This window comes from Mastacembelus armatus, chromosome 23 (assembly GCF_900324485.2).
Source record: "Mastacembelus armatus chromosome 23, fMasArm1.2, whole genome shotgun sequence".
Lineage (NCBI taxonomy): Eukaryota > Metazoa > Chordata > Actinopteri > Synbranchiformes > Mastacembelidae > Mastacembelus > Mastacembelus armatus.
The window spans coordinates 7,747,571-7,873,239 of NC_046655.1; the positions used below are offsets into that span (position 1 = coordinate 7,747,571).

General features: G+C 40.5%; 10 protein-coding genes across 20 annotated transcripts in view; 5 read left to right on the top strand and 5 right to left on the bottom strand.

Annotated features, from left to right (window-relative positions):
* tfec (transcription factor EC) overlaps positions 1 to 10,686 on the bottom strand; it is a 29,835-nt gene extending 19,149 nt beyond the window's left edge. For 3 of the 4 annotated variants that reach the window (XM_026326518.1, XM_026326515.1, XM_026326513.1), the window contains exons 1-2: positions 10,426 to 10,686; positions 5,261 to 5,506 (exon numbers count right to left, since the gene is read on the bottom strand). In XM_026326518.1, coding sequence (XP_026182303.1) covers positions 5,261 to 5,482 — 222 coding nt within the window. In that variant the 5' untranslated portion in view covers positions 5,483 to 5,506; positions 10,426 to 10,686. The remainder of the gene's footprint in view (positions 1 to 5,260; positions 5,507 to 10,425) is intronic. The other variant, XM_026326514.1, reaches the window with a different exon arrangement.
* Positions 10,687 to 16,866: 6,180 nt separating this feature from the next.
* On the top strand, positions 16,867 to 21,820 carry LOC113142298 (aldo-keto reductase family 1 member B10-like). Its single transcript, XM_026327267.2, has 10 exons — positions 16,867 to 17,049; positions 18,338 to 18,505; positions 18,660 to 18,776; positions 18,903 to 18,980; positions 19,143 to 19,265; positions 20,352 to 20,458; positions 20,875 to 20,956; positions 21,151 to 21,234; positions 21,334 to 21,416; positions 21,531 to 21,820. The coding sequence occupies exons 1-10, from the start codon at positions 16,984 to 16,986 to the stop codon at positions 21,571 to 21,573; spliced, it is 951 nt and encodes a 316-aa protein (XP_026183052.1). The 5' UTR covers positions 16,867 to 16,983; the 3' UTR covers positions 21,574 to 21,820.
* A 621-nt stretch (positions 21,821 to 22,441) lies between these two features.
* Positions 22,442 to 25,990, bottom strand: LOC113142019 (aldo-keto reductase family 1 member B1-like). The gene is made up of 10 exons (XM_026326745.1): positions 25,837 to 25,990; positions 25,329 to 25,496; positions 24,885 to 25,001; positions 24,663 to 24,740; positions 24,461 to 24,583; positions 24,261 to 24,367; positions 24,097 to 24,178; positions 23,733 to 23,816; positions 23,436 to 23,518; positions 22,442 to 23,323 (listed from the first exon to the last, which is right to left on the bottom strand). Exons 1-10 carry the CDS (start codon positions 25,900 to 25,902, stop codon positions 23,281 to 23,283), a joined length of 951 nt encoding a protein of 316 aa, XP_026182530.1. The 5' UTR covers positions 25,903 to 25,990; the 3' UTR covers positions 22,442 to 23,280.
* A 2,870-nt stretch (positions 25,991 to 28,860) lies between these two features.
* Positions 28,861 to 31,395, bottom strand: LOC113142417 (dnaJ homolog subfamily B member 9-like). Its single transcript, XM_026327433.1, has 3 exons — positions 31,272 to 31,395; positions 30,782 to 31,023; positions 28,861 to 30,377 (listed from the first exon to the last, which is right to left on the bottom strand). The coding sequence occupies exons 2-3, from the start codon at positions 30,996 to 30,998 to the stop codon at positions 29,902 to 29,904; spliced, it is 693 nt and encodes a 230-aa protein (XP_026183218.1). The 5' UTR covers positions 30,999 to 31,023; positions 31,272 to 31,395; the 3' UTR covers positions 28,861 to 29,901.
* Positions 31,396 to 31,505: 110 nt separating this feature from the next.
* On the top strand, positions 31,506 to 34,510 carry LOC113142445 (THAP domain-containing protein 5). Of its 4 annotated transcripts, none has more exons than XM_026327487.1 (3): positions 31,506 to 31,591; positions 32,198 to 32,384; positions 32,524 to 34,510. In XM_026327487.1, exons 2-3 carry the CDS (start codon positions 32,235 to 32,237, stop codon positions 33,265 to 33,267), a joined length of 894 nt encoding a protein of 297 aa, XP_026183272.1. In that variant the 5' UTR covers positions 31,506 to 31,591; positions 32,198 to 32,234; the 3' UTR covers positions 33,268 to 34,510. The 4 variants fall into 4 exon arrangements, with proteins under 4 accessions (XP_026183272.1, XP_026183273.1, XP_026183271.1 ...); XM_026327488.1 differs by having other exon boundaries at positions 31,511 to 31,558; XM_026327486.1 differs by having other exon boundaries at positions 31,517 to 31,584.
* Positions 34,511 to 35,481: 971 nt separating this feature from the next.
* Positions 35,482 to 36,526, bottom strand: avpr2l (arginine vasopressin receptor 2, like). The gene is made up of 2 exons (XM_026327378.1): positions 35,704 to 36,526; positions 35,482 to 35,561 (listed from the first exon to the last, which is right to left on the bottom strand). Exons 1-2 carry the CDS (start codon positions 36,524 to 36,526, stop codon positions 35,482 to 35,484), a joined length of 903 nt encoding a protein of 300 aa, XP_026183163.1.
* A 1,164-nt stretch (positions 36,527 to 37,690) lies between these two features.
* pnpla8 (patatin-like phospholipase domain containing 8) lies at positions 37,691 to 45,113 on the top strand. 2 transcript variants are annotated; one of them, XM_026326808.2, is made up of 11 exons: positions 37,691 to 37,794; positions 38,818 to 38,885; positions 38,974 to 39,939; positions 40,077 to 40,226; positions 40,310 to 40,461; positions 40,632 to 40,726; positions 40,844 to 41,015; positions 41,102 to 41,159; positions 41,341 to 41,535; positions 43,792 to 43,987; positions 44,076 to 45,113. In XM_026326808.2, the coding sequence occupies exons 3-11, from the start codon at positions 38,989 to 38,991 to the stop codon at positions 44,348 to 44,350; spliced, it is 2,244 nt and encodes a 747-aa protein (XP_026182593.1). In that variant the 5' UTR covers positions 37,691 to 37,794; positions 38,818 to 38,885; positions 38,974 to 38,988; the 3' UTR covers positions 44,351 to 45,113. The 2 variants fall into 2 exon arrangements, with proteins under 2 accessions (XP_026182593.1, XP_033180940.1); XM_033325049.1 differs by having other exon boundaries at positions 37,692 to 37,794; positions 38,818 to 39,939.
* Positions 37,819 to 38,695, bottom strand: akap14 (A-kinase anchoring protein 14). The gene has a single exon (XM_026327379.2). The coding sequence runs from the start codon at positions 38,586 to 38,588 to the stop codon at positions 38,064 to 38,066; it is 525 nt and encodes a 174-aa protein (XP_026183164.1). The 5' UTR covers positions 38,589 to 38,695; the 3' UTR covers positions 37,819 to 38,063.
* A 3,541-nt stretch (positions 45,114 to 48,654) lies between the features above and the next one.
* Positions 48,655 to 85,872, top strand: nrcama (neuronal cell adhesion molecule a). 4 transcript variants are annotated; one of them, XM_026326761.1, is made up of 34 exons: positions 48,655 to 48,775; positions 63,500 to 63,549; positions 71,409 to 71,590; positions 71,987 to 72,004; positions 72,405 to 72,510; positions 72,897 to 73,090; positions 73,245 to 73,367; positions 73,572 to 73,742; positions 74,035 to 74,095; positions 74,719 to 74,826; positions 75,001 to 75,185; positions 75,439 to 75,570; positions 75,723 to 75,866; positions 75,999 to 76,110; positions 76,294 to 76,460; positions 76,568 to 76,715; positions 76,802 to 76,926; positions 77,262 to 77,291; positions 78,187 to 78,288; positions 78,498 to 78,695; positions 78,776 to 78,846; positions 78,970 to 79,195; positions 79,672 to 79,787; positions 79,895 to 80,102; positions 80,446 to 80,568; positions 80,704 to 80,880; positions 81,082 to 81,114; positions 81,728 to 81,793; positions 82,261 to 82,383; positions 82,532 to 82,687; positions 83,248 to 83,379; positions 83,466 to 83,544; positions 84,231 to 84,242; positions 85,162 to 85,872. In XM_026326761.1, the coding sequence occupies exons 3-34, from the start codon at positions 71,497 to 71,499 to the stop codon at positions 85,394 to 85,396; spliced, it is 3,975 nt and encodes a 1,324-aa protein (XP_026182546.1). In that variant the 5' UTR covers positions 48,655 to 48,775; positions 63,500 to 63,549; positions 71,409 to 71,496; the 3' UTR covers positions 85,397 to 85,872. The 4 variants fall into 4 exon arrangements, with proteins under 4 accessions (XP_026182546.1, XP_033180933.1, XP_033180935.1 ...); XM_033325044.1 differs by lacking the exons at positions 48,655 to 48,775; positions 63,500 to 63,549; positions 74,035 to 74,095; ... (2 more) ...; positions 82,532 to 82,687; positions 84,231 to 84,242 and having other exon boundaries at positions 71,545 to 71,590; positions 73,572 to 73,751; positions 74,724 to 74,826; positions 81,103 to 81,114; XM_033325042.1 differs by lacking the exons at positions 48,655 to 48,775; positions 63,500 to 63,549; positions 74,035 to 74,095; ... (3 more) ...; positions 82,532 to 82,687; positions 84,231 to 84,242 and having other exon boundaries at positions 71,539 to 71,590; positions 73,572 to 73,751; positions 74,724 to 74,826.
* A 5,972-nt stretch (positions 85,873 to 91,844) lies between these two features.
* Positions 91,845 to 98,477, top strand: cntn1b (contactin 1b). Its single transcript, XM_026326947.1, has 23 exons — positions 91,845 to 91,899; positions 92,021 to 92,056; positions 92,154 to 92,280; positions 92,429 to 92,607; positions 93,427 to 93,522; positions 93,667 to 93,879; positions 93,968 to 94,067; positions 94,238 to 94,422; positions 94,645 to 94,769; positions 94,867 to 94,984; positions 95,122 to 95,272; positions 95,369 to 95,496; positions 95,631 to 95,803; positions 95,972 to 96,095; positions 96,221 to 96,388; positions 96,538 to 96,687; positions 96,776 to 96,846; positions 96,986 to 97,238; positions 97,331 to 97,452; positions 97,549 to 97,738; positions 97,894 to 98,015; positions 98,155 to 98,311; positions 98,395 to 98,477. Exons 1-23 carry the CDS (start codon positions 91,845 to 91,847, stop codon positions 98,475 to 98,477), a joined length of 3,126 nt encoding a protein of 1,041 aa, XP_026182732.1.
* The last annotated feature ends 27,192 nt before the right edge of the window (positions 98,478 to 125,669 follow it).

A 125,669-nucleotide genomic window follows, 5' to 3' on the forward strand; every position in this document is an offset into this window, starting at 1 on the left:
GTGAAGCTTTGCCTATCACAACTGCTCATCTTGTCTTTCAGCAGGGAACAAAAGGAGAGAGATGTTAAAAAGGGGGGGCCTTGATAAGATCATGTTGTAGCCACAAGCCAAAAACAAGAAGGATTCAATGAAGTGACGAGCTTTTTGATTCTTTAAGGCCTAACCTGCATTTCCTACTGTCTTTTGGCTTAAGGACATTTGTAGATCATATCTTAAGGTTGCTTTCTTTTCTTCCCAAGTTTTTGATGGAAGTCTGTATCCTGGAATAAACAGTAGGAAAGTGATCAGGCCAGAAATTGCTGGTTTAACATCTTTCCTAAAATATATTTTTAGTTCAAACTGTTTTATGTTCTCTATTTATCTCCAAGCTAATAAGAGATTGCAACTGGTTGCAAAAACAGTTTAAGCATGTTTCAAGACTGCACTCATTGTTTTACAATGATTTCAGTAAAAAAAAATCACATGAACTGAGTTGTGCGTTTAATAAGTTGTGATATATGTCCTTCTATTTTGAGTTTTCAAAAACATCATGTGCTGTCATTGAGATGAATGTTTTCCAGATTAATATCAATTTCATTAATACTTTTTAAACCATGTCATCTTTTTTCCCGTGTACTACAACGTTGTTGTTGTAGTACTGCGATGTGACGGTATAGTTACACTCCTGCACTCAGCACTTGCCCTCTCAAACTCTCACACACATACAGAAAAATGAGGCTTTGCACTTTCCTCTAAAGTCATTCTTTCAAATCAAATATCCAAGGACAAAGACTCTATTGATTCATACATCACACAGCTTATTATGCATGGATCATAAACACACACACACATACAGACACACACAAACACAAAAGGGGTGACCAAATGCCAATTATGATGTTCTTCTCTCTCCCTCACCCCCCAAAGCTTATCTAGCCTCCGGGGAGACCTCCAGCCTATTCCCTCCCTCTTCCTTAAATACAGATCCTAAAGCCAGCATGAAGCCTCTGTTAGTCCCAGCACACTGTCCCTGTTTACCCACTCCCTGATGCACACTGTCCACTTCCCCAGCCACACACTAACACTACTACTGTCTACACATTGTACCTTTTCTTTTGCCCCCTTTTGAATCCTATTAGTGCGTGAACTTAGTTTAACTGAAAAAAGACTGTCGACTTCACTCAATTAGGCCTAATAGGATTAGGTTGCTGGTATGGGCCTGAAGGTTTAAATAGGACTGGAATTTTGGCAGACACCTGCTCCATCCATTGCGTTAATCTTTTAAAGGCTATGGAGTATGCAAGGGCCCCGGTGTTGCCCAGGATTGAATGGTTGGATGAGTGACTGTATTAGGTACATGGGTTTCAGCCCTGATGGCATCAGTACCATAGGAATTGTGGACCAGTGATGAAAGAGGGCACTGGTGAATCAAATGGTTGGAGGAACAGTAGCCGGCCTTGCTGTTGTTCAAACCGGCACCTAATCAACTTAAGTACAAGCAGTGGTGATGTTCTTTAAAAGTAGTGATGCATGTAATTAACAGCAGAAAAGTCATTTTTCAAGTTTTAGGTTTATGTATGTGAAGTTTTATCTTTTATGTGTGACGGTAAACATCAATTTTGGTCATTTTATATATGATTTTGCAAGCATTTGGTGAATTGCTATGTAAATAGATATCAGATATCAGCAATAAATATATCTTTATATAGCCTAAAGCAGGTTTGTAACTTAATCTGACCGTGCATTCTAATTGACGCAGAAATTAAGAATTTAGTTGTCAAGCACATTACAAATTGTTTGTTAACCTGAATCATGTTATTGCAAGTTGACATCAAATTTGAAAAACAGACAATAAAACAACATTCAGTAGCTTAGGCAAAGCAGACATCTGTATCTGTAGTCAAAAAGGAAAAGATACACATAAAAAAATCAGAAGTTTCAGAGCTCTGCAAAAAAGATGAACTTGGCCCTCGTCTGCCAGAGCAGTGCTTCTGCCAATCAAGTATCATTGCGACTACTAAAGATAAAAATGATTGCAGCCAGAGTTGTACAACCCTGTCTCTTGAAATTATTAACATACAGTCTCTTGGAGACTTAAATGTAGATTGTCATTGTGCCGCTAAGGACAAACTGGTCTACTAAGGAAAGTCTTATTACTTTGTATGAAGAAGGTCCTAAATAGTCCCATTCATAAGCATAGAACAAAGAGGAGAGCAGTCATAATCAGATTTCAAGCATAGCTATGACTGAGTAGATGATGGGTTAATAACTGATGGGTTATATGTCACTCTAAACAGAACAAATCATAGTCTATGAAACACTTCCTTTCTTCACAACATATCTATACACGCAATGTTTGAATATTACAGACAAGACACAAGTTTTATTTACACAGGCTTTGTCATAGACTAGACCTCTGGCTGAAGAAGCTTCTTCTTAAAATGCAGTATTTTTACCTGCTTGCTAGTTAAATGCATCCAACGCCATGTATGTTGTTGTACCAGATGGTAACAAACACCCCACAGGGAAGTTAGTCCTCTTCGATACTAATCATCATTCTTCCCAGGGGTGTCACACCCAGTCTCATACCAACACCTCACAATGTCTTTCCCGGAGGTCTCTCCATATCCTTGGGTGATGTGAATAGCGAGCTTGGTGGCCTTGAAACCCCCCACCACCACCCCGCTTGAGGGATTATGATATGTTGTATCTAGACGTGCCCTGTGTTTCTGTTGTGTGTGTCAATTATCGGGACAGTCTAACAGAATAACCAGCGTAGGAAGAGATCAGGGGGTGAGCTGTGAGGTGGGGTGTGTGCGCTGTTAGGATGGAGTCCTGTCCAGTCTGACACACTAAAGAACTTTAGAGGGCTACTCTGCCTAATCCTATTAGTGTCCTAGAAAACTCTTTCATATCAGAAGGGGTCAGATGAGACACCTCTGTGAAAAGGTCTGTCTGAAATTCCATCACCAAATAATGAAAAAACGTTTATTTTACAGGCAACATCACTAAGGAGTTGCAGTTGTGTTTATACTAACACCATTCATGTTAATCTAGCCCTTAGAATAGTGACAGCATCACTTCCTTTTATGGAGATGGTTCATGGCTCATCCTGTTTTTGTCTAAACGCTGAGTTTTCACAGATTTTTTTAATTGACTTCCAGCTATCTAGTTCATGCTCACTAAAATACTGGATATTGACATGCCTACAGATTTTTGAGTTGGAGAATGTGAACAATACCCAAAGCTTCAGCTAAACTTTGCAGAACTGGCACAGCATATAGGGAATGAACTTTTATTCCATGCAGTGTGTTTTCCATTGGCATATTTAAATGTTTCCAGCACATTGTTCCATCTATCTGAATTATTACGCAGGAGTTCTTGCCGTCTATTTTCCTTCATTCACCCAGTCCAGTGGGCAAACAGCCGCCCAGACAGCCCAGGCACTCGGCCAGTCCAGATGGGTGGTCCACACAAATCACCGCAGCTCTCCTGAGCTTTGGCCTGCTAGTGTCCCTCTTGCCCTGACACTCTCCCCTTTTCCTGTGCTCTCTCCCTCTCACACATTCTTGTTTCTTCTCTCTTCCAACAGTCTTGGCTAAGTCATGGCTCTTTCCCTTCTCCTTTGGCTGTTTCCCCTTACAATGTTTGTAGTTTTTCTATCCTGCATTCATCTTAGCAGCTTAGATTCTCTCTGCACGTTTCCATCTTTGCATTAGCTACATTAGTTTGTCGTCTCTTCCTCTGCTCTTTCTCACTGGTTTTTGGTCTGTCTCTCCCTATCACAGCAGTGTAGGATAATCCACGACCTGAGCATTGGAGCCTGCATGTTGTACTGTACATGCTGGATCTGTTTTCTCCAGAGCAGAGTCAAAAGAGCAAGTTTTTTTTGGTTTTTTTTTTTTTCCCTTCTTCACACTAACACTTCCACTTGCACCCAGCATCCAACTGCTCTTCCTCTTCTATCGCATAAGGCAGGCAAATATAAATTCACACACACATGCATCATGCATTTGCACATGTACAGAACACACACCAGAGCAACTTTAGCACATGAAAGGCTGACAGTCTATCAGTCATTTATCTAATGCGCGGATGTTTTCTGTTCCTCCTCCTCTAAAAGTCTGATTTATATCTCCATTCCTGAAATCACCCCCACAAACCCTAAGAGACAGCTGATCTGGGAGTCTTTTTACACAATAGACCCAACCTACCCCAAATATTCAGAATTCACTTTTGCATCAAAGCAAAGCAGAAAAAAAATTTTTTTTTCCAAATTCCAGACAAGGCCTGCAATCATTGTGCAATCCAAAAAAAGAATGCCTGCATATGCAAGAGCATGTGAATGCACACAGTATGCATACGTTGAATGGCGTACCGTAATTGCAGTAGCCAGTTATGGCTCAGTGATCTGTCAGCACATAGGATGTGGGGTTTTTAGTTGTCTGGACAATGGTGCTACAATCCCCAGAGAGAGAGAGAGAGAGAGAGAGAGAGAATTCCAAAGAAATGACCCCTAACACAGAATTTATTCTAATGGGTCTGACGTGTGTGAACAGTAGCAATATAGTCACAATCAGATTACTATGTATCATTGGCAGATGGTTACACACATACTGCAGGAGGACAAATGTGTTACCCCCATTTACAGCTTTTAAAAAGACAAATATAAATAGAATATGTAGTTTGTAAAACCGTGATCTCCACTGTAACAGCCCTGTTTTCATTAACCTGTTTTTTCAATGGTGTCTAATCAGCAGTGATGAATAGACTACAATGTGTCATTGATGTTGTTTACATGCAGCAGGCAGGAGGAGGTTCACCAGAGGAGGCCCACTGTGTTTACGACGTGCTTGGGTTTCATATTTATGATAGGTGATGCATTTGATAGAGCTCTGTAATTATACATGTGACAACATTGTTTTTAACCTAACAGCTGAGCAATATATTCCTGTGGTGACATAGGGGCTATTAGTAGAAGTGTGAGGGCAAGAAAAACCCGCATTGACAGCGGGTCGTTTATACTGGAGGTGTCAGTTGTTTATGTTTTAATCACAGTTCTTTGTCTGGTCACCATATAAATGTAATGCAAAGAGACTGAGAGGAACAATAGGATAATAATGGTATATGGCGGTAGAAATTTTCTGTTTTTTAAGTGTGCCATTTCAAATATTGGGTGGGTTGCTGTGAAATGTAGGGGGCACACAGCATGAATTCTAACACTTTGTTGATTCTTCATTTAGCTCATTTGTTACCATGATTTTCCGTTCTGGCTACCTACCTTCCATGTGTGTTGAGAATGGCACCAAAGAGGGGGTTGCACTCGGGCATATGCTCCACTTTTGGGACACTGAGAGTGAGAATGATGAATGGTAGCACTGGGGCGAGGGGGACAGAACTGAAGCCAGCTATGTGGATGTGGTCCAGACTCATTTAAACTCTGTCTGTCATCTTTTGGGCTAATCCCCCATTGGTTGTCTGGTCCGGAGTACGACTGGAACATTTCTGGAACAAACTGTAACTGGATCTAAGCAAAAAAAGAAAAACAAAGGAAACAACAGTCAGTCGGCAGATTAACCAATTATGTAATTAAATTGTTAGATTACTTTTATTAAATCACGATTTATTCTGGAACCTCTCAGTGAATATCTTGTTAGGCAGAGGGAAAACAGAGGGCAGCAGGCACATGTGTGGATGTGACTGTGTGTATGTTTTTAGAGCTGATTACAGCTGTTACTGTAGTTTGACTGGTTACTGGTTTGCCTTAGCTTCTTTTTTGTAATCTTCAACTGGGAGCCTCGCTGTCTATCAGATTTGAGAACTTTGAAACGTATCTTCTCTCAAATCTATTCTGTCTAGTGACTGTAGTATCTCGAATGGGTTTATTTGTGAAATTAATAAATGGTTCCTGATTTGATTTATATAAAGTTTAATTCTGTGACATTTTAGTATCTTCATTATGGACTGAATGGGCAGATAAACATAATTAATGCTGTGACCGAAGTAACAACAAGCGGCAAACTCCGAATCAAAGCACCTCACAGTCTGTGGCTTTGCCGGAATCAGTTGATACACAATTTAAGTTTGATTGGAAAAACATCGCTGCCCACAATTCTTTTATATGAATTGTTAATAATGTCACCTAGTCCATGAATAATGTTGCAAAACAGAAAATCTAAATCATATTATTTCTTCTTGTGTCATGAATGTTCTTTATTCTTTGTTTTCCTCATTGAGCATATCATTCAGGGTTAAATAAGGATCAAGTGGAACATTTTTATTGCATACCTCACTTTACTGGGTGCTTTAATTGGCCAGAGACATTCAGTCCATGGAAAGGAAAGGTCTAGCATTGAAAATCACTGGTGGCATGACTCCGATTAAAATATACCACTAAATAATAAACAAATAAATAAATACAATTATTTTGAAGGCTGGAATAAAGATGATGGGCCAGAGCTGGGGAAACCTGCCCAGAAGTGGGTTAGAGGTGGGGAGAGGTGGGCAATAACTGTTGGTCCCATGGGGAGCCAAGTATAAAAGTACGAAACCTCTTCATGTCTAAATTACAATATTTGAGTGCAAATTAGCTGTCAATGCTAGTTGAGTACTAGTGGAGACAATATGCAAAATAGGAGACTCCTATATTTGCAGGACTGATTGAACACAAAGTGAATGTAGGTGAGAAAGTAGAAGATGGTGTGCGATTCTTTCTACCTCTCTCTCCACATGTGGGGGTTAATTGGCATGGCATATGGCCGCCTGCCTGTCCAAGCATGGTACAAACACTGTTTAATTGCCTTTATTCCATTGCCAACATTGCAGAATACCTCCGCTGCAGACTATGCCAGGCAGTTCTAGGCACTGTGTAAAAATGTGTCGATGACGTTGACAGGGCATGAGAAAACAGGTTCTTGTAGACGTAGAGAAAGGGTTTTGTCCACCTCGCTGAATTCCGACAGGAATGGTCATCGGGAACAACGAGTTTGTTTGTGAGGGTTTAGCCTGAGTCTTTGTCTGTGGTTTGTGAGCTTCTCTGTTAGCCCATGAGCAAGGCATCTTACTTAAATAACAATTGACTGTCTTAACACATGAAGAGTGTTTTATGAGTATGGGAATGCCACTCAGTTAGGCTTTTGTCATTCAGTTACTCTTCCACTATACTAACCCACATTGTGTGTGCTTAGGTCTAATGGCTCAGGTTCAGAAATTAAACAGCTACAGGGCTTACAACTGAATTTCATAGCTACATTTGAATATGGCCAAATTAAACCATTTAATCTAAAACAATTTTGTTAAAGGCATCCATCAGAAATGGTGAACATTCTGGCATGAACAGTTAAATGAACATCAGAAATTGAACCTGTGAGTATCTCACATCTCAAGTGTTGTGAGTGATGAATGCCAATCTATTAGTGGCAACACAGTTATTCAGACAGAATTTGAAATTTACAGGCTTAACTTTGCATTTTAAATCATTTTATTGTATGTATCGTCTGAGAAGTCAGAACTATTGTAGACCAAGGCCTGGTCCTGAGAGTCTCAGGTGTTCTCCCCTCCTCCGTAATTAGCTTACATTAGCTAAAATGCCTCATTATTGATTGTCTGCTGAATGGCCATGTAATGCTATAACCCGTGTGACTGTGATGTGCTGAACTCATGAGACCAACACCTTATGATCTCACACTTGTTCAACAAGCGTTACCCCCTATTTAAGTCTGTTTGTCTTTGTTTTTTTTCCTACTAAGAACAGTTAACTAAAGGCCTCCTGCTGCTGTGTAGGTAGTCTTTACAGAACGCCTTGGGGTCACTGCAAGACAACAAGCAACAGTGCTCATTATTCTCTACGTCAGTGAGAAAACTGTATCCAGATGAGTAATAAATCAGATAAAACAACAACGCAAATTCTATTAGTTTGCTCAATCTCTCTGTTTGTTGTTGTATCAGTTGGGTAGTCTACAGTGTGTATTAAATATTATATATATATATAATATGTATTTTAAAAACATTGTTATAGAAAAACTTGCATAATTGTAGTTGCATAATTGTTAAACAATATTTGCATCCCTTCTGTCTGTCCAGGTTACACAATCCTCACCCACCTGTGTAGAGACAGGAAGTTTGGAGTATCGTTGCTGAGTATTTTTTGAGTGCCTGTGTTACACATGAGAAAACACACACACACACACTGACATCTGCCTCATTAAAACTTTTCCCGTTGATGTGCCACTTTGTACAGCTCTCCACTCATCATCACCTCCAATCCGCCCAACCCTGCCTTCCTTTGAGCTCCACTATTTATTTTCATCAAGGCCTCAGCCTCTCTCTCTCTTTCTTCTTCTCTGTCTCACCCACTCTCCCTCTCATCCACAGTGGGCTTTGTCGCTGGCCTGTCATGTACCGAAGCACCTATTTATTTGCTTTTTCTCACCACTAATTATTTCGTATTGTCCCCTCCCGGCGTCCCATGGTGTCGGGAACAAGACCGCCGAGATCGTTTTTGTTCCCTGTGCTCAAGACATGAGTCATTGAACCGAGATAATGATGAGGAGCTCAGACATGCAGGGAGATCCAGCTTCTATCGGTGCTCACACCAGTGAAGTCTTCACACCCCTCACACAGAGTCATTATTACAGAGACTATTCAGTTTGGGTTAAGAGCCGAGATCACCGTTCTAAATGTGTCTACTACACATGTCAATAAGATCCACTTTGTGACGTCAAAGAGTGGTTTCAGGAAGAGCCTGTAGACTAGGAGAACATTCATCGATCAACGGTGTGTGCTGCTGCTGAGAGGAGGTCACCACTGTCTCACATTGAACTCAGTCCTCAGAGCAGACAGTGTTTACATTCTTACAGTACATTACTCCCACCTGCTCACCACTTGTCAAACACATCTCTCTATAAAAAAAACTCTGCAAATGTTAAATAATTGTTGACATTATTATTAATCTCAGCAGCCAAGATCATTAATTGCAAGGGGAACCTAAAACAATTATGGACAGGGCATATGTAAACACGTTGGATGCATTTCTGGGAAATGTCAAATCCAAGTTGTCATTTCCAGAGTAGCCACATGATGGTGCTGTATGCACCCATTCAACATCGTAAACAAGACACTGCTCATACTTTTATTTCCTTCTTGAAACTGTAAGTTAGGCCCACACAAACTATGATTAGGGATGGGGGGAAATCCATGTGTGTCATTAACTATATGACATGCCTGACGAGCCATGACTCAGAGAAGAGTGATGTCTCGGAATTGCAAAACTCCTGGAGGACCCCTTGCACAAGATTTAATGTCAAAAAAACACTGCCGTTTATGCTGCACACTACACCAACTCTCCACTCCATCCTCTGAAAATACACTAGCTCTCCACACATCTCTACTGTTGACTCCTACACCTGAGCTCTTCTTTGATAAAGACATAAAAAGACCTGAAAATCTTATTGATCATGTAAAGTCCTTTATCCCAAAATTAATAAGATGTAGTACTTGTGTGTTTGTACTTTTGTTTTCTAGGATGTTTTTTTTTTTTTAACAGATTTTGCTCAAAATGCTAGTCATCTTGGTTGTGACTCATCGTCCCATGAGGCCTTTGCACACACCACCCTCTTTGCATAGAGCTCAGTCTGACCACATGGTCCCCCCCCCCCCCCTGCCCGAGCCCCCAACCTACACACGAACAACTCGGAAACCAACATTCCCGTGATGCAAGATTAGAGAAGTTCACAGGGTATTTTCCTTGATATATTGTAAATAATATCAGGTGACTAAAAAAAAAAAAAAAAAAAAAAAATGAGGAAGTGCCGCATGAGGAACTGTAAAGATTTTTCCTGCTGTGTCATTCTGATATATCAAAGCTCAGCCTTTTAAAAAAAATGCTAAGAAAGAAACAAATGATGCTACAAGTCTAAATGCAGCAAGGCAATTGTTTACAACAGTTTTACAACAGTTTTATGAATTAGTATGAATACATACAGGCACAAATGTCTGACTGTTCTTTTTTTAATGATTTAATGAAAATATATATATAAATGAACTGAATAACTCCAAATAATGCAGTTACAATAATGAAAAAAACATGGATTTCATTGGTATGAGGCATTGTACAATAATTAAATAAAAAATTTCCTTATCTACACAACTTATATACATTCTTACATTTTGTATTATATTTACATGTTTCTGATGATAAAATGTATTTAAGACTCAAAAAGAAGCTGTTCTTCATATCAAAACAGTCCAGCATGGCACTGAGCATCTTCCCTTTAAACAGGATGCTGTTTGTGGAGAAGTGAGGTGATGGGTTTCTGTACCCCTCATTCTAAAGATCCACAAGAGCAGCTTTTATAAACCACAATTTATAGCATAGCATACCTAAAATTGCCAAACAATAACATTTCAGTGTGCATGTGAAAAAAAAGATCATAAATTCTCAGTTACCTGTGGTTGCGTGTCTCTGGAGGACAGGTGCTCTGTAGCTTTGTCTGCTTCTTCAAAATACCCCTGTAAACTCGCTTGTTGATCAGCCTCTTATTGATGTTTAAACATTCCTGGAAGAAGGGAATAGTGAAAGGATCCCAAATTTAAACCAAAGTGTATTTCCTCTTTTCACTGAAGAGCAGGGTGCAAAGGGAAGCTTTTACGTCGACTGCCCCTATATCTGAGACAGAAATATACACACATTCTAGCAAGTCATCATCTTACATAATCATGGTTGCACATAAAGAAATCAAATAAGGTTAAAATCTCTAACTAAGGCTTACTAAGAAGTATTACTCTTACAATATTGAATGGTGTATGTAGCTTTGCTTAGCTTTGAGTTTTTTTTTCTGGAAATTCTCAACAAAGCCACGGTACTTGCCTGGTAAACTACAACAGATACTTCTGTTGATAATGCAGCATTTACACTTCAGTATTGTTGTCAAGGTCATTACTAAAAAATAAAAGTGTGGTTTTCAAGTGTAGACTGAATGCTGTTGATTTCGTATTCTTGAGACAGTTTGTCTATACCTGATCAACGCGTCTTGACTTGTAAGAACAAAACACACAAGTGTTTTTGGTCAGTTTTTATGGAACATTGACATTTCATACTAGAGGAAAGGGCTCAGATATTGCATTCACGATCACTCTAATCTGCATAATGACAGTGATGAACAACCCATCGGGGACGATTAGAGAGAAAAAGCCTCCAAATTCTCCTTCAGATGCATGTTGATTGTGTTTATTCACGGCAGTTAGGTTGATGAGGGAGCAATATGGAGGAGGTTGGATGGACACTTGTTACATGTTACTGTTAAAATAGCAGACATCTCTTGACGGAGAACAAACAGCAGAGGCAGACTGAAATCAAGGCGTCTGCAAAAGCTCTCAGGAATGCAAATTCAAAAGCACTTCATTACTTGCTTTTTCCCTGCAATCTTGTGTCTGAGAGACTGAACTAAGTGGTTAATCAAGCCAAAAACCAAACCACGTCTGAGGGGCCAGAGAGGAGACACCTCTGCTCACAGACAGGCCAAACCTCTGTATGTGTTTCTGTGTTCGCTGTATATTTGTAAGTGCATATATATGCAATAGTGTGTGTGTGTGTCCAGTATGTGTTTTGGACCCATACTGGACCAGGAAGATCTAGATAGAAATACAGATACTAGATAATGTATTACCTTGTATCGAAAATATTCTTTGTAGTTAAAAGATTAACAGTATGTATCAAATAAATGTCTTTATTGAAACTCTGATGTTGTAATTTATGTTGTATATGTTTTATGTGATATTTTTAGCTACAAATACAATCACTTAAGGTGTGCAACTGCATCCATCCATTATCTATACCCATTTATTCCTATTTAGGGTCACAGGGATCTGCTGGACCCTATCCCAGCTCTCTTTGGGTGAAAGGCAGGGGTACACCCTGGACAGGTCACCAGTCCATCACAGGGCCACATAGAGACACACAAAGACAAACAACCTCAAACACTCACACTCACTGCTATGGACAATTTAGAGTCACCAATCAACCTGACATACATGTTTTTGGACTGTGGGAGGAAACTGGAGTACCTGGAGAAAACCCACACGAGCACAGGGAGAACATGCAAACTCCACACAGAAAGGCCCCTGATGGGTTTCAAACCACAAATACTTCTTGCTGTGATGCAACTCAGCTAACCATCCATCCACCATGCTGCCCTGTGCAACTGCAACTAACCATAATTTGAATATTATAAAGTAGTGAAAAATGTGCAGCACATCTTATCAGAAATCTAAATGACATCTTCAAATTGACTGATTTGCAAAAACACAACACCTCAAACAAGCTGAGTAAAAAAAAAAAAAAGAGTATTTACAGTTGTCAGTTTTCTTTAAAAAAAATTATGTAAATGATTAATCACTTACCAAACTTGCCTATAGACTGACTAATAGTTTTAGCTTTAGATCTATGTAGACTATCTACTTATTCTAGATAGTAGTGGGACTATTTTCAGTTTTTAAGTATTCCAGGGTGTCTTCAGGGATCAACTTCTTCTTTTCCTTTCAGCTGCTCCCTTCAGGGGTCGCCACAGTGAATCATCTGCCTCCATTTAACCCTATCCTCTGTATCCTCCTCACCCACACCAACTATCCTCATGTCCTCCTTCACTACATCCAAGAACCTCCTCTTTGGTCTTCCTCTAGGCCTCCTTCCTAGCAGGTCTAACCTCAGCATCCTTTTACCAATGTATTCACTGTCCCTCCTCTGAACATGTCCAAACCATCTCAATCTGGCTTCCCTGGCTTTTTCTCCAAAACATCTAACATGAGCTGTCCCTCTGATGTCCTCATTCCTGATCCTATCCATCCTCATCACTCCCAGAGAGAACCTCAACATCTTCAGCTCTGCTACCTCCAGCTCTGCCTCCTGTCTTTTTCTCAGTGCCACTGTCTCTAAACCAGACAACATTGCTGGTCTCACCACTGTCTTGTCCACCTTTCCTTTCATTCTTGCTGACACTCTTTTGTCCCACATCACACCTGACACTTTCCTCCACCCGTTCCAACCTGCTTACACACTTTTCCACACTCTCCGTTGCTCGGGACTGTTGACCCTAGGTACTTAAAATTTTCCACCTTCTTCACCTCTACTCCCTGTAACCTCACCGTTCTATTTGAGTCCCTCTCATTTACACACATGTACTCTGTTTTACTGCGGCTCAGCTTCATTCCTCTCCTTTCCAGAGCAAAACTCCACCTCTCTAGATTTTCCACCACCTGCTCCCTGCTCTTACTACAGATGACAATATCATCTACAAACATCATGGTCCACAGAGATTCCTGTCTAACCTCATCTCTCAGCCTGTCCATCACTACAGCAAACAAGAAGGGGCTCAAAGCCGATCCTTGGTGCAGTCCCACCTCCACCTTGAACTCTTCTGTCACCCCTACAGCACACCTCACCACTGTCATACAGCTCTCATACATGTCCTGCACCACTCGAACATACTTCTCTGCCACTCCAGACTTCCTCATACAAAACCGCAGCTCCTCTCTTGGCACCCTGTCATACGCTTTTTCCAAAGACACAATGCAGCTCCTTCTGGCCTTCTCTGTACTTCTCCAACAGCATTCTCAAAGCAAATATTGCAACCCTGATTCTCTTTCGTGGCATGAAACCATACTGCTGCTCACAAATGCTCACTTCCGACCTCAGCCTAGCCTCCACTACTCTTTCCCATAACTTCATTGTGTGACTCATCAACTTTATTCCTCTGTAGTTTCCACAACTCTGCACGTCTCCCTTGTTCTTAAAGATGGACACCAGTACACTTCTCCTCCATTCCTCAGGCATCCTCTCACTCTCCAAGATCTTGTTAAGTAGCCCAGTCAAAAACTCTACTGCCACCTCTCCTAAACACTTCCATACCTCCACAGATATGTCGTCAGGACCAACTGCCTTTCCACTCTTCATCCTCTTCAATGCCTTCCTCACTTCATCCTTACTGATCTTTGATACTTCCTGCTCCACAACAGTCACCTCTTCTACTCTGTTCTCTCTGAATCGCCAACCTGTACAAATCCACCTCTCCCTCCTTAGAGTCCAACCTATTATATAAATCCTCATACACCCTTTTTTTGGCCATTGCCACCTCTACCTTCACTTTACGCTGCATCTCCCTGTACTCCTGTCTGTTCTCTTCTGTCCTATCAGTGTCCCACTTCTTCTTAGCTAACCGTTTCCTCTTAACACACTCCTAAACTTCCTCATTCCACCACCAAGGCTCCTGATCTGCTTTCCTCTTTCCAGATGACACACCAAGTTCCCTCCTACCTGTCTCCCTGATCACTTTAGCTGTAGCTGTCCAGTCATCTGGAAGAACCTCCTGAATTCCCAGAGCCTGTTTCAGCTCCTCCCTGAAAGCCACACAACACTCTTCCTTCCCTCTTCCCTCACCAACATGTCCATTAAAGTCTGCCCCAGTCACCAGTCTCTCACCACTAGGGATACCCTGAATCCCCTCATCCATCTCCCTCCAGAATTTCTCCTTCTCTTCTAACTCACATCCTATCTGTGGGGCATAACCACTGGCAACATTCAACATCACACCTTCAACTTCCAGCTTCAGGCTCATCACTCTATCTGACACTCTCTTCACCTCCAGAACATTCCTAGCAAAATCCTCCTTCAGGATAACTCCTACTCCATTCCTCTTTCCATCCACACCATGATAAAACAGCTTGAACCCTGCTCCTAATCTATAGGCCTTGCTACCTTTCCACCTGGTCTCCTGAACACACAAGATATCCACCTTTCTTCTCTCCATCATATCAGCCAAGTCTCTAGTTTTCCCTGACAAAGTCCCTACATTCAAAGTCCCTACTCTAAGTCCTACACTCCTGCCCTTCCTCTCCTCTCTTTGCCTATGAAAACGCCTTCCTCCTCTCTTTCTTCGACCAACAATTTCCAATTTCCACTGCCACCCTGTAAGTCAACAGCACCAGTGCCAGTCGTTGTTAACCCAGGCTACAACTGATCCAGTACGGAAGTCATATTTGTGATTCACATTTTTGATTTGGCTTAAGTCAGATGCCCTTCCTGACACAACCCTCTGGGGGACCAGCACATGAAGACACTGGATTGTGCCCCCCTGTGGTTCCATTGTCTTCATGGATCAATTCAACCTCAATAATCTCATATCCAAAAACAAGCAATGTACTTTAGAAATGACAGCGATTTACTCATGACATAGGGATTTCTCTCCCTGAGCTTATTGTTCGACAGACAGAACGTGTGGAATGAGAGTTGTGAGTGAACTCAGCAGGAGCTGACACTCTACATTAGATTTATGGGTGGAGATTATGACCCAGGGCACTCTGGCAGAAACAAAAGAAGACAGCAAAGCCAAGGCCAATGGGTGAGACATGAGGTGGAGAAAAAGAAAGAGGCAGGGAGAAGGGAGCAGAGGCCATGAAATGAAATGAGCTGTTAGAGCTCCCCAGGACAGGTCACGTCTTACTGGTGGAGTATCTGATCTGATGTAGAGCCTGTGAAAGACTGGACACCATGAGCTGCACTGAGAATTCATTATGGCCACATATACTAGAAAGTAATTTATTGGGATCTATATGAATTATATAAATATTATTTGTCAAATCACCATCCTCTCTCTGACCATAGCCTGTGAATATTTCCCCCTTTTTTCTTTAATTGCTTTAAGAAACACACTGAAACCTCACCCAAGTCTACACTCTTTGTCCAAAAGTTTCCTTGAGAGCCACTTGGTTTTGTTCGTGGTCTCTGTTGTATCTTCAAATACCTTGTCGTTTCCCTTTTCCTAAATCCTAATCGATGCACTCGGAAAAGCGAAACGGTATCCGCCTGCAGACGCAAAATAAGAGCCTCTGAAATGAAAACTTTCCCCCCTTCTTTTAGATGGCAATTGTATGTGGCTGTGTCTTCGTCTGGTTTACCTGTGGGTCTTTGATCATGACAGCATGCGACTGTGTTTGATTCCTGGGGTACTTTGACAGTTTGCAGGCTGGCAAAAGACCCTCTGCTGTCTGAAGTCAGATCAGACAAGACAGGGCCTAAAAAGCGTGCGTCCAGCTGGGAGAAGATCAGAAGAGACGCAAACTTTTAGCGAGAGCCATTGTGAGGTACACAGTGTCTGCCGGCTCCCATAACTTTTCCCTTTGTATGTTTTTTTTTTTTTTTTTTTTTTTTAATATTGCTCTCTTCTCCCACTCTTATCTTCTGCTCAGAGTGTTGAATGGCTCAGTTAAAGGTCTGTGAGGTTTTATCTGATTCTGACGAAAGAAAAAAAGAAGACACCTTGTATTTGTTCCCTCTTTCAGCTGTCTCTTGGGGTTTTAAGGCTGGTCTGTGTGTGCACACTGGCATTGGTGCACATCTCCTCTGCAGCATAAGAATCATTCTACAAGGAATATGTAAGTCAAAACAGTAAAGACTAATTATAATTTATGTGTTGGATGATGAATACACCCTCTGCTAATTTTCCTATGGATAAAGTTAAACCCAGTATTAGGTTTGTGCATGTAAGTGAAATAAACAGTATTACATTACAGTGTAATGTATTGGCTAATTCAGTTAATGTATGTGATGATATGGTTATGTTACTCTGGAGCCTCAAACACTGTCATGTGTAGTTATGTGTGGTAATGGTGCCCTCTAGTGGCTGAATAGGAGAAACGACCAAACGATCCAGAAAGCAGGAGGAATTGTGATCTTTTTAAAAACCTGGCCCCGATGTGCGTCCATGGGAAGTATATGAAAAGCCTAAAAACCCAGATTTATAAACTTTGATAGACAGCCTCCTCCTGAATAAGGAGAAAAGCCCGTAAAGTGCGGTTGTGGGGTACTTTAATGGAAGATTTCCAGTTTATTTTTAGGCTCTGGGATGGACCAATATAAAAGGCATTGTTAATTGAGCCACGGCGCCTGCGCTCTCGTTCCGCTGCATTTCTCCCGTCAAATGCGCTCAGCCTCGGCTCAGCCTCGGGAGAAAAATGGCAACTGCGGTGACGCTGAACACCGGGGCACAAATGCCCATAGTTGGACTGGGGACGTGGAAAGTGAGTTTTATTTTTACTCCGCTGTCTCACCGAGCACCGTGTGCTAGTTAGCGTTAGCTGGAAAGGGCTAACAGAAAACATGGCTGTGGGCTGTAACAGCGTTGTGACTCGTTAGTGCGAAGTTTTCCTCGAAAAATATCACTTTCTTTGCGGAAACGCTTGTATATTGTGTTGGCAGACATTTTTTATACGAGGCCTTTCTACAGGTTTGCAGAGCCGATTTTGTAGAAGTTGCCTAAGAAAAGCTGCACAGACAGGGACCCACAGACATGTGATCTGATCCCTTTGTTTCTATCATCAGCCTCTACAGCCCCTTGCACTTAGTTTGTAGGCTCATATTAGTAACATTTCACGTATTGTATATATTGTAGTACTGTTTAGACAATAGCCTCCTTCATTGCACTCTCCATAACAATCTATGCTCATAACTATGTGAACAGTAGTTGTCATTCTCAAAGTAATCACAGCCACCGGCAAGTATGGTGTATATAACGTGTATTTCTCATATATATCTCTTGCATTGTTATTCATAAGTGATCATGTTTGTCACTGTTACAAATGCACTTCTGGTGCTGACTGTGTTACTGTAACATGTGCAGTGGCAATAAAGTTTAATCTAAACTAATTTAGTTATCATCTGTTCAAGGAACTAAACAGAAAATCAGGAACTTATGCTCGTTGTTAGACAAAGGCCATTGTCTTCCAGCCACACCCAGAGTGGCACCTTTGGGCGTCCACCTCTGGTTGGGTTGTATGTGCTGTGGCATTTTTGCTGACAGCCTGATGTAGGGCCCCGTGTTATAGAAGCCGTTACAGCTTTACTGAGGGTCCTCATTGCCAAACCACCAGGAGACGTAAATGTTGTGACTGTTAACATCAAATAGATTTCACTTGAATATCCGTAATTACATTTCAGATATTTAAAATGACATTTTGACTAATTAAAAGTAGTCACAATCCCAAATATATCTAAGACATCTCCTAAATGTGACAAATTACAAATATCTTTAATCGGAACTATGACTAGTCAAAAGTCCAATAAAACATCTGTAATTCGACTTTTGACTAGTCAAAATGTAACTGCAGATATCTTAACTTACAGTTTTGACTAGCACCTCTGGGTGCCGGTGCTACAAATTGAGCCCAGCCCTGTTGCATAATCTGTACAGTAACATAAGTATGCATATAAATATTTACCAAGGTGTGTTTATGGTGCACGGAGGTGCTGGGTACATCTGTACCCAGTGCTGGTCAACACTAGTTGTAACTAGCCAACCCTGCGTATTAGTCTCCCACAGGTAAAGTCACAGAAGCTGTGAAAGCAGCTATCTTGGCTGGCTACAGGCACATCGATGGAGCGTATGTCTACAAGAACGAGGCAGAAGTGGGAGAAGGTGTCAGGGCCATGATCAAGGATGGCGTGGTCAAGAGAGAGGATCTTTTCATAGTTAGCAAGGTGAGCTGCGATCCGAATCCAAGCTGTGCTTGTAGTACACACACACACACACACACACACACACACACCCACCCACACACCACATATGTCCACATTTCTCCCCCAAGAAGCATGTAGGATTGCTCACTGACTACCCAGTCCTTATGTTTCACAGCTGTGGTCCACTTTTCATGAGAAGGCCCTGGTGAGGAAAAACATTGAGAAGACTCTCAGTGATCTTAAACTGGACTACCTGGACCTCTATCTAGTGCACTGGCCCATGGGTTTCAAGGTATATTCTCCCAGAAATATGTAAATCTTTGTATGCTAATTGTTTTGAGTCCGTGGAATCTGCGGTCATAGTTTTGAAGTTATTAATTCATAGTTACATAAGAGTAAACCATTGTTTGTGTTGCAGCCTGGCAGTGAGCTCTTTCCAACAGACAGCTCAGGAGATACTATCAGTGATAATACTCACTTCCTGGAGACCTGGGAGGTGAGATCATCACACAACACCTCACTTATATCAGGCATAAGCATGCAAACAGGAAAAAACATGTTGGGAATCGTCAAGATCAAGTTTTTTTTTTTTTTTAAAAAAGGAGTTCAGGTTTAGTAGCCACACTCTGTAAACACAAGTTCTGGTCACATTTCTCAGGGGATGGAAGAGCTGGTGGATGCTGGTTTGGTGAAAGCTATTGGTGTCTCCAACTTCAACAAGGGGCAGATTGAAGCCATTCTCAACAAGCCAGGCCTCAAGTACAAGCCTGTCAACAACCAGGTACACTAAAGGATTTGCTTATTTAAGTGAAGGCACCTTGCTGTGACATTTCTGTCTGATACACATTTGCAGAACCAGCATTTCACTTGGCAACTGTAGAGACCAGCTGCTGTTTAAACTGACATATTCAGCCTTTCAAGATCTAGCATGTTTGATTCAAGAGCAGCAAGAAAAAAAGAAACATTTCATGATTGCTGCTGCTTTAAAGGCAAAAGGCCATAATGACATTATCTGTCTGCTCTTATAAGGCCTAAGAAATAAATGGCTGCTTAATTTGTAAAAGGGCACAGCAGTTTCCCCTCAGGCTGGACCAATTAGCTGAAGTGACCTTGTTTTTTTGCTGTTTTCCAGAGGCATCATTCACCATTAATGTCTTGGTTTATCTGGTTATTTTGTGTGTCTGATTACAGCATCATTACACTCCAAACACAGAACAAAATTATATATAAAGAGAGAGAGGAAGAGTGAATATATCCATAAAATGAGGCCAAGTACTGAAATCACATAAATGTTCTGTGGTGTATCATTTATGAACTTTTGTAGAATATTTTAAACCACATGATCAATGACAGTGTAGATTTTTTTTTTTTTTTTTTTTTTTGCTTTGGAGTCCAAGTTGATTTGGTTAGATGTTTGCAGATATGCCATTCATTCATTTACACCTTGTCCTTACCCTGCATACATGATTCTCACTTATTTCTGTCACTTTAGCAAAGTAGAAATTTTCTTAGGAACCCAAATATCACAAATTGTGACATTATATTATAAGTATTAAATCATGTTACTATGACTAAAAGTTGCTGAGTATTTTACTGGTCAGTGATTGGACTCCAGAGCTGTGTCATTGATAACAGATTAAACACTGCACTGAAGCTACTGTCAAATGTGTGTAGAAAATATTTCAAAACTAGGACAGTTTGCATTTACATATACAAATACATCTGTACATTGTATTGTTTATAGCAAAGCCCACGTTTTAAATGTCATGAAAAATGTGTAGCCATCTTAGTATTTATTCTGTGGTTTGCAGAAACTATGGCGTGATACCCAGTGTTTCCCACTGTGCTTGTGTATTTGTTCCACCAGGTGGAGTGCCACCCGTACCTGACCCAGGAGAAGCTGATCGACTACTGCCACTCTCAGGGCATCACAGTGACTGCTTACAGTCCTCTGGGCTCCCCTGACAGACCCTGGTCAGTAAACCTAGACAGTCACAGCTGTGACATTAACACAATGCATGCGAAAGTGTAAAATGTTGTATTTTTTTAAATATCTATCTCCAGACTACTACAAAATGGCACATTTTTGTTTGGTTGCCATGTCAGTATTGGTAAAACTCCACTGGGTGTGTCATGTCGCTTTGGTTAGTTTCAAGTTGTGACTGTAGTTCCTCTTTCTGTACAGCTTGGCTCTGTTTATTATTAGTTATAGTCCTTTTTGGTGTCATGTTGCTTTGTAAAAAGGCGTGTACAGGTAATGAATGTTTTTCATAGATGCCCAACTTAAGTGTCTCTGGTAAAGCTGTTTGCTGAAGCATTTCTATTATCTTGTGTACTGTCAATTGTCAGCAACATGATAGTTTGTACTGGATGATGTATTTAAACTGCAGGGCTAAACCAGAGGACCCCTCACTTCTGGAGGACCCAAACATCAAGGCCATTGCTGAGAAGCACAAGAAGACACCTGCTCAGGTGCAGCACGAACTAAGAAAAAATTAAATTAAACACTTTTGAAAAAGAATTCCTGTTCATGTCTTAAAGAACATCTCTTGAGTTTATTCTTGATCAAGAGCGAAATAAGTGGTTGATCTAAATACCCTTCACATCACCCTTACTGTTATTCAACCACTAATCGTCTCTGTGTTAATACACTTTCTCTTTGCCAGGTCCTGATCCGCTTCCACATCCAGAGGAACATGGTTGTGATCCCTAAATCAGTCACACCTCAGCGCATTCAGGAGAATTTCCAGGTAATTAGCTGCAAACTGTTGAGATGATTTCTAAGATTAGACCTCAATCTGCTTCGCTCACTTCATTTTTTGGCTCATGCATGAGCCAAATCTTTGCAGGTGTTTGACTTTGAACTAACTGAGGAGGAAATGAAGACCATATTAGGATTCAACAGGAATTGGAGAGTCTGTCCAATGCAATGGTAAAAACAATTATCAGTGTCTATTTCTTGAACTATTTTTTTTTTTGGTTTGTTTATATGCACCAGGCAGCCTTGACTTGAATTTCCCCTTCCTGTTTTTTTTCCCCTCTGTAGGAGCACAAAGCACAAGGACTATCCTTTCAATGCTGAATACTGAGAGGATCAGTGCTGATCTTAGTGGGTGCAGCAGTTTGCTTCTTTACCCTTTTAAAATCCTGGGTTCCCTGTCCTTAAGAGCTGTGCTAATGTGGCCTCATGTCAGATTGATATTTTCATGTTAGAGTTCTCAGGACAAGAAAAAGCCGAATTTTGTTACTGATCATGTCTCCATACAGTTTACACACTCCAGATGTACAGTATTTACACTCAAGGTCAAGTAATGACAATAAAATTCATTACAGGTATGAGCTCTTACAATGGTCGAATCAAGTATTGACATTTTCCTTATGGAGTCAGTTTCCATCCTGTCTGTCTCTTAGCTGGTAGTAACATGAAGCAAATAACTTTTTTATTTTAGTGCTACCTGTTTTTACACCTAATTTCTGTCACAGAAGTTTGACTACTTTATCACTGTGGGGCAGAAGTATTGGTCCCTTAGGGCATAACTTTGACTGCAGCATTATCTGAAATACTGAACTTCTTGAGATTTAAGTGCTTTCTGCTTTGAGTCATATTTGGCAATTGCTATGCTCACTTTCACATCTCAGCTGTTTTTTTTTAAGCATTACAGTAAAGACCTGTCGGAGAAAATAAAAAGTTGGTGAAAGTTAAAAATAACTCGAACGTGTGTATGTTTGCTGTTTGTCTAAAATGCCACAAGGGGTCAGACGACCTCACTTTCAAAAGCTGCTGTTAAATGTAAGTATGAAACAACATTATGAGCTTTTATTAATATTCTGTTTGACAGGAAATTAAGGCTGATAAAGACTAAACAGACTCCAGACTGTAAGTAAGTTAATTCCATGAAGTCTGAGGAGCCAGGAGGACTGATGTCAAGTTCAACCAGTATGAACAGTGAATCATGATCAGGTCAAATTTTTAATTGGATTTTACTTGTATTGCCAAAAACAAAGTTTTTACAGCAAGATAGAGAGGAAATTCAAAGTGCTTCACATATATTAAATGCATCAGATACATTAAGAAATGAAGCATCAGCACAGGAGTTAAATATATCCTGAAAAGGTCGAGCCAGTAAATTAACAGTATGAGCACTAAATAAATGTTGCATTAAATAAGGGTTAATATTAGCAGTTTTAAACCCTAATTATTGTAACATAGTTTTTAGTGGGCCAGACTGACTGCTGGGCAGGCATTAAGATGACAGAGCCTGCCTTTGTCCTTCTGGAAGAAGATGTCCTTCAGCTATTCTGACTGGTTTGGTTTTGTTTAATTTTATTATCTAACACAACAGGATTGTCCCATTTCCTATAGGAGCATCTAGTATCTTCTGAACAGCCCTGACCTAGATCCCCTTTTCTGGATTTTTCTCTGTTTATAAAAAAAAAAAAAATTCATGCAATTTTTTTTTTTTTTTTTCCTGGATAAAAAACTTGTATTAGGTCCGAAATGAGCCCATGCTTCAGTGTCAACATAATGAGACAATTGTTTCAGTGTTTTCAGGTGGTTTAAAATGCTGCAGATCTGTCCGTCTCTCCAGTTGAAGAATAGCATTTATAATGCTTATTTTCAATTACGTTCATCCTATGTAATGAAATTATACAGTCACTACATTTTAACAAAACAAGTGGTGTAATAGCTGCACAACATATTGTGTTTGACATTCTAAACAGCAGTTCACAAGCACAACTGGTAGAGAATGTTAATCAGGCTGTGATGCAAAGGATGAATCATAATGTCTGATGAGTTAGTAGTCTGTGTTCAGGGGGAAGTCTTTGTGTTTCGAAGCCCTGTAGAGAAAAGACAGGCAACACGCATGACTTGAGTTTAAGATAGTTCACCCCAAACGATAAGGTAATAGTCCCATATTTAGTCCCCTATGATTTTCCTGCCCTTACTCACCATGTTATTGGGAATGCTCTCCAATTCATGTTCAAGCTCAACAACGTCTTCATGTCGTCTTTGCTCAGCTCAAAGTCAAACAGCTGAAAGGGGAAAAAAAACAAAACCGATAAGCAATACACACAGCCTGAAACAGACCATAGACCTGAACTATGCAATCAACATGCACACCCAAAAATAACTAGTTTATATCTGTTTTTACTCATTTAACTTCTTTTTACTTAACTAAGCATAGATCTGACAAACTGTTTGAATGTGCAGACCGGATAAATAATTAGCTTCTGAAGTTTGCTATACCTGTAAATTATCCCTAATTCGATGGGGTGTTACTGACTTGAAAACAACAATCACGTTCCTCTGGATGTGGAACCTGATGAGAACCTGGAGTTAAAAAAAACAAAAACAAAGCATTGTTAATGCATATTCAGGCATCTTTGCATAAATACATTTTTGGTGGCTCACCACACAAGGCCTTGCCTTGCATGGTTAGCGTTTCATAACAAACCTTTTCATCCATCATGTGAGTGCACTGACTTCATCCTCACTAACTCACTAGTGATGTATATTAAAGCAGTACAAAGCAGTTCTGTCCTTTTTTATGATTTTTAATTGGATTTTTAATGCTTATATACATTATACAGTATATAAGATTCTTTCTCACCTGTGCTGGAGTCTTGTTGTACTTGCTAGCAATGGCCTTGATCTTGGGATCCTCGAGCAGACAGGCTTTATCAGATGAAGCCCTTTTGGATATAAGAACAGAACAAATGATAGCTACTATTCTTGACGTGTAAATGTAACATTGCTGCTGTAGGTGGCTCTCACCAGGGTCTGTCTGGAGAACCCAGGGCGCTGTAGGCAGTCACTGAGATGCCCTTTGAGTGGCAGTAGTTGATCAGCTTCTCCTGGGTCAGGTATGGATGGCACTCAATCTGGAGAAACACCCAAGCACTTTAGCTTTTCATTTTCTTCTTGTGCTACCTTTGCAATGTGTTATCTTGCACAGTGGAAATTGTGTCATGCACCTGGTTGTTGGCAGGCTTGTACTTCAGGCCTGGCTTGTTGAGTAGGGCTTCAATCTGGTCTTTGTTGAAATTGGAGATGCCAATAGCTTTAACCAGTCCATCATCTACCAGCTTCTCCATAGCCTTTTAGACACATGACACACTGGTATTAGTGATGTATCACAGGGGTTGATAATTACACATTCATCTGCACTTAAATTACCTCCCAGGTGTCCAGGAAGTTGCTACCATCAGAAATGAGCTGTTGATTCTCATCTGATGGAAAAAGCTCGTCACCTGGCTGTAGTGGCAAAAAGAAAGCAAATAGAAAATTCAGAAAGTCCACGACATGTAAATGTTACATAAATGTCACCTGTTTGATTAGACAGATAACAGAGGCCAGTCAGGCCGCACTGGTTTATGGCAAGGACAATGACATGTGAACCTTAGCTCCCATGGGGAAGTGCATCAGATAGAGATCCAGGTAATCCAGTTTCAGATCACTGAGGGTTTTCTCACAGGCTCCCCTCACCAGAGATGGAAGGTGGAAGGTGCACCATAACTGAAAGGCAGAGATTTTAATAGGGATTGTGTGCAGCATAGAGAGGGGCATGCTGCCAGGCCTGCTGAGAACACTATAGTGAGGTATTACAGGAGAGAGTCTTGACTTCCATGTCTGTTCTCTAGGTCTGTGCACAGATTATACATTACATGTGTTTCTCTATAATCGTATCACTCACTCTACTTTCCTGGGTCTAAGGGTCAAATGAGAAACCAATGATATATATATATATATATATATATATATATATATATATATATACTGTAGTTTGTCATTATCTTTAATGATTAGCATATCTATAGTGTGGGTTTACTGTTTGAACCATACCTTACTGACAATGAACAGATCTTTCCTTTTGACCACTCCTTTGTCAATCATACTCTTCAGTCCAGCCCCAACTTCTTCTTCATTTTCATACACATAAGCACCATCGAAATGTCTGCAACCAGCACTTATAGCCAGCTTCACAGCCTTGGTCACCTTTCCTGGGGCTGACTACAAGGATGAGATAATACATAGATACACATTAGTAAAGATATATTTACATTGTGTAACTTCTGCTACACTGATCTCATGAAGCAGAGGTTGCTGTGCAGTGAAGTGTTGGGAGAGTCAGAAACCTCTTTAAACCTATAGTTTGCAGGTACAGTAATTAAGACACATTAGCACAGTTAATACATATCAGTGAACCACTGAATGTTAGGTAGAGAGGCCAAATATCAAATTCATTCAACTGTCTATTTTCTGTGAACATTTGGTGAGAGGCATGGTCAGCATGGACAGGGCACCAGTCTGCCACAGAGCTGCTAAAAGTACATAAATCAGTGGCTCTTACCTTCCATGTTCCAAGACCCACAATAGGCATCTTTGCTCCAGTGTTGAGTGTAACTGCAGGTATCATGTTGGTGATCTTCTGTCGCAGTTCTCAGTTGAGCAGCTATTTTTACAAGTGGGCTCTTTGCTTTGCTGCACTCAGAAAAAAGGCAGGCGTAAGAATCAGAGAGGAGGGGTTCGTGGAAACAAAGTGTGTGTGGCTTTCCTACTCTTCTATACACGCCCTTCATCCAGGCCACAGAAACATTAAAGTCCAGATAGAGGCACAACAGGCATGAATCAGCACTAAATGTGACCATATTAGATTTGTAACTGCAGAGTGTGAAATATGTGCCAGACTTCTGACCAGTCAGGCGCAAGTTGTTTGTGTCTTCTCTGACTGCTCAAGGAAATTTCTTTTTGTAAAAGTTAATTTAAGCCTATCATAAGACTGCATGAAGCTCACACCTATTTATGGTTAATAATCAGTGAAAGTGCAGCATTGTAGCTTCATCTTTGAGTAAGTGTAAAATGTCACCGCTTTGAGGGATACTGCATCATGAAATCAGTTATCATGTAGTTTCCATTTAGCCTCCAGCCAACAGCAACTGATAATATAACACGATCATTTACAGCTACAGATTTTTAGTGTTTGAGATCAGATCATGTTAAATGCATTCTTCCATTAGACATTAACTCTTCCTCACTGTAGGTTTAATGCAGCCTGTTACATAACAACATGGCTTAGATGCAGAAACTGAATAGATCATTTAATTTCATCTCTTAACATGTAAAGTGAAGAATGAGTTTATTCAGTTACATGATTTGCTAAAGGTTCTAGTTAATAAACACACCTGCTTGTTTTCACATCACACATCTGTTCATCTCTTATAATCTGAGGACATCGAGTATGAATTGCCTGATTAAACATTTATCTGACTCCATTGGTTCATGAGGTTTAAACAGTTAAAGTAGCTCCACCCAGATTCAACCTGAGCACAAGTCTAAATATAACAGCAAGCGGCGATGAACGGCCCTCGACTCGAGCGAACCGCCTCCCTCAGCGGACCGCCTCCAAGAGCGATCCGCCGCGGGCCCCAACTTCGAACAGACGCACATTTCCAGATGTACTGAGACACAAAAACACACCGACACACATATTAAGACATTAACAAACATATTCAGCCACACACACCATTGCACACACCCGTGGACACATGCAGAGCAAGAATCCTACACATTTATTGTCCTACATTTTCATTTGACAGGACTACCAAAGCTGAGGTGGGGGATTTTGGTCCAATTGGCTTTTTTGATCGGGATGCCCTAATGGATTTTTAAGCCAAGTTTGGTGCAGTTCTGACAAACTAAATTTTGGATATTTATTCAACTATTGCACCTTTAAGTTTAAAACTCCCATTGGAAAGCAATGGTGACTCTCGGTCATCGTCACAGCAACAGCGTGGAAAATAGAGCATGGGTCTGATTGGCTTTTTTGATCATCACACCCTAATGGATTTTAGGACAAGTTTGTGCATTTTGGACAAACTAAATTTTGGCTGTCCATGTGATTTCATCTCTCAGTACAGCTTTCCCATAGGAAAACAATGGAACAATGGAAGGCACTTCAGGTCACCGGCAAGGCAACAGCGTTGAAAATAGAGCATGGGTCCAATTGGATTTTTGTACCAAATTTGGTAAAGTTCTGACAAACTAAAATTTGGCTCTCCATTCAAATTTTCAAAACATTGTACAGGGGGCGCTATAGCACCTACTGTGATTTTGTTCAATCACCTTGATTCAGCCCCCCGGGGTCTAAAATTCATCAATTGGTCAGATTCAAATCCGACAATGCGTGTGCGATCTATCACAGCTTGAAGGTGCCAAAAACGTACGTCAACTTTCCGCGTCCCTCAAAGGAAAACCGTAAATATTAATTTCGAAATTTGGATAAGTTTGGCTGCCCAGGAATGGGCTCTTTCGATCAAAAGGCCCAAGGAGGAATTCGTTCAAGTTCGAGGTGAGCAAAAACAGCGAACCCAATGATCTCAAGTTAAACTCCCAACTGGTGGACTTCCTGTTGGTCATGTGACGTCGACATAAGTGTTTTTGCTTGGCCCGACATGAAGAATAAACATGTGTCGCGCATTGCTACGTCATGGTGGGGTGTGGGTCAACACTTAGACGCTGCCTGAAGTGGCCCCCCGTTCGCTTAGTCGTCCCTTGCACGTTGAGTAATAACAATAATCCCTGCGCCTTGACCTTCGGTCGGTGCTCGGGCCTAATTACAGGTAAGGTGCAAACACCTGGGCATATGCCTTTTTTTTTTTTTTCCAGAGCAGCCTTTAAGAACTTTGGTAGCAACTTTCACCCATGTTGTTTTGGTGAGTTGGCATTTTATAAAATGTTTAGGTAATCTTCTGTAATTATCACTTCTATAAATGACCTCATCAGGTTTAGGTTTGAAGCAAAAAAGAAGAAATGCTAATTTCTTACCATGCTCCCTATAAGTAGATCATAATGTGTGCTTTGCCAAGCTTTGATTAATCTAGTTTCTTTCTAAAATATTTTCTAACTCACATTGACTTTTTTTTTGACAATTTATAATACCGTTTATCCAGTATCTACATTTTGCTTTCACAGGCTGTTGCAATCGGTGTCTTAAACACCTCCCTCCTACAGTACATTGTGAAATTACGCTCTCTACTGGATGCTGATCTGAACAGCAACTTTGTAGAAAATCACTTGGGTAGATTATGAAACACTGCTGTCTCTCTTGATGTAGAGCTAAGTACGTAAGAGGAGCTTCTTATAATGTACAGCAGACTAAAACAAAAAAAAATCATATTTTTATTTTTAGCTCCTAGTCCTACTTTAATGAATTAGAACTATCTACTACCCATCAGATTCTAAATTTGTATTAGTAACCTGGATTTCATTATTCATGCTGCAAACAATAGGTTTTTTTTCCCAAAACATATTTCTTTTTATGATGAATAGATGCTTTTCTCCTACTTCTCCATTACAAAACACATTGTTCAACAAGTTGTTCTTGCAATTCTTTATTCTTCACACATTATCCTACCAATCAACATTCAAAGCACTCACACATACACACACTCACGCTTTCACACAAAGTGCAGACATTAGACAATGACATTACCATAGCACTGTCTATGAAGGATAGGCAACATGAAGAGCAAAGGTGCTAAATATTGCACATTACAATCAGTTCAGGAAACTTTTCAGGCCATTCAGCTTCACTGGCAAATAACCCCAGGGCTCATAACCATTAACAACAACTGGTTACAAATGTGGTGAAGTGTACACAAACTTTGCCTGTGGCTACATTAACCAGTATTTGTCATGGGACTGATGTGATTTTCCTCGCTGACTAAGTGAAGGTAGATTGCGTGTCTGGAAAGAAAATAAAACGAGGTAACATTTGATGATGACCCACTTGGACACGTCAGGATGTGAAGCTCCATTTTATCAGCAAAAACTGATGCTAGTGCTTTAAATCCAAATGTTTCAGATTTACTTATGTAATCATGTAATCTTTAAACTGATAAAAACCAACAAACAAAATGCACAAATCTAGAGTACATAATGCTAAGTTCAACACAGCCTGGTTTTATATTAGCTAAATGTTCATGTTGAGAACAAAATAATGGTTTGGCCTCAGTAGCTGCAGAATGTGAACAATTGTGATGTTTATATATTGCCACACCATTCTCAACCTTAGGCCTTACCTAAGTTAAGTAGATTGTACCATCATAAAAATTTAACACAGGTAAACTTGTTTAAATTGAAAAGCTCAATAAGGTGGAGGTATTTGAATGAACCTAGGGCTTACTATCATGCTATGAGCAATCATATGAGTATGTTATTGCTTGGAAGCAGCCATTTATCAGGCTATCTTGGATATTTGTTCCTAGAGGAAATTACATACAGAAAATTACAAAAGCCACACAAAATCATTCTCGATTACATCTTTAGTGATAAATTAGCATTAAATTCCAAAACCACAAATCCCTGACAGTGTCCCAAGTGGCGGCTGTCTGTAAAGCCATGTTTTCTGTTTGTCTCAGGAGCAGTCAGTGAAGGTGGTCACCATGTTTCCCCGACGCTGGGTCACTGTCCTGCAGTGCTGTTTGCTTGAGCCCTGGAATCTGCTTTCAGTCCTGGTACTGTGTGTGTTAAAGGAGAACATCTTCTCTAAGTCCTCAAACATATCATCAAAGAGTCCTCCACCAAAGGCCCCCTGCTGGAACTGCCTCCTTTGCCTGTTCATAGCCTCACGGTGGGCCTGGAAGTGGCTGTCAAAGTGTCTCTTTTGGTGGGGGTGGGGATGGGAATGGGAGTGAGAGTGAGAGTGAAAATGGTGGTGTTGCTGAGCAAAAGGATCATGGTCTCTGAAAATGTCATCAAAGTTGAAGTGGTGGTTGTGGTTGAAGTTATAGTTGCCACCTCCTCCTCTTCTGTAACCATCGCCCAGTGATGGGCCATGGCCAGACTGGTCATACACTCTCCTCCTCTTATCATCTGATAACGTCTCATATGCTGGAAAAGAAAGATAGGCATTACATCACTGACGCTATGATACAGTAGATTAAAGGCTTCTAAACGGTTTCACCATTTTAAGCCACATTATGCCACCTTCATTACTCATTTCTTATAAAACAAAAGAGAAATGTCCTGTAGGAGGTCAACTACATCTATTCCAGTTAGGCACCTGTAGTATACAACATATGCTTAAAGTCATGAGTGTTTCTATTTCACATACATAGGCTTAAATTGTTCACCTTTCCACTAGAGTTTATTCTAAAAAAGGACCACTGGGAAGGAAAAACGTGCCAACAGGTATTGTTCTCTTTCAGAGAAAAACTACCAGACGCCTTTCAAACTAATACAGGTAAGATTTAAGCATGTACGCACTGCAAAGTATTACGGAATGACTCACTCACCCTCTGCTATTTCTCTAAATTTGGCCTCAGCGTCTGGGTCCTTGTTTCGGTCAGGATGGTACTTCAGGGCCAGTTTATGGAAGGCCTTCTTGATTTGGCGCTCAGTCGCATCTCTGGGGACCCCCAATATCTCGTAGTAGTCTCTTTTGGCCAGGATGAACTCCGATATCAGCAGGATATTTACTGCTAGCAGCAGCACCGACTGCGCTGTGGCCATACCGCTGGTTTTGGCACCTTTGGGGCTGTGAAAACAGCAGTTAATGCTGTAACGTCAACTATTCAAGTAACAAACAGGGCAAAGCTTAGCTTACATGGCGTTATTAACAAATGTTAGCTGGTAGACGTTAACGTTACACGCAAGAAAATGACAAGTCACAGTTTTAGTGGAACAAGGGAAAACCCCAGTTAAATCCGCTTATCAACCAAACTCTGTAGTTTGTGCCCAGGTGCAGACAAAAAAAACAAATGCGTAGTGAAATAGAGGAATTACCTGGGGACAGGGTGTGAAACAGGCTAAGGAGAGTGTACTTCTATCAGCCGCCGACAGCTCCAGCTGACGTGAAACGAAAGCTAACCGTTGTTGACGAGCTGCATTCCTGAGCTGTAACACCACGACTCGCAACGCTATTGGCTGATTTCTGCACACAATGACTCAGACCTCTGCGATTGGTCGAAACAGCGAGCGCGTGGAGAAAGGGGGTAGCCAGTCATAAAAAAAAATACAAGCAAAGCGAGCTGGTGACCTGCTTGTACTTCCGTCTTCTCCTGTCAATTGAAGTATGACACCTAAACATGCTTCGCAAGTAAATGGTAGTATTTAGGAGATATATATACGGTGTGCTTGTTTGTTGGGCATTTAAAATCCGAAAACGCGTTATCGTTTGTAATTATAATGTATTTAATTACGTAGTCGTACAACGTCTTTGTAGTCATAGAAGGTACTTGAACTATCTTGATAAATAAAAGAGATAACACGTCATTTCCGCTATGGTAGCGACAACTCGGAAGTGACAGTTCACAAGCTACTTTATGTTTTCTAAAATATTTTTAGCAACAATCGTGTTTTTGTAAAGGGTTTTCATGTCGTTTCACTGCAGCTATGCCACGGTACTGCGCTGTGAAAGCTTGCAGAAACCGCGGGAGGACGGCATTTAAAAAAGCCAACAAGAGAATTAGCTTCTACCCGTATGTTTTGTTTGCTCTCTGCTGTGTCTATGATTTTGTTTGTTTAGTTTAGCTGCAGGTGCTTCTTGTGTACTAACCTTATCTGTTGAATGAAAGATTACCTACTCTGATGATACAAGAAGAGTCTGTGATATTGTTGGAGTAAATTTGCATTAATCACAGCGTTTGACAGTTTCAGTTTCAAGTCATTTATGTTTCTGACTCTTTTCTCTGTGTCCCCCCCACCCATAGGTTTCCCCTGCACGATGAGCCCAGGCTTCAGAAATGGATGGGCAATATTAAACAGGGGGAGTGGACCCCAAGTCGACATCAGTATGTGTGCAGCGAGCACTTTACAGAGGACTGTTTCGATATTCGATGGGGCATCCGCTACCTCAAGAACACAGCCATCCCAACCCTGTTTCTTTCAACTGAACATGTAGTTGTCTTACAACACAAGCTCTGAACAAATCTTTTCTAGATGTTTCTTTTTCTGCAGTGACTTTTTTTGCTATCACTTTCTTAATAGGCGTGCAGCTTTGTGATAATCTCTAATGAAAATCCTTCTTTTATTTCAGGATGGTGGGAAAAAAGTGTCCGTCATTAAAAGGAACCCCAAGGCCAAACCCAGGACTGCAGACGAGGACGCTGAGCCCACGGTATCTGACTCTACTCTCAGTAAGAGGCCACTCATTCTGAGCAGAGCGTGCAAACAGCCCCAGTCAAGTACAACAAACACTGCTGCCGAGCACACACAGATCATTTTTGAATCGCCTGTGGTGTCCAGTGCTGGCATCTCAGCGATAAAGACTGTTGCCTGTGAGGTACCAGGTGATAGTGGCATGACAGCAGCATCCTGCCTCACACCGTCCGCATACATCAAGTCCCACAGTGTAGATGAGATTGGCTCGACTGTGACCGCGTTGTGCTGTGAGTCAGGACTACCGTCCCCCGATGCTGAAGGAAGTGGGATCGGAGTTGGCCTCCAAGCAGCACTAGACCAGACTTTCGGCTTTGTCCCTGTAGAAATGATCAAAGACAAATCGTTGGACTGCTTTTCAGAGGAGAAGGAACCCAGTGAGGGTGAGCACATTTTTGCTTACGAGCACTCATACTGCAGACCAGACACGGACAAAGATCAGCTTTGGAGCAAGATCTTGAGTTTGCACGCAAAGATCATGGAATTGGATCGCAGAGAGGCAAGCACTGTGGCTAAAATCCATGCTCTGGAGGCAGAGATCGCTCTCCTGAAGAGAGATGGGGCTGCTTTTAAAGAGAAACAGAAGGCTTTAGAAAATTATATTTCATCCATGTTCGTCTGATTTTAAACACTGCAGTCAGACTGTGGTTGTGCATGTGTTTTAAATTGTTACCACAGAGTCATTTCTAGAGATATGTGGCACACGCTCCTACACGAACAATATATAAGACAGAGGCATTCATTTTACACAACTTGATTGGTAGTGTTCTGCAACACCATATTTTCTTTTACAGTTGTAGATCTGATTATCTTATTTCCCCCTGGTGGTGCTGTACGACCACCTGAATTTGCAGCACCTGAAAGCTTTAATGGAGCAATGATTTTCAGTGGCTATACTATTCATTACTGGCATATACCCAAGATTTTGAGTGAGACAGTCGCTCACCCAACATTAGAATTTTTTATGATTTGTGGTGACTTACTTGGGTTCAGAAAAGGACAGCGTCTTTATTTTATTTTTTTTTATTACCACATGCTGCCTGTTCAAATACATAGCTGCACTTTTAAGTTTCCCATTAGGAGTCAAGCACTTTTCCCACCAGATCACCCTCCTGAAGAGCTGTATGTTTCTTTAACTTAGTCTTAGCAGTGACTTTTTTTTCACTACTTCCATGGATGACGTTTTTTTACTACCTTGTTACACAACAACAAAATTATTTCCTCTTTAAGTCTGATGTCTGTTTGACCTGAACTACTGCTTGCATTTGCGAAAACAACCTAATTGTAAACATCAGTTATGACTTGACAGAGTTCACATCCTAAAATAACTAGAATCCATGTTTACAAGTGAGAACTTTAATTTGAAATGGAAATGTACAGTAAATGTGTGTCTTAAACCTTGTGTATCTCAGGGGACGTGGTTGTGTCTGTTCCTCCACTATGATCCTGCTTGTTTTAAAGTCCACAATGACATGACCATGAAACAGCAGTAGGATTTATCTCCCACTCCCAACCCTAGGGGCCCTGAATTAGTCATCATAGTATTTCGAGATATCTAATCCTATTTGAAGCAGACTTTCAGAGTAAAATGCACCATAGGCTGTTTCTGCACTGTACCAGACCAGGTCACTGAACCAAATGAACCGTATAAAATGGACTGCAATCATGTTACAGCATTGTATTTTTGAACCATATGTGTAATGGAAATGGGAATGAAATGTCTGTCAGCAACATGATATGTTAAAAAAACAGTATATCAGTGGTTGAGGCAAGGAGAGAAAAAACACCTGTTCTGCTGTTTAAACTGAACATAGCATATACATGTATTACATGAGATTTTTAATTAAAGGCGTTGTACATATTCATGAATTTGTAATGATGGAGTTTCTGCTTGTGAGAGCAAGGACACTAGTCTTTAATTTTATATACATCAATTTACGACACTGGCTAAATTGGTTTTTGAATTAAGTACAAAGTGATTGAGTTCACATTTGAATGGATTTGCAAAGTGCAATTTTTACATGACTCCAGGGTATTAACTAACTTCATATGAAAAGGTTGGAAGATGTCATATTTCTGTAGCAAAGAATGACCTGGGGCTCTGCTGCATCAGTAAAGATAAAGAGAATGTATTCTCCAAATTACTAATTAAAAGTAATGTTATATTTCTGTTCTGTGTTTTAAACGGGAATATCATAACACAGAAATAAGTGCAGTTCTTGATGGCAAAGTATAGTGGAGCATATTTTAATATACATTATATCTATATGTTACACGCTCTAATAAGGTTAGACTAAAACATTCATTTGTCCATCAGTCAATCCTAAAACTAAATAAGGAGTTTAATCTATAACGTGGGCGTCATAACAGCGAGTAAGTGGTATTGAATGTCTATGTCTTATGTTAATGTATTTTGTGTTATAATGGAGCTCCTGTTCTTTTTATGCAAGACAAATTTCAGATTGAGAATCTGACAAAGAATTTATCTATGTATCTCTGTCGTTTATAAGTGATGGATGCTTGATTTGTTAGAACGTGGAACAAGCCACATTCAACTGCCAAGTTTTCTATATAATGATATATGGTAATGGTGGCACTAAACCAGTTTTTGTCTTAGAATAGATGATGCATGGAAGTTTAGTTCTCTTTAGTAATGTTTTTCTACAAATCATACACCACAAATAAATAGATTCAAACACAGCACCCATGATGGATTTTTTTCCGGGTGTCAGATCCATCCAGTCCACATGAGCCATCTGGAGTTCACTGAGTTCTTCCTTGTATATCAAGTAGCCTGTGGTTGTAACATATTTGGTTCATGCATCTCTACCATTTTTTAGCTATAGTACAGATATATCCAAGGGTTTGTGCAGCTGTTGAGACTGGCCAGCAACATGATGATGGCAAACACTGGACCTGGCAGAAAATAAGAAATGTAAACAAACTGATAGACGCAATGATGACTTGACACAAACACTTTAATATGTGATTTATTATTGATATGTGACACATGACATGGACCTGCCGCGCAGTGACATAGGGAATCAAACAGACCAACCTTTAGTAGGCGCGCTGCTTGGGCTCCACGCAGACCATAACTGCACAACAAAGAAGGGGCTCCAACACACCGTGTATGCCATTACAATAACAAATGTCATTTCTACAGTCTTGAACACGGCGTTGGACACCCCCTTCGTGCCTGTGCGCCCTTCCTGCAGTGCCTTTCTCTTCATGTTGAAGTAGATTGTAGTGCATATTCTTATTTGGCAGTAAAGTAAAATGACGGCGGGCAGGACAAACACTGCTAAAGTGATCCAGCTGATGTAGATCCGACTCCCCCACGGTTCAATAAATGTTGCCCAGCAATCATACTGGTTCTCACCCACCTCCTGGAGAGAGAAGATGAAGAGCTGAGGAGAGCTGAAAGCAAGAGAGATCAGCCACGCTGCGCCTATGGATATATACCTCCTACATGAGCCCTCCAGGAAGGAAACCATTGGCTTACAAACCGCATGGTACCGGTCTAGGGTCATAGCCACAATCATGTAAGCGGAGGCAAACATTCCAACCACCTGCAAGTATTTTACGGACCGGCACAGGAAGTCTGTGCCTCGGAACCTGTGCGTAATTTCAATGGAAAACTGCGGTACGACTTGGAAAAAAGCCACCACCAAATCTGCTAGGCACAGGTGCAAGAGGAATATCTGTGTCCTTATGTTTCTTTTTCGCTTCTTCCAAAGTGTGCAAAGGAAGAAAACATTACTACAAGTTGCAAGCACAAAAACCAAGCCCAAAATTCCTGCTCGGATGAGCGCAAAACCTTCGTACACATCTCCGTCCACATCTGTTTCTTTTTCAGTGCTGTTGCTGCTGGTATCCATTTAAGCGCGAATTCTTGCTGTTTTCTTTATGTCCAGTTATTTAGGACTTTCATTAACATTTTCGTACATTATTTATGTGTTGGAATATTGCACCATTGGCACCGAGACGGCTTTATATTCACCTCCTTTGGCGCACCACAAAGTCTTGCAAGTGACTGCGGTGCCTGTGAGGAGGGGTCACATTACTCAGTGACGACTGAATGGCACTGATACCTTTATGAGATCCACATGCATACACTTAAAAATATAGAAAAGACTAGAAATTACCCAAATGAATAAATACTTATCAAGCCCGTGTCGTTTGTAATCCTCAAACGCATAAATTCAAAATTAACACTGCAAAGCTAATATATGTTCCCATCTGACCTTTACAGTATTAAATCATATTAGTTTTAACTAATTTGTAGGCCTCTTAGACCACATTAAGGTCTATATATTTAAATGTAGTAGTTTGTTAGAATGCTCAAATATCAGTGTTAATTGCATTTACATTGTCCTGCATTGAGTCCACTGAATAGATGTCACGCGTCATTAAATAGCATAATAATTGTAGCACCGCTGCATGGACCATACACAAGCTCACTCACTGTTTAAGCACAAGCCTTTGTCTTTATACTTTTTTGAATTGTGCAGAACAGTGTGTCTTAATGTAAAGACCTGTTACAAAATGTAAGGACACATGCTGTACAGTCATCATGTTGGAGCAGTACCAAAAAAGGATAAACTAGAATGTCAACAATGACTAATGACAGGCAATACACAGGTTATACTGTATGATACCTGTTCATTTAAAGAGCTGGCTTTAATGACATTTTATCAGTATTTACAGAAGACTGCAAATCTTGAGAGTGGTCCAAATCTCCGACTGTTCTCCTCAAAAATAAGTGATTTTCCAAGCAAATTGCTCCACATGGGGAGGTGTTTCATTTTCTCCCCCTGTATTAGCCATGTGCCTGGATCTGGCTGACTCTCTTACAGAGAAATCTTTTTCACATTTAAAGGTTTCTAAGTCATTACACTGCACGTAACGTGTAGTGGTTACTTCATAGCTGCTTTTAAAATCTAATTTTCTCAGTTCGGTTTGTGCAATGACATCATTTTATTCTGTCGACATCTAGTGGCAGAAATAAAGCATTGCACAGAAAGACACACGTCACTTCCTCTACTCTTCCTGTTTACTTTATTTCCAACCGGAATCCATACCCGTAACGTTGTTGTACCCTGAACCAACACTGAATGAAATATTTGGCATTTTTGTGTTACGCCGGGTAAGAAGATGATATATATAAATATAAAGATACTTTTTTATTATGTAGCTAACGTTTAAGGTTCAGTAAAGTAGAAATACCCCATGCATTCATCAGCAGCGGCTAACGGGGTGCTAATTGGTCAGCTAGTCATAACCTATTATCAAACACGTCAAGTCACGTTATCGAAGGATTTGTTTTCATTTTACAGTCGTGACAGAGCATGCTAACACTTAGCCAGCATTAGTTAGTTTAATTAGCAGGTGACGTTGTTTCTCTTTCTGGATGGTTCAAAGGTCCACGGCTCTTCCGAGCAAAGTCTTGCTCTCAATAATGTCCACCAGCCAGCTCTCTCTAAACCGGGTCCTCCCCGGGGTGTGCACCAGCCTGCTGGCCTCCAGCACGAAGCGCACCTCCACCGGGGCAGCTTGGGGTTTGACTTTTGAGACGTCCACCACGAAGTAGACGCTAGCTGTGCCCTGAATCGGCTTTTGTGGACTCGGGGTGCTAAAGCGGGCCCGATAGAGGTAGAAAGTATGACAGTCTTCCTCGGTGGTGTAGAGGAAGTCCAGACTGTAAATCCAACAGGGCTGCACCTCCCAGGTTTTAATGTACTGCCCGATCTGATGTTTGCCCACGTCGACGGTGAAATCTTTGCAAGCAGCCCAGCTGATGTTAACGCTAGTCCCCTCAGTGTGAGCAGAGGTGTCCCGCTCCTGTTGGAGGGCCAGGCGCCGTCTGTCCAGCAGGGTTTTCGCAAGATGAGCGGTTTCTGTTGTGTAATTCAAAACAGATAAAGGCCTATTTTCCTCCATCTTGTCCCTTGTTTGTATTTCGTGAATGAAGAAACTGGCGGCGTCTGTTTTGTTGTTTGAGTAGTTTCTATGGTTACCAGGATCAGTATAGCGTCCAGTGGAGTCCTCTGTTGGCCAGCCTTGTGTTTGCAGTGAAACAGGACGATGCTCACAGTGTAAAGGTTGTTTTCCTTGTTTGTGCTGACTCTTTCTTTCTTTCTTTCTTTCTTTCTTTCTTTCTTTCCTTCAGGCAACAGTGGCAAAAACAACATTGTCACTTTTCCTCCAAAATGGATTTTCTGCTGTAGCTCATGGCAGGTATCCTGCCAGAATTCTGCATAGTTTTAGCCATTAAAGCATCGTCCATTTACTTAATAAACTTAAAGTTCTCCGCTGCTGTTCCCAGTGAGCTGGCAGACGCATGTCACGGATCAGGACCACACTAAACAGTGTCACCAAGGCAGTAGGAAGCACAGCCCTCATCTCCAAGTTTTCCCGCCTGAAGCCAGGTCGTGCCGCTATCAACAGCACCCATGCAGAGAAAGTTCTGGTCAAAGCTGGGAACGTAACATCTAATAACACAGCTAGTGCCCCGGCATCTCAAACCACAATGAAAGAGGAAGAAGAAGGTGAGAAGACCAAAGCAGAGGAAGATTTGGACCAACAGGGACAGGAAAGTACCAACAGGTCCACATCCAGTGTAGTTTCAGTGTCAAATGTGTCCGCACCAAACTCCTCCTCCGCTGTGGCAAAGCAAATGCAGCTGTTTCATTCAGCAGCTCTTTCAACCAATATGGATGAGACCTACAAATCTTTGGCTCAGCAGATCAATAGTTACTTTGGCACCAGCGTCCAAGGGGAAGAAGGAGACAAAAGACCACCACAGGAGCACAGAGGGGGGGGTGATCCTGTGTCTGAGTCTGTTCCTCACCTGGTGCCTCAGCAGACTCGGGACCATATTCCTACTTTGTCTCCAGTGGCAAAGGGTAGGAGCATTGAAGGACCAGTAGCCTCTCCTGACAATTCCTCTCTCCCAGAAAAGGTCAGTCCTCCAGTAGAGATGCCATCTTCTGAGACCCCTTCAACAGAAAGTGCTGCTCAGTCAGTCCCCGTCCCTACCACCTCCCCTAAAAAAGGCTTCACCCAGTATCTGTCCTACCCTCGGCCCAACGTCCAGGCATTTGTCGGCAGCTACATCGCACCACTGGTCCCCAAATTTAGAGGTGATTCCAAAAGCATTGCAGCTGAAAAAGACACAACTTCAGTTGCTGCAATGAACGAACCTACTGCGGAGAAGGAAGGAGAGAAGACGGACAGTGAAGAGGAGAAAGTGGATAGAGTGAAGCAACAGCTGCTGACTCAAAGAGAGAAGGTCAAAATGATTTCTACAGCTTTGCATGGTATACTGCAATTTGATTGTTAGGTTTCAGCAGAGATTAATTAAAATGTGTTAGAGGCCTGATTTTTATAAGCGTTCTAATTTGTTCATGGTGTTTGTTTGTATTGCAGATAATAGCCAGGGTGAGTGTAGACAACAGGACCAGAGCTTTAGTGAAAGGCCTGCAGAGGGTCACTGATGTCAAACTCCTCACTGCTCGAGTGGAGGAGCTCAACTGTCATCTCTTGGAGTTCCCCGAGACACGAGGTGTCGCTATCAAGGTTAGTGTGCATCATTTTTACAGTTGCACAGCCCTGAAATTTTTTTTGCAAGTCTGCCTGTGTATGACTTTTGACTTTTTTAGGAAAGGGTGCTGCCCTGCCTGCTCCGTTTGTCTCAGGCCAGAGACCTTCCTCTTCAGGCTGCTGTGAGAGAAGCACTGGCCCTGGCTGGCTACACCAAACCAGTCAAAGGCAGAGGAATTCGGGTTCTGTCCATAGACGGAGGTGGAACAAGGTATCCTCTTCTTTCACATCTGCTGTTGTTATGGCCAGGAACTAATGTGGGTCCATTACACCCCTGAGAAATGCCAAATGAGTGGCATATAGTTGTCCCGGAGAAAATCAAATCAACTAAGCTGCATTTTTGTCAGTCTGGGTTTATAAGCCTGGTGATTTTGGTTACAGAGGACTCCTGGCCCTACAGACTCTCCGTAAACTGCAGAACCTGACTGGAAAACCAATCCACCAGCTGTTCGACTACATCTGTGGAGTCAGCACAGGTCATCATCGCTGTTTAGTGTTTGTAATTTTTCACCTTTGACTATTCTTTAACTCCAGCCCTCACTTGTCCTACGTGCGTTTATGTGTACTCCTCACGGGCTTTGTCTCTACTGCAGGTGCCATTCTGGCCTTCATGCTGGGGATTTTTCAGATCCCCTTAGAACAGTGCGAGGAAATGTACAGGAAGTTGGGTTCTGATGTTTTCAAACAGAATGTCATTGTCGGAACCGTGAAGATGGGCTGGAGTCATGCTTTCTATGACAGTGAAGTCTGGGAAAACATCCTCAAGTTAGTCTGCGGGACTTTTTCATTCCTCCTTTTTTCAAATTATTTAATTCCTTCTCTGCTGTAATCTGGTTTTGTCTTCTCTTTAGGGAACGGATGGGTGAGGGGAGAATGATTGACAGTGCCAAGGACCCACATTGTCCTAAAGCAAGTCATGCGTATTTTCAGCTTTAAGCCTTTAAAATCTGTGCCCTTTTAACCTGCTGTGGTAGCCAAACAGACACACACACTTAGATGTGCTTATTTATTTTTTTGATTACTGTAAACAGTGGCTTTATGAAATACTTTAAATTAAGATGACTTAATTTGATCCTTGTTTGTCCATCAGGTGGCAGCGGTGAGCACCATTGTGAGCAGGGGTTTGCCTCTGAAGGCCTATGTGTTCAGGAACTACACGCTCATGCCAGGAGTGAGATCCCACTACCTTGGAGACTGCAAACACAAAATGTGGCAGGCTATCAGGGCCTCATCTGCCGCCCCAGGCTACTTCCAGGAATTTGTTCTGGGAAAAGACCTTCATCAGGTATGACATGAAACTGAGAACACACAGGGATGTTTTTTCTTAGGTTTTCTTAGACTTTAAAATTGAGGTTCAAATTTGAACATGTATCAGCATAAAGAGTGATGTAGATCACTGTGGTGATCTAAGAAGTCACATCTCTAATGAGCCTAGTTTATTGGGGTAATTTCCTTGAAATGTTTACCAATCAATGCAGTTCCAATGTGATGCTTTAGTTCCTAAGAGACCGGTACCAACCAGAGGCACCATGGACTGCGCTGTATTGTGTGTGTATACATATGAAGGCTTTGTGTGCATTGTTTTTTTTCTTCAAAGCTCCAAATTCACAACTTTGATAGTAAACTCCAAATTGCTTCATTCTCTCCTCTGGCTACCTGAGGCATCTGAGGGAGGTAGAGCAAGTGAACAGAATGAGATTGAGGTAGAGGTAGGGAGAGTATGTGCCCTCTCATGACTTAGCCTGCTGCCCTGGAGGAAAATGGAAAGATTTTTTTGGTTGTCTTTAAAAAGAATATCCAACAGGGCTCCTGTCTGTCACCACCACTGTCTGAAAGGTTGTTTCATGTGATCCAAGATGGGAAAAAGTGGAAGTGTCTCAGTCAGTGTTGGGGACACCAAACTGTTAATATTGGCCTTTTACTGACATAGTACATTTTGTAATGAATGCCTTTGAATCCCTGAGACAGACTAGCTGCCAAAGCCTTTTGGGACTTGTCCAAATAGAGTTGTTTTAATTTAAATTGTTTGAAAGTTTTAATTATTAGGGCAGATATTTTTAGATGGTTTTTATGGGCAGCAATTACGCTTAAGGCTTAGCTTCATTTTGATAACCTACTTAACCAAATTTAGCCTTCACCCTCCTAACAAGTGTCTCTCTCCCCTGCCATTTCCTAATGCAAGTGCCCTGCTAGATAGCTCTTTACCTTTCTAATCTCCAATCCCACTCTCTATATCAAGCCTTGATTTTTCTAGGCACTTACAGTGAAAACAAATGGCCTGCTAGTTCTTTGCCTGAAAAGCTTTTTTTTTTTTTTTTTAATCTTTACTTAGCAAAGCGGATAATGTAACCTCTACTCCTCAAACCCCTTATGTAACACATGTAATAAGGGTTTGCTGTCTTTCTTCGCACACATGCTCCCACTGACATCTTTACATAAAGTATGTGTTTTGAGTTGATTCCCCTGGTTTGGGTATGACATCAGAGATGGATGTGTGTGTGTGTGTCTTCTCCACATTCCTCTTGGAGCTGCATGGTGTTTCATCAACAGTTTGAGCTACTGTCACCGCCCACCAGTCTCACTCCTACTGTAGTTCTCTGCACTAGCAGCAGTATTTCTCAGGAGAGTTCTGCCACTGCAGTGGATCAAGAATACATATACGAAGTGCTCACACACATAAACACATTGGAGAGAGTCACATTCATAGAGTCAACACCGAGAAAAAATGTTAATATTACTCAAATATTCATCATAGCTGCCAATTGTTATTATGCCTTCAGTAAATCCCCCCAATAAAAAATAGAGGATTAAGGCTTTTTAGATACTTCGCCCCCTGTAGAGGTGTGGAAATAACCTTATACCCCTGCTCTGCTAGGGAGGCTCAGACCTCTTCTGTGCCACACTCTCCATCTCTATTAATCCAAGCCAAAGCACTTCAGTGATTGGATCAGGTCCAGAACTGGACTTGAGGACAGACAGAAAAAGAGCAGGAGCACTAAATCAGTCCAGGCATCTATTCAGTCTGATTGTCCCCTTTATCTTTCTCTTGGCAACAATTAGGTCAGTAACACTTTGATGAATATGGTAACATCATTCACTGAAAAACAACAGCACATGCATAATAAAAAAAGCATGCAGCTAATTCATATTAAGCCTCTGAATAAGCTTGACAAGATTAGAATATCAGAATGCAATAAGATATACTACTCAAACTAAATTAGACAATTATGTAGGTAAATTCTAGTCCAAATTACAGAGAAGAGCTGCTGAGTACTGCTAAAAGCACAGCATTTCCTACTTGTTTACTTCTGAATAAACAGGGCTGTTTGCCAGTGCATCACATCTCTGGCCTAGGAGCTGTGTAGCTCTGGGACAGCTTGTCCACTTCACCTCATTTGTCCTCAACAGGCTGTCACAGCAAATTTACTAAAACTAGAAGCAGAAATAACAACGTAGATGCAAAATTTGAAGTGATTCTGAGGATGCTGTAAACATGTTTTTTGACTGAGGAGATGCTAGCAGTATCTCTGTTTTCCTGAAGGATGGGGGACTTCTCATAAACAACCCCACAGCATTGGCCATCCATGAGAGTAAATGTTTGTGGCCAAACACACCACTGCAGTGTGTGCTGTCTCTGGGCACTGGACGGTACGAGACGGCAGGCAAGAACAGCACAACCTACACGAGCTTGAAGACCAAGCTCACCAATGTCATCAGCAGTGCAACAGACACAGAAGGTAAGACCAGACTTCAGTCACAGGCAGAGTGACGTACTGCGAAACTTCTCCGTGAGTGTAAAATGTAAATGTAAAATCATTGTTTCAGAGGTGCACACCATGTTGGATGCCCTCCTGCCTCCTGACACCTACTTCCGCTTCAACCCCTACATGAGCGAGGACATCCCGTTGAACGAGAGCCGCGTGGACAAACTGAACCTCCTCCAGAGCGAGGGGGAACGCTACCTGGAGCGCAACGATGCCAAGCTAAGGAAGGCGGCCATCGTGCTGGCCCAAGAGAAGAGCATGACGCAGAGACTGGCCGAGTGGGCCAAACTCAAGGCCGACATGTATGATGGTCTCCCATGTGTCTCCAAGCTGTAGTTGTGTGACCACCAGAGTTATTAAGGTAAGAAGACCCGTTGTGTAAACATGGAAAACCTGGAGCAATCTGGGCATTTTTTTAAAGCATCTAGGGAGGCAGTTTGAAATGAAACCCAGAATGTTTAAATAGTTTGATCGTCATCTACCTGACACTAAAAGATGATTAGTCAATAAAATGATAAAACCGCTATAAATAACTGTAATTAAGAAATTACATGATGTAATTTATTCTTTGGGGGACAGGATTTGTCTGTGATGGAGACAAAGTAATGCACTTTGAGAAGAATTCAGCAGGTTTTGGGACGATCATAAAATAACTCTTAACAGACCAGAGGAAACAAATGGCTGTGTGTGTGTGTGTGTACAGAAAGTTCTTAAATGTATGAATTTCAGTGTATGTTGACAGTATTTCAGGTATGAACAACAGATGCCAATATGAGACAGCTGTGGATTATGTGTAACAAGAAATAAGACTTGGTTTCTTGTTTTGCAGTAACTTGAGTACACGAATTGAATTAATACATGACTGCACAGTGAAAACATTTCAAACACTGTACAGAAGAAAGACCTCATGCACTTTGTAAAATGTAATTGTAACCTTACTTATGAAAAAAATGTAAGTAATACTTGAATAAGGAACTCTTTTATGTTCTACTGCTTGAACTAAAAAAGAAAAAAAATCTTAATTTCACTCCTGTCCTGTGTTGGTGCATAAAGCTACTCTAAAATCTGTTCTGATATTTAAAATAAAGCATAAAAATAGGTTTGGTATTATCGTACTGGCACAGTGCATTGTGTTCTACTTGGTTCTGCTTATGTAATGATCTGCAGAGAATTGTGGTCCATCATTTTGTTGTCTATAACTTTGATACATATTGCACTAATTCCTCATTTTGCCATTGCGTGATCAACGCAACAAAATGTTGCAAAATAAGTGATGTAATAATAAATAGTGGTTTTAAAAAAGTTTTACATAAAAAAAGTTTTCTGTCTTTTAAATTGTGATTACATTTTTTTAATGGCACCTTGAGCTTTGCCACAGTGTCAGAGCCTAGATTGATGGTTGTGTTGCCTGCAGCTGGCCTTGAAAGATCCGTTCACTAGTTAAATGCTGATACTCAGGCGACAGATCCCACAAGACTAACAACACTAAAAGCTGATTTATGTCTGTGTTTGGTGGAAGAGGTGCATGGAAGCCTTCCTGTTGCTTATGACCATTTAGTTATTATGCCTTGTAGTTTAAATCCATAGAATTGGTAGGAGTTTCTAAGTTATTGTATTACAAACAAAAAAAACAAAACAAATCATGAAACACTGGATCTGATAATCACCCTATCACACAGTAACGTTCCCTTCACTCATTGTTTATACAGTTCAGATGTGAATATCTCATAATTTGGCCAAATCCAACTATTTGCCTCACTAAAATTTCACTTCTAAATTATTCCTGGAAACCCAGATCAGATTTGACAGAAACTCACAGTCAAACACAGCACACACTATTATTTATGTCTCCTGTCTAGCTGTGTGGAGACTGAGTGCCAGAGAAATGAGGTGAACATGAGCTTAACATTCTCTGGCGACATTTGCCTTGAGGGTAACAGGCCAAAGTGCCGGTGTCCAGAATTTTTGACCGTTATATTACATTTTTCTGTATCTGTAGATATAAATATACATTTGCATGATGTGTATGAATACATATTCAAACAGGGCTTGTTGTGGCAGGAGCCGTCCGTCTGTCCTTTTCCTCTTCAAGCAGGATTGGATAGCCTGGTCCCACTATTGTGTTCCCTAGCAACCATTATAGCTGCCTTCTCCTTTACAATCTTCTCAATGTATGTGTGCCCACGTTTGCCTAAATTTGTCCCTGATCTGGCAGAACTGTGTTACACAATCGACCCCTTTTATTTTGCTGCATATTTATGCCAAGTTGAAATAGCAGGAAAAAATGATTACATATAATTTTGCTGCCCATACATGAGGACTGTGCTCTTGTTTTCAAGGTCCCACAGTTGGTGCCTACTGTTTATCAGCCTAACTAGGTTGTGCCATAACCTTACACAAACAGTGCAGCATGTGAGACAAAGTTTGTAAAAGTCGTCTTACCTTCTTTTAGTTTATTTTTTAAATGTAAGCATGATCTTTACCCTGCCCAGTGGTTTGTATCTGCAAATATAATGTATAAACTCCCTAAATGTATGATCACAGTCTTGGACCAGGCCGTAGCTCAAATTATGCAAGTGAACTGACAGGTCTCTGATGGGTTAGAAGTGTGTTTGAAGCCCACACAGGAATATAAATGAAGAAGGGGTTGATTCATACATCCCATCTGTCACTGCAGAGGACAAAAATCACCAAAAAGGGCTTGAAGATTCATATATAGTAATATTTCTCCTGCGTTTTCTTCCTGAGGATCCCAGTCCTCCTCTCTGGGTCATCACGGATTGTGCAGTGTGAAGAAGGTTGTACCTATCAGTGAGTAGAAAACCCCAGCTGCTTCACATCAGTGCTTGTCAGATGTGGCTCACATTAGGAAAGCTTTTGTGTTAATAAAAGTATAAAGGCAGGTATCTGTTGGCGGTCACAGTGACAATGTCCCACTCTCATATATCCTGGCCTGTATAAACTAGTTTTAAAGTACACAATGGCCCAGACAGGTTTTTGAACAGATCCCAGATATGTAAATTGATACTGATACAGGTGTTTTGTCTTTTGTATGATTTTACCACAAATCTAATCCAGAATATGTTGTTTTACACATTATGATGAAGTGATGGGACAGAAAGACAGACACATGCTTTCAGGAATAGTGTTGAAAATGTATCATAAGCAATGGACTGTTTTCTGTAGTGTCACACTGTAAAAAAAACATCTACCCCTCATCACGTCTCCTCATTGAAAAGAAACAGTGGAACAGTTGACACATTGGTGTGGTTCTCCACAGACCTCTGCCAGTCAGTTAGTGCTGGGACACACCTACCCACACCAACACACACACACATACTCACAAAGAGACGCGTAATATTTGTTTAGCACCGCTGCACGAATGTCTGCGTCTGTGCCCACCGGTTCAACGTCTGTGCAGTGTAAACCCAGTCTTCTAGGTCAACATTAAGATGTTTGAAAAGATCTGTCTGTGTTTTCTGGAGAGCAGTTATGCATTCAGTGAACTGGTGCATAACATGTTTAGGTCTTGCAAATACAGAAGCAGATACAAAAACACGTTTTATTTATTATTGAATCAGGAAGAGCTCCATTGCTAAACCTTGAAAATGCCTGGAAGAGTGTTATTACATGCGTTTATATATTGCTGATGACCATGAACAGGCCTTATGATGAGCCATAACCATAAAGTCCCACCCCACAGGTTTGGCTTTCATCAAGTTATTTGACAGGTTGACAAGGAAAGAGAGAAACTCTGCATGTTACTGGTACTGACATGTGAATGTGTTGATAATCAGGTCTTAATGTGTGTCATAACATTCCTGCTCTGTCATGTGAGATAACAACACACCTGTGTGTAAAAAATGTAGGTCATTAAGGTTCTGCTTCCAGTGAGTTATACCCATTTTTATTGGTAGAAGAAATGAAAACAAAAGTAGCAATCAAATTATAAACATTATGTAAAAAATCAAAATTATATCCACAAATCGGCTTTATTAAAAAAAAAAAAAAAAAGGAAATCGTCCAAATGTAAATGCAGAAAATATAAATATAAAAAGATCTAGAACTTCTAAAATAAATTTAAATAATTAGCTTTTATTAGAAACTGTTTTCTTCAGGCTTATTTATTTCGCATATCTATATCTGCAGGTCGCTTTCATTGAAGAAGCAAATTGGCACCGTAAATGAAAAAGAAAGAGGTCTCACTCTGATGCGATCTCCGTTTACGATAAAGATTTTTTGGGACTGACAATCGATAAGTCATTCAATGAACTGTTCACTACAAACATATTTATTTTTAACGACATTCACGGTGAGTCCATCTTTATATATCCTCTAGCTATCAAAAAGGAAATGGAAGCAAGTAAAATATATGTATTTGTTTTTGCATGCGTGTGGAAATGCAGTTGTGCGTGTTTTGCGTACGTGTTTGCGTGCACGCGACCTGAGCCCCATCACTCGCCATACAACACCTGCAAGCCACGAATCCAGCGCATGCGTAACGTTTGGTGTTAACGACGCGCACGTTTGGAAAACGGAGCGTGTCCTCTTTCCCCCTAGAATAGACGATCTTCGTGGTCAGCGGCGGGGGAGCTGCTGAGGATCTGTGTGGACCGCGGCTTGCTGCTGCAGCGGCTGACGGGGGACGGACAGACCGGCCGGACGCAGTCCCACACACACACACACACTCCTCATCATTTTCTACAGCATCAACACACGCTCACCGCCGGGTGGAGGGAACAAGCCGATCTGCAGCGCACGGTGAGTTTCAACAAGCGTAGACCAATATTTCTCTTTTCTCTGTTGTCTTCAGCCTCATCATATTCCCCTTGAGGATAATGTGGTGCAGTGGATGTTAAATCAGTGCGGGATTGTTTGTCACAGCATCCTGGTAGGTGATGCTGGTTGATTGGGATGGCCAGGTGCAAATAATACAGCAATATGGAGACGCCAGGTGTCGATTGTCGAGTCTGTTTTTTTTATTTTTTATTTTTAATCTGAATTCTGGGCATCAGAGACAGATGGTCGCAGCCTGCATCTCGAGAAAACAACCATCACCGCAACTAGAGGAATCGACAGCAATGTGTTGATCGACTGTTGTGTTGAATGACTGGGCTCATAAGGGGGTTTCTGCTTATTGTTGCTGCTGCTGCTGCCACCGGCCGGTGCAGGCGGGCCCACAGCGAGGAGGGGATTATTTGATGTCTGTCGGTGATGCTGTCAGCTGCAGCTCAGCTCCTTTAGGTGTCACTTCAAGTGTTTTCAGCCAAAAAATAGGGAGCACACCCACGAAAGCCTGTTTTTATATGTAAGATTTGGAGATGGGAGCAGGCTAGTCAGCAGGTGTCTATTGATCGGCCTCCCATTCTTTATTGTGGATCAACATTTTTTTTCATTGATTGGCCCATAAAATAAAACAGAAGGAAAATTATGGATGATATTTATATGGTGTTCTTCTCAAAATATCATCCAGTTCTCAACAGTTGTTGACGTTTTTCGATAATCAATTATTTATTTGTCAATTTTCAATCCAAAATACAGACCTTTTCTACATCATCTTCCATAGTGATGCAGGTATTTCTACTGTTTTCATGCCTTTATTTGATGATCACCTTGTTAATTGAGCAATAACCAGCAGAGTAATAAAAATAATTATTTATGGATCATCAAGTGAAGAAACAGTCTTCTATAGGCTGTATGCCCGTCAATAGACAAAGTGGTTGTGCTGTATTTAATGTATATGTATATGTGTGTGTGTGTGTGTGTGTGTGTGTGTGGAAATACAGGAGTCACAAGTCTCTCTGGATTTGAGTGCTTTGATAGCCCACTGCCTCTATAATAGTATGTAGCTCAGAGATGATAAGGAACAGGCTGGTAGTTTAATGCCCACTGGGTCCACGTGTCATTGTGCTGTCTGATTGGTGATATGGAGCAGATGCTTGGTAATATTGTTTGCAGTATACAGAATGTGACTAGTGGGTAATGCACCTGGCTAAAAGCAGTCTATGAGTAGGAGGGATCCATTGTGATGATAACAATAATGCCACTGTCTGACAGTATGGAGCCCCAAGTGTTAGTTATTTCATGCAGTGTTAATATTTGCAGTCACCATCTGCTGTTGCTATAACACAGTGTGATTCAATATGACATGATGTGCTCAGCCGATTCTGACCCTCAAACATACTTCGTGCAAAATACTTGACGAGCTGTTTCCCTTGCATTTCTGAATTGTACAGACCGACCCTGCAGTTGTGTTGTATGTATGGTAATTGTAGTCAGTTGCTGTGAATGGGAAGCCTACTGTGTTGTACAAACCTGAGGCTGGGCAGAATGCTAATATCAGCCCGATAACCTAAATTTCAAAAGTTGTAGTCAGCATATCACACTTTATCTGCTCACAGTAAGTGCTGAATGGAAAGTCTGTAAACATCTAGTTTAATGTGTTAAATTCATCAGGCGCTTATAAAAACCGTCATTTACTTAAATTTGTCATCTGGCATGTCATGGCATGATGGGTGTGGTGTGTTGGCGCGGGGGTGCTGGTGAGCACAAGAAATGACTTGGGGTTCCTGTAACAGAGGTGGCACTGAGACATTACTCAGAGCAGCTGCAGTGTCATCGTCACTCTCCACCTCTTCCGTTTTACCCACGGGCCATTAGACAGGAGTCGGGTGAAGGAGCTCACGGCTGCTTTAGGTGCATTCTCATTCTGTCCACTGTCACCTTAAGTGATGACACAATTCTGAGAGAAGGGAGATGCATAACATTGCTTTCAGGCTGTTTGGTGTTCAGGGTGGAGGTCTGTTCCCCTTCATTTCATTCAGGTGAGGCTGAAATTGTGACTGGTGGAAACATGTTACCTGGTTTAGAGACTGGGACTTTATTGTGAAATGATCTTTCTGACTCTTTGGCTGCTTGGAAAACAACCTAAAGTAAACACATCTGAGTGGATACTGCAAACCAGAAACAGCAGACCACAAAGAAATTATACAGATCTCATTTGCAGTGCATAACAAAAACAGCTAAGTGTTATTTAATTTAGTAATAATCATTATTGTAAAACTGAAGATCTTCATATTTTCTCTGATACATTGGCAAACTATTGTACTACTCAACATCAACTTTATATGGATATTAATAATACCGTTGATATTTGACTGGAATAGATATATGAAGGCTTTCTCAAAGGTTGCAACATAAATAATTTATGAAATGAAATGTCAGATAATAGTGAAAAGTCTTTGTCACAATTGCCCACAGAAACGTCTTTACACTAAAATTTGCAAATTCTCACATTTGAGAACTAGATAATATTTGTCTTTTTCACTTAATTATAGACTTATTATTCACCAATACAGTTAGGCATACCTAACAAAACGTTTTACACAAGTGCATACTCTTAAATGTAGGAATTTGGGTTTGGCTTCTTTGTTCAGCATGTATCAGCATCCCTAATATACTCTTTGAAGATCTGCACATCTGCATTTACAGCTGCATGCCTCTGATTTTTGTTACTAACAGTACATACCATACTGCAATTACAGCACAATGCTTCCTTTTTTAATTCATCCCCAGAGGTTGTTCAGCTCTCTCCCTACACTAGCAACCACCAATGAAAAGTGCAGGTGCACGTGTTAATGAAGTCATAACTGGAGCATCGTGGGCTTTTTGTTTTTTCTCTCGCTGTGGATTTATAAACTCACGTCTTTCAGACCACAGAGAAAGCTGCAGCCAAATGAAAAAAACAATTAGAATCATAAATTCTTGTGTAAGATTCTGGTTAAAGGCATCAGCACCCAGCAGCGTTTGAGGGTGGGTTTGAGGGCGGTGGGGGTGCATAAACATACCCCCCCCCCCCAAACATCCCCACACCCTTGGCTCAGATTGGGCTTATTTGTGTGGCTGTTTTCATTAAGGGACAAAGACATTAAAGTAGCACAACTGGCTAGATCTGAGAAAGCAGATGCTGTTGTTGTCAGTGCTTCCACAGAAGACAGATGGTTTTTTTGTTACTGTTCATCCTTATTTTGGAAGATCCTATTGCTGGACGATAGTGGAGACCCACATTTTTCACCAGCTCTGTTCGCCAGGCAGGAATCAGATCATGTAAATTCAGTGGATTGTTAAACTCTTGACTAAAGACGAAATAATTAGTTGAACAGAAAATGATTCTGCAGCTGTTTTGATAATTGTGTGATCACTTGAGTTGTTTCGATCCAAAACAATCACTATCTGTGTATATACAGTTTATAGTCATTCATTATAAAGGAGAGAGGAAAGAAAACAGACATGAAAAGAGGGAATTGGACAGGAGGGAAAGAGGAGATATAAATGGAAAAGAAAGAAGAGAAGGGAAGGAAAGGAGGAGAGTGGAGAGGAGAGAAAAAAGAAGAATAGAGCAAAGAAAGGGAAGGGAAAGGAAAGAGGGCATGAAATGACATGAGAGAGGGGAAAAAAAACGAGAAGAGTAAAAAGCAGCGCAGGAAGGAGATGAGGAAAAGCAGGGAGGAGAGGAGAAGAGTGGACAGGGAAGCAGAGAGGAAAAAGATCAGTAGAGTTAAAAAGAGAAGACAAGTGGAAAGAGTTAGTAGGAGGAAAGCAAAGAAGAGCTGAAGTGAGGAGGAGTAGAGCGAAGAAGGATGGAGTGGAGAAGAGCGATCACCAGCTGTGCCAGGCCACATGTGAAGTAGCACAAGAGACTAGGAGATTAATAAAAGGAGACACGGCATACCGCTCCTACACAAACACACACACACATGCACATCATTTTACCATCCATCCATGCACACAGTCAGATGACAGATAAGCACAGACAGTTCTAACTTTTTTATTCCCTCTTTTTATGTCATACATGTTTTTCATGTCCTCACAGATTTGTTGAAATATCATTGGTAGGTGCGAGGCCGCTCGTGGGCCGCACACGATTTATTTGTGTGGATCAGGTGGGCAACAGATGGGAGAGTGGGTGAGAGCAGGGGAGTTGCCAGACTGGTAGTAGCTGTCACTTGCTGAGTGTAAAAACATATCAGCATATCTGTGTGAACGGGTGATTTCAATGTATTCAGTAGCCGATTGCAGGCTTGTTTGTTTTCACCGCAGCTTCATTTGAGTTTTTATGGCTGTGATTGTGGCTTTAATGTTAAAACCACTTCTAATTCATACAGATTCACAGCCTTGTTACAAGGGAAGAGCCATATCAAAATCAGACTGTCGAATCAAGAGCATGTGCTCATATACAGTGTTAACCAGTGTTAGGGAAACAAAGGAGGAATATTCAAATCCCACTGTTGGGAACGGAAGTCATTCTGCAGTAGGCTTAAAAATAATATTCCCCTCCCATCTAGCAGAATCTTTGTCACAGCTCGAAAATGATTAGTGAGGATTTAGGTCAGAGAAGCTGTTAAAGAGCTCCTTTTATCATATCAAACATCCAATTGGTTCAAGGCACCAGCATCACATGACGGGTATGAATCAGTGACGATTATTAAAGATGTCTTTGCAGGAAATAATTTAACCCATCAGCTGTGACTGATGATTTTGCTATAATCAATTCATACCTGAGGATGGAAACCGTTTTTTTTTTTTTTTAGCATCCTTTTTAACAGGTAGATATCCTTTTTTTTTTTTTAACCCCCAGCTATGAATAGAAATTACTTTGATGGAAATTTTATCTTAAGGTCTTCACACATGATTTGTAGAGTGTGTAATTATGCATTGCTTTTTAAGCTGCTTTATCAGCCCAAAGCCAAAAAAAAAAAAAAAGATTTTGGTAAATACTTCATGTCTGTGACTCCAGTAATTCAGAGGACACTTTGTTAGCCTCTGCTAACCACCATTAGGTGTTTGTTGTGGGAAAGGCGGCTCCAGCGAACAGATGAGGAGGATGGAGAACAGAAAGAGTTGTCAGTGGGGAGAAATCCTCAGATGCCTCGGAAACATGTATCACATCTGTTTTGTTAAACATTTCGAACAGAGGAGTTTTTAGCTTATTGATTTAAAACCCAGTTTTTTTATAAATGGACCTTCAGTTGTAGACAGTACATAAACCTATCTTAATGTACTTTCAGCTTGTGTCAACAGACCAGACAGAGACCAGGCCGCAGGGAATGTGACTTCCTGTAAGAATAAATCATTTTCTGTTACTCAGCATCATTTTATGGATGTCAGCCTATTAAAGTCAAGAGTTCACAGTAGCTCTGATGCCCCACCCTGGCACTCTGTCCTCTCCGTCTCTGTCTTTCACCCCTAAAGCTGCTGAGCGTGCTGGTTTTTGGGCTGCCAGATATTCTGCATTGTCCTGTCTGAGCCAGGCTGCTTTGTCCAACTTGCCTTTTTGCTGCAGGACACAATGCAACCATGGGTGCTGTTGTAGCACTTTAGCTTATTGCAGTTTGACCTGAGATGTGAGACAGCCACACTTCAGCAGAAGATGTAGATCTTAAGAGCACTACTCTATAGATGATTGTGAATTTTAGCTTTGCATGACGATCAGGTTTAGTGATTCTATGTGGGTTGTACGGATCAATATTAGGAGCTGATCACTGTCAGGGCATTTTCTATCAAACTACTGTATCTTTCCTGGCCTCTCTGCTTTGCAGGGAAGTGATAAGCTTGATGTCCCTGCCCAGGTACACAATGATGATACTCCCAGATTAAACATTTATAACCAAGAATCAGGATTTTTGCTAAAACCAGCTTACTGAAAGATAATGATTAGAGCAGAAATGTTACGGACACAAACGTATCGTGGTGTAAAACTGACATAATCAAATATGTCATTTGTGTGCATCCACATTCTTTTAAATTGTAGTCACATCCACAGCCTGGGAAGGCTGCGAATGGAACTCCAATATCCCTATTTGCCAACTCTTTTTTTCTCTCCAGTGTCCTTCCAGCATTTTCCCAGCATATATGCACACTGCTGGTATTGACCCTCATCCCACTCCCTCTCTCCTCCACTCTCTGCTGTGATCTGTGACTCACAAAGCCCGTTTAACCTTTACCAGGCTAAATGCAAGCCAGCACTTGGTTGCTAGCAGCAATTTACAAGCCATCCAAATATCACTTTTTTTGTTGTTTGCGCTTGTTTTTGTGGACTTGATGAGAAATACAGCTTTTAGTCGACTGTGGTGCTTTGATCTTTTTTTTAAAAATACACTTACCTAATTTTTTCCAACTTAGATGGAGGCAGTCCATGCATGTCCAGGAAGCATGGCATCGAAGACTTTGTTATATTGTTATATTTTCATTCAAGCCAGTCGTCCATTACAACCCTGTGATATATTACCAGTGAGATATTCACTCCACAAAAGGCCCATTAGTGAGACTAAGAGCAGATACTCCTCTAAATAGGTATCACACATGTTTTCCCATGCAGTCTCCTCTGTGTACACACTCAAATAATCAGATAGATATCAGATGTCCAGGGAGTGGTCTTTAACTGCTGTTAGATGACATTAGCTGTAAGTTGTTTGGACAGTAATGATACAGTTAAAACTGTCATGCTCTCTGCTGTCCCACACTTTGAATGTATATGTCCAGCAGTAATTGTATGATTATTTGGGCTCAGATATAACACATCCTGTGGATTCACTGTGGAGACGTTTAAATATAGCACAGCTCTGCTGCGGCAGTCAGATCCCACTAAATGCTACAAACCACTTTGTGCATGGAAAGTGAAAGCAACACTTCTTGTATGCATCAGATAATATCACAGAGAAACAATTGCGTTTTGTTCTTGTTTATCTTAGAGACAATAGTGCAAACATCATGCAGTTGATTAGTGCAGAAAACAGCAGCGTGGTGATTCTGAATATGATCTGTGGTGTGTCTGAAACTGTCACAACTTCAATTTAAAGCCAGAGCCTGTGCTGCCAGCTACCTAGCAGGATTAAGAATATGGTCTTAGCTGTGAGAGTTTTCAAGTTTGAATAATTGATATCCTCTCACAAATGTATATATGCAAAAATACATCTCTTAGCTTCTTGCTCCGAAGCATTGCTGCTGCTTTGAATCAAAACCAAGCCACAAAATACTACACCGAGGGATGAATTATTGAGTACTTTACCCCTGTTGTCTCTAACACTGACAATCACCCATATTATAGTGTCAAATGTGGGATGATTGGGGCTGCACTGCCCTTGTTCTGTCAGAGAAATTGGTGTGGGAAACCATCGTAAAATAAAATCTACCATTTGTTGTAGTTATCCATAAATCCTTCTTCTACTCAGGCTTCAGTTTCCTCTTACTTTCATCTCGTGTGATTTTGAATTGATGGCATTTCTTACCTTCAATTCACACCAAAGCTTTTGTGCTAACACACTTAAAGTGTGTATCAGGTGTCACCATGGTGGGGTTGTACTGACACAGACTATTGATCCAGGGATTAAGGCTGGACACCCGGGGGGCATCATAGTTACTGAGAGCAGGGGCCTGTGTTTTTAGACTGTGTGATCATTAGCACAGCCTGGATGGAGCCCAGTGCGTGAACTTCATTTATCTTGGTTAGCCAACATCCCTGTGATCAGATTTTGTTAGAACGACCCTCCAGGACCCTAATGCAAGAACGATGGATGTTTTTTCTTAACTGGACAATGAAAGAATAGTTCCATAGAGGCCATAATATAAATATGCCCCAAACGAGTCATAGCCATTAATGGGCTAGTAAACATAATAGAGGATGCATTTGCACAGATGGAGCTGTGGAGTGTCTCGGTATAAACCCTGGGCTGCTTTGCTGCAAGGTACACTCATTAGCTCAGACAGCATCTGTTTTTAGAGTACCAAAGTGCTGACTGGGGCCTTTGTATAAGATAGCTGCAGCCTCTCTTTTACAGCTGGGCCCTGCTGTCAGTGTCTGGCCTGCCACGAGCTCTGCACCGCTGGCCAACAATGCAGCCAAGCTCTGTGTGCAGCAGTGAACAGCATATGTGTGTGTGCAGCAATAAATGTAGTGATAATAAACTGCTAGGGTCTGCTGCTTTAGGAGATCCATGTTGTCGGTTTATTAGGTACACCTAGATAAAACTAATGCTGACAAACACAATAGCCCTGTAAATCTTATATAAAGCTTTATATAATCAAACTTTGCAGCAAGAAAATAAACAAGTGTCAATTAATGTACTGAGAAGAAGAAAGGAAGACTTGTTTATATGATAGTGATTTGAGGGATTGTCAGTAATTGGCACGTGGGAAAGAAACAACACTTGAGATATTGATTTCTTCTACTCCATAAGCCATGCTGAGGTATCAAAGGATAGATATTGTCAGTGCTCCTCAGTTCCAAGATTGGTGTCAGATAATGAGGTTTTTGGGACACACTGTCTTTTCTCAATGGATTGTCATCCAGAGTGTCACAGATGTATCAAATTAGCATATAATGACATATTTTTATAGAAAAGGGTTTTAAAATGGCAAGGCCATTTGATTTTAGCACTTTAGCATCCTTTGAGTGTGACAAGTAGATCGTGTGGTTTGTTTTGTATCATGGTCAGTGTTGTTTTATTGTAAATTTGTTTAATGTAAATCAGGGTAAATGTGGGAGGCAAATACAGTCTGGCTTTGTTGTGCCTGTGGGTTTATGCGTATGTGTATGAACCCATGTGCAGGGATTGCAGGGTATGGATGCACGTATGTCCAAGTCACGGTGCGCTGATCCAACACACCACAGCAAGGAAGCAACGACATCACTGCATTTACTGATCCATGACAGCATCCAAATAAGTCCAACAGTAAGGCTCATAGCCTCAAGTTCTTACAGGAGTGGACTGTTAATATCAACCCTGGCCGGTCTAGTAAAGTGCATATTTTAGAGCGTTCACATTTAATCTAGTAAAACTGTTATGTATTTAGTCATTTTGTGATGGGCATGCACTTAACAGGCTTTTCAGATTTTCACAGCATTTCTCTGTTCCCACTGTTACCATACGGTGCCCAAATGTCTCATGGGACACCATGAAAGGCTGGTTGGTAAGTTTAAAGCGCAGGATGTCCCGTATCTATTTTATTCTAAAGGCTAAGGAAATATTGAGGTTTTGGTTAAATCGCCACATCTATGTCAGTGTTTAACTAAAACCACAATCCAAATAAATATGCTCTATGTAATTTGGTCAACTTTACATTTAGTCTAGCTCTTTTATAAAGCTTCCTGCCACAAAAGATTCACACTTCCCTGTATAGGAAAGTATATTGTCTGCATCTGTGTCTGGAAGCACTGTTTGGTAATTCATCCATCTAGAAAGGCTAGAAAGGCTAAAGCTTATCCTGTGTTCATCTGTATCAGGTGCACTCAGAGCGAGGATCAGACCATCCTTCAATGTTTGATTTAAAAAAAAAATCATATTTTGATGTACTGTCAGCAGCCTGATCCATACCCACATATTTGCACATAAACCCTGAGGGACGCCAATCCTCATACTGTAGTTCCTTGATATTTTCCAAAAATAGCATCTTAGTTAATGTCATCTTTTTCTGTTGCATTTCCACTTTTGAGCTTCCTTCAAAGAGCCTTCTGTCGCACGATTGCTGCAGGATATACCAGAGACACAGCTGCGAGGTGCTTTGTTGGTGTGGTGTGAGACTGGCAGAGGAGTGAGAAGAATGTGAGGTCTTTCCTCAGAATGATAGAGCTACAATCTGGCTCTTCATGCTGTGGCTTTGTTAAAGCATTAAGGAAAAAAAAGTGATAGTCCATTTACAGAAATCTCACTTGGTTACAGCTACACTGCCAAGCAGAATGTAGAGAGTGTAATATCTACACTCCACTGTCACAGTAAGCCGTTGAGCTGTGCTGTGTCCAAGCAGCCTTTTTGTCAGCCTGTCGCTTCTTCATCGCAGCTTTCAGCCTGAGAACAAGGGTTCTGTGAGGAGTCCTACATTAATCACATCTCATGGAGATCTCCACCGGTGTTACTAATATTAGGAGGCCTCAGTTCTTCTGTTCCTCTACTCCTGCCTTCCTCTCCATTGGGTGGAAGTTGTGCAGTCAATATTAGATGTCTCCCAGGCATCCTATAGGTCTATACCCTCCACTGTTTGCCTTCTGTCAACTGCACCATTTCTTCTTCACATTCTCATTTCCACTGTTCTGTTTCTAATTGCTCTCATATCATTGTGTTCCTCTACATCTGTCTCCATCTTTGCCTTTCCCTTGTCTACCCTTTGTGTCATTGCTTTAGATAAGAGGGTCCTAGAGGAGCTGGCTGCATGGGCATGTTTTTCACCGGTGTTTCTGATATGTTCGAACATGTAACAGTCTGCAGTTTAGTCACTCTTTTATTTGCCGGTGTTTGTCTTGGGTGAATGGATGTTTCTGCTTGATTAGAATATATTGTGTTTCTGAAACACAGGTCTCTGCTGTGTCTGTGTGCTGGTCTTTGTATTGAATGACGTTCCCAAGTCCTCCCAGTGTAACCCGATCCATACTCCCCTACACATCCTGCACAAACCCTGCATTAACAGAGAAATCGAACCCAATAGCAGGCCTCTGTCGCTCACAGTGACTGATTTAATGTAGCCAAGTATCAGATGGTGAGGTGTTGAGCCATTCCCCACAGGGCTCTCATACTTGGATACTTATACAATATGCTCCCAATCACTTGTATACGATCAGCAGAGGAATCCTACTTCCAACTGTTCCTTAACCTCGGTGTACCTTTCATGCTCTCATTGTCTCTGCATGTACACAAGGCTTTCTTGATGACTCCATTGTGTACATTGTGCTGTATGGAGTGGGAATAGCAGGGATGGGAGAGTTGTCCCTTTAACCTCTAGAAGGAAGAAAAAGTAACATTCAGGAGGCTGTAAATCTCTGTGATTAAACCCAGCTCTCTCTGTCTGCTCTTTTTGTGAGACTGGGCTGTGTGAATGTGTGTTTTCTGTCATGTGACAAATGGTCGCGGACTGTTGAAATTTAAAAAACCTTTGAAAAGTCATGGAAACCAACCCCTCCTCTTTCAATCTCTGTCTCTAACACACATACACACACATATCCAAACATTACAAGGGAATGTATGAGTTTGAACTGTTGCATAGTTCACCCTGACACAGGACTGTGGCATTTTTCATTCGAATCATTTTGATCCTACTCTATTTTCCTATGTAGACATTTTATATTTTTGTGGACACACTAACCTGTTATCACAAACTAGAAAGTGTATTCATGATGCTTGAATGTCTTATTGTAGTATTTATTGTAGTATGTTAAGTTTTCGAGATATGTTGGAAATACTTAGAAGATGTAAACTCTGTGTATCAGGGGCTTTTGTAAATGGCGGTGGAGCATTGTCTCTAATACAACACAGTGACACTGACTAAACCAACCTGGTGACCAATTTAATTAGGCCATTTGTCATTTTCTTTGACTAGACAGATGTACATGGGCTCACCACACACACACACACACACACACACAGACATACACACACACACACACACACATACACATACACATACACGTACTACACATACACATACACATACATTGAGTGATGTGCAGCCCTAAGGCCTGTACCATCTCTTCACTCACAGATGGTACATCTAATATTTGGACAAACAACCATCAGGCTCTTACAGACAGTCACTGGTCCCCAGGTGTTAATGTCTACACAGCTGAAGATCTGGCCACTGTGGATACACTGTGGATCTTGCAGCCACAGGGTATTTTACATCTCGCCTGCTTGGCAATATGATGCTAGAGAATAGATGTTTATTTTCCGCCAAGCACCTTTTAAGCACACAAGGTGGTTTTCTAGATTTGAAAGCAGTTACAAAGCTATATAGATGTGTGTGTACTGAAATTGTGTAGATATCACATAAAAGTAGAAGTGTGCATGGAGGTCAGGCAGTCAGACTGTCGTTTAAGGGTGTGTGTTTTTTTTTTTTTTTGTTAGGCAGCTGCTAGTGTTGTTGATTGCTTAGGCCCCTCTGTGTAGGGGATTACGGCACACACACACACACACACACACACACACACACGCACGCACGCACGCACGCACACACACACACACACACACACAGTCACACATGCATACAAATTTCTGTTCATGCCTGGGGTCACTTATTCTATCACAGTCTGCAGTATCCCCCCTTTTACCACACACACACACACACACATACTGACACATTCAGTCACATGGAGTGCATCACTTCCCAGTGGATCCATAAACTCAGGCAGCTAATTGAAACAGGGGGTAGATAGCAAATCAAAGTGGGATTGCACTGAGCTCTGGGACGTACAGCTTTATGAATCAGGCATGATGATCACACTGTAAGGATGTTTAGACACTGGTCTTTATTTCCAGTGAGTGTTTAAATATTCACTGAGCTTTAATTTTACATTCACACTGTTGTCATAGAGATGTTTCACTGTTCTACTGGAGACACCAATAAATCAGATCTATTCTTGCTACCTGTATTCCTCTGAAGGCTTTTTGAGATTCAAACAGTGCTGTATACTGTGTAAATCTGTGAAATACACTGCTTCTCAAGTTACCTTTGTCCTCTCCCACTGATGTCATTGTTCAAAATAGAGCCACTGTGCTGGAAGCGATGTGTTTCTTGTTTGTTTTCTGAAATATCAGAATTTATTAATGAGAACAGTAGTCCCACACTCTGTACCTTTTTGGCACCGTTTGATTCAAATATACTGCAGGTTTCACACATTTATGTTGCATAATGTTTTATATGTTATCATGTTTTGACCATTGCACCGGCTATCTGTGCAAGGGTATTGTGACTTCTGTTTTCTTCTCTGCAGCTCATAGATCTGAAATACATTAACTGAACTCTCTTAAATTTATAGTTTGGAATTTATGGAAAATAATATTCAGAGGATATAGCCAGGTTCCAGTTAGCTTAGCTTAGCATAAACACAGCAAAGAGAGGGAAACTGCTAGCACGTTTGTCAAAGGAAATAGTAATCTCTGTTGTTATAATATATTTGGGTCTCGCTTGTTTTTTGTTTTTTTTTTTATCTTCATGGTAATGTACCACAGCCTGGGGTCAGGTCTGCTAGCTTTTCACTCCTTCCACCTCCCAGCTCTCCTTCTTTCTGTTTCTACACCGTCTCTGCATCTCTCTCCACCCCCATCTCTGCACTCTGATGATGAAGTGCTTTTAGATTTGCCCGTTAATAATGCATGTGTCTGATCCCCACTCAACCGTCATTTTTTCATGTTTTTTTTTCTCTCTTTCTCCTTTTCTCTCTCAGACGCTTCCCCCTCATCATCCTTGTTTTGCCTCTCCTTGTCATAGTTTTCAGATGTCTTTGTGTTGTCTCCGTTCATTTAGCTCCCTTTTTTTCCCTCCACATTTCCCCTCATCCATGCCTGCCCCCTCTGATCCCACTCATCTTCAAGTAAACTTGATTTAGCTTTAATATAATCCTAATGGGATAATGTTATTAAAAATATTCACTTCTGTTCAGTCTGCATCCTTTGCTGCATCATTCCGTTTCCATGGTAACGGGATGGGGTTCGGGTTTTGGGTTAGGTTGTTGATGTTAGTCCAGGCTCCCTCTCTCTCTATGTATGTATGTATGTGTGTGTGTGTGTGACAGTGTCATTTTTTACATAACCCCATGAGTTCAGACAGCTCGACCTCTTTTTATTAATGGCTGCTAACATGATCTTTCTCCTCTAGGCTAACTACAGTTTTAATGAATTCACGTGTAAATGAGCCATCTTTTTCTTTTTTTTTTTTTTTTTGTTCATCAGATTTGTTTTTCTAATGTGAGATGAATGAAGAGTGTCTCTGGAGATTATAATAATGAATTCATGGTCATGAAGGGAAAGCCCATTTTACATGAGGTTAGGGGTGTGGCACCTTGTGTGTGTGTTGCTGGGTTATTTGAATGTGTGTCCCCTGCTGGAGGTAAAAGCAATAAAAATGACTGGAGACGTTTTTGGTTATTGATTGGAGTCCCCATGTTTAGCAAGACGCAGTCATTTACTAGGTATTCCCTGGTGGGCTGCAAAGATGTGTCCATGTATTCATGTGTGACACAAGAGTGACTGTGTCCCTTTGTGTCTGATATATTCTGCTACCTGCACTTGAGAACATTTGATTTCTCAAATGGAGGAAACATGTTTTTAATGTTGTTTTTGTTAACCAAGGATTCAAATTCTCTGTCCGCAGTTAAAACTATTTTTCGTAATGCGCCTTGAATCATTTTAACAGTCAATATGTCATTTACCTTCTTTTCCGTGTCCTTGTCTTACTTGCTGCTGATTAGGCAGGAGGACACCAAGTTTGCATAAATGTAAGCTGTGCTCCACTTTGACTTTGAGTATTTCTTTGCCAAATGAGCTGTAAAACAAACATCAGTATAGCACATTGTCACAAGATAAAGGTCCAGCAGCAAAGATTTTATAATGCTGTATGATTTTCAAAATAAGATAAGGCTTTAGAGTGGACAGTTCTAATGCTTTATGGTTGAGTTTTAGAAATGATTCCTCCATTTATGGCCAATGTTCTCTTTTTTTGCAGGTGTGACACCACTTTCGGAAAACTAACAGGCTGAGATTAAATCCTGAAAGGTAAGTAAAGTTTGCTAATGATTCTCTACTTTACATATTGTATTATTTGGTTGTTGCTGTAGCCCTTTGCTAAATGTGGATTTTAAGCTTTTGGTAATGCTGTCACATGTAAACAGGTTCAGTGGCAGCTGAGGTTTCATAACCTTCTTTTACTCACTCAATCGTATTTATTGCAACCACGTATTCTTTGCTCCTACGTGCCGTGTAAACACTGATGATACTGGGTGTGTCCATCAGCTTCCCTCTCCAAAAACCCAGCCTCCTCCTATTGTAGTATTTGATAACAATATTTGCTGGCAGTCTTAAGCATTTTGTGTAGACAGCATCTCAATGATGTGCATTTTAGCTTTTCAAATCATGGCTGGACTTAAAATAAGAAAGGCCAGTTAGCATGGATGAAAAGTGCATGAAAAGTGTTGAGGTGTGACTCACAGCTGGCAGTGACTGATTTATGATGTGGCTTCTTGGCATCCGCAGCATGTGTACTCACCAGGTAGCAGGTCAGCAAAACCAAGGACGCCAACATAATGTTTACTGCATTGCTGCTTGGCTTGGATTTACTTGTGTTGTGAAAGTTTTAGGTTTGTTCCACTGCTATATGGATGACACAATAAGGACTGTATAATTTCCTGATGCAGAAAAAAATGCACTGCATATTATTGTAAAAACTTTAATTCACCCATTGTGCTGCTAAGTCCTGTGTTTTTCACTAAGCCCACATTAACAAACAGTGAAACTATCAATATTCTCACACCCAGATGGTGTGGAGACAGGACAGTTAAATAACCCAGCATGTGTCTTTGAATATGAGTGAAAAAATTAGAGGCACATGTCCTCGTGTCACCTTATGCTGTGCACAGCACACACAAAGAGAGACAGCAGGAAAACTGTGCACAGATGCCGTTAAACACACTCAGATGAACAAATCATGGAAATTTTTACTTTGATTTTATTTTTTTACACAAATGATTAGAAAAAATTATATTTCCAAAAGACAAGAAATACCGATCACCTGTATACTCAACCATTAGACCTAGAAGAGAGTGATGATGAATTATTATTCCATTGCTGTAAACTGAACTGTTCCTTTACACTGTATATTTAAATACTGAGCATGAACAAATGTGGTAAACCCATAGAACATGTTCAACAGGGGAGTGATGTCTTAAGCGAGCAGTCAGTGTTATTACATAACACACCACAACAATGTTTCCATCTCCCATTACTATCATTGTTACTTCAATAGTCCCATGAGAGCTCTCTACTATAATGCATTGATCCATAGTTTTAACAGCAGTCTATTTTTCTAAAATATGTTATGGAAGAGTGGTCTGAATTATTGTAGGTTGTGGAGATGCAGCTCATCTCCTTGTCTTCTCCCTTCTGCAGTTCCCTCTCTCCTCCTCTCCATCTCTCTCTGAGTAATCCTGATTAACAGATGGGTGGAGGAGGAAAGAAAGGGGGCCATGGCAGCTTGTTGTGCTGCTATAACACCCTCAATCAGTCCCCTCCCCCCTTGCCCCTCACCTCCTGCGCCTTTCTCATCATGCCCTTGTCTCTTCTGTCAACATTTCACCCTGCTGCACCTCAATCTTAACCCCCCCACCCCCACTCACACTGTCTCTCCTCCATCATTACATCCTTAAATTTTCTTCACCAGCCCTTGATCATGTTGTCCGGCTGTCACCATTCATCACCAACAACTGGTCAGACTGCCATAAAATTTGCTGTATATGTTCATGTTCCCTGAACAAAACAAAGTACTGCTGATTATGACTAGACTAGAAAAACAACCTGCCATTTTTAGCCCTACAACTGGCTCTAAGAATAGCATCATCAGTATGTGCATCCTGTCCTATAACTTTGAAAGGTGTGATGAACCTACTACAAACACAACCTTCAGAGATGGATCGGGCCTCATGAAATGTAAAAGATGTATAGCCATATCAGCCATAAAGACATAACAGTCTTGCCCTGAAGGACACAGTAATTCATGTCGTTGTAAGGCCCAGAGTCACGTACCAAAGCCATGTGCATCTATGTGCATTGGCTCATTTGGCTCATTTGCAAGGCAAGCTGGATTTATGTGACCACTGTGACAGTGTCAGACTGTATTGGAATGAGGCTGACTATTGATTTTAAGTGCTTTTATCCTACATGCAACACTGGGTTCACATGTTCAGCTCCAGCACCTGTACATACAGCAGCTAATTTCAAATACATTCAGTTGATATTTAAAGCACTGTCTTGCTAGTTTTCCACAGTTTAGCTTGAAATGATCTGTATTTGATATAACTGCTGAACATTATCTAATGCAAAGTTTTTAGGATGATTTCTGTAAGCCTTCATAAATAAATGCACATGAAGCTACACACACCCTGTATACAGACACAGATATGGATACAGTTATGGATTCAGCCAGCATCGCCTTCTGCTCTGGCTGAGCCCGAAGCTTTTGATGTGAAGACCTTAGACAGGCGAGACTCACACACATCATGCATGCATGCATACACACTCATTGCCACACACCCTACACCCAGCCAAGGATCTGGTCCTTATGCCTGGAAAAATGTGTGCAATTGTCCAAATATCACAGCACCATAATTAGATGTTGGGTGAATTGAATTTGAATGGCAGCTACCAGTAATGGTTTTTGATGAATTTCACAGTGTGTCGTTTTATAGCAGTTATCATTGTCAAAGCCTAAAAGGTATAAATCTAGATGGAACAAAAGTAGAACCTTGTAAACAACCATACCTAGTGGAACTGTGGCCCCATCTTTAATTCCTGTTTTTCAACTATCCTGAGGGTATCACCTTGTGCCCTAGAACAGCCCTGCCATTTCAGCATTATCCCAGTGGTAAACAGCATGGGATGACAATAGGCCCGTGGGCTGGTAGTAGAGGTACAGATTTGAGTACGGCCTAGCACATGCTGACCATCAGCACTTCACAAAGCCTGGGAGAAAGGCAGGCGTGGAGGATTGAGTGGATGGTGCTGGAATAACTGACCCCCACCCCCTCCTCCCTCCACCACCCATGTGTGCACATGCAAAAAGAGGCTGAGATAGTTTGTTTTGATTAGATGGCTGTGTGTGATCCGGTTTGGGAGCTATTGGTGACAAAGAGTCTGCTGGTTCTGCCTGTTCAGTGGAAAGTAATTGTGTTAATATACTGACAGTGCAGTCTTTCCTTGGTTCTGGTAATCAAATGTACCAACTTATTCATGGAGCACTGGCTTTGGTGCATGCTATGTATATGTAACTCTATCCACTATATAGTGAATTCAAAATTTCTATAATGAAATGTAAAAAGTAGCGTACACAGCATGCACACTATGGGGTGCTCTGTATTTTATTGGTGGTAAAGTTGAGTGGCTCTAAATCAGTCATTAAATTACATCAGTTAGCTGTTTGACTATATGAGTTATTGTGTTGAGCAGCCTGAAAGTGTTTAAAACTGTTTAATGGCACTAGTAGGGATATAGTTTGTGTCTTTATCAAAAGGAACTATATGTACGATGCAGCTTTTTCAAAGACGGAGAGAGAAAGAGGTGAACAGAGCGGTCGTCCACTAAAGATGTCAAACTGACAGATGCAGAGACGAGGACTGAGAGCAGCGGTTGGAGTTTTCTGCTCAGGGTCAAGCTTTTCTTCAGATGTTTACACAGAGGACTGGTGTGTTAGCATATCTCTGTGTCTCTCATGGTGTCCAAATACATCTGTGTCTGGTATCCAGGCAGTGCTTTACATTGTGCATTCCTTCTCTACAGGCACTATGTCCAAATCCCAACCCTGGCCTGGATCTTAATGTATGAGGGGAAAACAAACAATGTAATTCATTAAGTTAATGCTGCCTCCAATTGGCCAAAAACTTAAAACATTTGTTGCATTCAGTTTTTTGCTGACTTTTAGGGAATTTGCCTTTTTTGTTTCAACTCCTGGTATTATTTCTTTTTTTTTTTTTTTGTCACAGTTCAAAGTGTGTATCAAACGGAGTTTAAAAGCACATCCCCCTCCTCTGGAGAAAGTGACAGTGTCATAACCTGTGTAAAGTCTGCTCTCTCAAATGTCAGCAGGGAAGTGGCCCTTACCGTGGTTTCGCATTTAGGCTGCGTTCCTCTCCATGTGTTTATGGGAGCTTGCATGGCTCAGAGCTCCTATTCTAGTGACCTGCTTACTGAAGACTGAAACTGTGGGAAGCAACTGCAGTTCAGTTTAGTGTGATCAGTGTGTGTTGTGGTGCAAGTGCCCGATCTGACATCTCAGCCTGTCAAGAAAATAAAAAGTGATAAATTTTAGGACATCAATGTGTTTATGTAGAAATAATCATCTCTCTGTGTACTTAGATACAGCTGAGAGAGCATCTACTCCAGTTTAATCCAGCTGAAAGCAGTCTGACTCAGTCTGTTGTCTCAGAAATATCTTTGTCACTATGATTCGATGTGACTGCAGATGACTGTTTTCATCCCTCCCTCTATTTCTCTTCCTGCCCCCCTTTGCCTCATCCCTCATCCGTCTAGTCATGCTGTCATCCCTCAGCGTCTCTCTTTGTGACTGAAGTCTGTGGACTGACCAACTTAGCATGTTGCTTCAGGTCTTGCAAACTGAGAGGTAGCAGTAAAACTGTTGGGTTCGTGTCAGCGAACTTCTATTTCTCTTCCTGCCCCCCTTTGCTTCATCCCTCATCTGTCTAGTCATGCTGTCATCCCTCAGCGTCTCTCCGTGTGACTGAAGGCTGTGGACTGACCAACTTAGCATGTTGCTTCAGGCCTTGCAAACTGAGAGGGAGTAAGACCGTTGGGTTCGTGTCAGCGGGCTTTACATCATTCTCCGTTGACGTTCACAAATGTTTGCTCTGGTATAGTCAACGCTTTTATCCAGGGTAATTTCACTGAGAGAGCAAATAGGAGTTCAGTGTCTCGGTCAAAGCTGCTCAACAAATGGATGACAGTAACTTCTTCAAGTCTTGTCATCACCATGAACTTGCCAGAGGCCGAAGCAAGTCTGACACTTCACTCATACACTAAGATATATATATTTTATGGTTTGACTTTTAAACCTACAGTCATGTAGTTAAGTATTAAGATAGATACTGGCTGACCTTGCTGGTGAATTACTTTTTTGTAGGTGCTTGTATAATGGTAATGTGCTGCCAGGTTAAGGCTTTCTGTATGGGACTGGAATATTAATTTATACATTAATGACTCTTAGTGTATAAAAACACATACTACACAGACAGAATGCAGAAATCATTTGGGGGAATGTGTTAGGATATACTGGAAGTGTTTGCATGTGACAACCAGACTGCACTGTGCTCATGAGCGTGGTTTAAGGGGGGGTGGCAAAATGACAGAGTGGGGGAAAAAAAAGAAAATGAATGTAAAAAAGAGACAAGGATTGGTTGATCAAGATGAAAATGTGTCTCTTTGACCTCCAGGCTTTGACCTCTGAGTCAGAGAGGAGGATGAGAGATGACCTGCCCACTAGCTGAAGACATACTCTTCTCACTCCTCCATCTCATAATAATCATTGTTGTTTTCTCTGTTCCCTGTGAGGAAATGGACAATGATTTTTGCCCACTTAGCTTTAGGATAAATGCTAGACAGCCTCTGTGCAACTCTTACATCTGCCAGACAAATGTATTCCACGAGGCTGCACAGCTGCACAGTTGTGCCTCGTGGCACAACATTTAACCATGAAAAATTCCCTCCACAGGCCTCAACAACACGTTAACATATTCAGTGTTTTACTGTGGTACAGATTAGTATGCAAGAGTGTTTGTCTTCCTCACTTAAAGGTTAAAAGTTCAGTTTAATGGTGCACCAAGGTGGTGATGTATTACCAACATGAATGTCTAAACAATTTATGCCAGTGAACCGCAGTGACTTGAAATATGGACAGCTTGAGACTTGTCCATGGCCAATTTTAGGTGTGTATGTCTATTTTATGTTTGTACCTCTGTGGTGTCTGGTTTATTTTTTTTATTTATGTTTTCACCCTCTGGCAGTTCATCCTTTGACCCAGGTCAGACATAAAAAAAAAAAAAACAGACGCATTATGTATTTGAGTGTTGGGAAGCAGGAGTTTCTTCATGTGTTTTGGCAGATATGCAAAGAAAATCACTGACCACTGACGTTCAGCATTTAATTGGCACCGTTTTATTTGTAGCTGAAATTTATTAAAGAATGTCACAGAGAATGTGATCTGCTATAATGTCAGCTTTTTATTCTTCTTTTGTTGAGTTTCCATCATTACTCTCACCTTCTTTTTTTGACACTCATTATCTTTTAGACACAAGCTCCACATGCAAGTGATTTCACTTTAACTCTCTGTGGGAGAGAATGGCCTGAGTGCCAGCACATCTTAACATGGGCACTGTCACTGTGGGGGAGGCAATTTCTGCTGCAGGAGCATGGGGCATTATTGTTATTAATCTGAAGATGGACTGTTACATTTGCATGATGCAATGCAATGCCTTTGTCAGAATTAGATTAGAATGCATGGCCTGCATCTAATGCATTTGCTGGGTTGCTCTCTTTCTCCTTCTCCCTGTTGTCTTCCTTCTTGATTAACTAGAGAATACAAGAATAATATAATAGCATGTGACTGTAATTAGCTGTGTCTTGGGGTTTTATGAGCTCACACACACACACACACACACACACTGCCGAGTTCAGCTGGATCAAATCTGACCCTTTTTTCGGAATATTTTTTAATCACTATACTCTCCCTGTGCCATCAGACATGCTTCCTCCCGAGCAGAGTATAGAGATATAACTGGCCTGAATCCAGCAGTGTGCCTGATAGTTTGACCTTCAGATGTCTCAGACTCTGCGTCTACATGCACACGTGTCTGTGCGTCTACAATACATGAGCAAAAATAGACGTGCGTCTTGACATCTTCATGAATAATAAAGACGTCAAGGATATACTGAGCTATTTACCTGCCAGGAGCACGTTGCTGCACCTTAAACTCCATCTGTGCCTGCTGACAAGAGTTACTGTCACCCTTTGGCTACTTTGATTCAACAAGCCCATACTATGGGAAAATGTCTGTTTCAACAAGGCCTTTATGAAGCCGTAAAGTCAACTCTCTATTGAAACATGAAACCTATACACTAGGGATGGGGTTTGTGTTCATGTAACTTTATCACAGTTTAACTAGTGTTGAGTGTTTGCAGTGCATGTGTCTATCTGCTTGCAGCTATAGCTGCAGCGGAGATGTGATTGTTCCAGCCAAGTGCACTCACATGCCACATGTTTACAGGGAAACACGTGTTAGGCTGGGCGGCCTTGTCTGGAAAACAATGCAATGTGAACACAGCAAGCACCAAATAACTCCACAAAGACTACAAGGCATATGCTTATGTTGAGTCACTGTATCTTTTAGTGGGTTCTTCAGCACTAGGGAAGGTAAATAACAGCATAGAGGACAGACAAGTGCATAGAGATTAAGCCGTTTAAGGTAAAAGTACTAGGATCAAGTTTGTTTTAACTATTGCTCCTGCCAAAGTCTTTTTGTTGGCAGAATGATGGGCTATTCAACAGACAGGCCACTTGTAGTGCTTGACTTAAACACCGTACTTTGGACATGGAGCCATGGGAATGTTGGAAAACTTGGTGGAAAAAATGCAACAAAGTAAACCTTAATTTGTACTTCAGACTAAATATTTACATGTACATGTATCTTTCATCTTTATGGACGAATCTTATATACATTACACTTAGTTTAAGACCTGTATGTGTCAGATGTATGCGTCTGAGGGTATACTTTATTTACCTTAATGTGTATTTAAAGCCATTTTAAGTAATGCATATAGTAATGTGTATATATTTTTCTTTTAATTTTTTTTTGTAGCTCGTGGTAGTGTGGGTCCAGACTTGTTGACCACCCTGAATCTGCTGTTCAATCTGGAAAAAAGTTTTTCACTGTGACACAGTCGACCATGGACAGGAATTGGACATGGGTGCTAATCTTCAGAGCTGCGCTATTGGTAGTCTTGTGTCACATGACTTCAGCGCTGGACGTGCCTCTTGATCGTAAGTATTGTCCTTATTAATATCACATTTAAGTATAAATATGGAAAATTTTGGAAAATTCGTACCTTCTTTGGGCTGTAAAAGGGGCTTTAGATGAGCTGACGAAAACATGTCAGTGTACCAGGCAGAAAGGGCTTCCTGGTGTTACAGCGTTGCATGTTACAGCATGGGATTCTACTTTTCAGTAATGAAATGCAATTCTTACATTTATTGCACCTGCCTCACGTAACTAAAACTGATGCATAAGTAGGCTTACTAGGCAGGCTCACTCAAATGATTAAAAGCATCCGTAAGTGCATCTATTTTACCTGATCCTGTTGTTTAATCCTTGCAAACACTAACACCTTTCCTCAATATTCTACTATTATGGTACGGCGTGTCATGGTGGACAAAAAGCTAAAGTACTGGAAGGATGTAAGTTGCCTGAAACACTGCTGTGACTTTTAGTGCATTTAGTGAGTGTTTCCCCCTGTCCGGGTTTGAGCGATGTTCGATGTGCATGCAGTTATTTCAACATGGTTTTCTGTGACTTGATTGTTTTGGAGTGGTGCTGAGTTTGTCAGTTCACAGAAAGATGAGTTGTCTGTCCTCAGCTCAGGGGTGAGACAGCTGTTTATGGCTTTGTTTGCAGTGACTGTTTCAGCTCCAGATGACTTGGTTGTCAGGTTTGACTGAATGTGAATGCTTGCTGCATGTTGCCTGCATATCCTCTGTTTAAACATGTAAGCCCCAGTGTGCTATGTTTACAATGCACGCTGGGACGTTGTTTGTGTACGTACGTGCCTGAACTGTGCTTCCCTTCATATTTCTCCAGTGCCTCAACCCCCCACTATAACACTACAGTCCCCAAAGGATTACATCTTTGATCCACGGGAGAATATCGTCATCCACTGTGAGGCCAAGGGGAAGCCGAATCCTAGGTGAGGGTTACTTCCTCCACACCCGGTGAAGCTTGTTTATCAGGACGTGTGCAACAGTCGACTGCACATCAGAGTATTTTACTGGTTTTTGCTTTGAGAGTATAATTCAGTAGCAAAACACAAACGAGTTTCAGACATTACGGGATAACTGATTTCCATTCAGTTTTATGGAACCTCTGTGAAATTACAGATCTGTTCCTGACTGCATCTTAACCTGCAGCAGTGTGGAGATATGAATCACCATAGCAACTGTTGTCATGGGTACCAATCAGTTGAGAAACACCTGGCAGACTGAATTAGCCGCAGTTTAGATTTGCCACCAGGCCCTGAATCAATTAATAATAACCATAATTACTGTGACATTTGCTGTTCTGGTTGAACTCTAGCTTTTCATGGACAAGAAATGGGATCCACTTCGATGTAGAGAAGGACTCCAAGGTCCTGATGAAGCCCGGCTCAGGAACTCTGGTCATTGACATCAGCGGGGAAAAGGCTGAGGCCTACGAGGGAACGTACCAGTGTACAGCTCACAACGACCACGGCACCGCTGTATCCAACAACATCGTCATCAGACAGTCAAGTAAGAAAATCACCGAGTTCATAAATTAAATTTGATTCTACAGTAATGGCTTTGACAATTTGAAAGTACAAGTCATTTGTCACACTTGTAAACAGCGGAGCACTTCAGTCTTGGAAAGCCTTCAGTACCTTTGCTTGATGTTTGTGACTTGCAGGGTCCCCCTTGTGGTCAAAAGAAAGAAATGAAGCCATCACGGTGCAAATGGGGGTCTCCCTTGTGCTGCAGTGCCGGCCCCCTGTCGGGCTCCCCCCTCCTGTCATCTTCTGGATGGATAACAGTGAGTCATTTACATGTGTGTTTCTGGCCAAATGGTAAAATGAAACATGGATTAATACATTTAAACATATTCAACTGATGGAAAATAGGCCTAGTGGACCCCCCAACACTGAAAAAGTAAAGATTATTTTCCCGTTAACTTAAATAAAATAATATATTTACATTTAGAAATTGTTCATCTTTTATGACCAATGCTCTCCTTTAGACTTTCAGAGGCTGCCACTGGATCAACGAGTGTCCCAGGCCCTGAACGGGGACTTGTACTTTTCCAATGTTCTCCCAGAAGACACCAGGAGTGACTACATCTGCTATGCTCGTTTCCCCCACACACAGACCATCCAACAAAAACAGCCCATCTCAGTCACTGTGCTGAGCAGTAAGTCAAGTTGGACTGTGGGGCTCAGGTTCTATATTTCACATTTATTTTCTCATAAATGCAAAACTTTCAGAATTTGCATTATACAATCTCTACTTCACATTTCTAGATGTTTACTTGTGTTGCTCATGCAAATAATGTCACACCCAGAATGTGACCAGGTTTTTACAGCAATACATTACAATAGTTTCTGTCCTTTACAAGTTAATGCCCTGATTAAAACACTGGAAAAGCAGTGTAAAGCGTTATTCTATTTTGTTTTGCATGCTTATGACTTTCTGTTATATTACAGTGGAAACAATGAATGAGACTGTGGCTGCTTTATACAATGTCACTGATTTCTATAGTGGTGAGTGCAGCTGGTTTATTCCCTTTTGGCCCCCCTTCAGCCCTGTTTTCACTCCCTGGCGTAACCATATCTGACATATACACTCATCTTTAACTTTGCCTCAATCCCTTCCTCTGTGATTATATTAAAAGAAATTATCTGAGATGGCAATATATGAATAGAAAACATTACGATTCTTAAATGGCATTGTCCTTCTTACACTTTCTTAAGTAAAGAGGGATCATTTGTCATTTTCTGACCTTTTTAGTAAAGTAATGATAATAAAAATTCAAACCTCCCATAACCAACTTCTGAGGGATGTGTGTGACTGCAGGGATTGCTTCGACCAAGAACCCCTGTGTTACCATAGCAACAGCCTGAGAGCTACCCCTCTCAGGGAGATTTCCTTCTGCACCCCTATTCTCTCTGATACTGGTCCTACTGCATCCGATAAGGCAAAAACAGATGTCTTCCTAACTGTGTTGGTTCATCATTCCTTCTATTACCTTTTGATAAATCACTTTTCATCATCTGTGTTTATCTGACCTCTATCCTTCATGAGAATGTGAATGACCCCCAAAACGTCCGTCGATTTTGAGGCTTATGTTGTGGTCTGATTTGGTCTCATGTGCGTGTGTGTTCAGACAGCCCAGAAGGGGAGCATCACCCTGGTTTCATGTTGCCTTTGGGCCCCACCAGCACCAAGATGGTTTTGAGAGGGGAGACTCTGGAGCTGGAATGCATCGCTGAGGGCTTGTGAGTTGGCATCTGCTGCAAACTGTGTCAGAATTTATCTTAAAGGCTTATGTTTGCTTCTTCAAATGTTGCAGTGACATAAATGAGAAAAAAGTATTTTACATGGAGCGAATAAGGGCTTTCATAAGACAAAGCAGAAATAGCACACAAACATTTGTATGGCTTCCATCATAGACCCACTCCAGAGATCTCCTGGCAGAAGGATGGAGGTGAGCTGCCGAGCAACAGGATGTCTTTCCATAACTTCAAGAAAACGCTGAAGATTTCTGACGTCAATGAAGTTGATGGTGGTGACTACCGCTGCACGGCCACTAACAACATGGGCACCGCACACCACATCATCAAGGTCACTGTCAAAGGTATGTAGATGTGCTCACTTTTTCTTTTTTTTTTTTGCTGCATTGCTGTTAATTATACTGATATTTGGACCAAGTAATTACTTTCATCATTCTAGGGTAAAACGTTTTTCAGTGCATCAACATGTCAGAGTAAATTGAACAAATAAAACAAAGGACATTTATTTTATAAATAAAAATAATGCCAAAAATAATATTTCACACATCAGCTCAGTCTCAGCCTCAATCAAGTTTATTCTTGTCTATCCTCTCCCAGCGGCACCGTTCTGGGTCAGCGCTCCCAGGAACCTGATTCTCGCCCCAAATGAGACCGGCATCCTGACTTGTCGAGTCAAAGGGGAACCGAAACCAAAGATCACCTGGTTTGTCAATGGAGTCCTTATGGAAAGTGAGTAAAATGAGACTATGCTTTCAAAATTTAAATGCTATTTTAAGACGCTCTTCTGTTTAAAGCAAACAACAGCAGTTAGCTGAATAAAACCCAGTGCATAGTGGCAACGAGAGGTGAACTGTCACATTCTGCCTCTGCTCCTGTGCTAGATGCTCCTGGGGACCACAGCCGCAAGGTGGAGGACGACACAGTGATTCTCAGCAATGTGCAGTCAGGATCCAGTGCTGTCTATCAGTGTAATGCATCCAATGAGTTCGGCTACCTACTGGCCAATGCATTTGTCAGTGTTCTGGGTGAGTTCAAACATCTGTATAGCTATAAACATATTCAAATTTTACAGTAAATTTTGGATATACAAGCTATTGTGCATCACAGGTGGGATACAGTGAGTGCTGATTTAGATAATGTGGTGCTTCTTTCCATAGCTGAACCACCAAGGGTGCTCACGCCACCCAACCAAGTGTACCAGGTCATCTCCAACAACCCTGCACTACTTCACTGCTCCTCCTTTGGATCACCAATACCAACCATCACATGGTAAAATTTAGATTCAGTCATCTTTGACTTTGGATCAGATTTGAAAACAGTGCTGAAAATTAAAAGTCTCTATGAATACTGATTCAGACTTCCAAACTGCAACATTTTAATGGTGTTAAAGTGTAAAACAAACCTCACCCTCAGATGCACTTAGATCAGTCAAGTTTACTGCTCTCTTCGCAGGTTCAAGGACAGTCAGACCAGCATTAAGAATGGTGACCCATATGTGATCCATGAGAATGGTACACTGGAGATCCATGTGGCCCAGCCACTAAACAGTGGAAAGTACACCTGTATTGCCACAAACAACCTGGGGATCAAGGAGAACCATGTCTACCTGGAGGTTAAAGGTCAGTTATAGATACAGTAGTATTGTTTTGGCCCCTACAGCTATTAAGTCATGTAACCATCAAGCTGTATCATCAATAATATAATTCTATTATTTTCTGTCTGCCAGAGCCCACCCGTATCCTGAAGCAGCCAGAGTACAAGGTGATGCAGAGAGGAATGAACGCTGTGTTCGAGTGTAAAGTCAAACACGATCCATCGCTCATTCCCACCATGATCTGGCTCAAAGACAATGGCGAGCTGCCAGATGATGAGAGGTACAAACTGTTCTCCATTCATTTCATCTCCGCACAGATGGGTTATATGATTTAGACAAAATCGTCTCACATGGTAATGCTCTCAGGTTTGAGGTGGACGCAGACAGTCTGACCATCAAGTACGTGACAGAGGAAGACGAGGGCACCTACACGTGCATCAGGAACACCAGCTTGGACCAGGACTCGGCCAGCGCCATGCTCACTGTTGTTGGTATGTTTAAACACTAACAGAGCATGAAAGAGGCCATTTTGTGTAGAAATAACACAAAGGGGTGTCTGGATCCATCTATTATCTTTTTAAAACTGAATATGGTAAACAATCCAAATCCCATTTTCATTCTTTTTTCTTATATTGATTACTTTCTATTGAATTGATTATCAGATTTAAACCCATGTTCTGGTCTTTACACTAAAACCATACTTTTTAAATGTACTCTTATAATTGCATTATTGTAGTACTTTTCCTATTTTCTGCTGTTTCCAAATGATCTCTCACTAACATCGAATCCTCTTCCTGCCTTTTACTCTTGCTTCTCGCTGTCACAGAGGCAACTCCTACTCCAGCTATTGTCTACGGTAAACAATGTCCACAGTGTAGCTTTCACTGTCATCAGTTCTGTTTTTAAAACCTGTAGCTTCCATTTTGTCTTAGCTTTTATGTGGTTTACATATTGTTCTATGTGATATTAGTTTAGAGTGTGTTTAATCATCCATTCCTCCATCATCTACTGCTTGGTACATCAAGGGTTGTGGGTAGGATATCATGAAGTGAAATATGGTGGTGGAAAAACAATGAACAAGTCTGACCCAGTTTTAGCATCATAGTGGAAGAACAATGCTCACCTTTAAACAAACGCTGAGGAATTTTTTTACAGAAATATATGAGGGTTCAAACATGGAACCTTCATTCTGCGCTAACCAACTTACCCCCTCGCCATCCATATTTAATCATCAGTATTTGAAAAATACAAAGCCTCTATACATCCATCCCAGGAGATGCACCCACATAGGTGTTTTGGATTAACGTACCTAAGTAGGGGAGCACAGACTCTGTTTGATTGACATTCTGTTGTCTGGTGGCTCTGCCCAACACACAACTTATAATCAACCCCAAGTGAAGAAACCTATATGGGTGTGCACATTCTTAAAATGTTTAATTTACACCACGTAATGTGCCTTTTTACTGCAACAATTCAAAACAGGTCAATTTTAAGTAGTTATATGTCCACAGTGGCTATATTCCATGGTCATAAAATATTAGAGTAAATATAAACTTGTTATGCTTTCAAAACATAAAAACCTGACAACAAATCAAACCTTAATCTCAGAAGCTGTTAATACTCATTACCTTATAGCTCTTTTACTGTACAATGGTGTGTTTGTATTTACAAGGGAAGATGTTGCAAGTGTCTGTGTTAAATTTAGAACAGTAGCTTTTTCCTGGTCCTGAGCTCCTCCATTTTGTCTGCAGAGAAACCCGACCCGCCAACTGACCTGGAACTGACTGACCACACAGAGAGGAGTGTTCGGCTCACATGGATCCCAGGAGATGAACACAACAGCCCTACACAGAGTATGAAATGTTCAGTGCTGCTTTTGATATTATACTACACTACACAACTAGATACCACAGTTAATGAAAGCGTAAAGAAGTCATAACTGAATTTCCAGATTTATGATTTGTCAAGTCAGAATTCAAGACCGTAGTTGGTATGATGTGGAATGAGTTACCATGGTCAAATATAGACAGAAAGCTGCACTGATTATTTTTATGTTCCCCAGAGTTTTTGATCCAGTATGAGGATCTGCTCCACCAGCCAGGAGTTTGGATAAACCTAACAGAGGTTGCTGGAACCAGCACCACAGCGCGGTTAAACCTATCTCCGTACGTCTACTACTCTTTCAGAGTGCTGGCTCTGAATCACGTTGGGTACAGCCTGCCAAGCCAGCCTTCACATCAATACAGGACCAATCCTGCAGGTAATGAACATGGTCACGGAGCAGAAAATACATGTTAAAAATATTCTCCGACCAAATCATAATTCTTTGGTTTTTCCCAGCTCCTGATGAAAATCCATCAAATGTTCAGGGAGTAGGAACACAGCCTGGTAACTTGGTCATCTCCTGGACAGTAAGCTATGTTTAATTGTCTGCTTTCTGGTTGCTGTAGGCTGATTGAGTCTAGATGTAGTGTGTGAAGAGAATAAACTGGCAGTAGTTTATAGAATTCTGTTTAAAGTCAATCTCTTTACAGCCACTAACAGGATTTCAGTCCAATGGGCCTGGTTTGGAGTACAGAGTGCAGTGGAGACAGAAGGACATGGATGAGGACTGGTCATCAAGGAATGTGGCCAACGTCTCCCAGTTTGTCGTGTCTGAAACTCCCACCTTCGTACCCTATGAAATTAAAGTCCAGGCTCTAAATGATTATGGCAGCGGTCCAGAGCCTGAAATAGTGATTGGGTACTCTGGAGAAGACTGTGAGTGAATTGTTAGTTTTCTTTTGTTTTGGGCATGAATGCACGTAATAGGTTATACACTTATATTGTGTACCTTAACAATACCAGTCTTTAGTTGCATTCATGTCATATTGTTTAAACTGTAGGAAAATCACAATTTCAGCCTCCATCTTGTAATTTTGGCTTTTTTCGGCAGGCAGTTACACCAAAATAAAATTCAAGCACTAATACAGTCCATTTGTGTTATTTTGTAGGAGTTGTATACAGTTTGAATCTGGTTTTTCTGGTGTGACTTCAGGTTAGCAGTATAACTAACCACCATGAAATAATGTGTTATCTCTCAAAGGTTAGAAGAAGGAATGTTTGTCTTGCTTTTCCCTTTATACTGACATTGTTTGAATGAAGTCTAAGTCTACAAATTTGATTTTGGAAGACAAATGCAGTGACTTCAAACTAGATCCTCACAAATTACTTCTCTCTTTCTCAATGTTTTGCAGTCCCCTTGTCTGCCCCTGATAGTGTGCAGGTTATGGTACATAACAGTACATTGGCAGAGGTACACTGGGAGCCTGTCTCTGCCAGTTCAGTAAGGGGAAAACTACAGGGATACAAGGTATTGTTTGATAAATGTCTTTTTATGAATGTTTTCTTTGTTGCTGGTAGGAGTATTGCCTAGTCAAATCAGTGCTTTGCTGGAAATTCTGGATGTGTTTTCTCCAGGTATACTATCAGCGTGAACGCGGCTTGCATGAGACAGAGGGGAAGATGGATGAGCAGGAGCAGGTTTTGACGTTCAGTGGGAATCGTAGCGAGGGGCGTCTGCCAGGCCTCCAGCCTTACAGCCTCTACAGACTCCTCATCACAGTTCTTAATAACAAGGGAGAAGGGCCTCCGAGTCCCAGCAAGACGTTTGAGACACCTGAGGGAGGTGTGTATGGCTGGACTGGACTGATATGCCTGTGCAGGCAAAGAGCATTGTTTATAAAGAAAATTAGGATTTTTCATTCTTGAAGGTCTGTGGTCTTGCATGGAATTGCAACAAAGACATAGTCCCACAGTCATGACCAAAAAGTAAATACAACAGTGTTTTTTTTTCTACACATAATTGCTCCAGTCCAGTAAGCATCACTATAGCAACCCCCTATTGTACCCTAGCAACCAGACAGAGCATCCATAGAACAAACCATAGCAACCCTAACACACAGAACACCACAGCAAACACCTGGAAATGTCCTACCTAACAAATCCTGAATATGGTTCTGTTTTTTCAGTCCCTGGGCCCCCTTCTTTTCTGAATATTATCAACCCTAGTTTGGACTCTCTTATTCTGGAGTGGGGCCCACCATTGAACAACAATGGACGCCTCAGTGGATACACACTGAAATACCAACCAGGTATATGTATTAGCTGCTTGACACCCGTCCTCTATACTGCATTGATTATGATGAGTATTATGCAGCCTTTATGCAAAGTTAAGGTATTTCCAATCCCAACAGTTTCCTGCACTATTTTTTTTTCAGTGTCTGCAGTGAACAACACCAGTGAATTGGGACCAGTCAAAGTCATGACCTTTCTACCCAACGAGACCACCGTTATACTGGGCAACCTGAACTCCAGCATGCTGTACAAGTTTTACTTAAGTGCAAAGACAATCAAAGGCTCTGGTCCCGTCATCACAGAAGAGGCCGTCATAATAATGGAGACAAGTGAGTCCTGTGTACATGAACATGTAGTTTAAACATTTAGCTTCATGCAAATAACAAGCATAACAGGAAGTTCAAAGTCCTACACCTGCTACCGAAATCAGCTCAGTAGTGAGAATCATAGATTTTTACCACCATGAGGATCAACTGCATTTTACATCCAACCTCTCACACCCCCTCTATCTCTTTCTCTTCTCTCTGAAGCTCATATTCGGCCCACTGTAGAGACAGGCAAAGGTAACCGGAGTTTGCCAATGGAAGTACCTGCATGCTAATTATATCATCACACATTAGAAACTGAACAGAGCATAGGCTAGATATTATATTTATCTTTCTTTTCCCTGCATGTTGCTAAGTTAGCATGTTTGCAAAATAGGAGTTAGTTGTATCACACTTCCATGGCATCTGCAGGCAACAATGCTTGTGTCCTAGAACAGTCTTATATATAGGATTTGTATGTATTAAGATCACTTTATACCTTATTGTATTCTTCAAATGATGATGCTTTCATTAGAAATCTCTTGCATGATGCTTGTGAATGCATTTTTTCCTCATTTAGTACTAACACATGTTATTTATTTACTGATGGACTGTGTGTATAAATGATGTTGAACGATGTGAGTAATTTGAGCCAAACAGTAAGCATGCAGTGCTGGGATTCAGAGTTTTTTTTAAATACAACATTGGTGATTAATTTAATCCTGAATCTCAGGGTTGTGTTGTTAAGTCTGCATGTTGGAAGTAAACGGTGACTCTGCACAAACAGTGGCTCTGCAGTCAAGTGTATGCTGTCAGTTTTGGTGTGTATGTATGTGTGTCTGTTGTCTCACTCTCTTCCATGTTCTTTCAGGCCCCACAGAGCCCCCTCACCCAACCTCTCCCATCATTCAGTCTCCGCATCCCCCGTTTCACAAGGGTACAGTCACTCCCTGTGTCCCCTACTACTGTACCTGCGCAGTTAACTACCCACAAATCAGTGCTGCAGAAATGGCTGATCTCAGCAAATGTTTATGTTTAAACGTAGAACCAAAAAAAAAAAATTACTAAAATATGTGAACTCCCTTGTTTTAAAGACTGACTGGCACATTTAAAAAAGACTAATATTCAGTAATATTGAAGTCTTTTACTAACATGGCTATTTATGTGACAACTATACTTTATAACTGGTCTGTTTTCTATGTTGTGGCCAGATCAAGGCTGTATTGCATTGTAACAAATGTTTGTTAAAACCTAGAGTTCATATTTGGGCCAGACAGCTAGATACATTGATATTGATATGACATTGACTTATACTTTGGATTACTGTTAATATTTGAAAGCTCATATTCATTTATTTTAATGACCCGATTTAAAAATAAAACATTTTTTTCCTCTTGTGTTCAGTGCCTCCTGTAGGCCCTGTGTTTGGTACAGTTAACACGTCTGTATCAGAAGACGGTGCAGTGATCAATTGGGAATACTTTGGACACCATAAGAATGTATATGTGGAATATATTGTAGAAAACAGTAAGATTTCACTTTGTGTTTATCTCAGAATATTAGTGCATGCATTCATTGTCTATAAATGAATAATAATAGCTTACCCTTTAAAACAAATGTTCAAATACCATGAATACTGAATCTGATCCGTCTCCATGCACTATACCAATTCTAGGTAAGGAAGACTGGAAAAAGGAGTTGGTAAATGGTTCACACTCGCATATGATAAAAGGTTTAAAGCCGGGGACGTCCTATAGGGTGCGTGTGGTAGCTAGAGACCCGGTCGACTCGAAGGTCCACAGCACAGACGAAGTGTTGGTTTCAGTGCCAGGTGAGGCGGCATGCCTCAGGATAGGTGGCTTTTATTTCATTTTGTTGCCTGCCCCATTTTTGTCAGCGTCGTCTCATCATCAGATGCACAGTGTTACATTCAGACATGGACGTACAGTAGTTTGTTAGTATACAAGCATGTCAGGGGCTACCATTAAGTTGGTCTGATGCATGCCACATTAAATCATCACTAAAAGGCCCATTATTTTACTGTTGTGACTTTTATTTTTCTTTTCTGACATTTTTTCCAAGCACAAAATGATCATCGATATTAACTCATTGTAAAATTCCATTTCAGTGTTTACAGTCTTGTTCAATCTCAGTGTTGTCCAGCATGAAGAAGATTCTGCTTTTTTTAGAGACTACATTTAAAGTTGGAATCTATCTGCTTAGACTTTCTTTTTTCCTTCCCTGTTTGTGTGTGTGTGTGTGTGTGTGTGTGTGTGTGTGTGTGGGTGTGTGTGTGTGTGTGTGTGTGTGTGTGTGTGTGTGTGTGTGTGTGTGTGTGTGTGTGTGTGTGTGTGTGTGTGTGTGTGTGTGTGTGTGTGTGTGTGTGTGCAGCTGTACCCAGCCGGCAGGTAGACATTGCCACCCAGGGTTGGTTTATTGGACTGATGTGTGCCATTGCTCTCCTCATCTTGGTCCTTCTCATAGTGTGCTTCATTAAAAGAAACAAGGGTGGCAAATACCCAGGTAATGCACATAGTACGAGTATCTCTGTGTACTGTAGTTAATTTACAAGCTGGATAGAAATTTGAAAATATTTGTGCAATCCACAGTGAAAGAGAAAGAAGACGCACATCAAGACCCTGAGATTCAACCCATGAAGGAGGATGATGGGACATTTGGAGAGTACAGGTGAGTGGGGGAAAAAAAGAAAAACACAGAAAGCATTCATCAGGCAAAGACGTCCAACATCTGGCATATGAGATAGGGTCATAGCATTGCAGTATGTAAGATTTAATTTCATTCTTTTTTTTTTTTTTTATTCATTTATTGTGTCCTAACTTGGCGGTTTGTATGTAGAACATTTTACCAGGCTGCAGAGACATTCTCCCCACCAGACTCCATTACCAAAATCTCTACAGAGGCAAGACAAAATTTGCACTACTCCCTGTTGACCCTTATAATAACCACCTCACCTGCACAGTGGCCACCTAATAAAAACAGCTTTGTACAGTTCAAGTAACTTCATCTCTTGCTCAAGTCGATTGTAGGTTAACTGTCTTAAATCAAGTGGAGGAAATGCAATAGTAGTTTTAGATTTTTGCCATTATATTTCCACCATTTCTAGAAATAGTAACTAGGGATCTGTCAGGAGTTTAGAGGTCTAAAATTAAAAGTGTAGTTGCTATAGTGTGTTTTTTTTTTCTCAGCTATCATAGTGCTTTAAATGCTTCCATGTGCATGTTTAGTTTTATGAAACTAAAATATTTTTTCTGTGTGCATGAACACCTCACTAAATAATAGACACACATTATGGCTCTTGAATTGCTTTTCATGTGTCCTTCCACTTTCTATCTTTGTTTTTTGGGGGGATTCAGGTCTATGGAGAGGTAAGACGAGATGCAGTAAAACCAGCATGCACAACTTATAAAACATCTCAAGCTACGTTGTTGAGTCAAGTGAAACTAAATTCAAGGAGAAAACAAATCAACATTATTGGGTTTATTGAGCCATTGCTGTGACATAGTCAATGCCATAACCACAGGTATAGCATTAATGGTCAAATGTAACATTGAATATGTCTTCTTTTATTGCACTGGTTTCCTTCATTTAATTATTTTTAATTATTTAATTAAATTATTGAAGGCATAAATGCACTGAGCTTGAAAATTTCAAATTTCAGTTCAAATGTACAATATGATTTTAACAATAGAGCTTGAATAAAATAGGATCATAAAGCCAGGGCATAAACTGTAACGATGGCTTCATCGTTGACAAAATTGCATTTTTGATTGCTGCATGTTAACTGAAAGCATATTGATTGAAATTATTTCAGAAATTGCATTCTAATGCAGGTACAGTATTGCGAAGGACTGATAGCACGCATTTGCAAAGCTCTTTAGCTGTGGTCACTAACCCTGCACCTTAACAGCACCCAGGCTTAAACCGCTACAGCACTAACACTATAGATCATACTGCATATGTAGCTGTGCTGCTCTACTGTACAAGCATAGTACCATGAAGTATAATATACCAGTGTTTCCAGTGTTGCAGTGCATTACAAGAAGTCATGTTTGCACTTTGTACATTTGTAGTGTAACTGAGCTAAATCAAACTGTAAAAAATGGCATAAAAATATGCATAATATCTGTGGCAGGGTGCATTGTGCTGTGGAAAAGTCAGAATAATCATGTAAAATTTAAATGCTTGAATTAGAGCCTGTCTATGTAGGGTTTCTGACCACTGCAGAAAATAATGAGCAAATTTATTATTTTCCCAATAACCTTGAGCCTTATCCTCCTGCTATAGTGACACAGAGGACCACAAGCCGCTGAAGGGCAGCCGGACACCGTCAAATGGGACGGTGCGACGTGATGAGAGTGACGACAGCCTGGTGGACTATGGGGAGGGCGGGGAAGGACAGTTCAATGAGGACGGTTCCTTCATCGGCCAGTACAGCGGCAAGAAAGAGAAAGACACACATGAAGGCAACGAGAGTTCAGAGGCCCCATCGCCTGTCAACGCCATGAACTCTTTTGTCTAATGTAGGGCCATCGCTGCCTGACTGCGACGGTTGCCATGGCCACTCCTCGTCAACCTGGCAAACGTGACCATCTTCACGGTGACAGTTGCTAAGCTTATAGTCGTCATGGACACCTACTTTGTACCATGGTGGCTGTCGCTCAGGTGGCCCTGGCTACTTGTCACCAAGACTGCTGACACGCCCTCATCTCCACACCTACCAGCCCCTGTCACACTGTTACCACTTCACATCTACAAACACTCACCCTGGCACAGACCGACACCACATCCCCCTTCATCACTGAAAGAAGCCGTGGAACGAGGGATGTCGGGAAAGGCGAGAGGCAGCAATGTAGTAAATTACAGTAGAAGGAATGTACATGAAAGAGTTTCACCACTCAGACTGAGCCAGAGTGGCCAAAGTGTGCGTGTTAGTGCCATTTCATCTCCTCTGCAAACAAACTAAACATGATGTATCCACATATGTAGGCTCTTTTATTAAAGTATGTGACCCACAGGCAGACAAATATGCATTCATAAAAACCTCTGCATGAAGCAAGTCGTGATTCTACTAAGCATTTCACCATCCTCATGTCAGTGGTTGCAGAGGTGAGCTGACGTGTGTTAATATGGTGCACGGCTACTAACAACTGGGTATGCCTTTTATTGTTTGTTATTTCCAGTCACAAAGTGTTACATGGCATATGATATGTAGAAAAAAATGGTTCCAATGTCTTTGTAGACAGCTGAAAAGTGTGACTCAAAGTAGAATCTATTGTTTTTTTTTTGAGACAGATGACCTGTTTGTGCATATGTAATAGAAAGAAAGATATAGAGAAGAAGAAAGTTATATTTTAAGGTCAGGGATGTCCATTTGTAGTCATTGGAAATCTGGCTAGAAACCCTGTGAACTCAGCGTTCGCTCTCTCCTGATCTCACAAGCCAGCCAGAACTCCCACACTGATTCTGTCTGTTTTTAGCCTCAAGCCCAGTCTTGGTTTTCTTTCCTGATCTGTTCCTATACATTGAGCCTGTGCATCTTATTACCGAGCACTTATGAATACAACCTTAGTTTGATCCAGCATTATTGTCGAGTGCTTCCACCCCAGATTGTGACCACTGTGCAAATCTTGTTTTTTTAAGACAATTATGATATGGTCAAAACTGAACGCTACCCCAAAAGTGATCATAGTCCATAGTTTCTGGATATTTAAATGTTAATGATCAAGAACCTCAGCATGGTTTCTAGTGCCTTTTGGAGAGAACAATAGAGACTTAGATCCATGGTTACATCCCTTTTCTTATTCAGATCTGATATAGCTCAGTGCAGTTCCTATATAGTCCATAAATACACTACATGTATCCAAAATACCACCCCAGTTTTACTGCAGAGATAGTTTTCAGCTCTGTGTAGGAACCCTGGACCCCAAAAGAATCACACAGGGTATTGTCAGGTTATAGGTTCACATGGATTTTTCACAATGCTCCATAAACTTACAGGTCGTAATAGAGGGCATTAGTTTTTATGTACGCTTATCAACAAATTTTTCATCAGTGGAATCCTGCAGAGCTTATCTACCATGAATGTTTTATTTAGTTGTTTTAAAAAAAAGACCTTTCCCACTGTTGCACACTGGCAGTAGTTGTGAGAAATACTTTCAGCTATAGATTGTTATGGCCTTGTTGACAATCATGTTATCCATCATATTATCATCAGCATATGTGATACAAACAGTCCACCAAATAATACTATTCTACTAGGAATTTAATAATGAGGAAATGAAGCATGTGGAATATTAAAATGGAAAATGTGCAGGAAAACTGAGGTCAGCATGGGCACATCATGAGATACCATCATATCCCATGCATTCATTTAAGAGACTCCTCCTAATTCATTCATCTGAAGGAGGAAAATAAACTACTGCCAACCTACTCACCAGGTAACTGCCAATGGGAACCAGGCTCACTATCTAGTACAGACTATTGAAAGAATTGAACTGACTGGTAGTGGTAGCACTTACAACTGAAGGGGTTGGACAACTGCAAATTGATTGTGAATGTGGAAACAAGTGTGTCTGTTTATGTGGATGAAAATATTGCTTGTTTCACTGCAAATGGTAAACACACTGGTGACTTTGGTTTATGCATATAACCTTATATCTGTGTATGTTGTCATATTCTGACTGCAGCACTCCAAGTTTTATATTACTGTAAACGAAAGAAGCTTGTGTAAGAATGTTTGGGTGCATGAGTGTGTGTGTGTGTGTGCGTGTGTGCGTGTGTGTGTGTGTGTGCGTGCAGCACATGCATGCTACTGTCTTAAAGTGTGTATGACATATATACTGTCACTTTTTTTTCCATGGAGAACTGTCCATGACTTCCAAGACCAAGACTTCAACCCAGAGAACAGTTTCTTGTTTTCCGTTTATCATAACTTGCATCAAGTTTTTTGGTTGCAACGTGTCAGCTTTCCACATGTAGATATTTTTGTTGTATTTTGTAAATAATGGCTTGAATTGAGCATAGATGTGTTGAGGTAAGAGGTGGGAGCTTGACCCCTGCTGCAGTATGGGTAGGGAACGGGGCAAAATTGCGTCGTGTGAGATGAGACTATTTACAGTTTTCACTCTTTTATTTGCTGTGGAATTTATTATTTCTGAACTTGTCAGGTGAATTTGCTAGCTCAAATGTTTTAGGCTATCAGGTCTCAAAAGAGATTATTTAACTTGTGACTGAGCTCTTGTGATACCTGTATTGTGTCTGTCTCTGACAGTTCATGCACCTTTTCTGTATTTTTTATAAAAAGGCACTTGTTTAAACAGGATGCATCAGTTCAACCAAATTCATGAGTTAGGACAACATCTGGTGTCTGAACTCAACATCCAAGTGTTGTCCTAAGGTAGACATCTCCTTTAAAAAAAACAAACAAAAAAAACAAAACAAAATAATAATTTTGAGCATACAGAGTTAGCATGGACAGATATGTGGAGTGTGAATACTCTAAAGATAATGTTCTCAGTGAACATTTAGTAGGACAAACAGTATGTGATATAATGTGACATTCTGGTTAATGTTGAAGCTGCAAGAGAAGCATGAAAGACTGTCAGAATGGTTTAATCTACAATATAATATTGCAAAATATTTTGTATTTTAAATGAAGTTTAAAAAAAATGAAATAAATGTTGGTTTCAGGATTTCAAATCACTGTTTTCCTTTGTGGTCATATATCCAGTGGAATATATAAAAGTGTGTGTGTGTGTATAGCTCCACCTAGTGTGAGGAAAAATCGAATTTCTTTGTATTTTTTTTTTTTTTTTCTGGCAAATAACCCACAGAGATAAACCTCTAAAAGTTAATCCTTGAAAGATTAACATACATCTGCACATACACTGTGTGTGTCCTTTATTCTCATCTGCTGTCATTTCACCCAGTATCAACTGGGGTTGGCTCCTGGCCCCCAACAACCCGCTAATGGATGGATGGATAGATGGATGTAAGTATTTCTTTCACAAAATACACACACAGTAAAATATGGCATCCTATTTTATTTACTCATACGGTTTATGTCAAGGCACTATGCCTGGTTTCTGGGATCTATCATTAATAATAGATATGTGAAGGATATTTGTGATGCACAGTTTGGACTTGGACTCTATAGTCTTGGCACCTTTCCCATTATTTTCCTGTGTCCCAGTTATTTTAATACACCGTAAAATTCTCATTTTCAAAGGTACATCTGGATGCAGCTGGGTTGTATAGTATTCTTTCACTTAACTCTGTAGGTTAAGTCATTTGAGGGAAATAGGCAGCCTATTGGGGAACTGAACAATGTTCCTGAAATTATTCCTAATTATGCTGATAATTTGTTAAAAACCCCTCCCATAAAGGCTTTATTTCTTATTTCTAAACCTTGAGCATCTACTGCTGTGCATCACTGTATCCCTCTCTCCCGTGAACCAATCACAGCCGCCTCCTCTCTGCCACCCGGAGGTGCCACTCACCCTCTTTCCTCCAATAGAAAAGTTCCGCTGGACGGGTGGGCTGTAGGACGATGCGGTTCGGGTCCAGGTGTGCCATGTCTATGGTGTAGTGAGATTTCCCATTCTGCATCATAAGGTAAGAACAACACATGAGAGCGTGTGCATGATCTAGTTGGCTCTTATGTCTGAACTTATCGAGGATGCAGCGGGAGTGTGTTGAGCACTGTGGAGCAGAAATGGACCGGCACGGGAGTACCGCAATGCAGAGCCGCGAATTACCGGTGCCGCTCAGTCGTCACTGGGATGAAGTGATGTAAGGAGCTGCGCAGTTACTTTTAGAAGCTGGGGCTCGTTGACGGTCGGCGACAAACTCAGCACTGTGTTAATCACTGTGCAGCTTTAGTCATGGGCAGCACATGCTAAAGGAAAGTGTGTCTGTGGATGCAGCTGCGGAGGAGACACAAGGTGACAGTGTCATATAGATGCGTCAAGGGCGCAGAGAGGTGCTGGATGCACCATGGCATCTGTTTGGTAAAGGCCTAACTGCCATTCGTGGGACAATCTTTGTAACCACACTCTGTTTACAGATTGTTTTTACATCTGTATCCACTGAGAATGAAATGTTTTATACATTTATAATTAAAACTAAAATATCTTGAAATTAAGAGAAAGATAAGATTTAAAATACGTTTTTTTGATATAGATCCACATGTATCTTTGATTATCAACTTAAAGCTCAATGTCACTTATTGGGATTGTCTCTTTGGTGCCTTTATTTTCTCATGGTTAAGATCTTGCAATGGAGAATAGCAGGCTCACTCAAATGAAATACACTTCAATCCATCCGCCACTAAACTCAAGATTAAGACATCTTTGGGATACCCTCTCTCAGAATTCACTGTGAATGTGATTTTCTGCAGCAACCATGGTTGTTTGTGCAGTCACTGAGGCACGGGGCTTAATACATGTGCTGACCCAAATTTTGCTGGTGTGTCCAAAGAGGATCTGTGATGGGATTACTGCTGGAGGAAACACACAAAAACTGAGATGAGTTGATCAGAATGAGTGGTGGAACAGATTGCTGAAAGTATAGTCTATAACTCAAAAAGCTATATAGATATATCCACAGATGCTTTTTTGTTTGTTTTTTTTTACTTTGTTTGCGTGATCTTGCATTTTCATGAAAGGCCTCACCTTTTGTGCTCTGCTCAATGTTCACGAGGAATAGTTTAAAGAAACACGATATGCAGGACAGATGCAGTAGTGATATTAGTGTTGAGTCATCAGGAGTGCATATAAGGATTTGGTGTTGCAGTCTCTGCAAGTGGATGTGCTGTATACTGGGTGTGTGCCTCTGTTATCTCTGTCTCTCTCTCTTTCTCTCTATCTCTCTCTATCTTTCTCTTTCTATTTCTGGATGGATGAGACAGGCATAGCTTCCGAGGCTCATGGGAGGTGCCTGTCTGATAGTTTCTCTTCCTAGTCTTCTTCCTTTCCTTCCCTTTCCTTTCATATTCTCACACCCAGAATGACTCAGTAAAGTACTGTGAGATGGTTCCCAGTTATGGGAATCTGATCTGTTCTGATGGTAAAAGACTATATAATTGTAGATACAATAGCTTGCAAGCATCACCTTGTTACTGTAGTTATAACTACTCTGAGACAAATACTGTATGTGTTTTGTTAATAAGAAGCAAAATATCTGAATTGATGGGATTCACACCACTGCAATTGGATATGTATATTTATGAAATCAAAACATAAGCATGTGTTTCTCTTGTGCTGCATTGTTTTCTGTAATGCTACAGGACTCAGATGTTCCACTGAGAGCTTTGATGGTTAAAAGAAAAATCAACCCTCACCCACTCCTATTCCCTATCCCCTCCTATTCATCTCTATCAATCATCCTGCCTTATACGTATCAATCCCAGCTCTTTTCTTTGGCCTGATCTATCCAAATCTTCCTTTCTGTTTGACTGTGATAGTTGAGTTGCCGGAGCTGCTCCCAGCTTACATTTCCCCACTGCAGAAGTGATGTGTAACCCCATGTGTGACGGCATGGCAGGAGCCGTGTAGGTGCTGCAGCACTACCCTGTGTTTTGTTCAGATAACCCTAGTGGCTCAGCACATGCCAGTATGTGCGCGCACACACACACACACACACACACACACTACAGACCTGTGTGTCCGTGCAGTTGTGTGTCCTTGTGGATGTGTGCACTCTATTTGCAGTGTTCTGCTGAATCACTCTCTTCATGAATCATTGATATTCACAGACCAGCTAGTTCTGCACTGCCTGTGTGTTCTGGAAAGTCATGCACAGTTATCGGCCTGCTGTTAGCATCAAGTTATGGTTTTTTATTACACTTTTTAATTAAACTCTTTTATTTTTGTCTCTTATGTATCCTACTCCAGTTCATGCCCTGTGTATCAGCTTTCTGTTTGGGTTCATCTGTCGTGCAGCCGCGGTGAGTTGGTCTATTGACCATCATGTCCACCACTGCTTTACTGCTACTCACCCTCTCCTCCTCCATCTCCCTCACAGGTAAGAGACACAATAATGCATGAAAATACACCTATTCCCTCAACATTATAACAACTATAAAACTATTGTGCTAATTGTATGTAAAGTATGACAACAATCAGCTGATGTTTTGTTTATTTAGTGGCCGTGTTGTTTGGGGAGCCCAGAATATTTGGAGGTGAGTTCAGTTCAGTGGAAAAGCAAGGGATATACCGCACATCATCACGTTTTAGGGTAATTAGTTCATCAGCTAATTGTCATGTTTAATTTGTCAGAGGATGCAACTGGCTATGGTCCCATCTTTGAGGAGGAGCCCATTGATGTGGTTTACTTGGAGGGCTCAGCTGATGGAAGAGTCTCCATGAACTGCAGGGCGCGGGCAAACCCACCAGCTTCATACAGGTCACACAGCACTGCAAAAACATTTTCCTAAAACCAAAAATACTTACTTACAATATATGACATTGCACTACTGAGCAACTTCATGCATGCAGATTCACTGAATGTATACCAGAAATATTGCAAGTGTGGTCTTATTTATTACCACTAGGTGGCGACGTGATAACTGGGAAATCAAGCTGATGGAGCAGCCGGATGAACATTACAGCCTGGTGGGGGGGAACTTGGTTATTACCAACCCCCAGAAAAAACACAGTGGGACATATGTCTGCGTGGCCAAGAACATCTACGGCACCGTCATCAGCAAGGAGGCCAGACTCAAGTTTGGATGTGAGTATATAAGTCTAGATGCACCAATTGCAATTTTCTTGGCCGATTCCGATTTCCGATTTTTCAATAAGTGTGACCTGCCGATTCCGATTTTTTTTTTAAAGAACTGTAATGAAAGTATATACAGATATATTTTCCTCAGTGAAATTTTTTATTTTATAATAAAATTAATTATTAAACATTACAGGATCTTCTCACAACAAAATAAAGTGCTTTGTGCCTTGAAAAAGGTATAAAACGAGTTCCTGTAACTAACATAGTAGAGTTATACTAACAAAAATCTTCTTTTCCTCAGAAATGTTTTATTTTATAATAAAAGAAATTAATAAAGGAGACAGGATCTTCTCATAACAAAATAACTTTAACAACAAAATAAAGTGCTCTGCGCCTTGAAAAAGTTAGAAATAAAATATAACTAAAAAGTAGGCTTACTAACAAAAATGGTTGTTCCGCCATGTTATATTTTGGCCTTACAAATGTTACAAACTACAAAACTGATCTTTGTGTCACCTTCACTCACAGAAAAACTCTTCCACACCAACAACACACAATAGTTTCTTTAAAGTTTCATTAGACTTTTGACTACACTTCTTTGGAGGTTGGCTGTATCATGTCTGAATTTGTTTGCCAGATTTATTTTTTTTTCTTTCTTGCCAGATGGCATGGATTGACTCCATTATGTACTATACTGTTCTCGAGCATATTCCAATTTGCAGATTGCTAAAAATATAAAGCCCTTCTTCTTGTTCATGCTGCCGTTTGTGTATGCCTTGACATTTAGTTTTCCTGATTTCATTAACATCCTCCTCTGCTGTGTAGATCTCAATGAGTTTTCTGATGAAGAGAGAGATCCAGTGTATGTCAAAGAGGGACAGGGAGTGATTCTGCTGTGTGTCCCTCCAAAAGCCTGGCCTGGTATGTAGATGTTTCCATGTCCTCATCACACAACTGTAGCCTTTTAAATGGAATAAGTTTTTAAAAGTAGATTAAATTCTCTGTTTACAGCATATCTACAAATATCATACTGTACATATTTAACCTGATGGTTTTTTCTTTCAGAGGCAGTGACCTTCCGCTGGATCTACAACGAGTTTCCAGTTTTCCTGCCCACAGATCGTCGTCGCTTTGTCTCTCAGAGGACAGGAAACCTGTACATCTCCAAGGTGGAGTCCCAGGATGCAGGAAACTACTCCTGTTATGTTTCGAGTCCCATCCTCGGGAGGAGTGTCTTCTCTAAGTTCATCCCCCTTATCCCTTTATCACCTGATGAAGGTTGGTAGACAGTAGTTGTGCTTAAGCCAAACAAAAAAAATGCCTAAAACTCTTTTTATTTTGGATTTAATTTACTTTTTTGCATCAGGTGAGGAGAGGAAGTACCCAGCAGACCTCAGTGTGATGTTCCCAGACACAACAGCCATGCTGGCCTCTAATATTACATTGGAGTGCTTTGCTTTGGGAAAGTAAGTGGTTAATTTAGTCATTTAGCAATTAATGAAATACAAGGGTATTGCTATATTTATGATTTCATTTACAGTGAGTGCTGGTTTATGTGACAATACTTGTTAATATTTGCACCTGTTACCTTAATGTAAGTTTACCATAACAACAGACCACATTTGTGTCCACTCAGTCCCATCCCTCATATTGTTTGGAGGAAGGTGGATGCCACAGACCTGCCTCCAAATCATGAGATCAGTGAATCAGGAGCCGTGTTGCATTTGTACAATGTACAGTATGAAGATGTGGGATCCTACGAGTGTGAAGCCATCAACACTAAAGGGAAGGACTGGCATAAGGCCTGGCTCTACGTGGAGTGTATGTAAAGAACTGGAATTGCACTTCATTATTCACAGACATATAGTATAGCAATATATTTTCTACAATCTGTGAGAGGTCTGTGCAATTATTTAACGTGGTTCTAGGTCATATAATTAATTATAATATTCTATTAATATTAATAGTACAGAGCCCAGCAAGGGATAAGGTAGAAACTGTGTTGTAGATGGGGGAAGTCCATTTTTCATTTGGTTCTTTCAGCTGCTCCAGAGTGGGCTGAAACCATCAATAACACTCAGATCGACATCGGCTCAGAGCACACCATGCGCTGCGTGGCGTCAGGAAAGCCCTTTCCTTTCATCCGCTGGTATAAAGATGGATATATGGTGAGTACACTTACATTTTGTCTGCTGCCAGCTCAGTTTATTTGTCTGCACAAATTGAAATTATGTTTAAATGATAAGTAAGCATTTTATATTACAGTATGGTAAAGGCGAGTTGAAGTTTTCCAGTTTGACTTTTGAAGACTCAGGGATGTACCAGTGTATCGCTGAGAACTACTGGGGCATCAAATATGCCAACGCTGAGCTGCGAGTCATTGGTGAGTCCCCTCAAACAAACAAACAACCAAAACAACGTCCAATACTTCAATTGAATTCTCAGATACCATAAATCAAAATTAAGGATGTCAAGAACTGATGTCAAGAACTAAACACAAAAATGATATTTACACACCAGCATGTGCACCAACATTCGAATTCAACCCGATGAAGAAGCAGCTTCTTGGAGCTAAAGATGGCCGTGTGCTGATTGAGTGTAAACCTCGAGCTGCTCCCAGACCTCGGTTCACCTGGACAAAGGACAAAGAGGTGCTGTTCAATAGTTCACGGTCAGTACAAGTCATAACAGACCAGCTATCCATTAATAGACATAATTCTTCCACTGACAAGCAGCTTAGAGGTGTCGATCGTGTTATGTCTTTTAGCATTTCCATCTTGTTTGATGGAACTCTGGAGATTCTCAATGCCACCAAAAATGACGAGGGCGTCTACACCTGCTTTGCTGAGAATGACAGAGGAAAGGCCAACAGCTCTGGCTATCTCACCATTACAGGTTTATGCGCATTTGTATATTAAGTGAAGTGCTGCATTTTTTTGGATTTAAGTCATTTGGTTGATGCTGATTTTGTTATATAATTCTTGGACACTTTTAAAGGACACAGTATTTGGGGCTATTTTATTCCCTAGAGGCTACCAGCATCACAGTGGCTCCTGAAGACTCTGAGGTTCAGGTTGGCGATGAGGTTATTCTGCATTGTACTGCTTCATATGACCCCATGCTGGACATCACCTTCATCTGGGCCATAGACTTCAGAGTCATTGACTTTAACGCTGAGTGGCAGCACTATGAACGCGATATGGTAAAGTAACAGTACATCCTTTCCTCATTTTACAGTTTATTACTGGTATTGCCAGCTAAATCTTATATTTTCTCACTACATCGACAGCTCTGTGTATTGCTCTCACTTTCTTCTTCTTCTCCCCTTTTTTCTATTGCCTTTTACTTCTTTTTGCTTCCTGGTGCTCAGAGTGAAGATGGCACTGGTGATCTAAGAATAAAGAATGCCCAGATCTGGCACGAAGGTCGCTACACCTGCACGGCTCAGACCGTAGCAGACAATGATACTGCTTATGCTGACCTCAAAGTTGTAGGTGAGTTCCAATACGCTTCACCTGAGATGACTACAGGGTCTATGTTTAATTGTGTTTCGCTGTAAGGGTTGGTGTGAAGTTCTTATGCTTATACACCCTATCCCATTTGTCTAACCCTGATCTAGGTGTACCTGGTCCTCCTGGTGTGATCCGGGTGGAGGAGATTGGGGATACTTGGGTGAAGCTGTTGTGGTCTAAAGGAGCAGAGCATAACAGACCAATTCTTTACTATACCATTCAGACCAGGCACTACTGGGCTCTGAATGAAGATGACTGGAGGAACGCCAGCACCTGTGAGTATTTCTTCTACACAAGCACCCTGATATGATCACTTCAACCTGCAAGTAGTCTTGGCTTGTTGTTGATTGACAGATTTCCTGAATATGCTGTCACTACACAATAAATGGAAGATGTAATTAAAGATTTCTCATGTCCCCCTCAGCTCCAACTGTTCTTGAAGGCAATGTGGAGAAAGCAGAGGTGACAGACCTGTACCCCTGGATGGAGTATCAGTTCAGGATCATCGCCACCAATGAGTATGGTTCTGGAGAGGCCAGCATCCCCTCCCTCAAAATCAAAACCTGGGATGCTTGTAAGAAGAGAACACAAATATCTGACATATGTTGTAGTAGACAGCTGTGGGGGGGAAAACTCTGATAGATGACCTTTTTTCTTCTCAGCTCCAGTGGTATCTCCCACTGATGTGGCAGGTTATGGAGGTAGAAATGGTGAAATTGTCATTACCTGGACAGTAAGTTCAGCCCTCAGTTCATGTCACACACATATTCTGACCTTAACGAAAATATACCTGCACACATCTTTACTGCACACAATCATTGAGGTGCTTTTCTTTCTTTGTTTTTCCTCCTCCATGCATTTCTGACCCTCAGCCTGTGCAGCCATGGTATTTCTACGGCAAGAAGTTTGGCTACATTGTAGCTTTCAAGCCTCATGATGCTTATGACTGGTGGTATGAGACCATTTCAGACCCAGAGACAAGGCGTTTTGTTCACAGAGACTCCTACTTCATTCCCACCGAGGAAGATTTCCAGGTGCGAGAGTTTCAGGTTAAGATCAAGTCATTTAATTTGAAAGGAGACGGACCATTCAGCCTCACCAAGGTCATCTACTACCCACGAGATGGTGAGGATTTAGTTTTTTCGTTTCAGTTCATGACATTAAGACTTGAACAGCTGACCACCTTTTTTCCTCATCTATTTCTCTGACTTCTCCAGTCCCTACAGAGCCTCCGACAGATGTCTATGCTAGGCCAGTGTCCTCAACTGAAGCCCTGGTGTGGTGGCTGCCAGTGGTTGACACTGGGACAGGCCTGCAGCAGTATATTGAGGGATATCAGGTAAAAAAAAACCGGTTGGACAAACTAAATTAACAAATTGCATTTAAATTTTTCTTGTCACTTACAATTTTAAACATCACATTTCTTGTTAACCAGGTTAAGTACTGGCGGAAGTATGACGACCCAGAGCCAGGAGCCAATCGTATTTTTGTCCCAGCCACAGTAAATCAGACCAGACTGGAGAACATGCTCCCAGACTCACACTACCTCATTGAGGTCCGTGCCTTTAACGGAGCCGGTCTTGGACCCCCTGGCGAACACTGTGAGATGTTCACAAAAAGACCACGTAAGACTAGTTACTCACAATCTATGGAGAATAAACATCTAATGAGAGTGATGTGTATTGTCACGATACACAGATATATACAGTATGTGTGTGGTAAATTATTTATTTATTTATTTATTTATTTATTTTTATTTATTTATTTTTTTTTTTTACAGCACCGCCGGAGCCTCCCAGGATGTGGCGCTATATCACTTGGACAGGAAAGTGGCTATATGTCTGGTGGGATCATATCCAGTACGACTGGTTTGGCAATATTTCCTTCCCACTGTACTACAAGGTATGCATGGAAATCTTTGCATCCATCTTTTTAGCCTATGAGTGTGTGTGTGTGTGTTTTTCACATCTAAATCAAGACAGATCTACATGCATAGCAATAAGAAGAATGTCCAAAATCCCCCATGCTTTTTGCTTCACAGGTCATGTTCAGAAAGACAGGCTACATCTATGGGAAAGTCTACATCACTGGCTGGCACTTCATGGACTTCCCCATGCCTCAGGTTGGAGATTATGAGCTGATGGTGCGTGGTCGTTATGAAGGAGGAGATGGACCAATCAGGAAGATTAGGATTCAGGGTATGATATAAACAATATGATAACTGATTAAAGATTTTTCGTCCTCATACTCCATTTATCTAATGATGTTTTTGCTTCCACAGGTAAAGCATCTATGATCACGCCTACTTTAAGTCTGGTAACTTTGATGCTGCTCGTACTGTGCATTGTGGGATTGGAAGTTTAAGCCTGCGGCAAGTATATATATATACACATTGGACTCTGGGAAACAAATCGTGAGACCTAATAGAAGATCCAGTCTTCACCTCCAAACAATTTTCATGCAGATTGTTATTGGTTAAGATCTGACATCATGCGTCTGTTCTGCATCTGTTATGAAGTTGTTTCACAAAAACAGAATTGGTTTGTCAGCCTGAGACTTTTTATAGACCGTATACTGCATAAGAAGAATTGTAGGATACATGCAGTAAAATGTACGTCAGAGAATATCCAAAATGTCCTTTTCAAAACCAGATATTTTATTCAAGTCACCTCAAAGACAGATGGATGTGTATTGCATATGTATGTGGAATGTGTAATCTAACTCCACATAGTGTTTAGATAGAAGTAAACACATCCAGAAAAGTAATTTGTTTGTTTGGTAAAAGAAAAACTGTCCTACAATGCAGTGTGTCCTATTCACCTTCCATCATTTAAGTATATTCTCTAATTGCTCTTGCCTGTTTGGAGTTGAAGTTAGCTGGACGAACAGTACCTAGGTAGAATCTAACCCACTGAGTGGGAAATTGTTATTTATAGCGGGCACTCTCAATATCTCAGATGGCCAAATCAATGAATAGTATGTAAAGAACTGTATAATAATCACTGCATTTGATTCAGAATGAGCAGATGTTTAAATTTTGTGTAGGTTTTTTTTTTTTTTGCCTTTTTGTCATATTTTCTCTTTGGAGCCCACTCAGTATATTGTATTTTTGTTTTAACATATATTGATCATAAGGACACTGCGCTACATTTTAATTGTTATTTTCCCTTTTGGTAAACTTCTTTTTTTCTAAATTTTTAGTAGTGCTATGTGACAGGTATGGGAGAAGCTTTCCGAATTTTAATTTTTCCATGTGCATAAACAATTTGAGGTGAGTTTTGACTGTAAAATATGTATGACCTGTGAAGGCACTGTTGGACAGAATTTGCTGTATATCACATATGTATATGCTCATTGTCTTTGTTCTGTCGGGTTGCTAAACCATTAAACAGAGTACAAAGATTGTCTCATTGTTTTTTTTGTTTTGTTTTTTTACTATTTTAAATTACGTTTGTTCAAACACAGCTTGGGTCCATCGTTTATCTTGGGGGAAAAAATCTATATTTAAAAATGTGATCATTTGGTATCATAGCTCTTTTTGATCCATTTTTCAAAATTTTATAAATATTGTAATGAGTGTGCTTTAAACATACAGATAGATAGATAGATAGATAGATAGATAGATAGATAGATAGATAGATAGATACTTTATTCATCCCCCCATGGGGGAAATTCAGAATATGTATACATATAATATTATATTATTATCATATTATTATATTATATTATAGTGTCACTTTCTTAAAATAATGGTCTAAGTCATTTTTTGACAAAAATTATTTTTTGCCCAAGTGAGATCTTCTGTTTGGTATATCTAAGAGTTTGTGTTTACTGAATTAAAGGGCTACTCCCTGCTGAGTTTCTGTGTGCTCCACTAATATTTTCAAATGTTTGTGGCTTACACTTCCCCATGGTCTGTCACAGTAGTGGGAAAAAAAGAAGTGCACTGTTTTACCAAAGTCATTTATTCCAGAAGTAATTTGGCCAAAGTCAGGTTCAAAATTGAGTAAGTTGCAAAGGCAGGTTCATAAATTGGCCTAAGTCATCCAGTCCTCTTATGTTACATAACTAAATGACAGTATTATTTGCATGTCAAAAGTCATGTGTTGTCATAACCTTTTTTGTGTGAAATGATTAATAAATATAATATACTGTATATCTGATTCAGTTTTTTGAAAAACTTGAAAACATGACTTAGGCCATTATTTTAAAAGGATGACGATATTATATTATATTATATTATATTATATTATATTATATTATATTATATTATATTATATTATGTAGTCCACACTCCTTTCTATTCTGTTTCAGACAGTTTTATGAGCAGCTGTTCTCATTGGTCGCAGGTGATGACGCATGATCAGCCTCAGCCAATCCGAAAAGGACCTATTGAATATCGCAAGTGCTCTTTCCTCCGTTTTTACGGTGCGTAATGGCTGCATCCGGAAACACAGCATGTCATACAAAGTCTGCTCCTGAACAGGTACGAAAGGAGTAAACTGCATTTGCAATGGTGAAACTTTAGCACTATGTTTCAGAGGGGTAGGCCTGTGTTTAAGTTTCTTCACAAAGTAACATTAACTCAAGTTTCAAACCTAGCAGTCCGCTAGCTTAGCTTCAGCACATAGTTAGCCATTCGTTTAGGCTAGGCGATGAACAAGACGAAATAAAAATGCTATAACGACTTTACTTCAAAACTTTTTCAAATGTGAAGTTCTTCTTCAGAATAAATTTTTGTTACTTTTGTATATTTAAGGTGGAGCTGTGTGAACTGTCAAAGAAAGTTGACACAGTTTGACAAGGTGTGCTGCTGCACAGCGCTTCCACAGGTAAGCCTCTTCTTTTTCCTCCATCTGTTCAACATAAGAACATGCATAATGGTAGTTTATTTATAGAGCTCCTACATTAAAAACAAAAATTAAAGTAGTTAAATAAAGAGTCTAAAATATTAAAAATCACTTTAAATAGTTAAAACAATACATTAGGTAAAAGAATTTAATAAAAAGTGAGTCTTAAAAAGAGATTTAAAGGAGGACATGACTTTTAGATTGTGGAAGCATTACTAAAGACCCACCAGAGGCTCTAAAGCAGCGATCAGACTCAGATACAACAAGGAACCTGAAAGGCTGTGTGTGACAAGGAGCCTAAAACATTTATAAACAACAAACAATAAAATCTTATAATCAGACCTAAAACTCAAAGGTAACTAGTAAAGGCCAGCCAGGGTTGCAATATGGTTACCGTTTATTTGCAGTGTTTATAACATCTCCAGGTCTGCTTTTTTGTTTTCCAACATACCAGCCCTTATCAATAATTACATTTTGCTGTATGTTGGAAAATATTTCATCTTTAGATACCACTTTTCTTTCCTAAAAGTGATATATGAAGTTTACAAGAATTACACTTTGGTGTTGACTCTTACTTAATTTTAACTTTGGTCAAGAACATTTTTGTTTTGTCCTCAATGCCTCGATTAAATATTCTTAACCTGAGAGCTGAGATGTAATGCGTGATTTCAACCTACAGATGGCAGTATCTCCTCATGTTAATAACTAACTTTTCAATTAGCCACCCCACAAATCGTATGCACACAAAATGCATATTTTTTGTGCATATTCAGCAAATGTTTTTATTTTTAACCTGTATTTTCATCTTCAAGTACAATTTATTGACAATACAGGTTTGCAGCACTGCAAAATGTGCGGATTAAAGAAAAGACATTGTGCAATATTATGCATTCCATCAGTTTTCAATCGCACTGTGTTCATATAGTATAGGTTTGCGCTAAACAGCATGTCCATAATATCATGTGATGCTATTTCAGACAAGAAAAAATGTTTTTTATGTTTGTGATTTTGTTTGTACTTTAAAGCAGGCTTGCTTTTATACAGTATAGTAGTCTCTGTGTGGGTGGCTTTTATCTCTCCTGTTTCCACCTCTATTACCAGTAGTTCTCCCATTTTACCTCCCTCCCTTCAAACAAATTACATGGACACAGAAAATCCCATGTGAGGCTGAAATCAATGCTGCCATCATTTACAAACAATCACAGCAGATGCCCAAGGGTCGAGTCTTCCATTGCACAGGAGTGAGTCTTCCTCCAGAGAAAGATATTGAAGAGCCTGTTGTTGTGAAACATGGTTCCTTCTGCTTTTTTTGCTTACACGGTGTGGCTCTTTTGTAGCATGGATAGGAGTGGATAATTCAGATCCTATATTAGTTTAAATGTTGAGATTTTGTGTATAGTCCAGTGTTGTGATACAGCTTGTTACTCTGACTAATTTGTTAATTACATCACATCTCAGGAGCTACAAGACGACAGATTTAACTTGTCAGTGGGACTTTTTGCACATATTTATTTATATTTTACAGACAAAGAGCAAATGAACTGTGTGGAATTTTGCTAATAGGTTTTGCTTCTTGTGAATCTTTTTGTGGTGCATCTGGCGGATATTGTGCTAAGACATGCAGAAGCACGACACTTTTCTGAGGCAGTACTGTAAATAAAAGAGGTAATTTGGTCAACACACTTGACCGAGGATGACAAAAAATAAATAATAAAAAATAAAATACAGGACACAGGATGGGTGGTAAAACTATGTTTTCCCCAATTTCACATGAGCAACTAAAAATAAATGTTACTTGTACAGTGACTTACTGCTCATATGTGCAAAATCTTGACACCTTTGTCAACACCCATAGCTTCAAATCAGGACGGGGCCAGTAATTGACATCCTACTAAACATACAAAATATGTCAGAGAAAGATTGTGTCAGTTGTGTAACCTGTGTATCTGTTGGAAGAGAATAGGCAATACAGCCAAGTGAATGTTAGTACTTATTCAAAAATAGCTACAAGTGAAATAATGAATCAATGAGCACATTAATAAATTGGTTATACATAATGGTGAAAAGTAACTACCTTTCCAGTCTATAAGTCACACTTTTTTTTACTACTCTGGCTTGTAGTCCGACTTATAAAGTGAAGTGACTTATGTGTTAATTTACAGTCATTTTGTGGAGTAGTCACTAGCATTAGATGGCACTCATGGCACTCTTAATGCAATTGAAGATAATACTGTACCGGTGAAAAACACTTATGTTCACGCTAAACTACAACTACTAGTGTAACACAAGTGAAAATGTCACTTTGGAGTGTCAACATTCAGACAACCTGAGAGAAAACAGACCGTTTCACCTTGTCCCTGATGTTGACACAGTTGTTTAATGTTACTTGGCATGGATGAATGAATTTCGTAGTGCTCTTCTGCTTGTTACTATGCCTTGCCTGCGTTCTTCACAGGCTAATTTATAATCCATTACGTTTCAGGAGTAGAATTTCACTTTACACTCACCTACAATCATTTAAAACCTATAGTTAATTGTAAAAGTAATGAATTATACAATAAAATATGTCACGCTTTACATAGTTTTTTTTTATACTTTTTTAATTTAATACTTCTGCTTGTACTAAAGTAAAATTTATGTTGTGAACAATGAGACGTTATCTTGTGAAAAGTGAAAAAATGTTTTCTAACACTGGTCATAACATTGAACAAAGCTCAGTTTTCTTATTTTTTTGTAGTTGTATTTTTAACACTGCATACAACATGCCACCTCCCTTTTTTCTTATTGCTCTTGCTCATTAAACTTACAACAGTTAAACTAATCCCAGGTGTAAGACACAGTAGATATACTCCCACAGTATGCTGATTATTTACGTGTCAGATCTTTCCTTTGCTGCTTTCCATTTGATCAGAAGAAGCTCTCTGGCTGTCAGATTGGAGCTGTGATGGTGGGAGCACATAAATAAATTTAATAACAGAGCTGCTGGAGCTCTTAATGCTCAAAAGCAAGTTCAGCCTGTAGGATTTCTTACCTCTCACATGCACTTATTGCATTTTTATCAAATCCACTAAGCGCTTTTAGCTCCCTTTCCATTAACTAAATCATCCCCATTGTTACATATGCTGTTTGTAGCAGTGGCTGTATTTTGTTTAGCAGAACATTTAATAGGGAACATGTTTTCTATAATTTAGCATCAGTGTTGCAACAAAGGGAATGATATGAAGACTATAAGCAACAAAAGGTATGAGAAAGTCCAAAATCTGTCTATATAAAAAGCAGCCTACATTCGCTTTTGTGCTGACCCATAAATCACATGAATTTGGCAGGCCCCCTTGGCTTGCTAGCTAGTTAGCTTAGAATAGAGATTCACTCCTGCTGGTCCCACTGAGCAGAGGAGCCTATTGAGGAACATCAGATGGCTCCTGGGGTTTGGAACGTGCCACACTAAATCTCCGGGACCAATTTGGCATAGCAGAACTGACCTGTGTTACCGGCACAACTAACCTGGTTAGCAGTCTGTAAGACCATGGTTGGAGGCCACTCCCGCTGTTTGATTGGTTGAAATGGGTTACGGTGTCAGATCAGGAAGTAATTGCCTCTTCTATAGATGGTTTATGACCCTGTTTACCCTGTGAAAAATAGCTCCTTCGCATGTTCCTCTTTCTGGTGGTGGTACTTTGTCAGGCTGACGGTTGACGTAGGTGCTTCCTCACTATTAGTGAACAAAAAGGATGTGCACCTTGAGGCTGAAGGAAACAATTTTGGCTGTATTGTGTGGCATTTAGTGGGAATTGATTGCTTAATGTGCACTGTATGCTCTCACAGAAAATAGCTTTTCCTGTTATTCGATAAATAGGAAACTTCACTGAGGAAATATTCCCTAGATACCGAGTACACAAGAGTGCCGTCTAAATTCAGAAATAAAATCAGACAGGTTGTACTGTTGTGTGACTTGGTTTTGTGTACCTCATCAGGCCTCTGCCAGATTTCTACTCACTCTGCACCAAGATCCCCTAGTCTACTTTGGCAGTTACATCAAATCCTCTCTCTTCCTCGCTGTCTTGTGCTGGCAGACCTCATGCTTGCTATTGCCAGAAAAACTGTTTCCTGCCCTCTTTCAGTCCAATTGAAGATTAACAGCAGTACATCCACACACCCAGGGACCTTTCTTTCTGTAAATACCTTTTCAGTTCTTGTTCAGGAGATGTTCATTCAGTGTAACTGCTGAAACTGGGAAATGAGCAGTGCACAAAAATCACACTATTAATGTTATTGTTCAACATCTGTGGTTATATTGGCAAACTGAAAAGACAAGGGCATGCTGAGCTGCTGTGTGAGTTTATTCCATCCATCCATCTTCTTCTTATCTGGGGCCGGGTTGCGGGGGCAGTAGCCTAAGCAGGGATTGCCCAGACTTCCTTTTCCCTGGACACTCCCTCCAGCTCTTCCTGGGAGACACTGAGGCGTTCCCAGTCCTTCCAGTAGACACAGTCCTTCCAGCGTTTCCTGGGTCTTCCCCGGGGCCTCCTCCTGATGGGACATGCCCAGAACACCTCCAGATATCCACGGATCTTTTACTCTCTGACTTGTAGTGCAACTTGTATAGTGAAGTGACGTGTATGTTTACAGTCATTTTGTCGAGTAGTCGTCAGTGTTAGATGGCACTAATGGCACGAAAGACTCAATTGAAGATAATACTGTACTGCTGAAAAAGTAAAAACACTTATGTTCACGCTAAGCTACAACTCCTAGTGTAACACAAGTGAAAATGTCACCCAAAAGAAAAGCTGTACCGCACATTTCAAGCTGCAGGTTATAAAGTATGCACCTGAAACAAAATTTGGAGTGAGCGTCAACATTCACGCAACCTGAGAGAGAACAGACCATTATCCCTTCTCCCTGACGTTGACACCAGTTGTTTAACGTTACTTGACATGGATGAATGAATTTCGTAGTGCACTTCTGCTTGTTACTATGCCTAGCCTATGTTCTTCATAGGCTAATTTAAAATCTACTATATTTCAGGGGCAGAATTTCACTTTACAATCATTAAGCTTCACTGCATACTTCGAAGAGCAGGTAATAAAATATGCAGCTGAAACAAAGTTTTGAGTGGGAGTCGGTATTTAGGCAACTGAAGACAGGAGGTGCTATATCTCAGAACTTTTAAGCTTGACTTTTAATTATCCTGTCATAGGTTTGAATGATTTGGGAAATTGCGTCATATTTTTTCCAATGCATCTCCCCAATGAATAGATTATAATGAATTAATTATATGCCTTTAACTCTTGTATATTTGTTATTATCATGACTTATTGGTAAAAGACTTTCTGAAGGGACAACCTCTGATTTTATTTAAACAACTAAATTTGTTTAGACAACAAATGACAAGACCACAGACTATCTTTTGGGAAAAAATGGGTCAACGTTAACTCTAATCCTAACACCCAGAGAAGATTGACTTCAAGGCAGACACTTGGTGAAACTGCAGCAGTCACATCACATTAGCAAAGGTCTCTTACAAAATAATCCTAGTGTTGTGGGAGATAATAATTTTTAGTCGATCTTGCCCATTTTCAGCCTAATTTACATGTTTCTTCAAGTATTTATCACCTTGGTTGTCTTTCTGTTGAAGCTATGTGTGATATGCTACCTTTGACTTGCATTTTTCAAAGAATGGCTAAATTTTAATTAGCGGTGGTCCCTCACTCCCGATCTAATACCGTCCTGTTCACGCTGTTGCGTTTTAAATTCCATCCCATTCCCATTTAGCATGTGTGCTTTCCGACCCATGCTCTCTAGATGTCGGGAGGTCATCTCAGCTCCCAACTATCCTGCTCTTGCCGATTGAGGCTGCTACATTACTGTTTGAAGCCGCCCTGTTCTGTTTTAGATCCCAACCAATGCCACTTTGTTCCTGTCCTCTTGGGAACTCCCAAAATTTCAAGGTTGGGAGTAGAGTGGGGGTCTGAGGAATGTGGATCTTAGAGGCTTTACAGAGGTTGGCAGTCATCTTTCTTGTCTGCAGCTATGTTCTCCTTTCGTTTTGCTATCAGAATAATGCCATCATGTTAGGAAACGCAGCATATTTCTCGTATCACAATTCTCTGTTAGTCATTATCAATTATAGTCACATTGGTTGTATGATTCAGTACTCAAATTTACTTCTATGAAAGACAAATGTAATTTCTGGTGTATAGAAAGGAGAAGTTGGACTGATCCAAGGAGTGTTGGATCACTGTCAGCACAAAGCATTCATGAGAGCAGCTGCGAGTATTTCTTCGTATCAGAAGTAAAAAATATTTTACAAAAAGGTTAAAGTTAGAACATCCCTGTCAGGAGAATAAGGAATAAAAATTATGTTATAGTGACCCTTTTCTTGAATGTTGCGATTAATAGATGAATAATACTTCTATTGATTAGGGCTGGGTATCGTTCAAAAATTTTCGATACCGATACCTTGATTTTGATACCGGTTCCTGTACGATACCAATTTCATGAAATACATTTTAACAAAAGTACATTCCGCATTACCTCAGAGAAACTTGGTTTTATTTTTTTCAGGTTGTTGACTTTTTTAATACAGATTTAAATACAACAAGATACTTTGTTGCCAAATCAGAAAGCATTGGCAGAGTGTCCTTTATGTCCCACCACCAGGTTACTGGACTCACTGACTGCCCTGTGGCATTCATCTTGCGTTTCCTTTTTCCTTTTTCTGCCAGTGTGAACGGATTAACACTTAATGGTCTCCTAATTCCAGGGTCAGCAGGAGCAGAGGCTGCTATAACATTAATTTAAGGGGAGAGGGAGAAAACAAAACTGTTAATGCAGTCAACCTTAAGGATAAGCACGCTTTATCAACATAAATACTTTGTGAGTTAAACGTGATCACTTTCTGTTAACCTTAAAACATTTTAGCATAGATTTAGCTAGCTATATATAGCCATCCAAACAAAATCTAACGTTACATTGGTCACAATATATAACGTTAGTACGAAGTCACCGCGCACAGAAAGAAGCGCTAACTTAAATAGATCACAAGCATGCAGCACTACAAGTTAGTTGTTTGCTAAAAGTTAAGCTTATCCGTCGGTGTCCCGGTCATAACGCCGCTGTCTTCATCTGTAGTTTTGGAGGAGGGCTCATGTGGTGGGCATATTGAAGCAGGCTCCGGGGCAGGAAAACAGAGAGAGAATGACCGCGTCTTCTGGCAGTCAAAGATGGAGCAACTTTCTGCTCTTATGTTTATTCCGTGCATGATTAAGTGCTTCATCAGATTTGACCCTTAGGTTTTGAAATTTGGTACCGAACGAAAAGACATTTTTGGATACTCTATAGTATCGAGGCAATTCGGTTGGTGCTTAAAAAGTATCGACACCCAGCCCTACTATTGATAAGATTTTAAGATTATATCAAAATATCAACAGGCTTAGATGAATATATTTTTGCAGAGACTGATACATATCTGGTTATTGCTGCCCATTTTTTGTCCATAGGAGAGAAGGGCTTCAGCCATTAGAGTGGTGTGCTCTCAGCTGTCACGCAGAAGGCCGTCTAGTGAAGGATGGATGAAACAGGAATGTGATACCTGTGCTGTCAGGAAGGAAGAGCTGGAGGGAGGAATGCAGAGAGAGGAAGGAAACACGCTGACATAAAAAAGGAGACAGTGAGTCAGAAATAGAGGGAAAGATGATAGACTTTGAAAGAATTTACAAAATGATGTGGCACCACTCACTGGCCATGAGGCAAAATCATCACCTCCATCCTTCGTCACACCCAGAGAATAATGGCAGGATTTATCACGCAGTCTTACAGGGAAGATTCCTCTACATCAGAAATTGAGATGAAAGAAGAACTCAAACTTTTGAAGCAGCTCTATAGCATGAAACTAGGCAGATGCATCAAAAGTATCCTGTTCAGAATCCCCATGTGACTTTGAAAGATGGCTCTCTGTGTGCCATGATGAAAATGTCAACTCGACAAGCCTTTTTTCTTTTTTAATATTAAAATATTACCTTCATCTGAGTTTCAGGTGGGAACAGATGTACAGCAAGATGGCCCTCTGTGGTGTTTGTCTGCATCTGCATATTTTGTTTATGCATCTGCTTATACGTGTTTCATCATTTCAGTTTTTAAAAGCAGTTCTTTTGGGGAACTTGACTATTTCCCCCACACATTATCTCCGACTGGTGTCAGCAAGGCCAGCAGGCGTCGCAAGCAAGCCCCAGGTTCAGCCTCGGAGATCGGCCGTATTGTCAGTGCAGCAGTTACATAAAGAGTCATTAGTGGTGTTACATTGTTAAGTAAGTTGACAGATCCAGTCTGTTGTCCACACAGTGTGTACACAGCAGACACTACCCATCTTAACAAGAAATTTTATCCTTTGTCAGTCATAAAATTTTATTTCCACAGAAAAACCAACACAGCAGTAAATATGTCATCCACTATAAATGATGACTTCCCTGTGTGGGCCAAACACAAACAACCATGTAACACTGTAAACTTTAACAATGACCCTTCTGTGTCTGATTATGTGACATTGGTAGCAAACAGCTGTAAGGTCCTGCTTGGATTGATAAGTGTGATATGTTATTACATTGTGTTATGTTGTAATGTTTAATTTCCCCTAAGTTTCTGCAAACTCCAACAAATATGTGGTGTTGCTCCCTTTTGATTTGTTGGAACAGAGGACAGTTTCACTGAATCAAAATCTAGGCAGTGGCATCAGAAATGGGTTTGAAAAGATTCATATAACGTCATGCAAATGAGAATGAAATTAGCAAGGTCACTGGGCAGCGTTTTGAACGTCCTCCACGTATTTGACAAACAAACATTTTAACAGCTGTTATTCATATGTGGTTGAATTCACTCATTGTTGTAAAAAGTTAATGTGCTAACACCCTAATTGAGACAGATGCATTTTTAATGACCGGTCCTAGCTCAAAGCAAGAGAGGTATCAAATTATGCTAAGTAAGTGAAAAATGCTAATGGCGGTGCAATGTGTCTGGGTTGTGTCTAAAAAAACTAAATTTGCAGTTTTTTAATGCCCTTTTTCCCTGGTGGGAAATAAAATCTTTAACCTGCATTTGTTTTATTCCTAAAAGGCAGAAAGGGTTCATCTGCAATTTAGATGATTCTGGTGCAGTTAAAATTACACCCAAATATGTAAAGCTTAGAAAAATCACATCTTCATAATGTAAAAATCTGTTTGAGTCTTCATGATCCATAATAATATTCACAATCACCAAACAAGACATGTTTTCATCCACAGTTCAGTCAGGTTTATCTGCAGGCTCCAGCTCTGACTGCACTTCTGAAGTGGCATTTTAACTCTGTTGCAACACCTGGACAGAATCAGGCTGATATCAAAGAGGAGGCATTTCAGTGTCGCAGGGACCACTCACCAGATACACACACATATGCAAATTATAGATCTGCAAACACGAATCCCAAAATTTGTTTGCACATATGCAATGCAGATAAATGTGAACATGCACATACAACAGACAGGCACATAAATAGATACACACGTAAATTGACTTTCTTTGTTGCCATCTGTGAGTTGTACTGTAGAAGCCTCAAGAAGTTACAGTAGGGTGCAGACTGTCCCACAGTTGGGTGCTAATATGAACAGCATAGCAGATGTTTGCCTTGCTTTTTAGTAAATTCCTGTACCTATCCTTTCACATGATGACTGCCAGTTTCAGTCCACATGAGGATGCTTACTGTGCTCTACTGTCATGTAATAAGGTTACTTATTTAATGACAATCCCGCAACAAGGCTGGAGAAACATCTGTGTTCTCCTTATTAATTGTCAAATCTCAAATCAGACCTCCTCCTGAGGGAAAGCTCTGACTCTTTAGCTGCTAAATTCTTCACAATGTTTACCAGCCAGTCTGTAATTTTTTAATGTTTTTTTTAATGGAAAAGAATGTGAAATTGTCATAGTATGAGTCCTATTCCTGCCTTTCATGGGGTCTCCTCTTTTGTGTTTGGTCTTGGACCTGCTCCTAGATTTTACTTCTTGTCATTTCCCCTGGGTTTATTGCTGTCTCATGCCTCTGACACTAGACTGAGTCTGCCTCTTGTTTTCCCTGGTGGTTTTGTCAGCCTGGACTCACAGCAAGCCTATGTCTTTCCCATGTGGGGTTAAGCAACACTTTGACTTTACCTGTCTAAAGCGTGTTCGGCATGCAGGTCCAGTTTCTCAGTACCTGTTTCCAATTAAAATGTGACAGAAAATGTCTCTGATATTAGAGAGAGGAAATCAGAACAGTAAAAGTGTGACCTGGTGATAATCAGTTATTATCTTTGAGTGACCTCTTTATTGTAGTACATTCTAATTTTATTTATTAGAGACGTTTTGACTTTTTTAAATGGTTAAATCTTGATATTGCTCCTACGTCTGTTGCAATGTTATGAATTTCCAAAAATAGTAAGTGCTCAGATTTTGCCTCAGGAGAATGGAGATGAAGAATGTAGGGAGGAAAGGTCTGACAGGTTTGATGTGCATGCACCCTGCATGATATCATTACCAGAGTGTGCAGAACACCTCTCAAATAATAGGTACAACCTCCGTTCCCAGTAGAAGTGACTCCATTGCCTTGCATTAGTCATTGATTGATGACACAGTGAATCCTGTCTTTCCATTGTTCCTGAACATTACCCAAATTAGCTGAGTCTGTTAAGTTCATACCCTGCTGATGTCACCAGAGTTTTTCTGTGAGAGCAGATTAGTTACTAATATCATCTTTGAAGGAATAAGCCTTTTCTTTGAGGAGAGATACACAGTTCTACTTTTGAATTGTTCTGTTTGGATAAAAGATCACATAAACCTCAAAGTCATGAAAGAGTTGGGTTTCTTTACATTTTAGATCTGGAATTTAGCTGTCGCCCAAATCCAGACTGAAGTGTAGCGTAGAAGCAAGTAGGGATTTAATGTTCAGCCTTACTCAAGGACTTCACAAGGACATATTGTTTTTAACATTATTTTCCACATACCCTGGAAAATGTACATATTAAAGGCTTCTGTTCTGTAATACTGTGGATAAAAACATTGTTCAAAGCAGCCAAAATATTTGTGGAGAACAAAACTAAAAGGAAAGTGGCTATTTGACTTAATTGAACATTCACTGGGCGACTAGAAATCTGGCTACAAATGAATTCTAATGCTAAATTTGTTAACATCTCAATTATCACACTATGAAATAGAGATTATTCCTTTTGTAAATGTTCAAAATTATTTTCAACAATGTGCCTTCAGTTATTTTTTTATAGGAGGTTGTGCCTCATAAAATGGCAAATATTTTGTTTTGGAATAACAATCTTTAAAACATGGATCATCTGACAAACTATATGATGTGTTTGGAACTTTTGTGCTTAGTCTATGATTGGGTTCACACAGCACTATGTTTTTGGCTCACCTCTCGTCATTCTCCAGTGTATCATGTCCAGTATGAACAAAGTAAATCCTTAAAAGCAGAGATGTACAATCCCCTATCTCAACAACACATTAACCTCTTGAACAGCAAGGTGTAGCCCACCGATTTCAAAGTACCTTTTGTCATGTTTGATTTCTGAAGCCATTTCTCATATCCCTTAAAATGTATAAAGTGCACTCTGTGGATCAGCAGAGTACGGCACCATACTAGGACTCTCCTGAAAGAACAGAAAAATAATCAAATATACACATTCAAATGGAATATAAAAGAAACACACAGTCACCCAAAACTTTCCTGTAACAAGACAAACAATAAACAAAAAAATGAGAGTTAATTGTCAACCTCCTGTGACCAGAACATGGTTTACTTTTCATGCAAAGGTGACAATCATGGACAGATGACGATCATTTTATGACCTTTAACCTTAAGAATGACCCCTCCCAAAGCTGAATCTGAGGTGCAGCAAACAATGAGTAATTGTTGCTGTTAGCTGTTGTCAGAGAGGAGAGACACCTTTCCCTTTCCACTGATTCATTTTTTTATCAAAAGATTAGAAAGGCTCAAACCTTTAGCAAAGGCATCCTGATATAGTCATTGTGTTTCCAGATTTTTGCTTTATCAAATACATTTTCCACAGAGAGCTTGTCACTGAAAATCATGCTTATTTGGACATATCGGACTGCTGATTGGTGCCAAGCTGTTGTCTTACATCTGGAGCTTTTTGAGATAGTTCTTAATTAGGTAGCATCTGGACTAACCAACCTGGAAAAAATAAAATGTTAGAAAGCCTTGACAGCTTTAAAAAAAAAAGCTTTCTCTACCTGAATTTGGACAGATCATTGTTTTGTTGGCAGGAATGCACACTAATGTTGAACAAAAACCTTTTGTGAGTAACACAGTTCAACCTTTTCTTCTCTAATGACTGATACCTGAAAGCTTTGAATCAACTAAAGATAACAAGTATTGTTATATATGGACCATTTTTGCATATGTGACAATACAACTGAGACCTTAACACCCATACAACAGATGAAAGTACTGGGCTCAAAGGTGGGCAAGCCAGGCTGACAAGCTTCCATACGAGAACCAGCTCCTTAAACAAGAAGTCCCGCAATTATCTCCAGCGCAGGCCAATCAGACACATTGCACTGAAGCAAGACCACAATCAATCTCCAATGCTTGTAATGAGAAACATCTTTTTCTCTGCCAGTGAAAAGATAATCAGTAGCTGAACAAAAGGGTCAACAGGTCCTTTCTACAAGGATGTAGTGAAACAAATAAATTTCCATCAGCACCCGCAGCTCCATCTCTGAATCATCAAACAACCTTCATACCTCCAGACTCTTAACACTGCTGCTGACTGTGGTATCGATAACCAAGTGTGTGCGCTTGTATTTCTTCCTTTGTGAGGACCATTTTGAGCATAATTCCATCCGAACAAAGACATTTCAGCAAAGTTAGGGCATTTTGCTGGTCCTCTCATTTTCACTCTAATTTGAGGGTGAACACTTGGTTTTAGAGTTAAGGTTAGAATTAGGTTTGGGTTAGGGCAAGTGTTGTGATGGTTAGGGTCTAGGGTATGCATTATGTCAATGTCCTCACAATGATAGAAACATGCATCTTAATATAAGCTGTAGTCTGTAGTACCAGCACTTTTCCTATGTAACCTGTGTAAAACCTGTATTGTTTTGAGACTGTATAGTTCATTTTAATACTTTAATGCAGCAGGAATATCTGTTATGTGCCTGTTGTTCCTCAACAGTGTGCACCCTAATGTGATTAAAAGAATGAAGGCTACTAAGTGCTGTCAAAATATGTTGCATTGAGTAATACATTTTCATATTTCATATTCAAATTTCTGTCCAAATTTCCACATTTTGGTGCAAAAAGCATAGCTTTTAAGATTAACCAGAGGAAAAAATATTGGAAGGTTATTCAAGAGAATACATTAAAGCCACATGTTAAAAATCAGTGTTTTGGTTCACTTATTCATTACCGTGCCTTTTGAAGTAGTATGTGTGCACTTTCTATATAGTTTAATACCATAGTAGTTCATTATACAGAAAGAATGTATATGCAATCAGGCAGTCTCGTCAGTGATGCCTTAATAAAATATAACAGGCATTTTAATAAAGTATTATAATAGTACAATTAAAGGTATAGATAGACATTAGACTTATTCTTTAATGTACTGTCATCCTGTGACATTTGGGTAGTTTAGCTCCTATAGCATGTGACTATCCTCTTGAATCCTACTGTTGTTTAATTGATCTGAGTATCTAATAATTGCAAACAAATTGTCTTATATTGTTTAATATCTGTAGTAATTACTTTCATTTGCGAGTTTATTCCATTCCTGTAGTGTGACTCTGCATGCACAAGTGTATGCACATGCAAGTGTATGTCCATGTGGGTGTGTGCCAACGTGTGGAAGTTAATGGAGGTTGTTTTATTTTGTCATTGTTTGTGAGATGGAGGTGAAACCAATTTCAGGTAATTGGAATCAGTAATTGAAATTTATGTTGCCACTTAAATTCCCTTCTACAACATGTATTTGGCCAATTAGAGCAATAAATAGGTGCTTTAAGTTTGAAAGTGAAAAAACATTAAATCCTATAAAGTGAAGCAGAAAAACATGTTAAATAATACAACAAATCCATTCATTACGCTTTTCTGTTTTTTATTGGGGAGGAAATTCAATATCTCATTTCTCATTCTCTGCTGTGTGGCCTCTGAAGCCCGATATATATTTTTTTTCATTATTCTCCCTGTTTTGAAGACTCTTCCTTGCAGCCACTGAAATAGGTTTACTTCTGTATTTTCCCAACTGTTTATTAATTCAAATAAGGTAGTGATAACTGTCCGTAAGATTTTATTTTTTTTTTTCTTCATAGCTATATTCCCTATTTTCAATGTGTCACTCACTCAAATCCATACTTGGATTGTGGGATGTGATAGGTATAATTTGTGTAGGTGGTTACAGCTGTGGAAGCAAATAGACCCTGACAGATAATGACGAATACAAAGAGTGGATGGGATGTGTTTTGAGATGACCTCAGTGTTCATCTGACCTCCTGTGACTCCCAGTTTATGACCTGTGACATAGCTGAAAGGATACAAAGGCTTCTGACCAGAGACATAAATCCATATTAGGCACTGTGAAGGGAACAATTAGGAGAAGCTCATTATTTATTATTGAAGATTTTTGCTAGTTACTGGACAGGAAGGATAAATTGCTTTTGTGTTGCACTGCACTAGCAGTGGCTGCGTTTAGTGTCCCTGAAAACTTATTTTCTCAGTGAGCTTCAAACAGTGGGGTCCTACCTGTCAACAAGGTGTTACACTTGAGCAGCTCAGGTTATTTCAGTTGAGTATCTTCTATATTTCTGTTTTTCTTTCCTCTTTGGTTTGAAGTGGGTGGGGGTCAGCTGGAGAAATAGGATGTCACAGACAAACTAACTCTCATTGTTGCTTATTTCGATGTGGATATTTAACTATTATGAAGAATTCCCTTAAGATTTGAAACCAGTTTTCTAGGGGCTTTAAACCTGGTGCACTATGGTTACAACATAGCATCTCCAACATCTTCCCCCCAGTATAACAGCCCTTATCCTGCTGTGACTGATGTTAGAGATGAAGGGATAATATAAACAAGTCACCAGGATGCCGGAACAGTACAGACACTAACTCTGACATATCAGGAAACCTTTGCAGTCACAAGAAATGTTGCTTGTTCAAAGCACTTGTTGATGACTGAAGTTTTGTGCTACAACAAGAGGAGGGAGTCAGTGTCATAGAGCCTTGTTTTTTATTGCCCACACAGTCTGGAGCAGCATAATTGTCATGCATTGGAACCAGAGGAGCATGACGGGCACAGATAGACAGGGAGACACACCATATACAGTATATACTGTACTAGACACTGACAGAGCTACTGCCATTTGTCTCACTCAGAGCAGGGCAAGCCAACCCTGTCCTTTGATCAATGGGGTTTTCATCATTCTGTCTCTCTCACCCTTTCCCCCTTTCTGCTGGTTGCTGGCTGTCGTTTTTTCTTTTTAAAGGTCTATCTCCTTTTTTTTTTTTATGCGAACTCTTTTTATCGTGCTCTCTCTCTCTTTATCTGCAATTCATACCAATATACTCCTTGTTTTATAGTCTCCATAACACCACACACAGGCACGGTGGCATTTGTGACAGCTATTATGTGAAGCAGTGGTCAGTAAGCTTGTAAAGTACATCTCAACACCTTCTAAATCAGGATTTCAAATGTCTAGGCCATTTGCAGTCACCTGTGGTGGTCATATAAGGTACAACCATAGAGAACACAGGGCTTGAAGTGTGTGTGCGTGTGTGTGTGTGTGTGCGTGTGTGTGTGATGGTACAGAAAAGTATTTTACTTGGCTGGTATAAGTGAGGTCACTAGAGTCTGTTACTGAGCTGTTGCTGTTGCTGTCAGGAAGTGGAGGAATCATGTTAAGAAAAGCCACAGTGCCAGGATTCTATTACTGCACATTAAAAACACTGAGCAGGTGACAGCTCCAGTGCTCAGGTCACAACAATTAAATCATATTTAATCAAGATTAATTAATATTGCAGGCATAATCTTACTGTCACCATGTCATATGACATGTTATCAAGTCACTGGCTTTCAGTCCAATTTAATTTGTGGCCATGATTGCTCCCTTTTCTTTGCATGTATTACAGAGAGGCAACAGTTTCCTGAAAATGGCAAGAGCAAGAGATGGAAAGATAGATGGACTAGGAAAATGAGAAGTAGTGATGAAAAGGTGATGGCTCTATAGCAAAGTGGACTGTTAAATGAGCCTAATACTCTACCATTAAGACCTATTATATTCAGCTGTGACTATGTTTGGCATGACTGGCTGCTGGAACCTTTAATAGGGCTCTCTGTATTTTTATCCCTCATGCTCTAAAAGCTTTGAGTGGTCTTGGTTGCCACTGCAGCACTTGAAGACACTCATGGATGCTGCAAGCCCAGATCGAAATGAAATTATCATAAAACCCAAACATGGCCTCTTAGGTCAAGTAACCACACAAATACCACAAATATTCAGTAATGTGAGTTGGAGTTTACAACTTCCAGTAGGTGCTCAACTTTTTTTTTTTTTTTTTTTTTTTAAATTTCCTGCATCATATTGCTCTGTGTTAAACCACATGTAAAAAGCATGAGAATCTAAGATCAATCAAAAAGCTATTTGCCTGCAGTAATATGTGCTAATATCTGGAGTGAGGATTGTGAGATGAGTCAGAGCTAAATCATCAAATATTCTTTTACCCACATGCGTACTGTGCTACAGCAGCACTGTGAAAATGCAAAGTGATGTCGAATGTGTGGCAGCCCACTGCTAGAGTTCCTGTGCTTGACTGAACTGTATAGAAAATATATTAGAAAAAAAAAACTTACTGCATTGCACCACTGATGCTCCAGTACAGCAGAGTTGTGTGAAATGGAAAAACACAACAGTAAATCCAAGAGTGATGGTTGATAAGAGATTTAGGTCTGCAGAGAGCCATGGAATCAGACATGTGACCTGGAGCTGTTTACCATTTGTTTGACTTTACCCAAGACCCCCATACTGTGTGAGGACAACCTCAGGGCTTCTTAGCTCTTAACTTTTTTTGAAGTAACAAAACTTTTTATTCTAAAACACTTCACCTGGTGAGATATTTTTTTCACAGAACTTAGTAGGAAAAGAAGGAAAGCTGAAAAGATAATATGGAAGGTTAGCGGTTTACTAACCTTGTGGCTTTGCGGACCCACTGAAGAAGAACTCACTCTCATGAGATTAATCCTCTTAACCATTTTTGATCTTTTTGACCAGAGGATGCCCACTGGGACGCAGAGTGACCCTAACATGCTCCAGTGCTTCACTGTGATGAATTGACCACTAAAGGTCAACAAAGAAGAAAGTGCTTTTTCGTGGCAAAGGAGATGCACATTTAATTGATAAATCTGAAAACATTTACTGAACATTTGACCTGATGCACCATTATCACCTGCTCTAAAGGTCCGACTTAAGTTAAATAGGAATTCCAACCACAGAAAAGGTGGAATCACACCATGTTGGGAAAGCAGCTTTCGTGCGTGCCTCCTCATTATGGTTCACATGGAGCATTGCAATGAATCTACACTGACGGATGAGCCGCACTGACCTTTTTTTGCTTGAACACTACTTGCTGATAATCAGCATTTGCCCTTAAAGACAAATGCAAAACTAGTTGACTTGTGTTTCTGAATATCCAGAACTACACAGTCACAAACTGGTTTAATGTCAAAGCAACAAGAAAAAATATTAGAATACAGGTGCAGGTTTGTTGCAAAAACACCGGTTGAATTTCTGAAACGTAGTGGCCTACTGCTAGCAATTAGCAGTGGAGCTAAGTTAACACACTTTAGTTTACTGTGATGGTAAATGCTGTGTCGACCAAAGTGTGGCACACTGCACAAGGCAACTGTAATGAGAATACACTTTAAGACCGCTACAATAAATTATTTCTCAGATGGTTTGGTGTCTGATTAACTGTGGGTAGATTTACTGACTAGTCAACAGGGCATGCACAAGACCACATGGTCAGTGCATTTTTCAGAGTGCCCCTCGAAGTACAAAACAGCCCGTTGCGCTTTTAGAATAAATTTGAATAGATAATCATTAATCAAATATTATTAAGTAACATTTTGGTTGGATGGAGTAAGTGCAAAGACAGAACAGTGCCCATTAAAACCTGGTCAGCACATAAGACTAGAAATGCCTCATATTATTATTTATGTATGTATTGACCATATACAAACAAATGAAACCTCCTGATGAGGCGACTTAAAACAGAAAAAGTAGTTATAGTGGTCTGTAAAGATCGTTTGGCAGAAGGGTTTTATTGTTGCGTGAAATCTTTCTGCAGGTTACTCCAGTGGCCCTGACTTTCTATCAAGTACAACCAAACAGAAATCTTATTCGTTTTTGTCTGCCATCAATACATGACACACTCTCCAAACACACTTGACATCGCCTCTTTGTCTTGTTTGTGGTGAGAGGAGAACTCCCAGATCAAATCAAACCAAAATGATTTGGCTTTTCTGTGGACACAGCAGCAGAAGCAATAGTAATAGTGCATCCACGTGCGTGATAATTCATCCGTGCCCACAACAGACTGGCACTCACACACACACACACACACACACACACATTCACAGGTGCACACATCATTATAGTGTGGCTTCACCATATGAGGCTATTTTAGTGACAGATCTCCGCTTAGCACTCCTCTGTCATCAGCTCTGTCATATTGCATGGTTGCTATGGCAACCCTGGCATGATGTCAAGTCAAGAGATGGAGGTACAAAATGAGGTCTCAGTGCCCGGCATCCTGGTATTTTTAAATTAGACTAAAACATATAGTATCTACTGCACATGCAGGTGGGCCATATTAATTCATGAATATGTGACACATCCAATCATATGTGACAGATTGATATGACCTTAACAAGCAGTTAAAGTGCTGTAAAATGCTTCTGACAGCATTACGACTTTCACCATTGGTATGTACCAATAAAAACCTACACTCTGACCTTTTGTGCTTTTTCCCTGGCTGTAAAAAAAATGACTTGATATTAGACCATAAACAACAGACAAGGCTGCTGCAGGTTTGGAAAAACAAGTGATTGTAGAAGGTGAAGGAGAGCTGTAAACATCTGGGTGGATGTTCTTGTAGCTCTGTCTTGTGGTGAAGGCCAGTCAGACTAAGATTTTAAACACAAAGTGTCCGGTTTGATTTTTAAATGAGCTTTAAAACAGGCTGATGTGGGAAGACGTGTAATCTCTAGAATATCTCTGAACATGTAATTTTATCATTAGTATTGTGAACAGTGACATCTGGGGTGATCATAAAGGTTTTGTCAGCTTTATGTATATAAACATGTTCTTTAAGGTTGTTTGAACAATATACCATTAGTCTACAAAGAACTGTATATGAAATGGCCTGTATGCCAGGGAGAAACAAAAGTTTGCTTAAGAAACAGGCAGTTGTTATACATTTGTCTTTTTCACTTTAGTTTTACATCCTTTAAACATTTAAATGATTGAATCTCTGAAGTTGCCACAGATGTAATGCTATTTCATGTTTGTAATTTTGGAGTTTAATATCTCTAATGATTAAATATATATTGTATATAGCAGAATGAAATGAAACAGTTCAACTACACCATGATAGCTCATCTTCTCCTCACAAAGCCATTTTTTCTCTGTTGTATAGTCATCGAGGGGACAGTAAATTTTTTATTGGTCACTTAGGGCAAAGATTGGAACCAGCAGAAGGCTAAAGGCACGCCCAGTCAATCAAGCAATCATTCACATTTCTTCATGTGTAGATCATGTCTGAACCCCCCACCACCACCCCTCCCACACACACACACACACAAAAACAGGAAGTATTTGTCTTAAGTACGTGGAAGTGTGTGTGTGTGTGTGTGTGTGTGTGTGTGTGTGTGTGTGTGTCAAATAAAACCCACCTTGAGAGATTGGGTAAGAGATAAGTGTGATGCAGGGCTGCTTATATTTGGATTAGATTTTATTCATGATGCTCCAACAACAACCTGAACTATTTGTATGGCTTCATTCAACACCAGCATATCCTCTTACCATCTGAAAACACAATCAATTTTACCTTGAGGAGTAACTTCATTAGGTACAATCTCATTTCTCTACTCGCTTTCCCACCTACCTATTGAAATAAAGTTTCAGTTCAATATTTTTTGTTTACTGTCTAATCCTTTTGTGTGTTTGTTTTTGGCTGCAATAAATTGACTGAGTTGTAAGACAAATGTAGAAGTCAGGCAGCACACACAGGATTAGAGCTTTGCAACTACTTTCAGAGAAGTGAATTATTTCATTGTTTTTCTACAGTTGGAGTGGGCTTGAACTTTGGTTAATATATTAGGGGGAATATCATATGAAAAACACATTCTAGTAACAGAAAGAAAAGAATTCCACAAAACATTTTGAATAAGAAGTGTAGAGTGAGAATGTAAATCAGACATGGTTACAAACGGTTTATAATGATCGCCCAGGTCAAAATATATGCAGTACAATGGTGGTGATGTTAACCCTAACTATGCTTTATGATTGAAGAACACAATAAACAATTGAATGACTGGTTCACATTGATATTTATGTCTGTGTAATAGAAATCCCCTACTGACTTGCTGATCCTTAAGGTTTGCCAAATAACTGTATGTTCTACAGTCTGTGCTTTATTGAGCATATTGACTGCCAGTCTCTGCCAGTTAGCCAGCCACACCCTCAGCCACAGAGGGCCCCAAATCAATGCTGTGTGCTTATTCACTGCATGAGCTCAGGCCCCTGTTGTCATGGCTGTAATGCAGTGTACACGAAGCATTCAGATGTAAACTCAAAGTAGTAAGTGTATTTACAAATGAACACAGGTTAATGGCTGCTCTCCTGGTTAATGGCTGGGATTTCACCACCAGCCAAGAAAAGACTGGTTATAAAAAATAAAAAAAAAAGAAGAAGAAGATGGAACTGCAATTGTGTTGGAGCTCAACATGTGTCCTTCATGTACCTCCTCTTTCCAGATGGAACCATTGTTTCGAGTGCTTTTCCTGCTTTGACCACACCTCAGGTTGGCACATTGACATAAGATGTGCCGTAATATACAGACATAAGGAGGATCAGGGAGACAATGGACACTTCCTTATCGTCCTGACAGGCAGTAGCTTGTTCTACAGTCAGGATTAGATAGAATAGGAGGCACCGGCAGCTTGAAACCAGGAAGTGAGACAGCACGCGACATCGCAGGCCCCGCTTTGAGCTCAGCGGTGTATGACTAATCTTGTGTCCTCTGACCGAACACACTCGGTCTCTTATGCTGTTTTATCACCACGTGTGGGGGGCCAGATTAAGGCCACATTAATTCACAATGGGGAAGCTTTTTTAAACCCAGCCGGTGTGCTGATAAAAATTGAAGGGGCTGCACTCCGTCGAGGGAAGTTGCAAATATTTGTGAAATATGTTTTAAAAGAGGTGTGATGTTCCTCCCAGTCAAAGAAAGCATTCAAGTAAGTAGGCTATAATTATTGCGTTATAAACTACTGTGTATATTTGTCACAGATTTGAGCCCATATATTATTACGCAATAAACAGTAAGAAATGGTTCAACTTCAGCCAACAATGGGCAATTTTTTTTTAAAAATCAATACTTAATTTTTCAACTTTTATTACTTGTGGTAAACCTCAGTGATGAAAGACGTTTAATCCATCAGCCAGAAAACTGTGTACTTCTTCAATATAAAATGCCCAGACTGAGCAAGTGAAACAGATCAAAAGTGCTTGACACAGGCAAGATTTCCAAGATAACTGAAGGAAATGATGAAGGAGAGGGCTTAATGTAGGCTGTTCATGTCAGAGAGAACCTCTCCAAATCACTCTAGATTAAACTACATCTTTTATTCGGGGAGCTTCAGTAGGTCCTACATCAGGTTGGATATTACTTTAGTTCTGTTGGACAGCACCTTGGAGGAGGGAAATATCAAAAGCAAGAAATGTCAAATCAAATGAAACAATCTCAGCACTGTGACAGTCCAAAAATAAAAATAAAGGTCGAAATGACTAAATGGTCTATATATTTGCAGTGGTATATTTTTTGTTTACTCTATTTTTGTAATATTTGGCAACCCAGTGTCACTGTGCATGCTTCACCAAGCATGGCTCCAATCCGTATGGGTAAAGCCGTGGGATGATGTGTCTTTGTGTTTCTTGGCCTGCCTTTGAGGTTTGCAGTTAAGTCTGTGTATGGAAGTGTCTGTGTGCATGTGTGTGTGTGTGTGTGTGTGTGTGAGGGGAAGATGCTGGCCTTGTGTGCCTCAGTAATCCTGTTAAGCACCTGGACAATGAAGGAACAGCTGGCTTGTCCTTTTTGTGCTCTGCAGTGTGGCATGGAGGAGAGGATGATGTGTACACCTCTGTGAGAAATGAATATGGAAAAAGATAAACAATTCAAAGTATCTGTTGATTTGGGGTTTTTTTATCATCTGTCTAGTGTTTGTCTGGTTATTTTCCTCCACTTCCTTTGGCTGGTGGCACTCTCTTGGCTCTGTGGCTCCGAGCATGGTTCAATACTGGCACAGATGTTATGGAAAGTTTAAGAGGCCCTCTTGTGCCATTAGTCCGGCATCAAGGCCTGGGAGCAGCAGGGAAAGACTTCTCTAATCAGTTTTATTGGAACTTTGTTATTGGGTTAACACGTCAGGGTCAAGCCCAGACCCTAGTGGTGCTCCAGCACACTGGCTCGTGTGACGGGGCTATCTGTGTATGTTTACACCTTAAGGCTATAGCACAGATAATAATGTCACCTCTAACTCTATCTCATTTATGCATACACACTCACACACTAGTTGGCCAAGGTGAAACCTAAGCCTCAGCTGTGTGGCAGATGAGCTCCATTTGGTTAGATGCTATGATCAAATAAATACATGGGATCACAGCTCTCTGAAAGGTTTTTATCAGTTCCAGCCAAAAGTCTGTATGAATGAAAAGCAACAATAGTCTATAGCCATGCAGCTCTGGGAGCCTGTACCCGGGACACCGCAGTGCTTTGACCTCAAAGTTAGCATCAGCATCCTAACATGATCATAATGACAATATTATCTTGCATGTTTTGCACAGATATTGATATACTGTTTACTATCTTAGTTCAGCTGCTACTTCTTTCAGGATGCATTATAAATGTCTTTCAGTGGAACAAAGCACTTCTGTGCTTCACTAGTTGATTTTTGCATCAGTTTTGGGTATTTATGCTGTCAAAGTAAAGTTACTGAGGGAGATCTGAACCTGTGTCCCAGTTGCTTGAGGACAACCCCATTCATACAGATTACTTGACCCTGCATGCTCAATGTGGTGTGAGGTCAGCTGGTCAGACGCCAGTTTGGCTGATGGCTTATCGAGCAAAGACGCCGTCACAGTCTCGTATTCCCTCTGGTTATGCTGCTCTGTGGTTGCAAATTGCTGTATACATTGAATGGTGAAGTTAACTAAGAAGGGGATAACACATCCCCCCTTGGGCGTCTGGTCACAGTGGTTAAAGAAGCTCCTGAAACGTTTCCGTTTGCTTTTCTAAATAGCCTCGTTCAATGGAGCAGTGAAAAGAAAGTGTTAGCTACTGATTCAACAGTGATTTGACTTGTTTTAATGGCTGCCTCGGTTCATGTGATGCCAAGCTCTGAATGGCTTCATTATAACACGTTATACGCAGTCTATGTGTATATGTGAATTTGTGTGTATGTGTCAGCCTTGCTTTGCCTGGCTGCTCAAAGGGGACATAACTAAGATTGGACATTAAAACAAACTGTTTCTACAACAACTCACTAATGAATGATTTTTGTCCAACTGGCAGCCCGCAAATTATGAACAAAAGATCCCCCTGTGTTTTGCTGAATGGATCCCCATCTAGTTGTTTTATATTTTCCTTACTTTTGTGGCCTGATCATCTTTTGTTCCTTTTATAACTGAGCTCATAATTTGATAATTAAATGACTGGGAGAACTCAGTTTTTTTTTTTGTGTTTTTTTACAGAGTCAGTCATTTTGCTTCAACAATGGGGATCAGGAGACAATGAGTGGAGAGGAGAGTCATTATGAGGATTGGATCTGAATGTTGGCCTCCTGCAAAAGTAATTAGACAGTAATGAATAGTTACAAATGTAATTACTAGAACAAAAAACAGAAAAGGATGATGCTTTTCAATTACCATCACGTACCATCATTTCCCCTCGGCCTTTAGCTCCATGCTGTAAGTACCACTCTAATCATGTTTTACCTCGATAATGGTTCAGAGTGTTAAATAATGTATGGGTTATGGCTATTGAGAGCTGCGTGTGGGTCGCCCTCAGGCTCTTCTTCTGCCATTGGCTTTGAACCTTCCAGCGGTCTAGGCCAGCCAGAAATGCTGCTGTTTTGTATTGATCTTTCCACACATGCCTTCACATCTAAAAGTCGCATTACAAGTAAACTTTATCACCATAGGTGGTTGAAAATTGGAAAATTATTTAACAAAAGCCATGTCATGTAAACATCAGAAACCATCAAGTTAGACAAGACATCAGAACCTAAAGGCTTGGGTTCTAACTTCATAACAAATGTGATTCAAGCATCTGAGCTCTTTTTCTGAGTTTTCCACTGCTGTTTGGAACATCATAGCTGTTATCCCAAAGAGTCCTCAATGACATTGC

Excerpts from the sequence above, each read along its gene's own strand:
- LOC113142298 (XM_026327267.2), top strand. The coding sequence starts at position 16,984 with ATGGCAACTGCGGTGACGCTGAACACCGGGGCACAAATGCCCATAGTT. Across the intron at positions 17,050-18,337 it reads TTGGACTGGGGACGTGGAAA|TCTCCCACAGGTAAAGTCAC; the intron begins GTGAGTTTTATT and ends CCTGCGTATTAG. Across the intron at positions 18,506-18,659 it reads ATCTTTTCATAGTTAGCAAG|CTGTGGTCCACTTTTCATGA; the intron begins GTGAGCTGCGAT and ends TATGTTTCACAG.
- LOC113142019 (XM_026326745.1), bottom strand. The coding sequence starts at position 25,902 with ATGATACCTGCAGTTACACTCAACACTGGAGCAAAGATGCCTATTGTG. Across the intron at positions 25,497-25,836 it reads TGGGTCTTGGAACATGGAAG|TCAGCCCCAGGAAAGGTGAC; the intron begins GTAAGAGCCACT and ends TCATCCTTGTAG. Across the intron at positions 23,519-23,732 it reads GAATTAGGGATAATTTACAG|CTGTTTGACTTTGAGCTGAG; the intron begins GTATAGCAAACT and ends TTCCCCTTTCAG.
- LOC113142417 (XM_026327433.1), bottom strand. The coding sequence starts at position 30,998 with ATGGCCACAGCGCAGTCGGTGCTGCTGCTAGCAGTAAATATCCTGCTG. Across the intron at positions 30,378-30,781 it reads ATTTAGAGAAATAGCAGAGG|CATATGAGACGTTATCAGAT; the intron begins GTGAGTGAGTCA and ends TTTCTTTTCCAG.
- LOC113142445 (XM_026327485.1), top strand. The coding sequence starts at position 31,881 with ATGCCACGGTACTGCGCTGTGAAAGCTTGCAGAAACCGCGGGAGGACG. Across the intron at positions 31,967-32,197 it reads AAGAGAATTAGCTTCTACCC|GTTTCCCCTGCACGATGAGC; the intron begins GTATGTTTTGTT and ends CCCCACCCATAG. Across the intron at positions 32,385-32,523 it reads TGTTTCTTTCAACTGAACAT|GATGGTGGGAAAAAAGTGTC; the intron begins GTAGTTGTCTTA and ends CTTTTATTTCAG.
- avpr2l (XM_026327378.1), bottom strand. The coding sequence starts at position 36,526 with ATGGATACCAGCAGCAACAGCACTGAAAAAGAAACAGATGTGGACGGA. Across the intron at positions 35,562-35,703 it reads AAGCAGCGCGCCTACTAAAG|GTCCAGTGTTTGCCATCATC; the intron begins GTTGGTCTGTTT and ends ATTTTCTGCCAG.
- akap14 (XM_026327379.2), bottom strand. The coding sequence starts at position 38,588 with ATGGAGGAAAATAGGCCTTTATCTGTTTTGAATTACACAACAGAAACC.
- pnpla8 (XM_026326808.2), top strand. The coding sequence starts at position 38,989 with ATGTCACGGATCAGGACCACACTAAACAGTGTCACCAAGGCAGTAGGA. Across the intron at positions 41,016-41,101 it reads GTCTGGGAAAACATCCTCAA|GGAACGGATGGGTGAGGGGA; the intron begins GTTAGTCTGCGG and ends TCTTCTCTTTAG. Across the intron at positions 41,160-41,340 it reads AGGACCCACATTGTCCTAAA|GTGGCAGCGGTGAGCACCAT; the intron begins GCAAGTCATGCG and ends TTTGTCCATCAG.
- nrcama (XM_026326761.1), top strand. The coding sequence starts at position 71,497 with ATGGACAGGAATTGGACATGGGTGCTAATCTTCAGAGCTGCGCTATTG. Across the intron at positions 72,511-72,896 it reads AAGGGGAAGCCGAATCCTAG|CTTTTCATGGACAAGAAATG; the intron begins GTGAGGGTTACT and ends GTTGAACTCTAG. Across the intron at positions 82,384-82,531 it reads GGAATATATTGTAGAAAACA|GTAAGGAAGACTGGAAAAAG; the intron begins GTAAGATTTCAC and ends TACCAATTCTAG.
- cntn1b (XM_026326947.1), top strand. The coding sequence starts at position 91,845 with ATGTCCACCACTGCTTTACTGCTACTCACCCTCTCCTCCTCCATCTCC. Across the intron at positions 95,497-95,630 it reads TGGCTATCTCACCATTACAG|AGGCTACCAGCATCACAGTG; the intron begins GTTTATGCGCAT and ends TTTATTCCCTAG. Across the intron at positions 98,312-98,394 it reads CAGGAAGATTAGGATTCAGG|GTAAAGCATCTATGATCACG; the intron begins GTATGATATAAA and ends TTGCTTCCACAG.